Source organism: Neoarius graeffei, chromosome 19 (assembly GCF_027579695.1).
Source record: "Neoarius graeffei isolate fNeoGra1 chromosome 19, fNeoGra1.pri, whole genome shotgun sequence".
Lineage (NCBI taxonomy): Eukaryota > Metazoa > Chordata > Actinopteri > Siluriformes > Ariidae > Neoarius > Neoarius graeffei.
The window spans coordinates 28,732,021-28,858,847 of NC_083587.1; the positions used below are offsets into that span (position 1 = coordinate 28,732,021).

At 42.3% G+C, this 126,827-nt stretch overlaps 3 protein-coding genes across 3 annotated transcripts; 1 reads left to right on the forward strand and 2 right to left on the reverse strand.

Annotated features, from left to right (window-relative positions):
- Positions 1-5,554: 5,554 nt before the first annotated feature.
- Positions 5,555-7,063, reverse strand: LOC132867594 (protein FAM200A-like). Its single transcript, XM_060900579.1, has one exon. The coding sequence runs from the start codon at positions 7,061-7,063 to the stop codon at positions 5,555-5,557; it is 1,509 nt and encodes a 502-aa protein (XP_060756562.1).
- A 6,361-nt stretch (positions 7,064-13,424) lies between these two features.
- On the forward strand, positions 13,425-44,633 carry dcaf11 (ddb1 and cul4 associated factor 11). The gene is made up of 15 exons (XM_060899956.1): positions 13,425-13,600; positions 15,717-15,909; positions 18,054-18,181; positions 19,947-20,065; positions 20,232-20,296; positions 20,439-20,539; positions 20,653-20,799; positions 22,961-23,015; positions 23,859-23,927; positions 25,136-25,193; positions 25,299-25,484; positions 33,950-34,103; positions 34,703-34,855; positions 34,941-35,047; positions 43,923-44,633. Exons 2-15 carry the CDS (start codon positions 15,728-15,730, stop codon positions 44,028-44,030), a joined length of 1,632 nt encoding a protein of 543 aa, XP_060755939.1. The 5' UTR covers positions 13,425-13,600; positions 15,717-15,727; the 3' UTR covers positions 44,031-44,633.
- A 388-nt stretch (positions 44,634-45,021) lies between these two features.
- trpa1b (transient receptor potential cation channel, subfamily A, member 1b) lies at positions 45,022-105,818 on the reverse strand. Its single transcript, XM_060900580.1, has 28 exons — positions 105,741-105,818; positions 105,295-105,457; positions 99,509-99,684; positions 98,317-98,424; positions 97,173-97,281; positions 95,219-95,364; positions 94,229-94,368; positions 93,315-93,363; positions 90,945-91,044; positions 90,473-90,573; positions 89,101-89,270; positions 88,759-88,923; positions 86,644-86,758; positions 86,279-86,445; positions 79,969-80,056; positions 77,954-78,013; positions 70,028-70,126; positions 63,692-63,762; positions 61,412-61,565; positions 61,105-61,194; positions 58,270-58,439; positions 56,166-56,295; positions 55,696-55,878; positions 55,117-55,185; positions 54,919-55,026; positions 52,019-52,137; positions 49,766-49,950; positions 45,022-45,080 (listed from the first exon to the last, which is right to left on the reverse strand). Exons 1-28 carry the CDS (start codon positions 105,816-105,818, stop codon positions 45,022-45,024), a joined length of 3,372 nt encoding a protein of 1,123 aa, XP_060756563.1.
- Positions 105,819-126,827: the final 21,009 nt, after the last annotated feature.

Below are 126,827 nucleotides of genomic sequence, written 5' to 3' on the forward strand. Positions count from 1 at the left end.
CCAGCGGCCGGCGAGGGCCTTTCTGTGTGGGCATGTTCTCCTTGTGTCCAAAGATATGCAGGTCAGGTTAATCAATGGCTCTAAACTGACCGTGAGTGCGAATGGTTGTTTGTGTCTCTGTGTGTGTCAGCCCCGTGATGAGCTGGCGACTTGTCCAGGGTGTACCCTGCCTCTTGCCCATGGTCAGCTGGGACAGGCTCCAACTTGCCCCCTGTGACCCCTCATGGGATAAGCAGTTACAGATTAAAAAAAAAATTTGCATGGACATAAGAAGAACATGCAAAACTCTACACAGATATTAACCTGAACACAGGAAACTAGAAGGGCACTCGGTAGAGTCCATACTTCTGTCAAGCCACATATCCAGATTTGCATCAAAATCTAATCAGTTGTTTCTTGGCTCATGGTTCACCTTTCTTCAAAATTTCATCAGAATCTGTTCACTGCTTTCTGAGTTATGCTGAGAACAGATAAACAAAAGGAGGTGAAAATATAACATCCAACAAAGTTGGCGAAGGTAAATAGACAGTGGAGCACCATGGCACAGCTACCCATGGTACTACCCATCCATCCATCCATCCATTATCTGTAGCCACTTATCCTGTCCTACAGGGTCGCAGGCAAGCTGGAGCCTATCCCAGCTGACTATGGGTGAAAGGCGGGGTACACCCTGGACAAGTCGCCAGGTCATCACAGGGCTGACACATAGACACAGACAACCATTCACACTCACATTCACACCTACGCTCAATTTAGAGTCACCAGTTAACCTAACCTGCATGTCTTTGGACTGTGGGAGAAACCGGAGCACCCGGAGGAAACCCACGCGGACACGGGGAGAACATGCAAACTCCGCACAGAAAGGCCCTCACCGGCCACGGGGCTCGAACCCGGACCTTCTTGCTGTGAGGTGACAGCGCTAACCACTACACCACCGTCATGGCACTACCATTCCATCATAATGCAATTAACATGTTCATATCAACATGTGTGTGTGAACAAAAATGTCTATGTATTCATCCATTATCTGTAGCCACTTATCCTGTACAGGGTCGCAGGCAAGCTGGAGCCTATCCCAGCTGACTACAGGTGAGAGGCGGCTACACCCTGGACAAGTCGCCAGGTCATCACAGGGCTGACACATAGACACAGACAACTATTCACACTCACATTCACACCTACGGTCAATTTAGAGTCACCAGTTAACCTAACCTGCATGTCTTTGGACTGTGGGGGAACTGAGCTCGAACCCAGGACCTTCTTGCTGTGAGGCAACAGTGCTAACCACTACACCACCGTGCCGCCCTCTGCGTATTCATATGGTGTTTCTTTAAAATGTATGGAAGGAGTCTCCAGACTCAGCACTTTGTATCTCTCAGAAAGTTTTCCGCCATGGGAAAGTCTTCAAAACTGCACTTTGTGTTAAAATGATCAGTTTCATTCTTGTGCTTTATTACTTTCATCAGTAAAAAAGATATGCTTCAGAGGGAACAACTGTTTATACAGCCACTGTAATGTTAACAATCGATTAAATGTAATTGGTGGTAAATTGCTGTTGGGAAGGCAAAGTGGAGCATTAGGGCCTCTGGGGTATTTGGCCCCACTACATTGAAAGTGCATAGAATTTATCACCAGCATATCAGACATTATTGCAGATTATTCAAGAGCCAATTGGGATGTTGACTTGTTGGAAAACTGTTGCACATTTACCATTGGATTTGCTGCCAGCTAATTTGTAATTATGTGTTTGTTTTGTTCTATAACACTGTTAATAAAGTTACATTCTTTATAAGGTACCATATCATTAAAAAAAGTGTCAGGCCAAATGCCCCTGTTTCCCCTAAGAGAAATAAAACATTTCAGGATGTGCTATTATTGGAAAATAAACAACTTTGGGGAGATAACTTCCCTCCGCTTCTTACAGTGCCCCATTGTGATTTATTCCTTATACACTGTAAGTAGGGTTTCTTTCATCATTCATTGTTTTTCAAACTTAAAGTGCATATTCTGGAGCAATTTCAGGTTTTTTTTTATATGAAAGTATGTCCCTTTACACGCTCATCCAGAAGGGTAATTTTGTACAAGGCCATCTGTCTACAGCAGAAAAAAAATAAAATAACAAAACGCATCTGGAAAAATCCCAAGAGAGTCTGGAGCCAGATTCGTGACGTCACCTGCGGAAGCGCCAGCAGGCTGCGCGAGCTTTGCACGGTTTCAGTGCACAGCCTGTGTAGACCAAGCGCTCCCATTTCTCTCTCACTGTCCGGTCTTTTGGAAAATGATGAGTACTAATCCCATCAAGATTGGTGTTGCTACACCCTCCTACGATACATCTCTTAACCATTTTAATAATTACGTGATAACGTTGAAGAAATTTGCAGAAAACCACCAGGTCGTTTTCTCATAAACAAACCAGCGCTGGCGTAGGATTCAGAGGGAGGCGTCCCGCACGCGACGTCACGAAAATCACTGTTTGCCGGGAAATCCAAATGCCAAGTTTTTTCAGAGGCAGACCAATTCGCCTCAAATGGCTTGATTTCAACTGAATTTTTCTGGTATTGCGCAAGGTAAAAAAAAAACTGCAGAGAATGCAGAATGTTACAGATATTTGACCAAAGTTTAATATAAAATAAGAGAATTACATTGATCTTGCTCCTGAATTTACCCGTGATATGCACTTTAAAATGACACATTTTCTAGGCATTATTTAGGATATTGGATATTATCCTGCTGTTGAGCGACATAGGGCCCCCATGGCCACCGGAGGGCCCCCAACAGCACTTCAAATCCCCCACAAAAGCTTGTGTGAATGTATTGTTTATGCGCATACGCACTGTAACAGATGTTAAAGGCATTTTAATGCAAGCAGTCAGTCAGACTAACTTGAGGTTACAATCTTTTCTTCTGTGTCAATGGAAAAATCAGCAAAAATGCATTATCGGCTGGTTTGTCACTTTTCAGGCACCGTATTCAGTATGCCACTTAATACTGTATCACTTTGAATATCTCATCTCATCTCATCTCATCTCATTATCTGTAGCCGCTTTATCCTGTTCTACAGGGTCGCAGGCAAGCTGGAGCCTATCCCAGCTGACTACGGGCGAAAGGCGGGGTACACCCTGGACAAGTCGCCAGGTCATCACAGGGCTGACACATAGACACAGACAACCATTCACACTCACATTCACACCTACGGTCAATTTAGAGTCACCAGTTAACCTAACCTGCATGTCTTTGGACTGTGGGGGAAACCGGAGCACCCGGAGGAAACCTACGCGGACACGGGGAGAACATGCAAACTCTGCACAGAAAGACCCTCGCCAGCCACGGGGCTCGAACCCGGATCTTCTTGCTGTGAGACCTTCTTGCACTACACCACCGTGCCGCCCCACTTTGAATATTAAAGTGCAAATTAACACCAGACCCAGTCTTGTGAGTTTGCTACCTTCTATGATTAAAAACCATAGAAGGGTAAAATCATTGCCAGGTTGACATTGGTGTGATGTACGCAACACAGCTACAACTAATAAATGTGTTAATGGGTGTATTGGATTTACAGTAGGTGCGCAAATCCATCCATCCATCCATCCATCCATCCATCCATCCATCCATCCATCCATCCATTATCTGTAGCCACTTATCCTGTTCTACAGGGTCGCAGGCAAGCTGGAGCCTATCCCAGCTGACTATGGGTGAGAGGCGGGGTACACCCTGGACAAGTCGCCAGGTCTTCGCAGGGGTGACATATTTTCGCAACATATAAATAAATAAATAATACTTTTAGTCTACAGGAACAACATCAGTCTTCCTGCATTTCTGGGTCATTAGAGTGTCAGTACATGTACAAATGCAGGCCTGGCTTTTAACAGCATATCTTATAATGTTTGATATAAGGTTTAATACTGTTTCTTTGGAGAAAAGTGTCTATGTGTAATAAATGTTTAATTAAAAGTTAGTATCACATTTATCTGCCCAGAGCTGATACCTATGGAAGCCAGTTTCTGACACTTAAAATATATTATGAGAACATGTTCTCATAATTGTGACTTAATATCTCATTATGAGATAGTAAATCATTATTCTGAGAACCTAAGTCATATGAGATACGAAGTCATAATTATGAAATAATAAGTCATAAGTATGAGATCGTAAGTCATTACTATGAGAACCTAAGTTATAAGATACTCAGTCATAATTATGACAAACTTTCATATTTATGAGATGGTCATTGTTATGAGATACTGAGTTATTATTATGAGATGAGGAATTCATTATTATGTGATAGCAAGTCATAATTATGAGATACTCAGTAATTATTATGAAATAAAATTACATTAATATGAGATTGAAAGTCCAAATTATGAGAACCTTTCTCATATTTATGAGATAGTTATAATTATGAGGTACTAAGTCACAATTATGAGATATTATGGATGGATTTAATTATTATGGGCGGCACGGTGGTGTAGTGGTTAGCACTGTCGCCTCACAGCAAGAAGGTCCGGGTTCGAGCCCAGTGGCCGACAAGGGCCTTTCTGTGTGGAGTTTGCATGTTCTCCCCGTGTCCGCGTGGGTTTCCTCCGGGTGCTCCGGTTTCCCCCACACTCCAAAGACATGCAGGTTAGGTTAACTGGTGACTCTAAATTGACCGTAGGTGTGAATGTGAGTGTGAATGGTTGTCTGTGTCTATGTGTCAGCCCTGTGATGACCTGGCGACTTGTTCAGGGTGTACCCCGCCTTTCGCCAGTAGTCAGCCTGCGACCCTGTACAGCAGTGGTCTCCAATTAGTTTTCATGGAGGGCCAAATTATGAACAGTAAGTGAGGCCAAGGGCCGCAGCCACCCCCCCACCCCAAACCCACCCACCCCACATGGCCATGCAAGACACAGAAGGTGGTACTAAAAAAATAGTAATTTTTATTAGGCCTACTCGCAGTAGCAAACATTTTGCAATATGAAAAAAAAAAACCAAATATTAAGTGTCCAGAAGGGCTGTGTATTACAAAGTATGGACAACTAACAACCATCCTCCACACACACACACACACACACACACACACACACACACACACACACACACACACACACACACACACACACACACAGGGAGGGAGGGAGACAGTGCACAGAATTATCACTTTCTTTAAAAATGTAAAATAAAACATCAGCTTTCTTTACAAATGTAAAATAAAACATCAGCTTTCTTTAAAAATGTAAAATAAAACATCAGCTGCCACACAACTATATCTGCTGCCACACTAGTGCCAGGAAAAGCAGTATACATGGGCAATGGACAAACTATACACAACTAACCACCTTCCTAGCCGGGGAGAGAGAGAGAGAGAGAGAGAGGTGCAGGATTCTACAAGACCGCATCAGCCACATCAGTCACTGAAGAGAGATAGAGGATTCTGCAGGACAATATCAGCCACGTCAGTCACTGAAGAGAGAGATAGAGAGAGAGCAAACAGACCAGATATTAAATGTCTGGGATAATAAAATGCTTACTGAGTAATAGGCCTACTACTGATAGACACAAATATTTTACTCACCAATCAGTGTGAGAGATGGCAGTGACTGGATGAGGAGGCAACCTTCATGAAGTCTGGTTTGTATTCTGTTGTGGCAATCTTCAAACAATCGCCAAGGTGTGCGTCAGACAATCTGTTTCTTGCGTCATTTTTGAGACAGTTCATTGCCGAAAATGAGGCTTCACATATGTATGTGGAGGGGAAACTTGTCAAAAGGAGCATTGCAACTGATCTGGTGTTTCTGAATCGATCACGGTCGACATTGATCCAGAATTCAGCCAACTCGCTCTCCTGGTGGTGCGCTTTAAGCGTGTCGGATGTTGCCATTTCCGAGACCTCCATCTGAAGCGATGCTTCATCTATAGAAGGCAGCAGTTTCTTGGCCTCCGATGTCCACTGGCCATCAGGCGTCACAGAGAACGGCTGTCTCAGAAAAAGGAGGATGTCACGGGAGAGCTTGCGGTTGCTTTCAAATCGCTCCTTGAAGTTCTCCGCCAGTTTGGTCACGAAGTGCACCATTGCTGGATCTTCGCGCATGCCGTTCTTTTCACAGTGCTGTTGCAAACGAGGAAAGTGCAACTTTCTCCCTCGAATGTCTCTCTCGAAAATGTTCAGCTTTCCCTGGAATGCTTCAATAGCTTCGTACATGTCTGCAACAGTGTGATTCTTGCCTTGTAGTTTAAGGTTAAGGTGATTCAGATGAGACATTATGTCGCTTAAAAAACACACGTATGCCATCTCCTTCCGATCGGTCAAAAAAGTCTGGAACTGTTGCGCTTTTTGACTCTGCAGGCTGGAGAGGAACGAAACAAGCTCGGCGTGCAGGTCACACACACGCTCCAACACACGGCCTTTGCTCAGCCAGCGCACGTCGTTCTGCAGCAAAAGGTCTCTGTGCTCAGCTGACATTTCTTCCAAGAAGGCTCGGAAAACCCGGTGTTGCAGACTTGAATTCGCTCGAATGAAATTCACTAGCCTGGTCACAAAATCCATGACATCTTTCATTTTGTTGTCGAGTTTCGCGCACAGCACTGACTGGTGAATGATGCAGTGAAATGTCAACATCTTTGGGTTAATTGCGGACAGCCTGCTCGCCAATCCCTGTCGAAGTCCCACCATGGACGGGGCTCCATCAGTGACAACTGACACAATTTTGTCCACGTCCAAGCCAGCCTTCTCAAAGAACCGTGTCAGCTCGTTAAAGATAATCTCCCCCGTTGAGCGCCCAGGTAGAGGAAGCAAACATAGCAGCTCTTCCCTGAATGCATTCCCATCAAAAAATCTGACAAAAACAGACAGTTGCTCCATATCCGTTCGGTCACACGACGAGTCTATTGCCAGGGACATGGCATCTGCTTTAACGAGATCCGCCTTCAGTTTGGATGTACAATCCTCGGCTAAAACTTCGACTCGTCTTGCGGTAGTGTTGGCTGACAACGGTACCTGCTTTAATAGCTCCACGACAGTTTGCTGGGTTTTCATATCGTGGCATAAAACCTCTTCCACCATACCAATCGCACACTCTTTAACCATGGCTGCGTCTGTGAAAGGTTTCTTTGCTTTTCCGAGACTCCACGAAACACGTAAAGACGCTGCTCTTGCCCTTTGATGTGCCGTGTTACACGTTTCAATTCTAAAAACTGAGCGCTTTAAAGAAGACTGCATGGTGGTTATTTTTTGTCTGCGTTGATCAGAATGTTCTGGGAAGTTGGAATTAAAGCTAGCATGCATAGTTCTGAAGTGCCTCTTGATGTTGTCAACCTTGCAGACTGCGACAGTTTGCATGCATATCAGGCATGTTGGCTTAGCGTTCTGATATGCCGGTAAAATGAAACAAAACTCATCCGTCCATTCCGGTTTAAACTGGCGATTTTCGCGGTCAACTTTACGTTTCTTTGAAGTGGTAGCCATTGTCTGTTGTTAGTATTTCATCTGTCAATGATATATTGTTTTACTCACTCTGTGATTAGCGGAAGGCACCCAGGGATGTGGAGGGATCGCATTGCGCATGCCTGACCTTTGTTTAGACGTCACTTGGCGGGCCATAAAGTCGCTGCCCGCGGGCCGTAGTTGGCTCGCGGGCCGTGGTTTGGAGACCACAGCTGTACAGGATAAGTGGCTACAGATAATGGATAGATGGATGGATTTCATTATTATGAAATAGCAAGTCATAATTATGCGATACTAAGTCATTATTGTGAGACTGAAAGTCCTAATTATGATAATATTATTTCATTGTTAAAAGATAAGTAATTATAAGTTGTAATTCTGAGATACTAAGTAATAATTGAGTTATTAAGTGATAATTATGAGAATTTTCTCATTGTTACATTCGGCTGCTCCCGTTAGGGGTCACCACAGCAGATGTGTTCCACATACTTGATTTGGCATAGGTTTTACACCGGATGCCCTTCCTGATGCATCCCTCCCTAGTCCATCCAGGCTTGGGACTGGCACTAAGTATGCACTGACTTGTGCAATTTTACATAATTTGCATGTCTTTGGACTGTGGGGGAAAACCAGAACACCTGAAGGAAACCCATTCACACGGGGAGAACATACAAAACCCATTCACACGGGGAGAACATACAAACTCCACACAGAAAGGCCCCGTCAACCAATGGGCTCAAACCCAGACCTTCTTGCTGTGAGGCGACAGTGCTAACCACTACACCACTGTGCCACCCATTGTTGTAAGATACTAAGTCATAATTATGAGATAATTAGTCATAATTATGGGAAATATTCTCATTTTTATGAAATAGTTATAATTATGAGGTACTAAGTCACAGTTATGAGATAGGATTTCATTATTATGAGCTAGCAAGTCTCATCTCATCTCATTATCTCTAGCCGCTTTATCCTGTTCTACAGGGTCGCAGGCAAGCTGGAGCCTATCCCAGCTGAGTACGGGCGAAAGGTGGGGTACACCCTGGACAAGTCGCCAGGTCATCACAGGGCTGACACATAGACACAGACAACCATTCACACTCACATTCACACCTACGGTCAATTTAGAGTCACCAGTTAACCTAACCTGCATGTCTTTGGACTGTGGGGGAAACCGGAGCACCCGGAGGAAACCCACGCGGACACGGGGAGAACATGCAAACTCCACACAGAAAGGCCCTCGCCGGCCACAGGGCTCGAACCTGGACCTTCTTGCTGTGAGGCAACAGCGCTAACCACTACACCACCGTGCCGCCCGAGCTAGCAAGTCATAATTATGAAATATTAAGTCATTAATATGAGATTGAAAGTCATAATTATGAGAAAGTTATCTCGTTGTAAGATATGAAGTAATTCTTATACTAAGTCATAAATATGCACTCGCAAGTCATTAGTATGGTATTGAAAATTATAATTATGAGAACGTTATGTTTATAAAAGTTATCTGTTGTAAAAAACCTTGGAGTTCTCTTTGACTCCACCCTTACGTTTGAACCCCATTTTAAACTTATTCCTAAGAATGCATTCTTTCACCTCCGCATCTCCGCCCTCTTCTCTTTGAAACTGATGCCAAAATGTTGGTCAATGCGTTTATCTTTTCTCATCTTGACTACTGCAGTTCTCTCTTTTATGGTCTCCCTGCCACACTACTCAATCGCCTGCAGTACATCCAAAACTCAGCAGCTAGAGTCCTTACACTCACCAAGCGCACGGCTCACATCACTCCTGTTTTACAGCAACTGCACTGGCTGCCAGTTATCTGTCAGATTAAATACAAAATCCTGCTACTAACTTATAAAGCTCTTCATGGTCTCGCCCTTTTCTATCTCTGTGAGCTAATTCATTTGTACTGTCCCTCCCGCTCCCTCAGATCTTCTGTCTCTGGACTTTTGACTGTCCCACATTTTAAACTGGTATCTATGGGTCGCAGGCAAGCTGGAGTCTATCCCAGCTGAGTACGGGCGAAAGGCGGGGTACACCCTGGACAAGTCGCCAGGTCATCACAGGGCTGACACATAGACACAGACAACCATTCACACTCACATTCACACCTACGGTCAATTTAGAGTCACCAGTTAACCTAACCTGCATGTCTTTGGACTGTGGGGGAAACCGGAGCACCCGGAGAAAACCCACGCGGACACGGGGAGAACATGCAAACTCCACACAGAAAGGCCCTCACCGGCCCCGGGGCTCGAACCCGGACCTTCTTGCAGTGAGGCGACAGCGCTAACCAGTACAGCACTGTGCCGCCAAATATATACACTGTAAAATATAATAAGTTGACTTTACTTAAAAAAAATATGCAAAGTCGTTGCCTCAAAAAAAGTCATTTATGTTGATTTAGATAAATTAGATTGGGTTAACTTATTTTTTGTGAGTTTGCAGTACTCAAATTAACTTAGATTAGTTTGATTACATTAACTTATTTATTTTGAGTTTGCAGTACTCACATAAACTTATATTAATTTGATTACATTAACTTATTTATTGTGAGTTTGCAGTACTCATCTTATATAATTTTGATTACATTAACTTGTACTGTAAACTTAAAATAAATAAGTTAATGTAATCAAAATTATATAAGATGAGTACTGCAAACTCACAATAAATAAGTTAATGTAATCAAATTAATATAAGTTTATGTGAGTACTGCAAACTCAAAATAAATAAGTTAATGTAATCAAACTAATCTAAGTTAATTTGAGTACTGCAAACTCACAAAAAATAAGTTAACCCAATCTAATTTATCTAAATCAACATAAATGACTTTTTTTGAGGCAACGACTTTGCATATTTTTTTTAAGTAAAGTCAACTTATTATATTTTACAGTGTAAAATTCTTCTCAATTAACTCCTCCTTTAAAAAAGTAAGTGGTCTTGAAGGATTTTTTTTCCCCTGTCTCAATCTTGACTCTTTCTAGCTAATTTGTACGTGGTTCTGACTTGTATTTGAACTTCTTTGGACTTGATCTTGGACTCAAGAAAGGTAGTCTTGATGACACTCTGGATCTAGGCACCCATAACACGAAAGGACAGGTACAGAAAGTAATGAAACATCAATTTTGATTTCTAGAGCACTTTAGGCTCTTCCTAAAGTATTTTAATCTCTAAACCTGTGGTGAATGAGGCAGTAAAAGGTCCTAATTACCAGATTAGACACAATGAATGCAACCTGTGTGAGAACAACTTACAGTCTGAGTTTCCTCATCTTCTTCTTTTGGCTGCTCCCAATTAGGGGTCGCCACAGCGGATCTTTCGTCTCCATTGCTCCCTGTCTTCTGCATCCTTCTCTACCACACCTGCCATTTTCATGTCCTCTCTCACCACATCCATGCATCTCCTCTTTGGACATGGGGAGAACATGTAAACTCCATACAGAAAGGCCCTCATTGGCCGCTGGGCTCGAACCCAGGACCTTCTTGCTGTGAGGCAACAGTGCTAACCACTACACCACCGGGCTGCCTGTTATTATGATAATAATAATAAGATATTAAGTAATTCTTATACTAAGTCATAATTATGAGCTCATAAGTCAGTATTATGGGATTGAAAATTATAATTATGAGAAAATTATCTCATTGTTATAAGATATTAAGTAACTGTTATGAGACACTAAATCATAATTATGAGATATTAAGTCATTCTTATGAGAATCCTTCATTACTATGGTGGAGGAAACAGGCTTCTCTTCCTCTCCCCCCAAATCTGTCCCTCTGAGTTACATGTTGGTCCTGGGATCGAGATGCTGACCTCTTCTGATCCTCTGACCTGCCTGATCCATCCTGATACCCCGTGTCTGGTTGGAGTCTCATCACATCGCTCGTGTGGAGGACGGCCCCATGTGGACAGTTGAAAGTCGCACTTGGAAGATGCTCTGGACACTTACAGTAATGCTTTTATGGCTGAGGACTACAGTTGACTTGCTAACTTTAGGACTGCAGTTGTCATGAACAGTTTTGCACTCAAGTTTCCATCAATGAAGAGTTTATAACATCAACGAAACTGACTTCATGTTAAAACTGTTAATGTTATAGTCATGTTGTTGCCCAAATGAGGATGGATTCCCTCTTGAGTCTGGTTCCTCTCGAGGTTTCTTCCTCATGTCGTCTGAGGGAGTTTTTCCTTGCCACCGTCGCCACAGGCTTGCTCATTGGGGATAGATTAGGGGTAAAATTAGCTCATGTTTCAAGTTGTTCAAATTATGTAAAGCTGCTTTGCGACAAAGTTTATTGTTAAAAGCGCTATACAAATAAACGACTTCCATATAGACACCAGAATGTCATGGACAGGGTTCAAATCAAATATCTGAAGTGAAATAATAGCCAGTGGCACGATGGTGTAGTGGTTAGTGCTGTCACCTCACAGCAAGAAGGTCTGGGTTCGAGCCCCGTGGCCGACGAGGGCCTTTCTGTGCGGAGTTTGAATGTTCTCCCCGTGTCCGCGTGGGTTTCCTCCGGGTGCTCCGGTTTCCCCCACAGTCCAAAGACATGCAGGTTAGGTTAACTGGTGGCTCTAAATTGACCGTAGGTGTGAATGGTTGTCTGTGTCTATGTGTCAGCCCTGTGATGACCTGGCGACTTGTCCAGGGTGTACCCCGCCTTTCGCCCATAGTCAGCTGGGATAGGCTCCAGCTTGCCTGCGACCCTGTAGAACAGGATAAAGCAGCTAGAGATAATCAAATGAGATTAAGTCATTCTTATGAGAATCCTTCATTACTATGGTGGAGGAAACAGGCTTCTCTCCCTCTCCCCCCAAATCTGTCCCTCTGAGTTACATGTCAGTCCTGGGATCGAGATGCCTGATGGACCTGCCTGATCCATCCTGGTGCCCTGTGTCTGGCTGGAGTCTCATCGCATCGCTCCTGTAGAGGACGGCCTCATGTGGACAGTTGAAAGTCGCACTTGGAAGACGCTCTGGACTCTTACAGTAATGCTTTTATGGCTGAGGACTACAGCTGACTTGCTAACTTTAGGACTGCAGTTGTCGTGAACAGTTTTGCACATCAATGAAGAGTTTATAACATCAACGAAACTGACTTCATGTTAAAACTGTTAATGTTATAGTCATGCTGTTGCCCAAATGAGGATGGGTTCCCTTTTGAGTCTGGTTCCTCCCGAGGTTTCTTCGTCTGAGGGAGTTTTTCCTTGCCACCGTCGCCACAGGCGTGCTCATTGGGAATAGATAATCTCATCTCATCTCATTATCTCTAGCCGCTTTATCCTTCTACAGGGTCACAGGCAAGCTGGAGCCTATCCCAGCTGACTACGGGCGAAAGGCGGGGTACACCCTGGACAAGTCGCCAGGTCATCACAGGGCTGACACATAGACACAGACAACCATTCACACTCACATTCACACCTACGCTCAATTTAGAGTCACCAGTTAACCTAACCTGCATGTCTTTGGACTGTGGGGGAAACCGGAGCACCCGGAGGAAACCCAGGCGGACACGGGGAGAACATGCAAACTCCGCACAGAAAGGCCCTCGCCGGCCACGGGGCTCGAACCCAGACCTTCTTGCTGTGAGGCGACAGCGCTAACCACTACACCACCGTGCCGCCCTCATTGGGGATAGATTAGGGGTAAAATTAGCTCATGTTTCAAGTCGTTGAAATTCTGTAAAGCTGCTTTGCGACAATGTTTATTGCTAAAAGCGCTATACAAATAAACTTGACTTCCATATAGACACCAGAATGTCATGGACAGGGTTCAAATCAAATATCTGAAGTGAAATAATAGCCTTAATCCCAAAAATATTCCCTGTCCATAAGGCCCTGGTTGTAGAGATTTGTTTTATTATTCTATTTTCATTCATGTTCATTAAAATCTAAAGTCATTGTGGCTCTCAAATACTGGAAACAAGGATCAGTGTATCCTGTTGTCGCGAGAACTCGAACTCTGGCGTGTTCTCGCGATATCTGCGCTATCGCGATAAGCTGCCTGAAGAGCAGCGGTCTGTAAACAACATGGCGCGTCATGGACTCAGCTGGACTTGAGACGGTGCAGTTGACAGCGGAAATTTTACACAGACAGCGAACATATTCACAGTTAACTGCTGTAAAACAAATGCTTCGTCATTAATTTGGAAAAGGAGATCAACGAGAGAAGCGTGAAAAGGTAAAATATAGCCTTCTGTAACTAGCCTTTGTAAACCAGAAAGCGCCGTGTTAGCGAATGGCTAATAAACAAACAAACAAACAAACAACCGGAAAGGTAAACATTACTTACTGATCAAGAAGAAGCAGATGTGCAGTTAGCATATTTTCTTTCTTTCCCCCGCAGAGAGATATCAAAGTGTATTTCCTTAGTGTATTTTCAGTGATCTGCCCTGTCACGATGTTATGATTTAACTAAGATAGCTTTCTCACTTCTTAACATTACACATGCTGTGCATTTGGTTCAGAATTGTTGCCTTAAGCTTTAAACAAAAACATACTGTATGTATTAATATTAAATAAACATTTTTACTATCTCAGGAATGGTTTATGCAGCTCATTTGAATCACAAATCTACAGAAAATCACTGGCATTAGCTCAATTCCAGGTACAGTGGTGCTTGAAAGTTTGTGAACCCTTTAGAATTTTCTATATTTCTGCATAAATATGACCTAAAACAGCATCAGATTTTCACACAAGTCCTAAAAGTAGATAAAGAGAACCCAGTTAAACAAATGAGACAAAAATATTATACTTGGTCATTTATTTATTGAGGAAAATGATCCAATATTACATATCTGTGAGTGGCAAAAGTATGTGAACCTTTGCTTTCAGTATCTGGTGTGACCCCCTTGTGCAGCAATAACTGCAACTAAACGTTTGCGGTAACTGTTGATCAGTCCTGCACACCGGCTTGGAGGAATTTTAGCCCATTCCTCTGTACAGAACAGCTTCAACTCTGGGATGTTGGTGGGTTTCCTCACATGAACTGCTCACTTCAGGTCCTTCCACAACATTTCGATTGGATTAAGGTCAGGACTTTGACTTGGCCATTCCAAAACATTAACTTTATTCTTCTTTAACCATTCTTTGGTAGAACGACTTGTGTGCTTAGGGTCACTGTCTTGCTGCATGACCCACCTTTTCTTGAGATTCAGTTCATGGACAGATGTCCTGACATTTTCCTTTAGAATTCGCTGCTGTCATTCAGAATTCATTGTTCCATCAATGATGGCAAGCCGTCCTGGCCCAGATGCAGCAAAACAGGCCCAAACCATGATACTACCACCACCATGATTCACAGATGGGATAAGATTCTTATGCTGGAATGCAGTGTTTTCCTTTCTCCAAACATAACGCTTCTCATTTAAACCAAAAAGTTCTATTTTGGTCTCATCTGTCCACAAAACATTTTTCCAATAGCCTTCTGGCTTGTACACGTGATCTTTAGCAAACTGCAGATGAGCAGCAATGTTTTTTTTGGACAGCAGTGGCTTTCTCCTTGCAACCCTGCTATGCACACCATTGTTGTTCAGTGTTCTCCTGATGGTGGACTCATGAACATTAACATTAGCCAATGTGAGAGAGGCCTTCAGTTGCTTAGAAGTTACCCTGGGGTCCTTTGTGACCTCGCCGACTATTCCACGCCTTGCTCTTGGAGTGATCTTTGTTGGTCAACCACTCCAGGGGAGGGTAACAATGGTCTTGAATTTCCTCCATTTGTACACAATCTGTCTGACTGTGGATTGGTGGAGTCCAAACTCTTTAGAGATGGTTTTGTAACCTTTTCCAGCCTGATGAGCATCAACAACGCTTTTTCTGAGGTCCTCAAAAATCTCCTTTGTTCGTGTCATGATACACTTCCACAAACATGTGTTGTGAAGATCAGACTTTGCTAGATCCCTGTTCTTTAAATAAAACAGGGTGCCCACTCACACCTGATTGTCATCCCATTGATTGAAAACACCTGACTCTATTTTCACCTTCAAATTCACTGCTAATCCTAGAGGTTCACATACTTTTGCCACTCACAGATATGTAATATTGGATCATTTTCCTCAATAAATACATGACCGAGTATAATATTTTTGTCTCATTTGTTTAACTGGGTTCTCTTTTATCTACTTTTAGGACTTGTGTGAAAATCTGATTATGTTTTAGGTCATATTTATGCAGAAATATAGAAAATTCTAAAGGGTTCACAAACTTTCAAGCACCACTGTACATTTAGGAAACTAGTGGAACACATTGTCATTCAAATAGTTCATGAGTTCTACATCTTTGTATTTGCCCACTAGGTGCTCAGTCTATGGGCTCCCAGTCCAGTTCTGGCATGTCCGGTCGCGGCTCGAGCGGAAACCCGGACCAGTCAGAACCAGAATCGAACCAAATCCAGGCTACGACCCCAAGGAGCCGCAGGGGACCCGAGAGAGCGTCGGCATCTGAAGAGGACGTTGATCTAGCACAAGTACTGGCGTACCTACTGAGGAGGTGACTCATAATTACTCATTACTACTGTTTGAAAAAATGCTTTTCTTTCACTGCCAGAATACGATTAGTATTGAGCACTTTCCTTTCAGTATTACACTACTGTTCAAAAGTTTGGGGTCACCCAGACAATTTAGTGTTTTCCATGAAAAGTCACACTTTTATTTCCCACCATAAGTTGTAAAATGAATAGAAAATATAGTCAAGACATTTTTCTGGCCGTTTTGAGCATTTAATCGACCCCACAAATGTGATGCTCCAGAAACTCAATCTGCTCAAAGGAAGGTCAGTTTTATAGCTTCTCTAAAGAGCTCAACTGTTTTCAGCTGTGCTAACATGATTGTACAAGGGTTTTCTAATCCTCCATTAGCCTTCTGAGGCAATGAGCAAACACATTGTACCATTAGAACACTGGAGTGAGAGTTGCTGGAAATGGGCCTCTATACGCCTATGGAGATATTGCACCAAAAACCAGACATTTGCGGCTAGAATAGTCATTTACCACATTAGCAATGTATAGAGTGGATTTCTGATTAGTTTAAAGTGATCTTCATTGAAAAGAACAGTGCTTTTCTTTCAAAAATAAGGACATTTCAAAGTGACCCCAAACTTTTGAACGGTAGTGCAGATTATGGTGATATAATCTATATGCATGTATCTTCATCCTATCTGAAAAAGCTGGATGTTGTTTATCATTCTGCTTTGAGGTTTGTAACTGGTGCTGCAGCAAGAACACATCACTGTAATCTATATGACATGGTGCAATGGACATCACGACAGCTTAGAAGGGAATCTCACAGCCTAGTATTTATTGCAAAGGCTTTAATGGGTAAACTGCCTCAGGACATATGCAATTGACTGACACTGCATTAACACTTACAGTACACGTTCATCAGTAAAACTCCTCCTTCAGTCTCCACCTACACGGACAAAACTGGGCCTTTAGTTCATATGTAGTACGAGTGGAATACATTACAAAATACTTTTAAATTTGGACTCCCTACCCTCACTAAATGTCTTTAAAAATCTTCTGAACTCAGTTCTCACGCAACAGTGCCATTGTTTTTCATAATTTTTAACCCTTATCAAGTCAAGTCAACTTTATTGTCAAATATGCTATACATGCTCGACATACAGCACAGATGAAATTTCAGTCCTCTCTGACCCACGGTGCAAACAGGCAATGCAATAAATAAAAATAGAATAACTGAAATAAACAATATAAACAGTATAAACACTCTAGATAAGAAATAGACTAAACACTCACAGATATATATATATATACACACACACACACACACACACACACACAAATTGGAGCAAAGGGACATAAAATAACAGTCAAGGGCACTTGAGGTATAGCAGGTAAACATGAAATAAGCAGTATAAACAATAAACTAATCGCTGTTAAGGTGAGGTAGTGCGGAATAGTGCAAACCCTTATCTTTAATTCATTTTTTATTTTTTCTCGTCCATAACATCTGGAATGTCTATGTGCTTACTCTGTTAGTCTGTGTTTATTTTATTTTCATTTTTTGGAATGCCTGTATGCTCATCTCATCTCATTATCTCTAGCTGCTTTATCCTGTTCTACAGGGTCGCAGGCAAGCTGGAGCCTATCCCAGCTGACTACGGGCGAAAGGCGGGGTACACCCTGGACAAGTCGCCAGGTCGTCACAGGGCTGACACATAGACACAGACAACCATTCACACTCACATTCACACCTACGATCAATTTAGAGTCACCAGTTAACCTAACCTGCATGTCTTTGGACTGTGGGGGAAACCGGAGCACCCGGAGGAAACCCACGCGGACACGGGGAGAACATGCAAACTCCGCACAGAAAGGCCCTCGCCGGCCCCGGGGCTCGAACCCGGACCTTCTTGCTGTGAGGCGACAGCGCTAACCACTACACCACCGTGCCGCCGCCTGTATGCTTATATGTGTTAATATTGCATGTTCTATGTGTATATTGAAACTTTTTATTTGCTGCCACCTTGGCCAGGACTCCCTGGAAGAAGAGATAATGTATCTCAATGGGACATTCCTGGTAAAATAAAGGATAAAAAAAATATATATAGGATGTGAATAAGAGATCTGATTACGGTGTGTCTCGGACGGATTTTCTGATGTTATTTCGTTGTAGGGGCCAGGTGAGGCTGGTCCATGGCAGTGGCGCAACAGGGTTACAGCTTGTCCAGTCTATCTCTGACTCGGATGACGACAGCGATGGAGCATGGGAGGGACGGCTAGGACATCGCTATGATCCTCCTGGTAATTCACAGGTTTTTATTTTTTCTGTCCAAAGACTTTGTTGTTATTGTGCCAATGTGAGAAGCTTGTAATGGGTATGTGCTGATAATCAAATCAAAGCTAGTGAGATTAATTTGACAGTGTGGAGCTATAAATAAATAAATAAATAAATCACAAGCGATTAGAAATGCAGAGTAAGGAATAAAACTTGAGGAAAATAATCACCAACAGGGTAGTGTGACATGGGCTGACACGAGGCTCCAAATTAGATTATGTAACTATTTCCACAGAAATTTGGCACAGGTTACAATTTAAACATTTTGCAATACGTTTATAATTATGTAGATTGTTCATGAGACAAGTTAGTTCCTCATCACTTGGGTTGTAATACTTCTAAACAGTGATTATTGCACAAGCTGCTCGTTTTTTCCCCTCTTAAAGGAACAGTCCACCGTACTTCCATAATGAAATATGCTCTTATCTGAATTGAGACGAGCTGCTTCGTACCTCTCCGAGCTTTGCGCGACCTCCCAGTCAGTCAGACGCGCTGTCACTCCTGTTAGCAATGTAGCTAGGCTCAGTATGGCCAATGGTATTTTTTGGGGCTGTAGTTAGATGCGACCAAACTCTTCCGTGTTTTTCCTGTTTACATAGGTTTATATGACCAGTGATATGAAACAAGTTCAGTTACACAAATTGAAACGTGGCGATTTTCTATGCTATGGAAAGTCCGCACTATAATGACAGGCGTACTAACACCTTCTGCGTGCTTCGGCAGTGCATTGATATCTGAGCTCCGTATCAATGCGCTGCCGAAGCACGCAGAAGGTGTTAGTATGCCTGTCATTATAGTGCGGACTTTCCATAGTATAGAAAATCGCTATGTTTCAATTTGTGTAACTGAACTTGTTTCATATCACTGCTCATATAAACCTAAGTAAACAGGAAAAACGTGGAAGAGTTTGGTCGCATCTAACTACAGCCCCAAAAAATACCATTGGCCATACTGAGCCTAGCTACATTGCTAACAGGAGTGACAGCGCGTCTGACTGCGTCTGACTGACTGGGAGGTCGCGCAAAGCTCGGAGAGGTACGGAGCAGCTCGTCTCAATTCAGATAAGAGCATATTTCATTATGGAAGTACGGTGGACTGTTCCTTTAAAGTTAATAAGACAAAAATATCAGTGTATCATTGTAACGATTTCAGTGGCACACTACTTGTAAAGCAAGTCTATTCCAGGTGTAAACGCTTATACGCTTCTTTCTTTTTCTGTGAAGCTCATGCCACAGCAAAGGGGAAAACAATAAGAACTATAATGTATTAGAACAAATGCATTCATTTAAATCACAGCTTGCAATATAGAAAATGATTAGTTTTGACCAATCAGATTTGAGTATTCGGCATCACTGTGGTATAAAGGTATATATGGTAAAACTTGCCATGTTTTTTTGTTTATTCTCTGTGTAATATTTAGGTGTCTAATTTACTTTGGAGTATTGTTCTGCAGGTCACATGATTTGAGAGGAGTTTGTCTGATGGAATGAATTTGTGTAGACAGTGGAGCATTAGAATGCTTGGATTGTTTACTGCATAATTGCACACGTGCACTTGCACCCAGACAGGGTAATTAGTACGTAAAGACAGCGTCAGATTATTATGGATATATACAAACCCGTTACTGTGTGTCTTGAATCCCCAAATGAACCTGAGGAGCATCCTGGACATTTGTCTGTATTGTTTCATTCAACGTGACCTTTTTTTGTGGTTTTTATCTATTTGTTCCAGTGGATTTGCACCCGGACACTCAGGAGCTGGACCGCAGCGAGATCCGCACTCAGATCCTATTAGCCACAGCGTCCTCACAGCTGAACAGCAAGCACAGCTTCACACACATGCTTAATCAGGTCAGAGACACATATAGAGCAACACACACACACATCCCCGCATACAGTACACGTGATGCTGGTTTATAATGGATGAGCAACAGAGCAATGTTTAGTTGTTAAATGCATCATAGAGTACACAATGATAGATCAGGATCATCATAGTGTACGTGTAACTGTGTCACAGCGGGAGCAGGGTCGCTGTCGTGGATCCAGTTTCTCTCATGGTGAATGCAGCCGTATTCGCTCACAGTGAGTTTATGGACACACACACACTCATTTATACCTTTGAGTATTTGGGATGTATGCAAGTAATAGTTGCATTTTGGCACAGAAACTCACTGTCAAGGCCTCATTTTTGCTCATTTGGCCATGTCTTGCTGTGTGTTTGCAGTTTCCTGCCCAACTATGTGGCCCACAAAGACACTTATCAGCAAAAAGCGTTTTGTGGCGTGTACAGCGATGATGGAAATTTCTTCCTCTCTGCATGCCAAGGTGACACTGTAGAGTCTGTGCTCTGATGACGCACCAAGTTCAGCAGAAAGCTGCAGAAGCTATCTGTATGTTCTGATTGAATAATGATTGTGTAACTGTATGGGTGTGTGTAGATCAGCATATTCGGCTGTATGACGCCAGTCGGGGCAGATTCCACCTGAAACGCACTGTGAAGGCCCGAGACGTGGGTTGGAGTGTGTTAGACGTGTGTTTCACGCCAGATTCACGCTCCGTTCTGTACTCCAGCTGGTCTGATTACAGTAAGACACATACTTGCACATGGTGGACACACAGAGAGACAGTCAGAAAGATAGATATATATAAAAACACGTAAAGACAGACAGACACAGTTGAGACAGACAGACAGGCATGCGTTAGAGAAAAACAGACAGGCAGGCAGACACGCTGCAGACACACCTCGGGCGGGCGGGCAGACGCGCCGCAGACACACCTCGGGCGGGCGGGCAGACGCGCCGCAGACACACCTCGGGCGGGCGGGCAGACGCGCCGCAGACACACCTCGGGCGGGCGGGCAGACGCGCCGCAGACACACCTCGGGCGGGCGGGCAGACGCGCCGCAGACACACCTCGGGCGGGCGGGCGGGCAGACGCGCCGCAGACACACCTCGGGCGGGCGGGCGGACGCGCCGCAGACACACCTCGGGCGGGCGGGCGGACGCGCCGCAGGCACACCTCGGACGGGCGGGCGGACGCGCCGCAGGCACACCTCGGGCGGGCGGGCGGACGCGCCGCAGGCACACCTCGGGCGGGCGGGCGGACGCGCCGCAGGCACACCTCGGGCGGGCGGGCGGACGCGCCGCAGGCACACCTCGGGCGGGCGGGCGGGCGGACGCGCCGCAGGCACACCTCGGGCGGGCGGGCGGGCGGACGCGCCGCAGGCACACCTCGGGCGGGCGGGCGGGCGGGCGGACGCGCCGCAGGCACACCTCGGGCGGGCGGGCGGGCGGGCGGACGCGCCGCAGGCACACCTCGGGCGGGCGGGCGGGCGGGCGGGCGGACGCGCCGCAGGCACACCTCGGGCGGGCGGGCGGGCGGGCGGGCGGACGCGCCGCAGGCACACCTCGGGCGGGCGGGCGGGCGGGCGGACGCGCCGCAGGCACACCTCGGGCGGGCGGGCGGGCGGGCGGACGCGCCGCAGGCACACCTCGGGCGGGCGGGCGGGCGGACGCGCCGCAGGCACACCTCGGGCGGGCGGGCGGGCGGGCGGACGCGCCGCAGGCACACCTCGGGCGGGCGGGCGGGCGGGCGGACGCGCCGCAGGCACACCTCGGGCGGGCGGGCGGGCGGACGCGCCGCAGGCACACCTCGGGCGGGCGGACGCGCCGCAGGCACACCTCGGGCGGGCGGGCGGGCGGGCGGACGCGCCGCAGGCACACCTCGGGCGGGCGGGCGGGCGGGCGGACGCGCCGCAGGCACACCTCGGGCGGGCGGGCGGGCGGGCGGACGCGCCGCAGGCACACCTCGGGCGGGCGGGCGGGCGGACGCGCCGCGCCGCAGGCACACCTCGGGCGGGCGGGCGGGCGGACGCGCCGCAGGCACACCTCGGGCGGGCGGGCGGGCGGACGCGCCGCAGGCACACCTCGGGCGGGCGGGCGGACGCGCCGCAGGCACACCTCGGGCGGGCGGGCGGGCGGACGCGCCGCAGGCACACCTCGGGCGGGCGGGCGGGCGGACGCGCCGCAGGCACACCTCGGGCGGGCGGGCGGACGCGCCGCAGGCACACCGCGGGCGGGCGGGCGGGCGGGCGCACGCGCCGCAGGCACACCGCGGGCGGGCGGGCGGGCGGGCGCACGCGCCGCAGGCACACCGCGGGCGGGCGGGCGGGCGGGCGCACGCGCCGCAGGCACACCGCGGGCGGGCGGGCGGGGGCACACCGCGGGCGGGCGCACGCGCCGCAGGCACACCTCGGGCGGGCGGGCGGACGGACGCGCCGCAGGCACACCTCGGGCATGTGGGCAGGCAGACACACCGCAGGCAGACAGACAGATAGCCAGACAGACATACAGGCAGGCAGACGTGCCACTGACAGACAGGCAGGCAGACGCGCCGCAGGCAGACAGACACACTGCACGCGCTGCAGACAGGCAGACGCACCTGAGGCAGGGAGACTGACTGACTTGCCTGAGGCAGACAGGTGGATGCACCTGAGACACACAGACATGATCTGTTTAAGACAGATAAACACCCCTCAGACAGACAGACAGACAGACAGACAGACAGACATGCCAGACCTATAGTTAAACTGGAAAATCTCTACAACTAAATTAATCATATTTAGTCAAAACAGAGTACAGTTAGCAGTTCTTTTTCCACTGTAGGGAAATGCAATTTCTGACATAGTTTATTCCTTCGCTCATGTCTTTATTCATTCTCCCTATTCTATATTTTCCTCTTGTTTAGTCCATGTGTGCAGTATAGATGGCGAGAGTGAAACGCACACCGCTCTGGACCTCAAGTTAGTGTCTCCCTCATAGTTCATTATAGCATTAAGGTACAGGTAATCAATCACCTGCGCACTTCCTCTTCCTGTGGATGAGTGCTGATCACATGACCATGAGAACCATCCATCATTATCCATCACATACATAACATAGGAGATTAACTGATTCACAACATGTTGGCGAAGATCTGGTGCCAATTCTGATGAACAACTGAAGACTTTATTATTTTTTTAAATGCGTAAAGGAAAGAAGATGCTTTTGCCCAGCACCACCGTGCAATCATTGTTCGAGTCTTTGGTGTTTGGGTGTGAGTGTATGCATTAAATGTACAGGTTGTGTGTTTTTTTTTTTTTTTTTTAGTAAGAATGAAAGAACATTAAAGCACTAATCTTTGCCAGCATGTGGGTTCATAATTTTAATTCGTTAATCATTATTCATGCAAAATGAGTCACTTTTATGTGATCTAATTTCTATGTTTCATTTGTCGGATTGGATTGTGATGGTGGTGGTGATGATCGTGATGATGAGGTCACATTAACTAGCTCTATTCTTATTTCACATGTTGTTTACAGGGAAGATGAAAAGGGTATGACCCTAACTAAACACAAAGTCTTAACAAGTGAAATAATACTGACTCATTTCCTGTACTACCAGTGCTGCTTCCTCAAACTGTGTCTCAAACCCCATGTTTCTGTATGATTCTTGTAGAACTCCTTGATCTGGATGTTAACACTGTAATGTATGACATCATTTAAAAGTCTGCAGTAAATACATTTTGATCAGGGATCAGGGCATCATGTGTGCTTTGAGATGCAGCTTATTACCTGCTTTACACTTTTGTCTGTTTTCTGTCTCAGTCCAGAGGAAAGAAGGTTCTGTGTGTTTTCACTCGCAGCATCCACAGACAGCCGAGAGGTGCTGGGCGGGTCGGTATATCCACATTCACATAATTATACACAGGCTCTAGGTTTGGGCTTGTTTGCTGTGATCAGTATCTACAGCAGTATAATTCTCACTGCACTACTCACTTTAGCACGATTAAATAAAACACCTAAAAGGAGAACTGAAGTCATTTTTAAACTTTCTTTATTTCTTAATTAGCGTGTAGTAAAATGTAGTTACGTTTTCAGTTTTAGGAACCTTATATCGTGACTCGTATTAGCAACTAATTGCAATTAAATATTATATTTATCAGCCTGTTCGGTTTTTAGCCGTGTTGAATGTAGTTTGTTTGGTTCACGGCAGGCGTCACTTATCCGCACGATCTTCACGAGACTTGTGCGAGGCTTCGAAACGTCAAGTGTCAGCCAGGTGTCAGCGCCGCCATTTTGAAAACTGTTTTCCAAACGAAATATTGCACAAAAATGAGTTTAAATGACGATTACTGCCTACTTTTTTCAGACTTTCCTGATTGCTATCAAAACAAACAAAACTTCTGGCTTGATTAGGTCAGCATTCGAAAGACGGCATGCGCGTCTTTTGACAACGTCGGCAGATGTCGGTCACTTTGATTTCCGCTGTACGTTTTACTTGCGTCCTACGATGTCTCGCACAGGTCACAATGAATCTCGTTTACGGCCAGAGCTTTGACATAGGACTGATATATTACAGAGCATGTTTCAAACACTCATAACTTGCTCTAGCAGTGACAAAATAGCTGTCAGAAATGCATTCCTATATTTAATAAAATGAGATAAATAGAATTTTGATGATAAAAAAACTTGCCTTCAGTTCTCCTTTAAGTAGGTTAATAAAGGTGGTGTGTGTGTGTGTGTGTGTGTGTGTGTGTGTGTGTGGTGTAGGGCTTTTTTTAAGAATAACCTGCACTTCCTGCTCTCCAGGACTAGCTATGCACCTCTTGAAAGTAATGATAGAAGGAATTTGTGATTCTGATGAATGAATAAAATTGAAACTGTTGATTGGTCAGTTTCTGTAACACTCCATATGGCCTTATTGTCTAGCAATTGCGATTCTGATAGACTTTGCTTTAGTTCAGTGGTAAAATGTAACAATTGAGTTTAATCTCCAGAAAGTACATTAGTGGTTAAAAAAAAATCTGCCAGAAGTTAGTTTTATTCACTTCATTAAGAATTGAGGGTGTGTTGTGTGATGTGTCTGTGTTTCTTCGTAACAGAGCAAACGATGGCTGTCTGTATGTATTTGACCGTGAGCTGAACAAAAGAACTTTGAAAGTAAGAGCATATCCAGACACACCCACATACCACAAATTTACCACACCACACATTCTTATATCCTCTCTGTGTTTGCATATTGTTTATGGTGTGTGTGTGTTTCAGATTGACGCTCACGAGGACGACGTGAACGCCGTGGCATTTGCCGATGTTTCGTCTCAGCTACTTTTCTCAGGCAGTGATGACGCACTGTGCAAAGTGTGGGACAGACGCACATTGAGAGAACACGCGCCTCAACCAGTCGGAGTGTTAGCAGGACACAGAGACGGAATCACTTTCATACACAGCAAGGTCTCACACACACACTCACTCTCACGCACACACGAGTACATGGCTATATAAAAACATTTCCATTAATTCCATTTAATTAAACTCTGCTCCTGCAGCAAGCACCTGCTGAATCTTTACACCGAAATCTGATTGCCTGAGCCAGCTGAATTATTTAACATACAGTGGTGCTTGAAAGTTTGTGAACCCTTTTGAGTTTTCTATATTTCTGTATAAATATGACCTAAAACTGTAGTAATCCCCGGTGTGGGTGGAGCACAGAAGCACGGCAGGCGAGAGTTTGTGTTTACACACACGCACTTTATTTGGCTTTTCAGCTTTCTTTCTTTCTCACTCACTCACTCACACACACACACACACACACACACACACACACACAAGTGTTGTGGTCGGGGAAAAAAACCTCTTCTCTCCTCTCCCCCTCCCTTTATACTCCATCCCTACAGCAAAACACACACAAATTTACATCAGGTGTAATGACCTAGCCACTTACCTTCCCTGACCCCGCCCTTCATTCACAGACTGCTGCTTGGCCACGCCCCCACTGCCCGACTCAGGCCGGGGAGCCGTCCGGCCTGAAGCTGACTCCCCCCCCCGACGGGACAGGAACTCCGCCACCACCATCTGCGCCCCTGGCCTGTGGATCACCTCGAACTTAAATGGCTGGAGCGCGAGATACCAACAGGTGATCCGTGCATTGGCATCCTTCATGCGGTGGAGCTACTGGAGGGGCGCGTGGTCCAAACAGAGAGTGAAAGGGCGCCCCAGCAGGGAGTATCGGAGGGCGAGGACCGCCCACTTGATGGCAAGACACTCCTTTTCAATTGTGTTGTACTTGCTCTCGCGCGTCGACAGCTTCCAGCTGATGTACAGCACTGGGCGCTCCTCACCCTCCACCTCCTGGGACAAAATGGCCCCCAGCCCCCTGTCCGATGCATCAGTCTGCAAAATAAAGGGGAGGGAGAAGTCAGGGGAGTGTAAAAGTGGCCCCCCACACAGTGCAGCTTTTACCTCCGAGAAGGCCTGTTGGCACTGCTCCGTCCACTGGACCGGATCTGGAGCCCCCTTTTTTAGTGAGGTCGGTTAGCGGGCTGGTGACGTCCGAATAGTTAGGTATAAACCTACGATAATAGCCAGCCAGCCCCAAGAACCGCCTCACCTCCTTTTTGGTCTTGGGCCTCGGGCAGGCCGCAATCGCTGCAGTCTTGTTAATTTGGGGACGCACCTGCCCATGACCCAAGTGGAACCCCAGATACCGTACTTCCACCCGCCCAATCGCACACTTCTTCGGGTTAGCTGTGAGGCCCGCTCGCCTCAGCGACTTTAGAACAGCCCTCAGGTGTTCCAAGTGCCGCGGCCAATCATGACTGTAGATTATTATGTCGTCTAGATAGGCGGCCGCGTAGGCAGCATGAGGGCGGAGGACCCTGTCCATAAGCTGCTGGAACGTAGCGGGCGCCCCAAACAACCCAAAGGGGAGCGTGACGAATTGGTGTAAACCAAATGGTGTGGAAAAGGCCGTTTTCTCTTGGGATAGAGGAGTCAAGGGGATCTGCCAATATCCCTTGGTTAGATCCAGTGTCGAATAAAAGCGAGCAGCACCTAACCGATCAAGCAACTCATCAATGCGAGGCATTGGGTACGCGTCAAATTTAGACACCGCGTTGACCTTTCTATAGTCCACACAGAACCGGACTGACCCATCAGTCTTGGGAACCAGGACCACTGGGCTGCTCCAGTCACTGTGGGACTCCTTGATTATGCCCATTTCAAGCATGGCCTTGAGTTCATCCCGAACCACCTTTTTCTTGTGTTCGGGCAAGTGGTAAGGGCGGCTACGCACTACCACCCCCGGGGGCGTTTCAATGTGGTGTTCTATGAGGTGGGTACGACGCGGAAGGGGCGAGAACACGTCGGAAAATTCCTTCTGCAACCTGGCTGCCTCCGTGAGTTGGGTCGGTGAGAGGTGGTCTCCACAAGGGACCGGAGTGGTCTGCGATGTTATCTTTTTTTACCTCCGGCCCCAGCTCCGCCTTCTCTGGGATGACCGACGCCAACGCCATGGGTCCCCCTCATTCCAGCGTTTTAAAAGGTTGAGGTGGTATACTTGCAGTGCCCCGCCCCTATCCGTTCGCTTTACCTCATAGTCAACGTCCCCGACTCGCCGTGTGACCTCAAAGGGCCCTTGCCACTTGGCGACTAATTTAGAACTCGACGTGGGCAATAATACGAGTACTTTTTCTCCCGGCGTGAATTCTCTAAGGCGCGTGCCCCTGTCATACAGCCGGCTTTGACGTTCTTGCGCCTCCAGTAAATTCTCCTGTGTTAATTGCGTGAGGGTGTGGAGTTTTGTGCGCAGGTCAAGAACGTACTGGATTTCATTTTTACTCGGTGAAGGTCCCTCCTCCCAATTTTCCCGCAGCACATCCAGAATGCCACGCAGCTTACGCCCATATAATAATTCGAAGGGAGAAAACCCAGTGGAGGCTTGTGGGACCTCTCGTACTGCGAACAACAGGGGTTCGAGCCACTTATCCTAATTACGCGCATCTTCACTAACGAATTTCCGGATTATGTTTTTGAGTGTCTGGTTGAATTGCTCTACTAATCCATCCGTTTGTGGATGATATACGCTGGTGCAGATGGACTTAATCCCCAGTAACCTATACAGGTCGCGCAGTGTGCGTGACATAAACGAGGTACCTTGGTCTGTCAGGATTTCTTTCGGAATCCCGACTCGGGAGATAACATGGAAGAGCGCTTCCGCAATACTGCATGCTGAAATATTGCGGAGAGGCACTGCCTCCGGATATCGCGTTGCATAGTCCACCAGAACTAAAATAAAGTGATATCCCTTTGCTGACCGATCTAATGGCCCGACGAGATCCATCCCAATTCGCTCAAATGGGGTCTCGATTAGAGGAAGAGGGCGCAACGGCGCTTTTGGAGTGGCCGCGGGATTTACTAATTGGCATTCACGGCATGCCGCACACCACCGACGGACATCTCCGCGAATCCCAGGCCAATAGAACCGGGCCATTATTCGGGCTAGTGTTTTGTCTTGCCCCAAGTGTCCAGCCATGGGATTAAAGTGAGCCGCATGGAATACGAGTTCCCTACGGCACTTTGGGATTAACAACTGGGTTACTCGTTCCTTGGTTTGAGTGTCCTGCGTCACTCGGTACAATCTATCTTTAATAATGGCAAAATAGGGGAAGGTTGGCGCCACGCTTGGCTGAAGAGTTTGACCATTGATTACTCTCACTTGGTCAAACGCATGCCGCAGAGTCTCGTCTCGCGACTGCTCTAACGGGAAATCCCCAAGAGAATCCCCGAGAGAGGGAGGAGGAGCGGAGTGCTCCTCACTCTGACGCGGTGGTGACGCAGATGGCTCTGTGACAGCTTCTCCAGCCAATGCCACACCAGAATCTTCCCATGACCCACTAGGGCAGGACCCACTGCGTGTTAAATACTCCATTAATTCTTGAAATCCCAGCCAATCAGTACCCAAGATCAACGAGTGGGTAAGGCGAGGATTAACTGCCGCCTTCATTTTATGCGTTTGGCCCCGGAATAGAATATAGACAGACACTAGAGGGTAATGGTGAACATCCCCGTGCACACGCAACACTTTCAGCGCTTGTGCTCCCCCCAATGCCTCACCTTGCACCAGGCGTTGGTGAATTGAGGTCTGATTGCAACCGGAATCCACCAAAGCATGATATGTATCCCCTTGAATACTCACCAGTACGCGATACGTTCCGGCCCGATCGGGGGCGGTTTCCGGCGCGTTGGGGATCCGGATGACAGCCCCCACCTCCCTTGCGGGACTCTGATTCGGGAGACGCTCCGATTCCCTGCCGCGCCAGCACACCGGCCCAGGCTTTCCCTCTGCACTGGTGTTATGGGTGTCACTCACCTGAGGGGGAGACAACACAGACACAGAAGAGGGAGATAGGAGGGCACCACGGGTGCGACGGGCCGGCTGGGGAGGAGCCAGCCGCCGCCTTCGTGGCAGGGGAACGGGGTGGGGAGGGGGACAAGAGACAGGAGAGGGAGAGAGAGAGAGGGGGAAGAGAAGCGAGGGGAGGCGCCTCATCTGCCTGCCGTCAGAGCGGCCTCCAGATGGTCCTCCGCCAGCTCGATGGCTTGTTCCAGCGACGCCGGGCGGTGACACTGGACCCATTCCGCCGTTCCTTCCGGAAGTTGAGAGATAAACTGCTCCAGTGCCACCAGATCGATGATCTCCTCGGCGTCGCGGTCTTCCGCCCTCAGCCACCGCCGGCAGGCGTCCTGGAGTTGCTGGCCGAATGCAAACGGCCGGCCGACCTCCTCCAGTGTCAGCGTCCGGAAGCGCTGACGGTGTTGCTCCGGGGAGCGGCCGAGCCGCTGCAGGATGGCTTTCCTCAGGTCTGCAAAGACCAGCCGGCTGTCAGCAGGGAGCTGCTGCGCTGCGAGCTGCGCCTCGCCGGTTAAGAGCGGGAGGAGGCGCGCTGCGCGCTGCTCCAGCGGCCACCCCCACGCCTCGGCTGTTTGCTCAAAGAGAGCGAGGAACACTTCCGGATCGTCCTGTGGTCCCATCTTCGTGAGGGTGGTGGCAGCGGTGGCTGGCGGCCCTGCTGACGTGAGCTGGTGCCGGAACGCCTGGCGATCTTCCTGCTGGGCCAGCATCAAGGCTGCGAAGCGCTGCTGCTGCTCCTTCCAGAGGGTGATCAGCTCTTGATGCTGGTTCTGTTGGGCGGTAGCGAGGGCAAGGATGAGCTCGTTGAACGGGGCGGACTCCATGGGGCGGTTCCCTTCTGTGCGTTCCGGGTTTCAGCACCACTGTAGCAATCCCCGGTGTGGGTGGAGCACAGAAGCACGGCAGGCGAGAGTTTGTGTTTACACACACGCACTTTATTTGGCTTTCTTTCTTTCTTTCTTTCTTTCTTTCTTACTCACTCACTCACTCACTCACTCACTTGCACACAAAAAAACCTCTTCTCTCCTCTCCCCCTCCCGTTATACTCCATCCCTGCAACAAAACACACACACACACACACACACACACACACACACACACACACACACACAAATTGACATCAGGTGTAATGACCTAGCCACTTACAGTGGTGCTTGAAAGTTTGTGAACCCCTTAGAATTTTCTATATTTCTGCATAAATATGACCTAAAACAACATCAGATTTTCACACAAGGCCTTAAAGTTGATAAAGAGAACCCAGTTAAACAAATGAGACAAAAATATTATACTTGGTAATTTATTTATTGAGGAAAATGATCCAATATTACATATCTGTGAGTGGCAAAAGTATGTGAACCTTTGCTTTCAGTATCTGGTGTGACCCCCTTGTGCAGCATTAACTGCAACTAAACGTTTGCGGTAACTGTTGATCAGTCCTGTACACCGGCTTGGAAGAATTTTAGCCCATTCCTCTGTACAGAACAGCTTCAACTCTGGGATGTTGGTGGGTTTCCTCACATGAACTGCTCGCTTCAGGTCCTCCCACAACATTTTCATTGGATTAAGGTCATGACTTTGACTTGGCCATTCCAAAACATTAACTTTATCCCTCTTGAACCATTCTTTGGTAGAACGACTTGTGTGCTTAGGGTTGTTGTCTTGCTGCATGATCCACCTTCTCTTGAGATTCAGGTCATGGACAGATGTCATGACATTTTCCTTTAGAATTTGCTGGTATAATTCAGAATTCATTGTTCCATCAATGATGGCAAGTCGTCCTGGCCCAGATGCAGTAAAACAGGCCCAAACCATGATACTGCCACCACCATGTTTCACAGATGGGATAAGGTTCTGATGCTGGAATGCAGTGCTTTCCTTTCTCCAAACATAACGCTTCTCATTTAAACCAACAAGTTCTATTTCGGTCTCATCCGTCCACAAACCATTTTTCCAATAGCCTTCTGGCTTGTCCACGTGATCTTTTGCAAACTGCAGACGAGCAGCAATGTTCTTTTTGGAGAGCAGTGGCTTTCCCCTTGCAACCCTGCCATGCACACCATTGTTGTTCAGTGTTCTCCTGATGGTGGACTCATGAACCTTAACATTAGCCAATGTGAGAGTGGCCTTCAGTTGCTTAGAAGTTACCCTGGGGTCTTTTGTGACCTCGCCAACTATTACACGCCTTGCTTTTGGAGCGATCTTTGCTGGTCGACCACTCCTGGGGAGGGTAACAATGGCCTTGTATTTCCTCCATTTGTACACAATCTGTCTGACTGTAGATTGGTGGAGTCCAAACTCTTTAGAGATGGTTTTGTAACCTTTTCCAACCTGATGAGCATCAACAACGCTTTTTCTGAGGTCCTCAAAAATCTCCTTTGTTCGTGCCATGATACACTTCCACAAACATGTGTTGTGAAGATCAGACTTTGCTAGATCCCTGTTCTTTAAATAAAACAGGGTGCCCACTCACACCTGATTGTCATCCCATTGATTGAAAACACCTGACTCTAATTTCACCTTTAAATTTACTGCTAATCCTAGAGGTTCACATACTTTTGCCACTCACAGATATGTAATATTGGATCATTTTCCTCAATAAATAAATGACCTAGGATAATATTTTTGTCTCATTTGTTTAACTGGGTTCTCTTTATCTACTTTTAGGACTTGTGTGAAAATCTGATGATGTTTTAGGTCATATTTATGCAGAAATATAGAAAATTCTAAAGGGTTCACAAACTTTCAAGCACCACAGTACCTTCCTTGACCCTGCCCTCCATTCATAGACTGCTGCTTGGCCACGCCCCCGCTGCCACAAAAACATCATCAGATTTTCACACAAGTCCTAAAAGTAGATAAAGAGAACCCAGTTAAACAAATGAGACAAAAATATTATACTTGGTCATTTATTTCTTGAGGAAAATGATCCAATATTACATATCTGTGAGTGGCAACAGTATGTGAACCTTTGCTTTCAGTATCTGGTGTGACCCCCTTGTGCAGCAATCACTGCAACTAAATGTTTCCAGTAACTGTTGATCAGTCCTGCACACTGGCTTGGAGGAATTTTAGCCCATTCCTCCGTACAGAACAGCTTCAACTCTGGGATGTTGGTGGGTTTCCTCACATGAACTGCTCGCTTCAGGTCCTTCCACAACATTTCGATTGGATTAAGGTCAGGACTTTGACTTGGCCATTCCAAAACATTAACTTAATTTTTCTTTAACCATTCTCTGGTAGAATGACTTGTTTGCTTAGGGTCGTTGTCTTGCTGCATGACCCACCTTCTCTTGAGATTCAGTTCATGGACAGATATCTTGATATATTCCTTCAGAATTCGCTGGTATAATTAAGAATTCATTGTTCCATCAATGATGGCAAGCCGTCCTGGCCCAGATGCAGCAAAACAGGCCCAAACCATGACACTACCACCACCATGTTTCACAGATGGGATAAGGTTCTTATGCTGGAATGCAGCGTTTTCCTTTCTCCAAACATAACGCTTCTCATTTAAACCAAAAAGTTCTAGTTTGGTCTCATCCGTCCACAAAACATTTTTCCAATAGTCTTCTGGCTTGTCCACGTGATCTTTAGCAAACTGCAGATGAGCAGCAATGTTCTTTTTGGAGAGCAGTGGCTTTCTCCTTGCAACCCTGCCATGCACACCATTGTTGTTCAGTGTTCTCCTGATGGTGGACTCATGAACATTAATATTAGCCAATGTGAGAGAGGCCTTCAGTTGCTTAGAAGTTACCCTGGGGTCCTTTGTGACCTCGCCGACTATTACACGCCTTGCTCTTGAAGTGATCTTTGTTGGTCGACCACTCCTGGGGAGGGTAACAATGGTCTTGAATTTCCTCCATTTGTACACAATCTGTCTGACTGTGGATTGGTGGAGTCCAAACTCTTTAGAGATGGTTTTGTAACCTTTTCCAGCCTGATGAGCATCAACAACGCTTTTTCTGTGGTCCTCACAAATCTCCTTTGTTCGTGCCATGATACACTTCCACAAACATGTGTAGTGAAGGTCAGACTTTGATAGATCCCTGTTCTTTAAATAAAACAGGGTGCCCACTCACACCTGATTGTCATCCCATTGATTGAAAACACCTGACTCTAATTTCACCTTCAAATGAATTGCTAATCCTAGAGGTTCACATACTTTTGCCACTCACAGATATGTAATATTGGATCATTTTCCTCAATAAATAAATGACCAAGTATAATATTTTTGCCTCCTTTGTTTAACTGGGTTCTCTTTATCTACTTTTAGGACTTGTGTGAAAATCTGATGTTGTTTTAGGTCATATTTATGCAGAAATATAGAAAATTCTAAAGGGTTCACAAACTTTCAAGCACCACTGTAGCACCTTTTTCACCCCAACTTCATTGGTAGCCAGTAAAACATCACCAACGCATGACTTTTCCCCCGTCTTTGCAGCTTAGCGATAAGACACAAGATGACCGCCATTTATGCAGGAATATAACTGTGTCTGTGTGGTCACAGGGTGATGCCCGGTACCTGATCAGCAATTCAAAGGATCAGACAATCAAACTATGGGATGTGAGGAAGTTTTCTCCTAAAGAAGGCCTCGCTGCATCACGGCTCGCCGTCACACAGCAGAACTGGGACTACCGCTGGCAGCAGGTCCCACAAAGAGGTGTGTGTCTCTGAACCACTGGTAGAGGAGTAGAAATGAAATGTTCTTGAATTCGGCCAAGATTTTACTGGGATCGACTCTGAATGGGAGCTGCGAGTTGGCCTAGTGGTTAGCGTGTCTGCCTCTCGATCGGGAGATCACGAGTTCTACTCACGGTCGGGTCATACCAAAGACCATCATAAAAGTGGAACCTACTGCCGTCTGGCAAGGCACACTGCAATACAGATGCGAGTGGGGAGTCAAACTCTCGCGGTTACCAGAGGACTAGCCTCCCGCTGTAACCCTAACTATGTAATAGGCGAGAGGCTGAGGGCTACGGAAACGGAGATCGGCGCCGCCCTATGCGCCACAGTGTGGGAAGGACTTTGATTTTTCGAACTCGGAGTGAGACAAGTAATAATCTTAAAAGACAGCTGAAACAGCACATTATATATTGAATTTATATTGGAAATGTTCGAAAAATTTACTTCGTGTTTTAAGAATCTGTTGCCACCAATATTCAGGTAAGTTAGAATACCTCAGTTAGCCTTACGGTGGAGCTACAACACAGCATTTAGTCCTGATGTATGTCTTTTTTTTTTTCCTTCTTGTCGTCACAGCTTTGAAGAAGCACAAACTGACAGGTGACACGTCAGTGATGACGTATCGCGGTCACGGCGTTCTCCACACGCTCATCCGTTGCCGTTTCTCCCCCGAGTTCAGCACAGGACAGAAGTTCATCTACAGCGGCTGCTCGACTGGGAAAATCATCAGTGAGCCAAATGGACCAATCCTTTGTTTATTAAGCGAAAGTTCTTTCTCTACTTCCCTTATCCACCCTTTCCTCTTCTCTTGTAGTTTATGACGTTCTGACGGGCCGTGTTGTGTCCAGACTGACGGGTCACGAGGCGTGTGTGAGAGACGTCAGCTGGCACCCTTACCAGGATAACATCGTCAGCAGTTCTGTGAGTGTTGCATCCTCTTTATCAGCCAGGAAACATATTAGTTTGCTGCTCCTTTATGAGGAATCTGTAAATGTCACACTGTACTATTAATAAAGCCCTTCATAACATGGTTTAAAAAGTTGTCAAAAACATTTTGTGATCCCAAAGACCTGTCATTGAAGAAGTATTTCGCAGTGGTAGATTCAGGAAATGGAGATTATTAAAGGTCCCATGGTATGGTGGTTTGTTGATGCTTTAAACGGGCTCGTGGAGGTTTCCGGATGTTATTTCCGCAGCCTTTCTCGAAATGAACCCTCGGCACGTAGATATAGCCTCCTGGGAGAAAGCCCCATTTCAGCCCTTTTCCCAGTGCGTCGTTTTGCTAATGAGAAGCAGGAGGCGGGGAAGGGTAGAGGGTGGGGGCGGGTCTTATTATTAATATTCATGACATGTAAACGTGTTACCTCTGATTGGCTAACAGCACTGTGACGCTACCTCCAGTGGGTCAGAACAAGCGGATGTGGGTGTCTTACTATGGCGAGAGAGAAGGAACAAACCGCGAAGGGAAAAATACCGCGCGCTGACGTCATTAAGGTGCGACGCGAGGAAATAAAATAAATTCAACAAATGTTTGGGTTTTTACTGAACAAACAAAGAAATAAAATGAACGAGTGACTTAAAAAAAGAATGTGGGTGTCTTTGTAAAAACTGTTTTGATTGGCTATTATAACAGAGCATGCTGCATGCTTTTTGGTTTTGTAGCGCAGAGTACCTGGCTAACTGCAGGAAGCGGTTAGCTGCACAGCTAATGTAGCCATTGCAAGGCTAACGTGGCACCGATTTTAAAACACGGCAAAACGACTTAACAGTTATACACTTACTTGTTCGGTGTTTGTGGCTGATGCGACAGGGATGCTTGGTACGGACCCAGGCTTCAGTGACAGTTGATGTGCAAAACCTGCCCTGTACTGTCCCAAGTTGTGGAAACATTCATCAGGAAAATGCTTCCGACAAACATACACAGTCTTAGGTAGACTCGACGGCGTATTATTGAAGTAAATAAAATTAAGCCACTGCGTCTTCAGGGGCTCTCCCGTCGGCAGTAAAAACAGACTCTTTTCTGTGTTGTCACATCCATGTACAGCGCAATTTCCATGTTTCGCTCGCTTAGGTGATGCCATGTTGTGTCCTCCCTCTATGGTCTCCTCACTACAACTGGGCGGGCAATTCATACAGTGGGTGGGAATCCAGAGGGGGGGGCGTGGGGATCATCTCCCTTGCTGACGTAGTAAAGGGAAGAGTTTATCAACGCGCCGTTTTGATGCGCCATTCTCAAATTTTGGGCATAGTTTGGTTTACACATTATGAAATTTCTAGCCACTAGGGTGACTTAAGAAGGTCAGAGGAACTCATTCTAACGTTAAAAAAACCTCAGAAAGTGAAAATTTCATGCCATGGGACCTTTAAAGGAAAAACAAGCAAAAGTGTATAATAATAGGGGTGTTCACACGGCACATATTTGCAGCGATGCTGCACCGATGTATTTTGTTGCGATATATCTTACACCGGTGTAAATTTTGTGGAGCGTTCACACGTCACAAACCTGCTTACTAGAGAGAAGCGTGTTAGCACCGGTGCAGCCCCACTTGCGTTCACACGGCAGTTTTGCATCACCAAGCGCCGGGAAAACAATGTGGATGAAGACACCAGTGTTGCCAGATACTGCTGACGTTTTCCAGCCCAAAATATGTTCAAATCCGCCAAAATGCACTTAAAACTGCCCAATCTGGCAACACTGGAAGACGCGCAGTTCTGTTGTTGTTGATATTCGCCATTTTGGAAGCGCAAAATACCAGGATGCAAATTATGCAATGCCCGCATGTAATCAACTCTCCTCACGCGTAGCGAGTCTACCCCTGTAGCGTTCAGACGTCCCATTTTATATCGGTGCTGCCCCGCAAACTAGCATTTACTCCGGAGTAAATTTCTTAAACCACCTCCCGAGCAGAGTTAGATTTGCACTGGTTTAAGCAGCTTTCAGGGGCTACACCGGGATAACTTTGTACTGTGTGAACGCTCTACCGGGGCAGCCCCGGTGCTACACCGGAGTAAAAGTTGCTGTGTGAACACCCCTAATGTGTTGAGACACCACCGGTTGTCAAAATAGCTTAAGTCCAAATTTAACAGAATCTCCATGAGGACTATTGCTGGGTTTCACGTGACGTCACATCCGCCTCATTAGCTATTCAAAACTTTAGCTGGTGGTCTGCCAAAGCTCAGTTGACAAAGCGTTTGTACAGACAAGGTGCACTGCTCGCATGAAAAATGCCTTACGCTTACGTTGTTTTAGGCTGTTTGAATTGATCAAACTGTGAAACTGATAAGTTTCTTCAGGGTTCCCTGTGAACTAATAAAAGGGTGAACAAACACAGGATTTCACAAAAAGACGTCGAGAAAGGTGGCTTTTGAACCTCTCACTGAAATCGAGTTTGCAGTGATCACTTGGTGAAAGGTTTGTATCTCCCTCTCAGCTACGTCCTTAATGTTTTCCAAGTACTTTTCTTGCTGTGTGTCGTTATTTTACAGAACTGTTTTTAGTCACGCAGCGCTAAAGTCCCCAACTGTTTCTTTGTTTCCTCCTCACAAAGTCCATATGCATGAAGGTCGCGACAGAATTCTTACCCAGCCATACAGTTACACTGCGCCGTGATCACTTCTCCGTCTTGTTTAACTAAGATCCAGGTTTTTAAAGGGGTTTCTGATGATCTTTGTGAATGATTTGCGTGAGAGATAAGAACGAACACAAGTGATAATCAAGTTTGTTTACACTTCAGTTTGCAGCACTTTGTTGTAAAGACACGAACGAAAAGCTTAAAAAAAAAAACCCTACACTTACACGGGCAAAAACAATCCAGGATTCATTCGGCAGTGACTCGATACCGAGGTCCTTTACCCAGCCACGTACAAAAAAGTTGTAAGCCTCCATACTCTTCCACGCTTTCATCTGTTTTGCGGTGTAGAAGGACGTCTGCAACACCAGATAGTTCGAGATGTCGGGGAACTCGACTGAAGGGTAGTTTTCGAGATCGTATGACAAATCCTTCTTTCCCAGACTGTAGGGGTTGATTCCATTGCACACAGCAATCTTCTGAATATATATTTAAAGCCAGCAGTGGCTTCTAGATTACAAGCGTACTCTGATAAGTTATCGCTAGTTGTTTGCACTACGGCAGCCGTTCAGACCACCAGCTATTTCACTTCCGGTAAAACCGCTAAGAAAAGTCACATGACTGAAACCCAGCAATATGGGAACATTAACTGTGTCGCAAAGATAAAGAACATTATTGTTCACAGGAAAGGGAGAAAAATGTAATACGGTGGCATGCAAAAGTTTGGGCACCCTTATTGGAAATGTCTGTTACTGTGAATAGTTAAGTGAGCAGAAGATGAACTGATCACCAAAAGGCATAAAGGTAAAGACGACACATTTCTTTTCAGCGTTTTCTGCAAGATTTGTGTATTATTTTTGTTTTGTACAATTGGAGAGTGAAAAAAGAAAAGGAACACCATGCGAAAGTTTGGGCACCCCAATACATTTGAGTTCTCAGGTAACTTTTACCAAGGTTCCAGACCTTAATTAGCTTATTGAGCTGTGGCTTGTTCAAATTCTTCATTAGGAAAGGTCAGATGATGCAGATTTCAAACCTGTATAAATTCTCTGACTCCTCAAACTTGTCCCTAAAATCAACAGCCATGGGCTCCTCTAAGCAACTCCCTCGCATTCTGAATAATAAAATAATTGATGCTCACAAAGCAGGAGAAGGCTACAAGAACGTAGCAAAGTGTTTTCAGGTAGCCGTTTCCTCAGATCGTAATGTTATTAAGAAATGGCAGTTAACAGAAACAGTGGAGATCAAGGTGAGGTCTGGAAGATGAAGAAAACTTTCTGAAAGAACTGCTCGTTGGATTGCTAGAAAGGCAAATAAAACCCCCTGTTTGACTCCAAAAGCCCTTCAGAAAGATTTAGCAGACCCTGGAGTGGTGGTGCACTGTTCTACTATGCAGCGACACCTGAACAAATATGACCTTCATGGAAGAGTCATCAGAAGAAAACCGTTCCTGCATCCTAGCCACAAAATTCAGCGTCTGAAGTTTGCAAATGAACATCTAAATAAGCCTGATGCATTTTGGAAACAAGTCCTGTGGACTGATGAAATCAAAATAGAACTTTTTGGCCACGGTATGTTTGGAGAAAAAAGGATGCCAAATTCCAGGAAAAGAACACCTCTCCGACTCTTAAGCATGGGTGTGGATCGATCATGCTTTGGGATTGTGTTGCAGCCAGTGGCACAGGGCACATTTCATTGGTTGAGGGAAGCATGGATTCGAATAAATACCAGCAAACTCTGGAAGCAAACATCACACCATCTGTAAAAAAAAATTGAAGTTAAAAAGAGGGCGGGTCCTACAATTAGACGATGATCCAAAACACACCTCAAAATCTACAATGGAATCCCTCAAGAGGCCCAAGCTGAAAGTTTTACCTGGGCCCTCACAGTCCCCTGACCTAAACATCATTGAAAATCTGTGGATAGATCTCAGAAGAGCAGTGCATGCAAGACAGCCCAAGAAACTTGTAGAACTGGAAGCCTTTTGCAAGGACGAATGTGTGAAAATCCCCCAGGTAAGAACTGAAAGATTATTAGCGGCTACAAAAAGTGTTTACAAGCTGTGATACTTGCCAAAGGGGGTGTTACTAGGTACTAACCATGCAGGGTGCCCAAACTTTTACTTCGGGCCCTTTTCCTTTTTTGTCATTTTGAAAATGTAAAAGATGAAAATAAAAAATAGTTTTTGCTTAAAATATAAAGGGAATGAGTCATCTTTAGGGCGGCACGGTGGTGTAGTGGTTAGCGCTGTCGCCTCACAGCAAGAAGGTCCTGGGTTCGAGCCCCGGGGCCGGCAAGGGCCTTTCTGTGTGGAGTTTGCATGTTCTCCCCGTGTCCGCGTGGGTTTCCTCCGGGTGCTCCGGTTTCCCCCACAGTCCAAAGACATGCAGGTTAGGCTAACTGGTGACTCTAAATTGACCATAGGTGTGAATGTGAGTGTGAATGGTTGTGTGTGTCTATGTGTCAGCCCTGTGATGACCTGGCGACTTGTCCAGGGTGTACCCCGCCTTTCGCCCGTAGTCAGCTGGGATAGGCTCCAGCTTGCCTGCGACCCTGTAGAAGGATAAAGCGGCTTGAGATAATGAGATGAGATGAGTCATCTTTAACTTTATGCCTTTTGGAGATCATTTCATCTTCAACTTGCTTAACTGTTCACAGTAACAGGAATTTTAACCAGGGGTGCACAAACTTTTGCATACCACTGTAGATCAACGGTTGTGTGCAAGTTATATATATTAGGAATATAGCACTTCTTTTTATAGAAGAAAAGGCTGAAAATATCTTTAAAAATGCCACATGACAATCCCTATTTAGTCTTGACCTCTATGACATTACAGACATTTAGCAGACACTCTTATTCAGAGTGACGTACAAGAAGTTCAACAATAATTATTACTTAATCCGCATGTATTTGAAGTGGGAGGAAACCCACACAGACACGGGGAGAACACGCAAACTCCACACAGAAAGGCTCCTGTCGGCTGTGAGGTTCGAACCTGGAACCATCTTGCTGCAAGGCGAAAGTGCTAACCACTACACCACCATTTTAAAATTGTTGGTGTCTAAACAAAATTATACGCTCCCCAAACGTCTGCTAAAACCCTCCCCTCAATCAAAAGGTAGGGGTAAAAGGGATTGTTAACTTCAGATTCACATAAAATGTCTAACATTTGAAGGTGCAGTTTTACAATGTGAGACAGGTTAATTCAACAAAAAATATAAAAGAAATTAAATCGGTTGTTTGACCAACACGAGTCAGTATTTGTTTGACTTCCTTTGTATTAGCTTGGAACACCAGGATTCTGAAAGTTTTGCCCATTCTTCTGGGTGAAGACTTTATTCATCACACGCTTGTGAAATTCCTCTCTGCATTTAACCCATCTGAAGCAGTGGGCAGCCATGCTAACGGTGCCCACGAAGCAGTTGGGAATTAGGTGCCTCGCTCAAGGACACCTCAGCCCAAGGCCGTCCTATATTAACCTAACCACGTGTCTTTGGACTGTGGGGGAAACCGGAGTACCCGGAGGAAATCCACACAGGCACAGGGAGAACATGCAAAATCCGCATAGAAAGGCCCTCGCCGGCCGCTGGGCTTGAACCCAGAACGTTCGCGCTGAGGCGACAGAGCTAACTAGGGATGTTAACCGATGACCGTTTGACCGATGATTGACCGAATCAACGTCAACCGGTTAATTTTTTTTTGGTTGTCGGTTAAAAAAAATCAATCGTTTTGAAGCTGCTGACTTTGGAGCGGAGAACCTGGAATTCTGTGTTGTAAACGCTTGGGGCATGCCATGCGGTGTAAAGACGACAGCTGACAAATCAGAAACACCCATTCAGTCATGTCCCGCCCTCCCACCCCAGTTGAAGACAGCTGACACTCGGCGAAAGAAAAGTGATTTTCGGAGTGGGGTATTTTGTAGACCACAGTATTTTCTATTTCAACTTGTTTAAACCTGTTAACTTGTTAGCCTATGTATTTCCAAGAACAACTGTTTTTTGTGTGACCCTTGACAGAAGTTGACTGTATTTGTGAAAAATAAAGTATCAGGCTAGACTTTTTAGCTTACAAATTACTATTCTGTTTTTTTTTTTTTTTAAATTATTATTAGAAGGCACATGGAGTTTAGTCCTGCCTTGGCCAGTGCATTCTGAAAGTATGTTTCGGTCTGTAGCCAACAATGCATGTTATTGCAGATCATCTCTCTCCACACAAACTAAAGGCGCAGATGCCGACTTTTGGAGGGAAGGGGAGAGAACGAAATGACAGCGGTGTCTGGAGGGGGAGTGACAAACGCAGCTTTTGTCTGTGAGCCAAGTCGGTGACGGCTTCAGAGCAACTTCAATACCACGCAGTAATGGCGTGTTGATATTGGTAACGGCGTTATAACGATTGTAGCTAATTAATTAGATTACCCGGCGTTATAACAGCCTTTATTTTAACGCCGTTATTCCCATCACTGAATGTTATGTACTTCTTCTAGCACTTGACTTTATGTTCAACGCCATCATGGCCAACTGAAACTGTCTCTAAGCTGCAGCCATTTGTCCTCCGCTCCAATACAAACCCCTCGACATCAGTGCCGCGTTTGACTAAATGTTTCGCGCTGTAGAAAAGGTAATGTGAGTGGAGGGCAGCGACTGGGACTGAATGCGCGGATGCTCGCGGTTAGATTTAGAATAGATTCTAATAATTCCAATTCTAGAATTTTAAACTCATAGGTTAATCGACTTTAACCGGCTAATGAGGCTCGGTGGTCGGTCAAGATTTTTTTTAGTTTTCGCCATCCCTAGTGCTAACCACTAGACCACCCAAGCATTTTCAGACTAGATAGAGATTATTTAATGAACGGCAATTTTCAAATGTTGGTTTTTGTTGGTTTGTGGTCTGAGCTTTGACTTTCAGGTTCTTGGTTTTTAATCACTCGATTATAGCTGATGTTATATGTGTAATGTCATTGTCCTGTTGAAAGGTGAACCTCTGCTCCAGTCTCTAGTACGCCAAGGTTTCTTCTAGAATTGGCCCCGTATTTTGCTTCATCCATAATGCCTTCAACCCTAATCGGCTTCCCAGGTGATGAAAAACATTCCCACAACATGATGCTATGACCACCATGCTTCAGCGTAGGGATGGTGTTCACAGCTTTGTGGTGAATTTGGGCTATGATCTGGAAAAACTAATACATGCCTTCATCTCTAGTAGGGTTGATTACTGCAATGGCCTTTTCACAGGCCTGCCAAAAAAGACCATCAAACGACTTCAGCTGGTTCAAAATGCAGCGGCGAGGGTTCTCACACGAACAAAAAGAAGAGAGCACATTATTCCAATTCTAAGGTCCCTTCACTGGCTTCCAGTAAGCTACAGAATTGACTTTAAAGCATTGCTGCTGGTATACAAATCTCTAAATGGTACAGGGCCCAATTACCTCTCTGATATGTTGCAGTGGCCTAACCCAATCAGATCTACCAGATCGCAGCAGAAAAATTTACTGGTAAAACCTGTTGTTAAAACAAAGTGTGGTGAAGCAGCTTTTAGCTGCTATGCAGTACAGCTATGGAACCAACTCCCAGAGGACATCAAAAATGCTCCTGCTGTTGGCAGCTTCAAATCTAGATTAAAGACCAAGCTGTTCTCAGATGCTTTCTGCTAACTGATAAATATCATCATCTTTACATGTTTTAAACTTTACTTAACTTTTACAGTCTCTGCATGTTTTAAACTTTACTTAACTTTTATTCTATTTTATTCTGCTGTTTTTTACTGAACTTTTACTTCATTTTATTATTTTATTTCTACTATTGTTTAATTCTTATTTTTTTTTCTCTCTTCTTCCCCGTTTATTTTATGTAATTTTATTTTCTATTGTTTACTGTTTTGCTTTTACCTCTGTAAAGCACATTGAACTGCCACTGTGTATGAAATGCGCTATATAAATAAACTTGCCTTGCCTTGCCTATGGTCATTGTCCTGTGAACAAGGTTTCACATCTGAGATGTGGAGTTCTCCAACTTTGTCAGAGTTACTCTTCGCCATTTGGTTGCTTTTCTGTTGCCTACTTTAGCCAGTTACAGACTTTTGGTGGAGTTGCAATTATGACATTTTTCTTTCCATTTTTTAAAAAAAGTGGATTTCATGGTGCAGTGTGTCTTATTGGAAGTTTGGTAGCATTTGAAATGGCCCTAAAATACTAGAAGAACACCAACATCTCTTCCTTATTCTCCTGCAGTGGGATGGTGCAATTCGCTTGTGGGAGCACAGACACAGTCACCTGCTGGACAAAGAGAGAGAACGAGTGAGTGATTGGAGGCCAGACGAGAAGCTAGAGGAGAAATGAAGTGGCCGAGAGGTGTGTGTGTGTGTGTGTGTGTGTGTGAGAGAGATTCTGAAATTATATAGGTAATGTTTTTCTGCTGGCCAAAAAAAATAAATAAACCTGCACAGAAAAAAAAAAACCCCACCCAGGGCAACACACAAGCTCAGTGATGTTTATTACACACACACACACTATAGATCTTTGTTCTTTATTTTGAAGCTTCACGTTTTCAGATATTGTTTAAACATGCTCCGATGGTAAAGATGGTCACAGATCACATACAGTAATCATAGTGATAAAAGTAATAATGATGATAATGTTATTGCGTTTCGTGTATGAGAGAACACAGCTTTAAAAAAATCTAACGATGTTCAAACTGACAGCTGTGTTAAAGCTGAATATTATAAAACATTGTAATAGTGTTAATGTTGATTTAAAAGGGATTATTATTTTGGAGTGTAATGTGGAAGATTGAAGATTAGAAGAGAGTGTGTGTGTGTGTGTGTGTGTGAGAAAGAGAGAGAGAGAGAGAATGAGAACGTTCATGAAATTTGTTCCTGCAGTTCTCCAGAGTGCGTTTGTAAATTATGAGCAAAGTTAATTAAAATCCTTTTTCAGTCTTGAGTCTGATAGTTTCTGAGCTCGTGATGTGTCCGTATGTGTTTGTACAAAATCAGTTTCATTTAATACTTTTCAGATCATGTCTAACTTATAGCCGTATAAGCTCCTCTTCACACTCCGACAAAATCGCAGTCATGCCCTTCGGCTGGCACCAAAGTGTGCTAAAGAAGAAAGCGAGGCCCGTGTCAAAATGGCTGCTACAGTGGTTTATATCTCTACAGGTGCTTCTTTTCCTCACATTTATAAATAAGTGTGTCGTACAGGGCTGGGAACAATAAAGCATGTCTAAGATGAATAAGTTTAGTTCGCTGAAGTGTTTTTTAAACAGCTTTTTATTATTGTCAGTTTTGCATTACAGAGCAAAATTAAAAAGGGGTTATAAAGCTACTTTTTAATCACCATTTACATACTGTAGGTACACACAGTCCCTTTTAAAACTACAGATCCCACCAACAAACTTCCGCGATGACCTATGTCATGCCTGGGCGGGATTACCTACGTCACTTCCTCCATGACTCTATAAGTGACCCGGAAACTTCCAACTCGGTCTCTTTGGCTCTGTGAACCAAGCGGTAACAGACAAAAAGAGGCACTCTCTCCGGACCATCCGAAATCACAACTTCTGCCTGGCAAGAAAGATGATTTTAGCGCACTTTCATTTACCATTGGCCACGGTAAAACTACTTGAGTTGCACTCTCTCTCTCTCGGTTGAGTTATAACCGGTTTTATTTGTATTATAAGTAACGTTACGACTGCTGCCCAAAGCAGTTTAATTAAAGGTTAGAAGCGACCGGATTCCTTCTGACTAAATCGCTGTGCACATTGTTTGATCAGAGACTTTTCTTCACGAACGACAAAGCATCGGACCAAGAAATTCTCTGCACTTTCACGAAAGCAACTCGCGTGCTCCTGTGGACTCCAGAAATTTCGGAACATTTCTGCATCCTACACAGAGGCAAAATACTGGAAAGTAAGACTGGCATTTTGGGCAAAACTAGTCTTAGGAATTAGCTTTATGAAGTGGTGTGAATTTAAACTCAGGAACTGTTTCATTGTGCATACTGATCTTGTGTTCTACATTGCTGTCTCAGTTGTTTAATAGATAGGTTGTTGCATGCTCTATCCTTTCTAACACCTTAATTTCATTATTACACATATTTTGACCTCATCAAGATTTCAGTGAATTTGGTAATGTTATAAGCTAGTGGGTTAGCTGCCACGGCTAATTTCTTTGTTTCAGAACATGAAGTGGATTGTCACCCTCCCCCAACACACACACAAACACACCTTAGATAACATTCTTTTGTCTTAGCTAGCAATCAAGGCTAGTCCTTTGTTCGGGCCATGAGGCCACACACACGCGCTCCCATATACACACATAACTCACTGTTTGCTGCTGACCATTTGAATGTATTCAACTGCTATTACTCAATTTTTTATCATTGTTATAATAAACTCAATTATTGTGAAACTGTGTGTTTATTTGTTGCTCCTATATACTTGAAGTCACCCAATCTCAAAAGACCTCCAAATTGCCTTCAATGTACTATTGGCTGTAATGTTTATCTACTACGGTAAGTGATATATATTATAATAATTTGGAATATACCATAATGTAGCTGTTTGGTAATTTATTATTAAACACCAAAATTAATGGTATGATTCAATGAGACTGATTCAATGAGATTGATCACTTAAGACCAATAGCACCCTACAATACTGTAAATAATCCATTTAAATGAAACGGAGGGAAAATGTAGATTAACATCCAGTCTACTGCTTGTTACTGATTGATAGTAACCAGTGAGTTGATGAGCATTGTTGCTGACAATTGATGACACCATAACAAAATAATCCCTTGTCATATTTATTCAAATAACTTCAACTTTACGTTATACAGTTTAAATACTGTATAGAAAATGAGAAAGGGGAAAAAAATCCAGAAGCCATCCATAAATACTAAACTATCGGTTTAGAGCGTACTAAATGACCTAATGCTAAATACTCAATACATGACTTAATGCTAAGGCCTACTGTCTAGTGTAACTAATATTTATAATTTATTATTCCTCTCTCCAGTGGATTTACTGTGTGTCACCGTGTTAAATGAGTGCACACTTCCTGTTACCATAAAGCATTAATCCACACAAATGCAGGGAGGTTAGACAGGGTGTTTACGTATGTGGGTGTGTAAAAAAAAAAAAAAAACCTCACCAAGAACTACTTTTATGATGTACAGTTTACATAGATAAATGCTGAGAGAAGAAACAGCAGGCAGTAAATGTATACAGTGAGAAGAAAATTATTCAGACACGTGTATCACTGTTTAACTTGTACTTATAAATATGAACAAATATATATGTATTCCTAACCATAAAAAAGGACGTTAAAAAAACAAACAACTGAATTCTAATATCACATTTTTTCACTGTCATGAAAAACATATTATCGTCTAATTAAAAAAAAAACTGATCAGGGAAGTGATGTTTAGGATTTAATATCTCCAGAAATATTATTCCAAGCCACTAGAAATTTGGTAGACATAAACATAAACTTGTTTTGTATCTGACTACATGCTCAGAAGGCCATTTATTTTCTTATTGGGTCCTCAAAATGGGAAAAAAATTGTATATTAGGGGTTTCGAGACCCCACTTGAACAGACACACATTCTAAAGGTCACGGTTTGTGGGTAACGCTAACCGTCCACGAAATATCTTTAAAAAGACTTGAAAAAGACCTCAAGTCTGAGACAATCTCACATCTAAAGACAAGGTGTCCTTAGTCAGGGAGTTTTTAGTCACAGACTATGATGTTAGAAAGACTAGGGATCTTAGAGTCACTATTTGCAAGACTGCAACTACAGTGGTGCTTGAAAGTTTGTGAACCCTTTAGACTTGTCTATATTTCTGCATAAATATGACCTAAAACAACAACAGATTTTCACACAAGTCCTAAAAGTAGATAAAGAGAACCCAGTTAAACAAATGAGACAAAAATATTATACTTGGTTATTTATTTATTGAGGAAAATGATCCAATATTACATATCTGTGAGTGGCAAAAGTATGCGAACCTCTAGGATTAGCAGTTAATTTGAAGGTGAAATTAGAGTCAGGTGTTTTCAATCAATGGAATGACAGTCAGGTGTGAGTGGGCACCCTGTTTTATTTAAAGAACAGGGATCTATCAAAGTCTGATCTTCACAACACATGTTTGTGGAAGTGCATCATGGCATGAACGGGAGATTTCTGAGGACCTCAGAAAAAGCGTTGTTGATGCTCATCAAGCTGGAAAAGGTTACAAAACCATCTCTAAAGAGTTTGGACTCCACCAATCCACAGTCAGACAGATTGTGTACAAATGAAGGAAATTCAAGACCATTGTTACCCTCCCCAGGAGTGGTCGACCAACAAGGATCACTCCAAGAGCAAGGCGTGTAATAGCCGGCGAGGTCACAAAGGACCCCAGGGTAACTTCTAAGCAACTGATGGCCTCTCTCACATTGGCTAATGTTCATGAGTCCACCATCAGGAGAACACTGAACAACAATGGTGTGCATGGCAGGGTTGTAAGGAGAAAGCCACTGCTGTCCAAAAAAAACCATTGCTGCTCGTCTGCAGTTTGCTAAAGATCACGTGGACAAGCCAGAAGGCTATTGGAAAAATGTTTTGTGGATGGATGAGATCAAAATAGAAGTTTTTGGTTTAAATGAGAAGCATTTTGTTTGGAGAAAGGAAAACACTGCATTCCAGCAAAAGAACCTTATCCCATCTGTGAAACATGGTGGTGGTAGTATCATGGTTTGGGCCTGTTTTGCTGCATCTGGGCCAGGACGGCTTGCCATCATTGATGGAACAATGAATTCTGAATTCATCTCATTAACTCTAGCCGCTTTATCCTTCTACAGGGTTGCAGGCAAGCTGGAGCCTATCCCAGCTGACTACGGGCGAAAGGCGGGGTACACCCTGGACAAGTCGCCAGGTCATCACAGGGCTGACACATAGACACAGACAACCATTCACACTCACATTCACACCTACGGTCAATTTAGAGTCACCAGTTAACCTAACCTGCATGTCTTTGGACTGTGGGAGAAACCGGAGCACCCGGAGGAAACCCACGCAGACACGGGGAGAACATGCAAACTCCACACAGAAAGGCCCTGACCGGCCACGGGCTGGAACCTGGACCTTCTTGCTGTGAGGCGACAGCGCTAACCACTACACCACCGTGCCGCCCTGAATTCTGAATTATACCAGCAAATTCTGAAGGAAAATGTCAGGACATCTGTCCATGAACTGAATCTCAAGAGAAGGTGGGTCATGCAGCAAGACAACGACCCTAAGCACACAAGTCGTTCTACCAAAGAATGGTTAAAGAAGAATAAAGTTAATGTTTTGGAATGGCCAAGTCAAAGGCCTGACCTTAATCCAATCAAAATGTTGTGGAAGGACCTGAAGCGAGCAGTTCATGTGAGGAAACCCACCAACATCCCAGAGTTGAAGCTGTTCTGTATGGAGGAATGGGCTAAAATTCCCCCAAGCCGGTGTGCAGGACTGATCAACAGTTACTGGAAACGTTTAGTTGCAGTTATTGCTGCACAAGGGGGTCACACCAGATACTGAAAGCAAAGGTTCACATACTTTTGCCACTCACAGATATGTAATATTGGATCATTTTCCTCAATAAATAAATGACCAAGTATAATATTTTTGTCTCATTTGTTTAACTGGGTTCTCTTTATCAACTTTAAGGACTTGTGTGAAAATCTGATGATGTTTTAGGTCATATTTATGCAGAAATATAGAAAATTCTAAAGGGTTTACAAATGTTCAAGCACCATTGTATTTATAAGGACAAAGTCAAAAGACGTGTCCATTTGGATCTCATTTATGCACTGAAAGTATAATAAATAAAAGTGTCTGGATACTTATTTCCCTTCACTGTAAATAGATAAATACTACTATTATTGACAATCTGACCTGTCCTTTTCATGCTAAATGCTCAATATATCACTTGACACTAGTATAGTTTATGGTTTTAATGTAAAGTTCTACCAGTAGATGCTTATTTTATTGTAAAATACATCTGACATTTCAAGAAGCTCTACACCAGCATCAGTATGCCGAGTCTGGCTTCCTGACCCCCAGAGCTTGCATCAGAGGAACCCATTGGGATTTGTTTAATTTTGCAGTAGTCATGGACTGGAAATTGTCAGGTCCATCGTGCTCATCTGCCTCCGTCGTGATTTCCATTTTCTGTATGATGAGTTTCAACAACATGTTTTGTTTCTCCAAGTCTGAAGAAATCTGCTTCAGCCTTCAGGGCAAAAAAAAAGTATCAGCAAATACATTAATAGGTAATTCAACATCATTATTAACTAATACAGTGCGTTCCTATGGACTGTAAAAAAAAAAAGTAATACATAGAGGAGTGGAATGAATAAGTCAATAACCGAGGTAATATTGAGTGTCGAGAGGATTTTGTGAAGCTGGGGTTAGACTCAATAGTGGGAGGGGTTGGTTAAATGTGGGATGAATGGGTTATTTTAGATGATGCAAGAGGGATTGGGATGTGAGGGAGGGGCTTGGGATAAATGGGGGAGTGCGGTAAGTGAAGAGGGATAGGGTCTGGGGAGGGGGTTAGTGGGATGAATAAAGAGGCATCAGGTGTTTGAGGGAGCGGATTGAGATGAATAGGGAATTGGGATTAGTGAGGGGGAGATTGGAATAAGTGAAAAGGGAAAGGATCTGTAAGGGAGTGAAAGTGATTTATATAGGTAGCGGTTTGAGTGAATGACGTTGATGTCCATAACGTCACAGCAGGAAGTCTATCGGTCTCATCGCCATTTCCGCTATACTAAAACACAGAGCTGACTGCAACTCCGATCCTCCATTTTGAGCTAATTTATCGCCATGCCACATAGATGTGTTGCTGGTGGGTGCAGCAACATGACAGAAGGTGGATTTACATTGCATTCATGACCCAAGAATGTTCAAACTGCAATGATTTGGACGCGTTTTGCGAGAAGTTCATGGGCACGTTGGGCGGCTGTGAAGTGGTCTCTCCTCTGCTCTACACATTTTACTGAAGACTCGTACGAGACCTCTGATCTGTTGAGGAGCGTTGGCTATAAGCCCATATTGAAAGAGAAAGAAAACAAGAAAAGGAAAGTTTTTATTTTATTTTATTAAAGTAAGTTCAGTTGCACCAGTCCTCCTGGAGTGTGAGCCGAGGGTTGTTGGTAAAACCCGGGATGGAACCGGACGGGACATATCGCTCGGGCAGTGACCTCCCTGCTGTTGTTGCTAAAACCAGTGACGTCCTGTTCTGTCCCGGGTTTTAGTAATTGCCTGAGCAGTAATGGCGGAGTACACAGTATGGAGAAAATGGAGAATGAGCGAAGCAGCCGTCTGATTTCTAAACTGGATATTGCTGCCATCTCGCCCTTACGTGGAAGAAGTGAATGAATGGAGAACTGAATGAACAACTGAATGTCAGATTGTTTCAAAACAATCGGCCACAAGATCGGCCTTCAAGAAGTGAGAACACAGACGGGTAAGCTCCGACTCTCATTTGGATACAAAACAACAAAAACAACACGTTGTTTACCTGCATTTAGATTAATCCATGTAACTTGTATTGTGTGTTTAAGTTCCCGGTATAAGATTATTTAATTTGCTTCAGAATGTGATTGTCTCAGTTCATCTGATTATTTAATTAGCCTTTTACATTTTATCAGTGAAAATGCATGCATGTACATGTATGCTGCATAAGTTATAACACCTAACCTGTTTTAATGAGAGTCAACTCACAATCAGTGAAGTCAAATCAGTCTTAGTTGAGCAAGTCGGTAACGGTATTTCTTACTTTCACCATAAATTTTTATTTACATGACTTTGGTCTATAGCTGTAAAAGGCCTCTGCCTTAAAACCGGTTCCCGCTGTGATGTCACGCACTCAGGGCTGGCTGGCTCAGCAGGGCAGCTCCAATGCCAACTTTGCGGTTGATTTTAACTGTCAAATATATATTTTTTAAATTCCCATTTATGCAGCATACGTACAAGAGTCAAGGATGGAGATACTATCCACTCAGAAATTTATTTAAAAATAAAGGTTCTGCGTATCTGCTTTAAGGTGATGACATTTAGGGGAAAAGCAGTCCCTGGTCCTAGAGAGAGAGATGAAGAGAGTACCTGTGATCCCTCTCAGAGAGACTGATTGAAGGCAAGATGTGATGTCTGATTGGCTCCTGTATATTTGGTGTGTGTGTGTGAGGGGAATTTTGTGCATTTTATTTGTCATCAAATTACCCTTAAAAATAAAATGAGAACGATTGGGTCTTACTCAGCTGCTATCATCTTCAACAAGATAAAAGCAGTCTCACTTGCATTTCTGCTTCATCAGTTCTGTCTCCAATGGACTTGAGTGTGTCATCTGTGTGTTTAAACGAGTGCGCACTTCACCTATCGTAGGAGTGATCCCAAAGAACTGCTCCATTCTTCCCTGTACATAAAGCATTCCATAAAAATGTAGACAAACGTACACAAGCTATATAGGGTATTTACATAAAAGCACTTGACATTTATATGGGTAAAAAGTGGATTGTTTTTATTCACTGTGCAGAAATGTCATGCACTATAGCATATAGTTGTCACATAGTCCTTTAAGGCATATTTCTATTTATACTTTTTGGGTAATATGTGCAACAAAAATCAGTTATTTTATTTTTATAATTATAATACATGGGGCCAAATTACTCAATTCTGATTGGTCAATCAAGGAGGGCTTTTTTCCTTTACACGGGGCTGTATTTCTGAAATGCTATTGGCTAGTTTGTTGCTTGGTTACGCTTACAAAAATTAGCAAATTTTGTCAACAAAATGGCTGACTCTGCTGACTCAGCAATGCCGCGTTTCGCTATATTTGACGAAGAAATGATAAACCAATTGAAAGCTGCAAGCGAAAATGAAAATACCAAAAAAGTACGAATTTTTGGCTTTCTGTGTTTAAGAAGTGGGCCGCAGAAAGACAAATAAACGACTCTCTAGTGGCATATGAACGCTGTGAGTTAGACAAGGTGCTATCGCAGTTTTATGCAGAAGTGAGGAAGGAAAATGGGGAAAACCACTTTCAAAATCCTCATGTCGTGTCGCTGTGTCATGATGAAAGACGCTTTAGAAACTGATTCAAATGTGCAAGATAGTCTCGCGCCCTGATTGGTTCAGAAAACGTGAATGACAAATGTTGTGAACTTGAATGGCTTCCGAAGTATGAATTTGGCCCGATATATTATAAACAAGTAATCGTATGGGGCCGAGTAAAACTAAGGATCAATTTCACTCATGATTTCAAAGTTTTGAAATGCGACTCGGGCAATTTTCAAAACTTCGAAATCACTCGTGAAATTAATCCTTAATTTTGCTCGGCCCCTTACCATTACCTATACTAATTTATCTGTTAATTATTGTAATATGTATGTAAACTTCAATTAATATCCCCAAAGTAATGCAGTATTTTTTAAAAATATGGTGGACATCTCAGATTATAACATTCTGAACATTTAAAAAAATATATACCATAGATTAATTTGCAAATTTATTCGCACTTTTTTTGATACTAGCATGGTAATACAGACAGATTTATTTATTTATTTTTATTCCTGCAAACACCTCAATGCAACAACAGAGAAGTAAAATTTATTTAAACCAATTTATATATAGAGAGTTTGACCCATATACAACCCTAATTCTAAAAAAGTTAGAACACTGTGTAAACTGTAAATAAAAATGTGATAATTTGCAAATCATGGAAACCCTATATTTCATTAAAAATAGTACAAAGACAACATATCAAATGTTGAAACTGAGAAATTTTATTGTATTTTGAAAAATATATGCTCAATTTGAATTTGATGTCAGCAAAAAGTTTCAAAAAAGTTGGGACAGGGGCATGTTTACCACTGTGTTGCATCACCTCTACTTTTAACTCTGTAAACATTTGGGAACTGAGGAGAGCAATTGCTGTAGTTCTGAAAGAAAAAAATTGTCCCATTCTTGCCTGATATACAATTTCAGTTGCTCAACAGTTCGGGTCTCCTTTGTTGTATTTTGCGCTTCATAATGCGCCAAATGTTTTAAATGGGAGACAGGTCTGCACTGCAGGCAGGCCAGTTTAGCACTCAGACTCTTTTACTACGGAGTCATGCAGTTTTAATATGTGTAGAAAGCCATTTGGCATCGCCTTGCTGAAAGAAAGAAGGCCTTCCCTGAAAAAGATTTTGTCTGGATGGCAGCATGTTGCTCTGAAATGTGTATATATCATTCAGCATTAATGATGCCTTCCCAGATGTACAAGCTACCCATGTCATGTGCACTAATGCACCTTCATACCATCACAGATGCTGGCTTTTGAACTGTGCACTGATAACAAGCCGGATGGTCCCTCTCCTCTTTAGCCTGGAGGACGTGGTGTCCATGATTTCTAAAAAGAATTTCTATTTTTGATTCATCAGACCTCGGGACAATTTTCCACTTCGCCTCAGTCCATTGTAAAAGAGCTCGGGCCCAGAGAAGGTGGCGGTGTTTCTGGATATTGTTTATATCTGGTTTTAACTTGCATTTGTGGATGCAGTAATAAACTGTTTTCATAGACGATGGTTTTCTGAAGTGTTCCTGAGCCCATACAGTGATTTCCACTACAGACATGTGTCTGCAAATTTACATTGAGGAACGTTATTCTTAAATTGTTGCACTGTTTGCCCACGCAGTCTTTCACAGAGCGGTGAACCCCTCCCCATCTTTACTTCTGAGAGACTCCACCTCTCTGGGATGCTCTTTTTATACCCAATCATATTACTGACCTGTTGCCAATTAACCAAATTAGTTTTTTTTTATCATTACACAACTTTTTCAGTCTTTTGCTGACCCGTCCCAACTTTTCTGAAACTTGTTGCTGATATCAAATTCAAAATGAGCATATATTTTTCAAAAAACGATTAAATTTCCGTTTCAACATTTGATGTGTTGTCTTTGTACTATTTTCAATGAAATATAGGTTTCCATGATTTGCAAATCATCACATTTTGTTTTTATTTATGTTTTACACAGTGTCCCAACTTTTTTGGAATTGGGGTTGTATTATATACTGTGCTTTCTGTGTTAATCTAAGATGTGCTACTCCAGGAGTTCCGGCAGCATTGGGAAGCTACACTACACTACACTACACTACTGTTGGCTTGGTGCTAATATGAATGACATGAATGATATACATGATGATGTTACTGACCCGAAACTTGGCACACTTCTTGTTTGGATAGACAGTAATACTATGCTTGTCCACTCTCTTCATCAACCAATATGGCAGTTTCTCTTCCAGATTAGTATGAAGATTAATCTGTGTAAGAATAAATGACACATTTAATGAACGGAAAAGTGCTAGCATCTATAATGTATATGCTAAATATATAATTCATTTTTGCAACACCTGCATGGCAATCCTCTTCAACGCGGCGTTCCTTTGAACCTCAGCGATGTCCCCAACCGCCAAACCAATCTGAGCCATGAGCAAATAAGTACAAATAATTACAACTTTTTTTGTAATATGCTGCAATTTGCATTTACTTAAAGACAAAAATGCTTACAACAATGCAACAGTTCATAGTAAAGGATTTTCTGGCAGGTGTTATTATAATATCATAAACTTAGCCCAATAATGATGTTATGGCGCAAGGCAGGAACCCCCAGTGGATGAGACACCAGTCCATCGCAGTTCACTACATACTACTCATTCCCACTTAGCAAAACTACCTATTGGCATGCAAAGCAAGCAAAAATTGTCCAGCTTTTTTTTATCCTTCATTTCTCTCTTTTTTTTGGCAGTGCACTATCTTGCTAAGTTTCCCCTATGTCGTCACTAGCATTAAAGTATCCAACATACACAAGCTGACACATAACTTATATGCTAAAAAGAAGAGGACAGACAACCTAACCTTGAGGAATATGACTCAGTTTCATACAGGATGTCAAAATGAATTGGATGCACCAATAAATTTTGATTTCATACCATCAAGTTCATGAGAAGGATTGGCATGAAGAGGATGAAGACCACAAAAACGAAGTAGGTGATTAAAGGAAAAGCCAGACGTCCCTGATTGTATGAGTCTAGAAATGAATTCTCATAATTCAGCTCTCCAACCATCATTACAAACGTCTGTGCCAACGACAGACCAACAGAGTTGAATTCAGCCTGATGAAAAAGAAAATAAATAAAAATACTCAGTCACTTTAACTGTCCTGGAGGTGGGCGTGGAAATAAGATACAGAGGGAAAGGATGAGCCACTGACAAACTGACATCATCTCTATTCCCTGAACATCATCTTGGTGATAAAAAGCTTCTTAGTCAAAAATTGTTCAGGTTCGTTAGAGACACATATGGATAGGTTCAATTTCATGTTGGGAAAATACAGCATTTTAAATAAAATAATATAGAATCAATCATGAAACAGATGGAAATAATATCAATTACAACATACTCGATGAAGCATCAGTGCATGGAAGGACAATCCAAATGCCAGCAACAGGAAGATGAAAAGTTTGAGGACAGACATGAATGTCCTTGCAATTTCTCCAAGCATTACAACATAAATACCAAAGTGCTCAAACCTGTTAGGAAGTAAGAAACACATTTTAACACACTGGCACAAGAATACACTCTATTTGCTTCCAGGAAATATGGTGTCAATCCGACCTCCAAATAGGAAAAAGAAAAGAATTCCTAGTATTTGCTTTAGAACAATCAATATACAGATATGCTAGTTTGTTCAGTTTTTCCAGCACACTGTTTTAAGGACATAAATATACAACCCTGATTCCAAAAAAGTTGGGACAAAGTACAAATTGTGAATAAAAATGGAATGCAATAATTTACAAATCTCTAAAACTGATATTGTATTCACAATAGAACATAGACAACATATCAAATGTCGAAAGTGAGACCTTTTGAAATTTCATGCCAAATATTGGCTCATTTGAAATTTCATGACAGCAACACATCTCAAAAAAGTTAGGACAGGGGCAATAAGAGGCTGGAAAAGTTAAAGGTACAAAAAAGGAACAGCTGGAGGACCAAATTGCAACTCATTAGGTCAATTGGCAATAGGTCATTAACATGACTGGGTATAAAAAGAGCATCTTGGAGTGGCAGCGGCTCTCAGAAGTAAAGATGGGAAGAGGCTCACCAATCCCCCTAATTCTGCGCCGACAAATAGTGGAGCAATATCAGAAAGGAGTTCGACAGTGTAAAATTGCAAAGAGTTTGAACATATCATCTACAGTGCATAATATCATCAAAAGATTCAGAGAATCTGGAAGAATCTCTGTGCGTAAGGGTCAAGGCTGGAAAACCATACTGGGTGCCCGTGATCTTCGGGCCCTTAGACGGCACTGCATCACATACAGGCATGCTTCTGTATTGGAAATCACAAAATAGGCTCAGGAATATTTTCAGAGAACATTATCTGTGAACACAATTCACCGTGCCATCCGCCGTTGCCAGCTAAAACTCTATAGTTCAAAGAAGAAGCCGTATCTAAACATGATCCAGAAGCGCAGACGTCTTCTCTGGGCCAAGGCTCATTTAAAATGGACTGTGGCAAAGTGGAAAACTGTTCTGTGGTCAGACGAATCAAAATTTGACGTTCTTTATGGAAATCAGGGATGCCGTGTCATTCGGACTAAAGAGGAGAAGGACGACCCAAGTTATCAGCGCTCAGTTCAGAAGCCTGCATCTCTGATGGTATGGGGTTGCATTAGTGCGTGTGGCATGGGCAGCTTACACATCTGGAAAGACACCATCAATGCTGAAAGGTATATCCAGGTTCTAGAGCAACATATGCTCCCATCCAGACGACGTCTCTTTCAGGGAAGACCTTGCATTTTCCAACATGACAATGCCAAACCACATACAGTACTGCATCAATTACAGTATCATGGCTGTGTAGAAGAAGGGTCCGGGTACTGAACTGGCCAGCCTGCAGTCCAGATCTTTCACTCATAGAAAACATTTGGCGCATCATAAAACGGAAGATACGACAAAAAAGACCTAAGACAGTTGAGCAACTAGAATCCTGCATTAGACAAGAATGGGTTAACATTCCTATCCCTAAACATGAGCAACTTGTCTCCTCAGTCCCCAGACGTTTACAGACTGTTGTAAAGAGAAAAGGGGATGTCTCACAGTGGTAAACATGGCCTTGTCCCAACTTTTTTGAGATGTGTTGTTGTCATGAAATTTAAAATCACCTAATTTTTCCCTTTAAATGATACATTTTCTCAGTTTAAGCATTTGATATGTCATCTATGTTCTATTCTGAATAAAATATGGAATTTTGAAACTTCCACATCATTGAATTCCGTTTTTATTTACAATTTGTACTTTGTCCCAACTTTTTTGGAATCGGGGTTGTATGTCACTCATCACAATTAGCTGGCCAGCTTGTTGGTGGATAAAAATGACATAACTTTCAACTTCCAAGGGAAATGTAGCATAACATTAGTGTAAAGGGTGGGGTTATAAACAAATACAATACTTAACTCTCAATTCACAGAATTGTTGCTAGTTTCACATGGCTATTTTACCTCTGGAAGTAAAGAAGAAAGTTGATCCAGGCATATAAAATTGCCAAAGCTCCAGCCTGCCAATGAAAGTTCCCTTCCACACCAAAGATCATTGGGGTAACGAAAGCAAGAGAGAAAATGGCTGCTGCCCAGTCTAATAGGTTTGAGGTGTCCAAAAAGTAATTCATTTGCTTTTGGGACAAAGTGAGTACAAACAGACATGAATAAATAAATTGATATTTTACTGTATGTATCTAAACAATTTCTTCCCTATTGCTGCACAATTTTACTTCCTTTATAAGGCCCATAATGACTGTAGCGCCTTTGTCTGTTTGAATGTCTGGCAGACTGTCTGCCAAATTCAGTTGGAAAATCAAATGTTGCCAGTATACACCAATCAGCAATAACATAATGAACACTGACAGGTTGTTAGGGTTTTGCTGGGATTCAAACCCAGGTCGCTGGCGTGATAATCCAGCAAACCCCCACTAGGCCGATGACTCAAGTGCAGAGGCGTGAGGCGAAAGTAGAGTATCAAAAAACAGTTTATTTACACCAGGGGTGTCCAAACTGATCCATAAAGGGCCGTGTGGCTGCAGGTTTTCATTCCAGCCATGCAGCAGCACACCTGATTTGGCTCATTCAATCAACTGAACTGTCTTCACACAGTCAAATACTTGCAGCCACACCCACCCTTGATTAAAGGGTGGGTGTGTCAGTTGATTGAATAAGCCAAATTAGGTGTGCTGCTGCATGGCTGGAATGAAAACCTACAGCCACACGGCCCTTTATGGATCAGTTTGGACACCCCTGATTTACACTATATACAGTCCAAAGGAAAAAAACAAAAGGATAATCCAAAAGCTCAGAAGATGTAAAAAAAACCAAAAATATCCAAAGGGTCAAAGTCCAAAATCCAACTAAGAAAAGAAGAGGCAAAAAGTCAAACACTCAGAAGATCAAAAGGTCAAAACAAAATCCACAAAGTCCAAAAGAAAGAAGCAAAAACCAAGAACACAAAGACACAGGCAAGGTACATGGGACAGAGGGAACTAGCACTAACAGCATAGCATAGGAAAAAGACTCCGTGACAAGGGAACAAACAGAGGGGTATTTATACACACACTAATTAAGGAACAGGGCGGGGTAGGAAACAGGCAATGAAGACAAACACAAAAACACAGTGGCGGCCTCTAGAGGCCAAAACAAACATGACAAGATGGAAATAACAGCAGCCTCTAGAGGCCAAAACAGTCCCAGTCCTAACACAGGTAAAGTGATTACTGAATATTGATTATCCCATTACAATGGCACCTCTTATAGGGTGGGATATATTAGGCAGCAAGAGAACAGTCAGTCAGTTCTTGAACTTGATGTGTTGGAAGTAAGAAAAATGGGCAAGCGTAAGGATCTGAGCGATTTTGACAAGGGCCAAATTGTGATGGCTATATGACTGGGTCTGAGCATCTCCAAAATGGCACATCTTGTGGGGTGTTCCTGGTATGCAGTGGTTAGTACCGAACAAAAGTGGTCCAAGGAAGGACAACTGGTGAACCGGCGATAGGGTCATGGGTCTCGAAGGCTCACTGACACCTTTCTGTTTTAGCCAGCATTAACTTTTTCAGCAATTTGTGTTACAGTAGCTTTTCTACTGGCCCATATGGGCTAGCTTTCATGCTCAATGTGAATCAATGAGTCTTCAACACCCATGACCCCATCGCTGGTTCACTGGTTGTCCTTCTTTGGACCACTTTTGGTAGGTACTAACCACTACAGTTGGTCCAAGGAAGGCCAACCGGTGAACTGGTGACAGGGTCATGGGTGTCAAAGACTCACTGATTTGCATTGAGCATGAAGGCTAGCCCATATGGTCCAATCCCACAGAAAAGCTACTGTAACACAAACTGCTGAAAAAGTTAATGCTGGGTAAAACAAAAAGGTGTCAGTGAGCCTTCGACACCTGTGACCCTGTCGCCGCTGGTTCACTGGTTATCCTTCCTTGGACCACTTTTGTTTGGCACTAACCACTGTATACTGGGAACACCCCACAAGATGTGCCATTTTGGAGATGCTCAGACCCAGTCATCTAGCCATCACAATTTGGCCCTTGTCAAAGTTGCTCAGATCCTTATGTTTGCCCATTTTTCCAACTTCGAGAACTAATATATTCCACCCTTTGACAGGTACCATTGTAATGAAATAATCAAGGTTATTCACTTCACTTGTCAGTGGTTTTAATGTTATGGCTGATCGGTGTACATGAAGAAGTGACCTGAATTGCATTTCAATATTTGGGGCATGTCACCACAAAATGAGTCCAGTTAGTCAAATAATGAAAAGTTGTTTTATTGCATATTCTAAGTCTACAGTTAATTATCTTTAAAAGAAGGGATAATTTGTTCAACTTGGTGTAGCCAGTCCAGAGAAATTTGCAAAAATATTTAAGGTATCATCATCTTACCTTAAAGTACCTTAATATTTTTGCAGATTAAGGAATGTATTTACTGCAAAATTTTGAAAAGCTAAAAAAAAGAAAAAAAGTGGGTTTTTTTGATGCACTCTCAATTCAAATCACTATATCTTGGAATGGACTTTTGCGACACTAGACTCATTTTGTAGTGACATACCCCGTTTTTAAATGCTATGAATTGAAAAGGTTTATATGTTGCTTCAACCAGGGAACACTTTCCCCCCCTCAGGATACACATATCTGCTTACTAACCAGCTTGCTAACAAATTAGCAGAGTATTTAATATTTTTGTTGATATTAAGTACGTTATGAATCACCTATGGCTATGGCTTACTATACTTTTTCAAAATAGATTGTTCTTGCTAGATGCTAAACAGTTGCGTTACCTGTTGTGCTAATTGGATCAACTCCTTGCAAATGGCGTAAATGTTCATGATGAGGACCATCAGCATGAAGGCTGAAATTAAATAGCTTTGCTGAGATCCAGAGAGAGAGAGAGAGAGAGAGAGAGAGAGAGAGAGAGGTAGCTGTGTTATTTGTAGCATACAGCTACAACTAGTATGTGTTTAGCCTTCCATGAGCAAGCTACAGCATAGTACACCATCACAAATTACTGCTCCTAAGGTTTCTCTACGATTATGAATGTTTAATCAAATAATAATTAGAGCCATTCTGGCAAACAGCTTAGCATACATTGCGGAAGGATATGGGCTCCATGGTGATGGTCGTGTTGTTTGTTGTGCTGATTTGTGGAGGTTTCAAGTTGATGACAAGATATGTGAGGGGCAAAAGGCCCAACAGATACACGGCCAGATTGAGTAAATGAACCTTACTCCCATACGCTTTCCTGTGAGGGAATATATGATTAAAATATATATATATATATATATATATATATATATATATATATATATATATATATATATATATATGAAAGACATGAATAAAATTATATTGATACATATAGAGCACAGTGCCAATATGACATTTGGCATCACTGTGACATGAAGACCAAGAAGAAAAGCAATATTGTAAAAATATGTAGATAAAGTCACTTAGTGATGTATGACAAAGGATTTGCAATACGGCCATCTTTTCCTGGAAGCTTCTTGCCGAGCTGGCACCAGTTCCAAATGATAAGGGACACACCAGGCATATCAGGCTCCAAGGGGACCATGGTGGATGGAAGTGCCTTGTCTGCTTTAGAAAGGCTGTAATAATCTTATTAAACCTTTGGGACATGGTCTTGATGGGGACTTGCCCCTGTCTAGCAATCCCTAATGGAAAACCCTCAGTTCTAGCTGATTTGTTCTGACCTTGCATTGGGGACGGACATCTCTTCTCCCCCTGTGGCAGAGCACCACTCCACTCTAAGGGATGCAACCATGGTTACTATCGCTTTCTGATGGGGAAACCACTCCCTACTGTACTCCTTGAGTAAGTATCGCTGTGTATCTCCAGAAAGCCAATGCTAGCACTCCTATTGCTGAGACATATTTATGTACTTGGCATTTGGTGTCAAGCTGGGAGCTGACAGGCCACTCATACAATATCTGTAGCTCACAGGATTTATTATAGAAGTATTTTATTTGCCACTGGCAAACATGGGAAACATGGCTGCTCGTATGCATCTTAAAAACTTCCTTGATGATAAGGAGAGGCCAAAGGGTAGAACTTTGAATTGGAATGCCTTCCAAGGTCGGCAAATAAAAAAAAGATCTGTATTTTAGGTTGATGAGGACATGAAAACAAATCTCAGACAGATCCACACACATGAACCAGTCCTGTGGCTGCACAGTTTAAATTGCATCTGATGGAACACCTTAGGAACTGGTTCAGTTGGGAAGAAAATGTTACGTCTTCTGGTCAAGGTTGGATAGAAACTTTTGTTTTGAACTTTGAACTATTTTTTCACCAAATGGTGAGTGGTAGAAGGAAACTAGGGTGGTGCAGTGGTTAACACTGTCATCTCATAGCAAGAAGGTTCTGGGTTTGAGCCCAGGGGCTGATGGAGTCGTTCCGTATGGAGTTTCCCCCCGCGGTCTAAAGACATACAGTGAGGCTAACTGGCTACTCTAAATTTTCCATTGATCAAGCTTGGAGACGGATGGGGCCTGCCGAGTTTAAATGCCCTAGACAAACCAATGATGGACTGTTAAAATGTCATCGGTGGTGTCCCTACGGCCCTTGCTGGCTATGGGAAGAAGAAGGAGCTAAGAGATGTTACAGAGCTTTGTAGCATTCTATGAAAAATGCTTGTAACGTCCAAAAAAAAATACACTCACCAAGGTAGAAGAGAATGAGAATAGTGTATCCCCAGCTTTGGAGGATAGGTAGCCTGAGGCCAACTAAGCTAATCGAATAGTTAAATGTTCGATTTAACAGACACACAGGTCAGATGAAGAGTGGGAAAGATGACTATACCACAGCGCAAATACTGCATCATACAGTATGTTACTGGCACCAGTTCCAAATGATAAGGGACATACCAGGCATATCAGGCTCCAAGGGGACCATGGTCATGAAATAAACTATACATGCTTTTCTTATTGCCTCTAGATGTTATGAGAGGTGAAGTAGAACAGTATGTGTGTGAAAAATCTCACTATAAGAACTGTATTAACTGTGTTAATTAAAGTCTAAGAAAGCTCAGTGAATAGTCGGACAAAGAAAAATAGAAAAAAAACAAACAAGCAAACAAAAAAGACAGTAAAATAAAAAAACCCTTTCAAATTCACACAAAAAAACCAGCTTTAGTATAATTCATGATATTTAGTGAGAGTAATTTAAGAATATAACCCTAAAGTTTAAATAAAACAAAGCTATTAAAATAAATTCAAAAATAGTTCCTTATAGTAAAAGTACTTTGCATATTGTAAATTTGTAAAAATTTGTAAGACAAAACATATACGTCTTTTGGGGAATAGGTACAATATAATAATGTATAATCACTCTACAAGGCCGTTCGCCTACCATTTCATCTCTAAGTATTTCTGACACACAGGGTGTGTGAGGAGCTCGATCCGGTTGTACTGAACCATTGCCTGCACAAACACAACACACACGACCACAACACAGAATAATAATATTTATAAAAATGATAATCGTGATAGCCAACATACAGTACTATTTTATTTGAATTATAGAATTATACAGTTATACAATTCACCACTGCCATTTATTCATCATTATCATTTAGTATATTTATTATAAAAATATATATTTAGTATATTTAGTTTTTTAGTAGATATATTTAGCTATTTAGTATATTTATTATACCCCTCCTAGAACTGCCACCTTATTGTGGTGGAGGGGTTTGTGTGCTTGAATGAGCCTAGGAGCTATGTTGTCGGGGGCATTACGCCCCTGTTAGGGTTTCCCAAGGCAGACAGGTCCTAGGTGACAGGCCAGACCAAGAGCAGTTCACCAAAACCCCTTATAGAAATAAAAAAATCAAGGACTGTGATGTCGCCCGGTATGGCGCAGCCGGGGCCCCACCTTGGAGCCAAGCCCGGGGTTGGGGCTCGTAAGCGAGCACCTGGTGGCTGGGCCTTTGCCCACAGGGCCTGGCCGGGCTCAGCCCAAAGCGGTAATGTGGGCCCAACCTCCTGTGGGTTCACCACCCACAGAGGTAGCCGTAGAGGGACGGTGCAGTGTGGATTGGGCGGCAGTCGAAGGCAGGGGTCTCGACGACCTGATCCCCGAACACAGCAGCTAGCTGTTGGGACATGGAATGTCACTTCGCTGGGGGGGAAGAGCCTGAGCTTGTGCGGGAGGTTGAGAGGTACCGGCTAGAGATAGTCTGGCTCACCTCCACGCACAGCTTGGGCTCCGGAACCCAGCTCCTCGAGAGGGGCTGGACTCTCCACTTCTCTGGAGTCGCCCATGGTGAGTGGCAGCGGGCTGGTGTGGGCTTGCTTATAGCTCCCCAGCTCAGCCGCCATGTGTTGGAGTTTACCCCAGTGAACGAGAGGGCTGCTTCTCTGCACCTTCGGGTCGGGGAGAGGGCTCTTGCTGTTGTTTGTGCCTACGGGCCGAATAGCAGTATAGAGTATCCAGCCTTCTTGGAGTCCCTGGGAGAGGTACTGAGAGGTGCTCAGATTGGGGACTCCATTGTTCTACTGGGGGACTTTAACGCTCATGTGGGCAATGACAGTGACACCTGGAGGGGCATGATTGGGAGGAACGGCCTCCCCATCTGAACCCGAGTGGTGCTTTGTTATTGGAGTTGTGTGCTAGTCATGGTTTGTCCATAACAAACACCATGTTCGAGCATAGGGGTGTCCATAAGTGCACGTGGCACCAGGACACCTTAGGTCGGAGGTCAATGATCGACGTTGTTGTTGTTTCATCTGATCTCCGGCCCTATGTCTTGGACACTCGGGTGAAGAGAGGGGCTGAGCTGTCAACTGGTCACCACCTGGTGATGTGTTGGAGCTGCTGGCGGAGGTGTTAGGGTTTTGCTGGGATTCGAACCTGGTTCGTTGGTGTGATAATCCAGCAAACCCCCACTAGGCCACCAGGGGGATGACTCAAATGCAGAGGCGTGAGGTGGAAGTAGAAAAAGTATCAAAAGGTTTATTTATACTATATACACTATATACAGGGCAAAACAAAAAAACAAAAACAAAGAGTATAATCCAATACTGGGAAGACAAAGGGAAAAATAAAATATCAAAAGTTCAAAGTCCAAAAAGGAAAAGGCAAAAATGCAAAAGCTCAGAAGATCACAAAAATAAAAATATCCAAAGGTACAAAACAAAAGCCAAAAAACCAGAAAAGCAAAGTGCAAAACAAAGAACACGGTACAGAGGAAACTGGAGATAAACATAACAGCACAAAGACTCCGTGACAAGAGGACTGAACTCAGGGGTATAAATACACAAACTAATTAAGGACACAGGTGAAGATAATTAGGACTAAACAGGCAATTAACAAAAACACAAAACACAGGAACAGTGGCGGCCTCTAGAGGCCAAAATAAACATGACACGAAAAGGAAATAACAGCGGCCTCTAGAGGCCAAAACAGTCCTAGTCCTAACAGGAGGAGAAAGCCGGACAGACCTGGCAGGCCCAAACGTATGGTGAGGATCTGCTGGGAACATCTGGCCGAGCACTCTGTTGGGGAGGTCTTTAACTCCCACCTCTGGGAGAGCTTCTCCCAGCTTCTGAGGGAGGTGGGGGACATTGAGTCTGAGTGGATCATGTTCTCTGCCTCCATTGTCAACGCGGCTGTTCGGAGCTGTGGCCGCAAGGTCTCCGGTGCCTGTCGTGGCGGCAATCCCCGAACCCGGTGGTGGACACCGGAAGTAAGGGACGCCATCAAGCTGAAGAAGGAGTCCTATCGGGCCATGTTGGCCTCCGGGACTCCTGAGGCAGCTGACGGGTATCGGCAGGCCAGGCGTGCCACAGCTCGGGCAGTTGCAGAGGCAAAAACTCGGAACTGGGAGGAGTTCGGTTAGGCCATGGAGGAGGACTATCGGTCGGCTTCAAGGAAATTCTGACAAACCATCCAGCGCTTCGGGGGGGAAGCAGTACTCTGCCAACACTGTTTACAGTGCGGGTGGGGAGCTGTTGACCTCGACTGGGGATGTTGTCGGGCGGTGGAAGGAACACTTCGAGGATCTCCTCAATCCCACCATCACGTCTTCCATTGAGGAAGCGGAGGCTGATGACTCAGAGGTGGACTCGTCCATTACACAAGCCGAAGTCACTGAGGTGGTTTACAAGCTCCTCGGTGGCAAGGCACCGGGGGTGGATAAAATCCACCCTGAGTATCTCAAGTTTCTGGATGTTGTGGGGCTGTCTTGGCTGACACGCCTCTGCAACATCGCGTGGCAGTTGGGGACAGTGCCTCTAGAGTGGCAGACCGGGGTGGTGGTCCCTCTTTTTAAGAAAGGGGACCGGAGAGTGTGCTCCAATTACAGGGGAATCACACTTCTCAGCCTCCCTGGGAAGGTTTACTCCAGGGTACTGGAGAGGAGAATTCGGCCAATAGTCGAACCTTGGATCCAGGAGGAACAATGCAGTTTTCGTCCTGGTTGTGGAACACTGGACCAGCTCTATACCCTTCATAGGATGCTCAAGGGTTCATGGGAGTTTGCCCAACCAGTCCACATGTGCTTTGTGGATCTGGAGAAGGCATTCGACCGTGTCCCTCGTGGTATCCGGTGGGGGGTGCTTCGGGAGTATGGGGTTCGGGGCTCTTTGCTAAGGGCTGTCTGGTCCCTGTACGAACAGAGCAGAAGTCTGGTTCACATTGCCAGCAGTAAGTCAGGCCTGTTCCCAGTGTATGTTGGACTCCAGCAGGGCTGTCCTTTGTCACCGGTTCTGTTCATAATTTTTATGGACAGACTTTCTAGGTGCAGCCAGGAGCCGGAGGGAATCCTGTTTGGGAACCACAGGATTTCATCTCTGCTTTTTGCGGATGATGTCTTGTTGGCTTCTTCAAACCAGGACCTTCAGCATGCACTGGGGCGGTTTGCAGTCGAGCGTGAAGTGGCTGGGATGAGAATCAGCACCTCCAAGTCCGAGGCCATGGTTCTCGACTGGAAAAGGGTGGCTTGCCCTCTCCAGGTTGGTGGAGAAGTCCTGCCTCAAGTGGAGGAGTTTAAGTATCTCAGGATCTTGTTCACGAGTGAGGGAAGGATGGAGTGTGAGATTGACAGGCGGATCGGTGCAGCCTCCGCAGTGATGCGGCCGTTTACTGGTTCGTTGTGGTGAAGAAGGAGCTGAGCCAAAAGGTGAAGCTCTTGATTTACTGGTCAATCTACGTTCCAACTCTCACCTATGGTCATGAGCTTTGGGTAGTGACCGAAAGAACAAGATCATGGATACAAGTGGCCAAAATGAATTTCCTTCGCAGGGTGGCTGGGCGCTCCCTTAGAGATAGGGTGAGAAGCACAGTCACTCGGGAGGAGCTTGAAGTAGAGCCGTTGCTCCTCCACATTGAGAGGAATCAACTGAGGTGGCTCGGGCATCTCTTTTGGATGCCTCCTGGACGCCTCCCTCGGGAGGTGTTCCAGGCATGTCCCCCTGGGAGGAGGCCCCAGGGAAGACCCAGGACATGCTGGAGGGACCATGTCTCTCGGCTGGCCTGGGAACGCCTCTGTGTTCTTCCCGAGGAGCTGGCTGAGGTGTCTGGGGAGAGGGAAGTTTGGGCTCCCATGCTCAGACTGCTGCCTCTACAATCCGGCCCCGGATAAGCAGAAGAAAATGAGATGAGATTAAATGAGATATTTATTATAAAACAGATGTGGTATAAACTATTACTGACTACCAAATATCTTACAAATATCACAAATTTTATTCATTTGTTTCATTTATTTTATGATTGTATTTATCACACTTACATTAAGTATATTCTCTGTGTGGCTGCTCTTTTTGCATCTGTACTTTATGCTGCATTGTGACTTATTTAAACAGTTAATTAGTACTACACTTTCAAAATTTTAACAGGAGAAAAAGTAAAAACTAGAAGGGCACTCGGTAGAGTACATACATCCACCAAGCCACATATTATCAACATCAAAATCAAATCGCTGAACCTAGGATAATACTAAAGCTGTACACCAAATTTCATCAAAATCCATTTGCCACATTTGGAGTTACATTGGGAAAAGGCAAACAAATCCTGGATCCGCATTCATATCTAGATCCTGGATTTTCATACATATCTATATTTGCATCAAAATCTAATCAATTGTTCCTCGGCCCATGGCCCACCTTTCCTCCAAATTTAATCAAAATCTGTTCACTTTTTGAATTACGTTGGGAACAGACAAACGAATGGAAGCGAAAACATAAATGGCAAAAGTATTTGAACCTCTAGGATTACCAGTTAATTTGAAGGTGAAATTAGAGTCAGATGTTTTCAATCAATGGGATGACAATCAGGTGTGAGTGGGCACCCTGTTTTATTTAAAGAACAGGGATCTATCAAAGTCTGATCTTCACAACACATGTTTGTGGAAGTGTATCATGGCATGAACAAAGGAGATTTCTGAGGACCTCAGAAAAAGCGTTGTTGATGCTCATCAGGCTGGAAAAGGTTACAAAACCATCTCTAAAGAGTTTGGACTCCACCAATCCACAGTCAGACAGATTGTGTACAAATGGAGGAAATTCGAGACCATTGTTACCCTCCCCAGGAGTGGTCGACCAACAAAGATCACTCCAAGAGCAAGGCGTGTAATAGTCTTGCAAGGTCACAAAGGGCCCCAGGGTGACTTCTAAGCAACTGAAGGCCTCTCTCACATTGGCTAATGTTAATGTTCATGAGTCCACCATCAGGAGAACACTGAACAATAATGGTGTGCATGGCAGGGCTGCAAGGAGAAAGCCACTGCTCTCCAAAAAGAACATTGCTGCTTGTCTGCAGTTTGCTAAAGATTATGTGGACAAGCCAGAAGGCTATTGGAAAAATGTTTTGTGGACAGATGAGACCAAAATAGAACTTTTTGGTTTAAATGAGAAGCGTTATGTTTGGAGAAAGGAAAACACTGCATTCCGGCATAAGAACCTTATCCCAGCTGTGAAACATGGTGGTGGTAGTATCATGGTTTGGGCCTGTTTTGCTGCATCTAGGCCAGGACGGCTTGCCATCATTGATGGAGCAATGAATTCTGAATTATACCAGTGAATTCTAAAGGAAAATGTCAGGACATCTGTCCATGACCTGAATCTCAAGAGAAGGTGGGTCATGCAGCAAGACAATGACCCTTAGCACACAAGTCGTTCTACCAAAGAATGGTTAAAGAAGAAAAAGGTTAAATGTTTTGGAATGGCCAAGTCAAAGTCCTGACCTTAATCCAATGGAAATGTTGTAGATGGACCTGAAGCGAGCAGTTCATGTGAGGAAACCCACCAACATCCCAGAGTTGAAGCTGTTCTGTACGGAGGAATGGGCTAAAATTCCTCCAAGCCAGTGTGCAGGACTGATCAACAGTTACTGGAAACGTTTAGTTGCAGTTATTACTGCACAAGGAGGTCACACCAGATACTGAAAGCAAAGGTTCACATACTTTTGCCACTCACAGATGTGTAATATTGTATCATTTTCCTCAATAAATAAATGACCAAGCATAATATTTTTGTCTCATTTGTTTAACTGGGTTCTCTTTATCTACTTTTAGGACTTGTGTGAAACTCTGATGATGTTTTAGGTCATATTTATGCAGAAATATAGAAAATTTCAAAGGGTTCACAGACTTTCAAGCACCACTGTAGATCTAGATGATAAGCAAGCCAGAAACAACAGTGCCCATCAGTAACACTTGTAATACACTGTGGGTTATTTGTTACTCACGTTTAGAGATGCCAGAGGCTGAATATACAGATTTTTGTCCATTTTTGAAAATTTCTGCACATTTACTGGAGCCTGAAGCCACTGGAAACTGTATGTGATCTGAAAAGAAAAAGGGTTTACACCTGGTGAACACCTTGTAATGACTGACGCTGTTGAAAATTAACCCATAAATATGTAATATTAATTATAATGCTAACTAGAAGGGCACTCGGTAGAGTTCATACCTCCGCCAAGCCACATGTTATCAGCATTAAAATCAAAATCACTTGAACCTAGGATAATACTCAAGCTGTACACCAAATTTCATCAAAAGGAACATCAAAATGTTGCTTGGCCCATGGCTCACCTTTCCTCCAAATTTAATCAAAATCTGTTCACTACTTTTTGAGTTGCTTTGGAAACAAACAAACAAATGGAGATGAACACCTCCTCCAACAAAGTTGACAGAGGTAATAATAGAATATAATAAACTAGTAATGTAATAAAAATAATGTTAAAATTCTGATAATAATGGGTCTGTTTCAAGTGAATTTGTGCATTGTGTTTAGTATAGCTGATGAGTCTTGGCTGGTTTCTGATGAGTTTGGACTTGTTTTAGAAGAGCTTCAGGAGCTCTGGACCTGTTTATCTGAGCTATTCACACATTGTCTCCTGCATACTATTAATCACATAACTACTATACTATACTATACTATACTATACTATACTATACTATACTATACTATACTATACTATACTATACTATACTATATGGACATGAGTGTTTTAGTGGGAAATACACCACTCGTATTTTTCATACGAGCTCCATCCCGGACCTAGAGAACGAAAACCGTGACATAAATCTCTGCACGTCAGTTGTGAGGAAATCGATGAATTGTTTTGATAAATTTGGGTATTGTTTGTTTGTGAATGTGTCTATATAATAAAAAGAAAATCACACATTGGCTTCAAGATATGAAGTTTATCTTCTTGTGTTGAAAACCTTACATTTTTCATACCAAATACATCACGGATCTGAGTAACATATTTCCTGATATTTCACTCCGATGACGTCACTCCCAGTGTTTTCCTGCTGACTAGATGTGTGTTGTCAAAATGGCGAACCTGTTCAAACTTAAAATTCTTTTGATTAACTTGTGTAGTTTTTTTGTGTGGATGTGTCCATATAATATAAAGAACATACTGTACATGGTGGCATGAAGAAATGAAATTTATCTTCTTGTGTTGAAAATATTTTCACTCACTGGCTTCACTCACTTGTGAATAAGTTCACCACTCAAAGATAAACTTCATATATTTGTGCAACTGTGTAAAACCCTCTATATACTATACTATTGACTGAGTGACTGATTGCTTTATTCTGAACAGTAAAGAAGAAAGATATAAAAAAAAATGCAATAATCAGAACATCGTCAGAAACAAACAGAATAGCGTAGCCACAAGGCAGTAACATAATAATGTTTGGAAAGGATTAGGAAGAAGTAAATGACTTATCAAATCCTAACCCTCTATACCACCGCTAATCAAACGTCACTTTCCGCCATAATAAACTATATATACAAAAGAAAACAAAAGCAACAAACAAAAAGAAAAAACATGCCAACATACCAAGACATACCAAGATGGTACAATATCGACCAAATCAAATCATATATACAGATACTTATGTTGATAGCACGGGCGATTGCTCTAAGACAACGAGGGAGGCTCAGCCTCCTCTAAAAATGATGAACATCGTGTAGGATGAATTGCGCTAGGCTTATGTTATAGCCGACCTTATAACATGGCTATTTCAGATCCAGAATCATAGAAATATATGTGCTCAACCCAACTACAGTGCGAAATCATTCCCTTATAACTTTAATGTGTGCGTGAGTTTCTCCCCCGCATGACAGCGCGATGCAGCCCAGCCTCAGTGCACTTCAATGGCATTTGGGAGCGATGCGCTTTCAATATCAAAATGCAAGACGATTATTGGACAAATACTGCGAAAACGCCCGCCCACGGAATCTCACGGACTCCCAGCCTCAGTGCACTTCAATGGCATTTGGGAGCTCTGCGCTTTTCAATCTCAAAATGCAAGACGGTTATTGGACAAATACTGCGAAAATGCCCGCCCACAGACTCCGAGCCTCACAGTGGGAGGGACATGGCAAAGCTTTCCGCGAGGAGACTGGTGATTGGTGAAAGCGGCCGGATATTTTCTTTGATTGACAGCTCATTTCAACTATAGACAGGCAGCGGTGAATTTCAGTTCAGTCCCATGCGGATTCGCAAGTGCTGTGGTGTATTGTCAGAAATCAGCTTACATTTCAATTTCATTCATTACATACGGTTTCTACCAGCTTTTTTAATTTGTATATATTTTCATTGTAAATAAAGTGTAAATATAGTGTTGTCAAGTTTGCTATCTTAGTTCCAGAAATTTCGTTTATTTGAGTGACTGAACTTGAACTTGAAGGGGCTAGTCAGCTAGCAAGAAAGCTGCACACGGACGCCAAGCATTGCTGATTTAATTTTGGCGAAGCCATTTGCCAGTCTTCCTTTCGAGGAAAAAATTAAAATTAAAGAGGAGGGTAGACCAACGCCTCAAATTGACTTGGTGAAAAAGGTAGGGAATAATACTCGTTCCTTTCAGCTCTCCTGGTACGAGAAAGTGAATTGGCTAACAGCAAGTGACCCACATCAACAACAGTAAATAGGCTACTTTAGTAATATGTCATGGATGGACCAAAAATATAAAATCTATTTAAAATGTTTATGCTGAGTATATTATATTGGAATATATATTTTTCTGGATATGAATTAAACACAGCTACAATTTGGAAAACACTTTTAAACAAAAACACAGCCGAGAACATTTCACACTACAGACCTGGATTAAAAGTGAAGGGTTATCAAAATTGTCAATAAAACATTTCTCAGTCAAAATAAGTAAAATATAGGGAAAGTGTCATTGAATGAAATGTGTGGCACCCAGCTATACTGCTGAGGTTCCTGACAAAGAGCTGCTTTCAATAATGATCAATTTTTAAACAACATGCCACAATTTTAAAATATAAAATGTTAAAATATACCCCCCCCCCAACACCACCATCATGTATATTGGACAGTAGGCTAATGGGCCAAAAGAACCTGTTATTTCACAGTTTGTGACCCTGCCAACAATCAGCCAGATCAGAGGCAAGAGTATGGGCAAAATTGATGTTTTTTCTTTTAAAATCTGGAAATATCGTAACCGACCAGCCTCCCCTGTTTGAAAGACTACCAGCCGCCACTGGTTGATAGTTTACAACCCCGATTCCAAAAAAGTTGGGACAAAGTACAAATTGTAAATAAAAACAGAATGCAATGATGTGGAAGTTTCAAAATTTCATATTTTATTCAGAATAGAACATAGATGACATATCAAATGTTTAAACTGAGAAAATGGATCATTTAAAGAGAAAAATTAGGTGATTTTAAATTTCATGACAACAACACATCTCAAAAAAGTTGGGACAAGGCCATGTTTCCCACTGTGAGACATCCCCTTTTCTCTTTACAACAGTCTGTAAACGTCTGGGGACTGAGGAGACAAGTTGCTCAAGTTTAGGGATAGGAATGTTAACCCATTCTTGTCTAATGTAGGATTCTAGTTGCTCAACTGTCTTAGGTCTTTTTTGTCGTATCTTCCGTTTTATGATGCGCCAAATGTTTTCTATGGGTGAAAGATCTGGACTGCAGGCTGGCCAGTTCAGTACCCGGACCCTTCTTCTACGCAGCCATGATGCTGTAATTGATGCAGTATGTGGTTTGGCATTGTCATGTTGGAAAATGCAAGGTCTTCCCTGAAAGAGACGTCGTCTGGATGGGAGCATATGTTGCTCTAGAACCTGGATATACCTTTCAGCATTGATGGTGTCTTTCCAGATGTGTAAGCTGCCTGTGCCACACGCACTAATGCAACCCCATACCATCAGAGATGCAGGCTTCTGAACTGAGCGCTGATAACAACTTGGGTCGTCCTTCTCCTCTTTAGTCCGAATGACACGGCGTCCCTGATTTCCATAAAGAACTTCAAATTTTGATTCGTCTGACCACAGAACAGTTTTCCACTTTGCCACAGTCCATTTTAAATGAGCCTTGGCCCAGAGAAGACGTCTGCGCTTCTGGATCATGTTTAGATACGGCTACTTCTTTGAACTATAGAGTTTTAGCTGGCAACGGCGGATGGCACGGTGAATTGTGTTCACAGATAATGTTCTCTGGAAATATTCCTGAGCCCATTTTGTGATTTCCGATACAGAAACATGCCTGTATGTGATGCAGTGCCATCTAAGGGCCCGAAGATCACGGGCACCCAGTATGGTTTTCCGGCCTTGACCCTTACGCACAGAGATTCTTCCAGATTCTCTGAATCTTTTGATGATATTATGCACTGTAGATGATGATATGTTCAAACTCTTTGCAATTTTACACTGTCGAACTCCTTTCTGATATTGCTCCACTATTTGTCGGTGCAGAATTAGGGGGATTGGTGATCCTCTTCCCATCTTTACTTCTGAGAGCCGCTGCCACTCCAAGATGCTCTTTTTATACCCAGTCATGTTAATGACCTATTGCCAATTGACCTAATGAGTTGCAATTTGGTCCTCCAGCTGTTCCTTTTTTGTACCTTTAACTTTTCCAGCCTCTTATTGCCCCTGTCCCAACTTTTTTGAGATGTGTTGCTGTCATGAAATTTCAAATGAGCCAATATTTGGCATGAAATTTGAAAATGTCTCCCTTTCGACATTTGATATGTTGTCTATGTTCTATTGTGAATACAATATCAGTTTTTGAGATTTGTAAATTATTTCATTCCATTTTTATTTATAATTTGTACTTTGTCCCAACTTTTTTGGAATCGGGGTTGTAATTAGTATTTATATCTTTCTTCTTTACCATTCGGAATAAAGCAATCAATCACTCAATCAATAGTATAGTATATAGAGGGTATTACACAGTTGCACATACAATGCATATATACAGAACATACACATATACACATACCTATAACTATACACATATCCATACGTACACAGACACCCATAATATAATAATTATGCATATTATGCATATATATTATATACAATTATGCATATGCACATATATACATACATTATATATATATATATATATATATATACAGTGCCTTGAAAAAGTATTCATACCCCTTGAACTTTTTCACATTTTTCCACCTTATAACCACGAACTTAAAAGTTTTTTATTGAGATTTTATGTGATAGACCAACACAGTGTAGCACATAATTGTGAAGTGAAATGAAAATGATAAATGGTCTTCAAAATTTTAAACAAATAAAAATCTGAAAAATGTGATGTGCATTAGTATTCAGCCCCCCTGCGTCAATACTTTGTAGAGCCACCTTTTCCTGCAATTACAGCTGCAAGTCTTTTGTGGTATGTCTCTACCAGCTTTGCACATCTAGACACTGAAATTTTTGCCCATTCTGCTTTGCAAAATAGCTCAAGCTCAGCCAGATTGGATGGAGAGCGTCTGTGAACAGCAATTTTCAATTCTTGCCACAGATGCTCAATGGGATTTAGGTCTGGACTTTGACTGGGCCATTCTAACACATGAATATTCTTTGATCTAAACCATTCCATTGTAGCTCTGGCTGTATGTTTAGGGTCATTGTCTTGCTGGAAGGTGAATCTCCTTCCCAGTCTCAAGTCTTTTGCAGCCTCCAACAGGTTTTCTTCCAGGATTGCCCTGTATTTAGCTCCATCCATCTTCCCATCAACTCTGACCAGCTTCCCTGTCCCTGCTGAAGAAAAGCATCCCCATAGCATGATGCTGCCACCACCATGTTTCACAGTGGGGATGGTGTGTGCAGGGTGATGAGCAGTGTTAGTTTTCCGCCACACATAGCATATTTAGCACTTTGCATTTAGGCCAAAAAGTTCAACTTTGGTCTCATCTGACCAAAGCACCTTCTTCCACATGTTTGCTGTGTCCCCTACATGGCTTCTGGCAAACTGCAAACGGGACTTCTTATGCCTGTCTTTCAACAATGGCTTTCTTCTTGCCATTCTTCCAAAAAGGCCAGATTTGTGGAGTGTACGACTTATAGTTGTCCTGTGCACAGATTCTCCCACCTGAGCTGTGGATTTCTGCAGCTCCTCCAGAGTGATCATGGGCCTCTTGGCTGCTTCTCTGACCAGTGCTCTCCTTGCTCGCTCTGTCAGTTTAGGTGGACGGCCATGTCTTGGTAGGTTTGCAGTTGTGCCATACTTTTTCCATTTTTGAATGAGGGATTGAACAGTGCTTCTTGAGATGTTCAGAACTTGGGATATTTTTTTATAACCTAACCCTGTTTTAAACTTCTCCAGAACTTTATCCCTGACCTGTCTGGTGAGTTCTTTGGTCTTCGTGATGCTGTTTGTTCTTCAGTGTTCTCTAACAAACCACTGAGGCCTTCACAGAACAAGTGCTGAGAGTAAATTACACACAGTAGGACTCTATTAACTAATTAGGTGACTTCTGAAGGCAATTAATTGCACTGGATTGTATTTAGAGGTATCAGAGTACAGAGGGCTGAATACTAATGCACACCACATTTTTCAGATTTTTATTTGTTTAAAATTTTGAAGACCATTTATCATTTTCGTTTCACTTCACAATTATGTCCTACTCTGTGTTGGTCTATCACATAAAATCTCAATAAAAAACTTTTAAGTTCATGGTTGTAAGGTGGAAAAATGTGAAAAAGTTCAATATAAATATATATATCCGTACGTACCCATACCCACATATATACACTTATATTATCAGTAGAATGTTATTGTAATTCCTCCTCCCTATACCCCATAAAGATCTGTTCCTTATACCTTTTTTTGAACTGGTTTATAGTTGTACATTTCATGAGCTCCACATTCAAACTGTTCCATAGCTTTACTCCACAAATAGAGATACTGAACATTTTTAACGTTGTCCTAGCACTGCGAATTTTAAATTATAATTTCCCCCTAAAATTATAGCCCCCCTCTCTATCCGAGAACATTGTTTAGATATTCCTTGGTACTTTATAATTCCTTACTTTGTACATTATTAAGGCAGTTTTATATTCTATAATATCCCTGAAATTTAAACATTTTGAATTTAAGAATAGTGAATTAGTATGATCTCGGTAACCAGCACTATGAATTATTCTTCTCATCTCATTATCTCAAGCCGCTTTATCCTGTTCTACAGGGTCGCAGGCAAGCTGGAGCCTATCCCAGCTGACTACGGGCGAAAGGCGGGGTACACCCTGGACAAGTCGCCAGGTCATCACAGGGCTGACACATAGACACAGACAACCATTCACACTCACATTCACACCTACGGTCAATTTAGAGTCACCAGTTAACCTAACCTGCATGTCTTTGGACTGTGGGGGAAACCGGAGCACCCGGAGGAAACCCACACGGACATGGGGAGAACATGCAAACTCCGCACAGAAAGGCCCTCGCCGGCCACGGGGCTCGAACCCGGACCTTCTTGCTGTGAGGCGACAGCGCTAACCACTACACCACCGTGCCGTCCTGAATTATTCTTATAGCTCTTTTTTGAAGTATAGTTATTGCATGAAGTGAACATTTATACGTATTTTCCCACAACACTGAGCAGTAATTTAAGTACAGTAAAACCAGGGAACAGTAAAGAATGCGGAGTGAATTATAGTCCAGGACGTGCTTAGCTATACTCAACACAGATATGCTTCTTGATAGTTTAATTAGTATCTATTTTATATGTGATTTATACTATACTATACTATACTATACTATACTATACTATACTATACTATACTATACTATACAGGAGTATACATATCTGCTGTATATGTACTGTATATTGAATATAAAACCCATATATCAATTTACTGCAATTCTAATACGTACATGGTAGTCAGCGCTGTTTGGGTCATGGTCTGATTCAGACATACACTGATCCAGAAGATGCTGCATAGTACAAAAGAAACAATAGTTTAACATTAAAAGAAGCAAGTCCTTCTCTTATAGTGTCAACTCCAACAGTGCAATACTGACAATGATTTTTATGTCATCACTTACTGTATACCTAAGTCTTCTAGCTAGTTTTCTTGCTAGCTAATTTGCAGTTGGTGTATAACACGAGTCCTATACGTAAATCAGCATATTTAGCTAATGTCTGGTCGAGAACACAGGTACACTGAACTTACTTTTATATATACAGTAGTGTGCAAAAGTCTTCGGCACATGTAAAGAAATGCTGTAGAAACCAAAAATGGCTTAAAAATAATGAAATGAAATGTTTCAACATTAAAAAAAATACTATGAACAGCAGTAAGCCATAATAAATGAAACAAAGTCAGTATTTGGTGTGAGACGATCCTTTGCTTTAAAAAAAAATAGTAGTCTCAGGTACAGTGCGTGCAGTTTGATAAGGAAATGTGCTGTAGGTTTTACTGAGCATCTTACAGAACCAGCCACACTTCTTCTGGACACTTTGACTGTCACACTCGCTTCTTCATTTTGCACCAAAACCCAGCAGCCTTCATTATGATTTCTTTATTAATCTGAAAAGTGGTCTTTTATTTAATATGCTACTCAGATACAAACTTTTTTCTGTAGCATTTAATTTTGTGCTGGAAAACGAACGTTTGGACTCTAAAACTTTTTGCCGGAGTCCCTGCTTGTACTCAGCGCAAAATGTGCACTGTACCTACTTATTCAGGTGACATTGGGCATACCTAACAACCTGTGTTTTCTCCCTCCCCCCCAAATCTGTCTCTCTGAGTTACATGTCGATCCTGGGATCAAGATGCTGACCTCTTCTGCTCCTCGGACCTGCTTGATCCATCCTGGTGCCCTGTGTCTGGTTGGAGTCTCATCACATCGCTCGTGTGGAGGACGGCCCCATGAGGACAGTTGAAAGTCGCACCTGGAGGACGCTCTGGACACTTACAGTAATGCTTTTGTGGCTGAGGACAAAAGTTGTCTTGCTAACTTTAGGACTGCGGTTGTCATGAACAGTTTTGCACTCAAGTTTCCATCAATGAAGAGTTTACAACATCAACGAAACTGACTTCATGTTAAAACTGTTAATGTTATAGTCATGTTGTCTGTTGTTGCCCAAATGAGGATGGGTTCCCTTTTGAGTCTGGTTCCTCTCGAGGTTTCTTCCTCATGTCGTCTGAGGGAGTTTTTCCTTGCCACCGTCACCACAGGCTGCTCATTGGGGATAGATTAGGGATAAAATTGGCTCATGTCCTGGGTCATTCAGATTCTGTAAAGCTGCTTTCGGACAATGTTTTGTTAAAAGTGCTATACAAACAAATTTTACTTGACTTAAAATGTTTTTGTACTGATTTGATAATGTAGAAGTCATAAAATAGAAATCTATAACAAAGTTCATATGAAAAAAAAAATTAGGGGGCCTAAGACAGTACTGGTACTCTGTTTGACATAATCATCACAGCTGCATATGTGGAGCTTCCTTCTCTCCAGCAGAGGTCAGAGTCACCCAAGCACTATCTCATATCCACACATATTCAGCTGTTTCTTATGATTAACTGTGTTGTTGCCAAAATATTACTTTGGTGGTTCTTCTGAGTTTGGATTTTATGATTCACCTGCACGTGGGCCCACACCATGCCTGATATCTGCTATATAATAATATAAAATTAAACAGTATTAATAGAAAAAATACGGAATGAATGAAACTTGGATTATCTTAGAAGTGACGCGTCTAAATTCTGAGATAATGGATGTACATCCTGATGACTCTGAATCTCCTTCATGACCAACTGTTTAATGTTTAATGGATTGGTGAAATAAATACAGTTCTCAAAAGTATACTTCAACCTTTGGACCTGATTAAAACAAACAAACAAACAAACAAACAAACAAACAAACAAACAAAAAACCACACACACCTTTGTCGATTCAGGTAGGAACTCAATTAAATCCATCACAGCGCAGCGAGAGTAGCCCATGTTAAACTGACGTATAATCTCTGCTGACCTGCCATTAATCAATCACATTTTCATCAAATTAGAAATGTATAAGAATCATTCAAATCTACAAGTCATTAACAAAATCATGCTTAGTGGATAAGGGATTTTTTAATTGAGTGAATTCTGATTTTAAACCACATAAAAAAAATGAAGCTTCAAATCAAAAACTAGGACAATCGATAGAGTGCATACCTCCGCCAAGCCACATATTATTCATGTCAAAATCAAGTCACTTGCACCGAGGATAGTACTAAAGCTGTACACCAAAATTTCATCCAAATCTGTTCACTACTTTTTGTGTTACATTGGGAACGGACAAAAAAAATCCTGGATCCACATACATATCCGAATTTGCATAAAAATCTACTTAAATGCTCCTTGGCCCATGGCCCACCTTTCCTCCAAATTACATCAAAATCCATTCATGACTTTTTCAGTTACATTGGTAGCAGGCAAACAAACAAACAAACCAACCAACCAACCAACCAACCAACCAGTGGAGGTGAAAACAACCTCATCCAACAAAGTTGGCGGAGGTAAAATTAAACACATCAAAACCACCTGCTGTTTGACACAATTCTCTCATCAGCCAATCCCTTGACAGCAGCACAATGCATCAAATCATACAGATACAGTGGGGCAAAAAAGTATTTAGTCAGTCACCAATTGTGCAAGTTCTCCCACTTAAAAAGATGAGAGAGGCCTGTAATTTTCATCATAGGTATACCTCAACTATGAGAGACAAAATGAGAAAAAAAAATCCAGAAAATCACATTGTCTGATTTTTAAAGAATTTATTTGCAAATTATGGTGGAAAATAAGTATTTGGTCAATAACAAAAGTTCATCTCAATACTTTGTTATATATCCTTTGTTGGCAATGACAGAGGTCAAACATTTTCTGTAAGTCTTCACAAGGTTTTCACACACCGTTGCTGGTATTTTGGCCCATTCCTCCATGCAGATCTCCTCTAGAGCAGTGATGTTTTGGGGCTGTCGCTGGGCAACACGGACTTTCAACTCCCTCCAAAGATTTTCTATGGGGTTGAGATCTGGAGACTGGCTAGGCCACTCCAGGACCTTGAAATGCTTCTTACGAAGCCACTTCTTCGTTGCCCAGGCGGTGTGTTTGGGATCATTGTCATGCTGAAAGACCCAGCCACATTTCATCTTCAATGCCCTTGCTGATGGAAGGAGGTTTTCACTCAAAATCTCACAATACATGGCCCCATTCATTCTTTCCTTTACACGGATCAGTCGTCCTGGTCCCTTTGCAGAAAAACAGCCCCAAAGCATGATGTTTCCACCCCCATGCTTCACAGTAGGTATGGTGTTCTTTGGATGCAACTCAGCATTCTTTCTCCTCCAAACACGACAAGTTGAGTTTTTACCAAAAAGTTCTATTTTGGTTTCATCTGACCATATGACATTCTCCCAATCCTCTTCTGGATCATCCAAATGCTCTCTAGCAAACTTCAGACGGGCCTGGACATGTACTGGCTTAAGCAGGGGGACACGTCTGGCACTGCAGGATTTGAGTCCCTGGCGGCGTAGTGTGTTACTGATGGTAGCCTTTGTTACTTTGGTCCCAGCTCTCTGCAGGTCATTCACTAGGTCCCCCCGTGTGGTTCTGGGATTTTTGCTCAGCGTTCTTGTGATCATTTTGACCCCACAGGGTGAGATCTTGCGTGGAGCCCCAGATCGAGGGAGATTATCAGTGGTCTTGTATGTCTTCCATTTTCTAATAATTGCTCCCACAGTTGATTTCTTCACACCAAGCTGCTTACCTATTGCAGATTCAGTCTTCCCAGCCCGGTGCAGGTCTACAATTTTGTTTTTGGTGTCCTTTGACAGCTCTTTGGCCTTGGCCATAGTGGAGTTTGGAGTGTGACTGTTTGAGGTTGTGGACAGGTGTCTTTTATACTGATAACGAATTCAAACAGGTGCCATTAATACAGGTAACGAGTGGAGGACAGAGGAGCCTCTTAAAGAAGTTGTTACAGGTCTGTGAGAGCCAGAAATCTTGCTTGTTTGTAGGTGACCAAATACTTATTTTACAGAGGAATTTACCAATTAATTCATTAAAAATCCTACAAATGTGATTTCCTGGATTCTTTCCCCCCATTCTGTCTCTCATAGTTGAAGTGTACCTACAGTATGATGAAAATTACAGGCCTCTCTCATCTTTTTAAGTGGGAGAACTTGCACAATTGGTGGCTGACTAAATACTTTTTTGCCCCACTGTACAAATCAAGAGCTTCAGTTAATGTTTGCTTCAAACATCAGGATGGGAAAAATCGTGATCTCAAAGTGTGACTTTCTTTCACTGTGGCATGGGTGCTGGTTTGAGCCAGATGGACTGGTTTGAGTATTTCAGAAACTGCTGATCTCCTGGGGTTTTCACACACAACAGTCTCTAGAGTTTACACAGAATGGTGCGAAAAAAAAAACATTGAATGAGTGACAGTTCTGTGGGTGGAAACAAACGCTTTGTTGATAAGAGAGGTCAGAGGAAAATGGCCAGATTGGTTCAAACTGCCATATAGCAACTCATAGTAACTTTACAACTGTGGTGAGCAGAAAAGCATCTCAGCATGCAACAGCAGAAGAGCACATTGGGTTCCACTCCTGCAGCCAAGAACAGGAATCTTAGAATCAAGAACACATTCCTGTTAAAGTAGCCGGTGAGTGTATATATAAGGGCTGTATTCAGAGTCAGTGCATTAGGTCCAAATGTTACAGCAATATTTATGCTGGGAAAGTTACCTATATTCAGACTCAGACTGGTCAGTAATTAACTGCTTAAGTTTATGACAGATTATGCAAATTACCTGTGTGGAGGTACCTCTGAGGTTGCCAGATTTTTCTTGAGTCTGTGACAGGGTTTTTCAAAGGCTTCTTATCTCATCTCATCTCATCTCATTATCTCTAGCCGCTTTATCCTTCTACAGGGTCGCAGGCAAGCTGGAGCCTATCCCAGCTGACTACGGGCGAAAGGCGGGGTACACCCTGGACAAGTTGCCAGGTCATCACAGGGCTGACACATAGACACAGACAACCATTCACACTCACATTCACACCTACGGTCAATTTAGAGTCACCAGTTAACCTAACCTGCATGTCTTTGGACTGTGGGGGAAACCGGAGCACCCGGAGGAAACCCACGCGGACAACATGCAAACTCCATACAGAAAGGCCCTCGCCGGCCCCGGGGCTCGAACCCAGGACCTTCTTGCTGTGAGGCGACAGCGCTAACCACTACACCACCGTGCCGCCCAGGCTTCTTATTTATTTATATATATATATATATATATATATACACACACACCGGTATATATATATGGGTCAGTCTCAGAAACTGCTCTCTCATTTGGGACATTATGGTCAAAAAATAAATTTTCCAATTTTACGATTTTTTTTGCATTTACCTAACACTCAATGTTTCTTTTGTCATGTTTAATAAGGATAAAGATAGCATCTTGCTTTATCTGGCCTCCACTGTGGAACATTTTTTTGATTACAATTCAAATGCTTTTGTAGACAGCACGGTGGTTTAGTGGTTAGCGCTGTCGCCTCACAGCAAGAAGGTCCGGGTTTGAGCCCCATGGCCGGCGAGGGCCTTTCTGTGCGGAGTTTGCATGTTCTCCCCGTGTCCGCGTGGGTTTCCTCCGGGTGCTCCGGTTTCCCCCACAGTCCAAAGACATGCAGGTTAGGTTAACTGGTGACTCTAAATTGACCGTAGGTGTGAATGTGAGTGTGAATGGTTGTCTGTGTCTATGTGTCAGCCCTGTGATGACCTGGCGACTTGTCCAGGGTGTACCCCGCCTTTTGCCCGTAGTCAGCTGGGATAGGCTCCAGCTTGCCTGCGACCCTGTAGAACAGGATAAAGCGGCTAGAGATAATGAGATGAGACGAGAAATATATGAGTTGTTTTACAATCAGGGTACAAAGTTTGTGTCACAGGGGTCCAAAATTCAAATTGATTCAAACTGGTTCTTGTACCAGCTTTTAAGTGAAGGACAAGTTAAAGAACAGATTTCAGGTAATTTTTTGACATGTGTGTATGGTAGTTTTGTGTAATCTGCTATAAGATGGGAGAAACAAATGAAGTGATTCTCAGAGAGGACATTTTTTTTTTTTTGACAATTCAGAATCCACTACTTCCATAGTGCTTTTAAATATAAGGCTGTAAGCTTTGTGTTAGTTGTCTCTAATATTTATGTCCCAATATCTTGACCACATTTTCGGATGAAACTAATCATTTTAGATATGTTATTTTATATTGAAAAATTAGCTGTCTCGGAGAGGACATTTTTTGACACAATTACATACTAATTTGATCAAAATAGTCTGAAAACTTACTGGCATTCAACATTAAAACTTAACTACTGTATGTTTCCAATGATATGGAACTAAATATTTGTTTTATGGTATAAAGAATGATTTAAGTGCATCCCTTTTGGAGCTACCTGTGGTCAAAACAGCACTTTTTCTAAATGACATGAGTAATTTTGCTAAATATGACATATATTGCCATACATTCACCAAAAATAACGTTATCAACAAAAATTTTTTTTTTGCATGGTAAATAGAGCTATCACAGGGCTACAATAAACAACCAAGTTTATTTAGTCAAGCCTTTTGATATTGAAGATAATAAGTGTTAAATGTGATTTTTAGCTTGCGTATCCTGATTGTAAAACAACCCTTATTGGACTTTTTCCCCGGTCTGCAGGTTGGGATGTCTGTAAACCAATCAGGATGCTCTTTGTCGAGCATGCGCTTCATGAACAGGCACATGCGCAGTCTGTCTCTCTCGCGCACTCCGTCATATGCGTGATGCAGACATTAATGTCTCGTGTGCACGCGCTTGCTCGCTTGCTCTAGATTCCAGGAGATGTTATCTAATTTGTGGGCATCAGGGAGCCACTATCAATATGCAGGAGACTCCCAGAACTTCCGGGAGACTTGGGATGTCTGTTATATGCATGCGCAATAGTGAAAAAACAGACAGCCTGACTGTCCCGCCGATAAACACATCGATTAACACAGACATGGCACGCGCTTAATATGTGGCAGCTTTAGTTGACGGTGTGTCTGAATCTTCACTTCATATATATTTTTTATTTTCAACTCACCAGCCGGGCTGCCTAGTGACAGGAATTACTCACAAAATGACAAATTAAGTCGCCTCGGGCGACCGGACCACCGCGAATTTCGAGCCCTGTGTGTGTGGAAAATAGAGTTACGACGGTGATCAAATATTTTGCATGATGTTTTATTACGGTTATGATTATTCTGTGAGCGCACCAATCCTTAGGTGTATAAAGTTACAACTTAAAATACAATTAGTGATAACTGTAGACTTTTCAGTGGACTACAACCTTTTTAAGGGAATGCGATGTAGTCAACCATTTATCATGTCCCAGATCAAGCCGCCATTTTTCCACAAATTTGCAGAATTTTTGCCAAATTCTGAATAGAGTATTCACATCAAAGATTTAGTCTCATCTCATCTCATTACCTCTAGCCGCTTTATCCTGTTCTACAGGGTCGCAGGCAAGCTGGAGCCTATCCCAGCTGACTACGGGCGAAAGGCGGGGTACACCCTGGACAAGTCGCCAGGTCATCACAGGGCTGACACATAGACACAGACAACCATTCACACTCACATTCACACCTACGGTCAATTTAGAGTCACCAGTTAACCTAACCTGCATGTCTTTGGACTGTGGGGGAAACCGGAGCACCCGGAGGAAACCCACGCGGACACGGGGAGAACATGCAAACTCCACACAGAAAGGCCCTCGCCGGCCCCGGGGCTCGAACCCGGACCTTCTTGCTGTGAGGTGACAGCGCTAACCACTATACCACCGTGCTGCCCAGATTTAGTTTTATCTGTATTATTTCTTTCATCATTTTATTTCAAATTAAAACCAACATCACCATTCAAAACCGTATAGTTTATTGACTGTGAGTATATTTAGTGGGGGACCCCCACAGTGCCCAGTTTCTGAGACAGACCCATATATATATATATATATATATATATATATATATCCTCACTGAACTCTGAATATGGCCTGCGAGGCAGTAAAATATGAAAGTATAAAATATCAACCACAGGAGAAGTACAGGTAAGTGCCCAATTGCCTTTGTTTTATTTTGACAGGAAATCAGCTGTGAACCTTCTGTATGTGTGTGTGTGTGTGAGAGTATTTTTTTCTCACCTCTCATTCTCAATAACAGCATTAGCAACGTCTTTTTTCCCATTGCGCACAGCTTCGTGGAAGAATGAGACGTGATTATTATTGAGCAGGATTTCAGCTCCTTGCTTCAGTAAGAGCTTTACAGCTGCGACGTGACCTTCACGTCCGGCTAGGTGCAGAGCCGTGTTCTGCTCAGGAACAGTTTGGTCAAAAATAAAACCTAACAAAGTTCCACTTATCCCAAAGATTGTTGATGTGTTTGGGACCAAAGTTTGATAAAAAAAATTAACAAATTAAATCAAATAAATTCTCAGTAGTTAACTAAATACTGCATTAAAGCTTAGGGGTTACATGATATTAAAATGCTTTTTTTTTAAAACTCATACCCCATCTTCATCTCTGTTATCCAGCAGTTTGATGTTTGCTGCCAGCAGGACAGTCATCGTCTGTGTGTATCCTTCAGCCGCAGCGTAATGTAAACATGACCGGCCTTTATAATCGCTGCACATTAACACACAAATGTCAGAATTCCTAACAATAATCACAACTTTAGGGGCGGCACAGTGGTGTAGTGGTTAGCGCTGTCGCCTCACAGCAAGAAGGTCCGGGTTCGAGCCCTGTGGCCAGCGAGGGCCTTTCTGTGTGGAGTTTGCATGTTCTCCCCGTGTCTGCGTGGGTTTCCTCCGGGTGCTCCGGTTTCCCCCACAGTCCAAAGACATGCAGGTTAGGTTAACTGGTGACTCTAAATTGACCGTAGGTGTGAATGTGAGTGTGAATGGTTGTCTGTGTCTATGTGTCGGCCCTGTGATGACCTGGCGACTTGTCCAGGGTGTACCCCGCCTTTCGCCCGTAGTCAGCTGGGATAGGCTCCAGCTTGCCTGCGACCCTGTAGAACAGGATAAAGCAGCTAGAGATAATGAGATGAGATGAGATGAATCACAACTTTACTCCAACAAACTCACCTTTTATTTCATTACAGTTGTCCTTGCCTTTTTGAAGTTAATTGATTAATTAAATATCTTATTAATGTCATCAGTATATGTACTGTAAATAATAAATATACCATGTAACACTAAAATGCCTATATTATTCATTCATCCATCCATTATCTGTAGCCACTTATCCTGTGCAGTGTCGCGGGCAAGCTGGAGCCTATCCCAGCTGACTACGGGCGAAAGGCGCGGTACACCCTGGGCAAGTCGCCAGGTCATCACAGGGCTGACACATAGACACAGACAACCATTCACACTCACATTCACACCTACGGTCAATTTAGAGTCACCAGTTAACCTAACCTGCATGTCTTTGGACTGTGGAGGAAACCGGAGCACCCGGAGGAAACCCACGCAGACACGGGGAGAACATGCAAACTCCGCACAGAAAGGCCCTCGCTGGCCGCGGGGCTTGAACCCGGACCTTCTTGCTATGAGGCGACAGTGCGAACCACTACACCACCGTGCCACCCAACTAAATTAATATATATTTTTATTTTGCATTGTATTAAAAAATATTTTAACTTATTTTTAAGTCTATGTCAAACATCAGATGTCTTCCAAAGACCCTGTAGCTGGAGAAATTTGAGTGGCTTTGCGTTCTTTGTATTCATAACTCTATTCATGATGAGATTATGAAGAACACGCCAGACAGAACTTAAAAGCCTGATAACTATTACTATAATGCATAATTAATTAAACCCTCAGCCAGGTTCATCAGCTACGTATCTAGCATTCTTCATCTGTGACTTGGTAACCAGTCTGTGTTAGTAGCTAGCTAGCTCAGATTAAAAAGCCATACTCCATGTTTGTCGCTGAGAAGCTAGCTTGCAGTTAAAAGTAAACGAACTCTGTTATGCAGGGCTCACAAGAATCGATTTTGCATGATAAAGATCATCCTGAATTAAACACAGCCGAGTTTTGTTTACTTGTAAAACACCAACCGATGTAATCTGGTTGGTGTCAGTCTTTAAAGGTGTCATGTTACACCCCTTTTCAACAAGTTGACACAGTTCCCTGTGGTCTTAATTAAATGTCTATGATTTGCTTTGGTCAAAATACCACAAGGATAAAACACCGTTAGACAGTTCCGTTCTCTCCCTGTCTAAACAGCCCTGCTCATCACGGCTGATTTAAGTTCCTGTTCCTTTAAATGATAATGAGCTCCTGCTCACCCCACCTCCCTCTTCAACCAACCAATCAGGCTGCACGTTCCTCATGAATATTCATTCGTAAAGGCAGTTCTCAAGACATGAGTGGAGATACTCAAATGAAGGGGCGGGATCATTCTAATGAGCTCCTTGTGACATAGAAAGGGGAGACAGACCTGAACGGCTTGTTGAAGCTCATGTTTTCTGAAATAGGCAGAACAAAAGAAACTGACTAGTTGTCTTATTTCAGAGTTTGTGGGCTGATAGGCCCCAGATACCCAAATGCCTGTGGACAAGCACTGAAAAAGTGAGTTTTTCATAATATATCCCTTTTAAACCTCGTGTCAGGATGGTGTACCTCTGGAACAGCGCTCCTGTCCTGAGCAGCAGATCCACCACCTTCACGTGGCCCCCCATAGAAGCCAGATGCAGTGGCGTCCGTCCATTCTCATCGCCCTCATTTAACAAACGTGAGTCTTTGATCGTTTCTAAAAGCCTGCGACATGTGTTTATTCGGCCGTATCTGAACAGAAATACCACACAGTGAGAAATCTTCTGCTAGAGAATATGGTTTTATTACGTGGGTTAGATAAAAATATAATACCACAGGTCTGATTAGCTAGATTAAAGTTATAATAATAATAATAATAATAATAATAATAATAATAATAATAATAATGCATGTGGGATGTTGTCTTACTCTGCAGCAAAATGAAGTGCTGATTTTTTCTCCTTTGACTTGTGGCCCAGGGAGATTTCAAACCCCAGCATGTTTTTAACAGAATCGTGGATGCCGAGTTTGCAGGCGTAATGTAGAGGAGTGCAGCCTTCAGAGTCCTCCTCGCTCATCAGCTCCCACACGTCTTTATTCTGGTGTGGAAAAAAAAATCACTAATGCTTGACTAATAATCTTGATATGTTACTGTATAAATGAGACACAATCACATTGTATGATCTCTTATACACTCTCATATGTTGCTCTCTATCTATCTATCTATCTATCTATCTATCTATCTATCTATCTATCTATCTATCTATCTATCTACACTGTAAAAAAAGAATACTTGAGAATACTTGAAATTTCAAGGCAACAGTCTGCATTAAGAATTTTATGTTTTGCCAATGGTTTTGCCCATGATAATCCAAACTATGATAAAACTGTTATCTTTATTAAGAATTCTTAATTAAGTCAATTTTCAATTCCTCATTCTGCCAACATAGATTTCTCTTTTTGCTGAACAGTGGCATTCACAGTAGTACAAAAAGGCAATTGAGGTTATCAGACTTTTTTGGGGGGCTTTTTTCACCTTTATTTGGATAGGACAGTGTAGAGACAGGAAATGAGCGGGAGAGAGGGACAGGGAGGGATCAGGAAATTACCTCAGGTCAGAATCGAACCCAGGTCCCCGGATTTATGGTACGGCACCTTATCCACCTGAGCCACACCCACGACGTAGGTTTTAAAAACTTTATTTCAATATTGAAGTTTTGTAATTGTGTAGAACAATGAAAAAAGGCATGTATAGTTTAATGATAAATTATGATAACCTTAGGGGCGTCGTGGCTCAGGTGGATAAGGCACCATACCATAAATCCGGGGACCCGGGTTTGGTTCCGACCCGCAGTCATTTCCCGATCCGTCTCTCCCGCTCATTTCCTGTCTCTACGCTGTCCTATCCAAATAGAGGTGAAAAAATCTAAAAAAAAAAAATTGTGATAACCTCAACTGCCTTTTTGCACTACTGTGAATGCCACTGTTCAGCAAAAAGAGAAATCTATGTTGGCAGAATGAGGAATTGAAAATTGACTTAATTAAGAATTCTTAATAAAGATAACAGTTTTATCATAGTTTGGATTATCATGGGCACATCGTTGGCAAAACATAAAATTCTTAATGCAGACTGTTGCCTTGAAATTTCAAATATTCTCAACTATTTTTTTTACAGTCTATCTATCTATCTATCTATCTATCTATCTATCTATCTATCTATCTATCTATCTATCTATCTATCTATCTGGCAGCATCTGTGATAGCACTTACTTCATTATTTATTTTTATATTCATGCTCTACCTGTAGAATGTGTTCAGGAAGATTTTTCAGTCCTTTCGGTTGGAAGATCACAAAATGGAGGAAGTTCCATCCAGTTTTGCCTTTAATCCTAAAATCTGCACCTGCAACAACAACAACAAAAAAAAACCACATTGGCGTTGTTACTCTGATTTATATTCACAATGGGTGTGCAATTTAAGCAATATCAGAAGAACAAGAATGCAGTTGTACTGAATATGAGTGTTGCTGTGATTCGGCCACAGGCAGTTTTACAGTATAAACAAGAAATCAGTCTCGAGTAACTGACATTTCAGACACAATATGACGGAATATTGTGTTTATTTTTTGCTCCATCGACAAAAATAGTTCCCAAAGAATAGATTGAGAATTACATGTTGCTATGCCAATGCACAGACAGCCCGTTGTCCAATCAAATCAGTGGACTGGAATTAACTGTTGTATAAAATACAGTATAACCATGAACAAAACACACCTTTAGACAGTAAGAATGAAACTGTTTTCCATGCGCTGCTTGTTGTAGCCAGGAGTAAAGGGGTAAAGCCCTTACAGTCGACGCAATTGATGTCCGCTCCCTTCACAAAACAAAAATACAACCAATGATGATGAGTGTTGAAGTGACAGTATTACAGAATATATATATACAGTACTGTGCAAAGGTCTTAGACACGTAAAGAAATGCCGTAGATGAAAATTGGCTTAAAAAATAATGAAATGAAATGTTCAACATAAAAAATACTATAAACAGTAAGCATTAAGCCATAATAAATGAAACAAACTCAATATTTGGTGTGAGACAACCCTTTGCTTTAAAAAAAATAGTAGTCTCAGGTCCAGTGCGTGCAGTTTGATAAGGAAATGAGCTGTAGGTTTTACTGAGCATCTTACAGAACCAGCCCCAGTTCTTCTGGACACTTTGACTGTCACACTCGCTTCTTCATTTTGCACCAAAACCCAGCAGCCTTCATTATGGTTTCTTTTTTAATCTGAAAAGTGCTCTCTTATGTAATATGCTGCTCAGATACAAACTTTTTTTCTGTAGCATTTAATTTTGTGCTGGAAAACAAACGTTTGGACTCTAAAATGTTTTTGTACTGACTCGATAATGTAGAAGTCATAAAACAGAAATCTATAACAAAGTTTGTGTGAAAAATAAGGGTGCCGAAGACTTTTGCACAGTATTGTGTGTGTATATACAACCCCAATTCCAAAAAAGTTGGGACAAAGTACAAATTGTAAATAAAAACGGAATGCAATGATGTGGAAGTTTCAAAATTCCATATTTTATTCAGAATAGAACATAGATGACATATCAAATGTTTAAACTGAGAAAATGTATCATTTAAAGAGAAAAATTAGGTGATTTTAAATTTCATGACAACAACACATCTTAAAAAAGTTGGGACAAGGCCATGTTTCCCACTGTGAGACATCCCCTTTTCTCTTTACAACAGTCTGTAAACGTCTGGGGACTGAGGAGACAAGTTGCTCAAGTTTTGGGATAGGAATGTTAACCCATTCTTGTCTAATGTAGGATTCTAGTTGCTCAACTGTCTTAGGTCTTTTTTGTCGTATCTTCCGTTTTATGATGCGCCAAATGTTTTCTATGGGTGAAAGATCTGGACTGCAGGCTGGCCAGTTCAGTACCCGGACCCTTCTTCTACGCAGCCGTGATGCTGTAATTGATGCAGTATGTGGTTTGGCATTGTCATGTTGGAAAATGCAAGGTCTTCTCTGAAAGAGACGTCGTCTGGATGGGAGCATATGTTGCTCTAGAACCTGGATATACCTTTCAGCATTGATGGTGTCTTTCCAGATGTGTAAGCTGCCCATGCCACACGCACTAATGCAACCCCATACCATCAGAGATGCAGGCTTCTGAACTGAGCGCTGATAACGTCTTGGGTCGTCCTTCTCCTCTTTAGTCCGAATGACACGGCGTCCCTGATTTCCATAAAGAACTTCAAATTTTGATTCGTCTGACCACAGAACAGTTTTCCACTTTGCCACAGTCCATTTTAAATGAGCCTTGGCCCAGAGAAGACGTCTGCGCTTCTGGATCATGTTTAGATACGGCTACTTCTTTGAACTATAGAGTTTTAGCTGGCAACGGCGGCTGGCACGGTGAATTGTGTTCACAGATAATGTTCTCTGGAAATATTCCTGAGCCCATTTTGTGATTTCCAATACAGAAGCATGCCTGTATGTGATGCAGTGCCGTCTAAGGGCCCGAAGATCACGGGCACCCAGTATGGTTTTCCAGCCTTGACCCTTACGCACAGAGATTCTTCCAGATTCTCTGAATCTTTTGATGATATTATGCACTGTAGATGATGATATGTTCAAACTCTTTGCAATTTTACACTGTCGAACTCCTTTCTGATATTGCTCCACTATTTGTTGGCGCAGAATTAGGGGGATTGGTGATCCTCTTCCCATCTTTACTTCTGAGAGCCGCTGCCACTCCAAGATGCTCTTTTTATACCCAGTCATGTTAATGACCTATTGCCAATTGACCTAATGAGTTGCAATTTGGTCCTCCAGCTGTTCCTTTTTTGTACCTTTAACTTTTCCAGCCTCTTATTGCCCCTGTCCCAACTTTTTTGAGATGTGTTGCTGTCATGAAATTTCAAATGAGCCAATATTTGGCATGAAATTTCAAAATGTCTCACTTTCGACATTTGATATGTTGTCTATGTTCTATTGTGAATACAATATCAGTTTTTGAGATTTGTAAATTATTGCATTCCGTTTTTATTTACAATTTGTACTTTGTCCCAACTTTTTTGGAATCGGGGTTATATATATTTAATAAAATTAATCTTGACAATTATTCCTGATTCACCTTTGAGACGAGATATGTAGCCAGGTCCACATGATTGAACAACGCGGCTCTGTAATTACAGCAAGGCAAATGAATAATAAAACATTCATCTCATCTCAGCTCATTATCTCTAGCCGCTTTATCCTGTTCTACAGGGTTGCAGGCAAGCTGGAGCCTATCCCAGCTGACTACGGGCGAAAGGCGGGGTACACCCTGGACAAGTCGCCAGGTCATCACAGGGCTGACACATAGACACAGACAACCATTCACACTCACATTCACACCTACGCTCAATTTAGAGTCACCAGTTAACCTAACCTGCATGTCTTTGGACTGTGGGGGAAACCAGAGCACCCAGAGGAAACCCATGCGGACACGGGGAGAACATGCAAACTCCACACAGAAGGGCCCTCGCCGTCCACAGGGCTCGAACCCGGACCTTCTTGCTGTGAGGCGACAGTGCTAACCACTACACCACCGTGCCACCCATAATAAAACATGTCCTGAATGAATTCAAGTTTTATTTCTCATAATCAGTGTGTTTAATTGGATGAATTTTGGTGGTTGATACAAATAAATGAGAATAAATGAAAAAAAAACCAACCTGTATTTGATTTCTATGACTGCTATAGGACTATATTAGATATACATGGTTTTTCATTTTATTGAGATAATAAAATGAGAAATAGATGACAGTTGAAACAATGAGGGACATTAAATTCAGAGAGTTCATCTGCAGGGCCTTCACAGGAGGGTGCACACTTTGAAGCCTATCTAGGGCTTTAATGGATGTATCTTTAGGTAGCATGCATCATTTGGACATTGCCCTATTGTAGTATATTGTGGGATTTCACAAGTACGCTGAATAATTTGCACTAGCCTTTCAGAAATAATTTGGAAAAACTGGCAAACTGTGCAGTCTATTATACACTGACCTGTGTAACGGCGTCTGATTGGCTGCGTCTCTAATGTTAATGATTTCATCCATTCTCATCTCATAAGGAAGCAGCATCGCTTGTACAGCTTCCATCGCTCCCTGTGTGCAGGCGAAGTGCAGCGCCGTGGATTTGTCACACTGTAACACACACACACAGTCAATGTTAAGAAGTAAATTGTTGGTTGTTTGCTGATTAAGACAGACTTGCATGGCTAAGGAGCATCTCTAATTCCTCACTAAAGAATGTAACAAACTTTCAGGAAAAATGAACATAACCACTACACCACTGTGGGCGGCACAGTGGTGTAGTGGTTGGCACTGTCGCCTCACAGCAAGAAAGTTCTGGGTTTGAGCCCAGTGGCCGACGGGGGGCCTTTCTGTATGGAGATTGCATGTTCTCCCCGTGTCTGTGTGGGTTTCCTCCAGGTGCTCTGGTTTCCCCGACAGTCCAAAGACATGCAGTTAGGTTAACATGGGGTGCCCTTGAGCAAGGTCTAAAGTCCTTCCTGCACCGTATGGCACATTACATAGCTAGGGTTATGGTGGGGGGCTGGTCCTCTAGTAACCACGAGAGTTTGACTCCCCATTCACATCTGTATTGCAGCATGCCTTGCCAAACGGCAGTAGATACCATTTTTATGATGGTATGACCCAACCGCGAGTAGAACTCACGATCTCCCGATCGAGAGGCGGACACACTAACCACTAGGCCAACTCGCGGTCCCTTGAACAAGGTACCTAACCCCTAACTGCTCCAAGGGTGCTGTAGTATGGCTGCCCACTACTCTGGGTGTGTGTGTGTTCACTACTTCAGATGGGTTAAATGCAGAGGATGAATTTCACCATGCTTGAATGTGCATGTGACAAATAAAGGCTTCTTCTTCTTAAAAAAAAGAAAAAAGAATGAAATCTCAGGGATTCTTTAGCAGCCAAACCTGTTAATACATCACACCTCCTGGGGACATTGTGTCTGTGTGTGTGTGTTTACCTGCTGTTGGTCCACTTTTGCACCTTTAGCAATGCAAAGTTTGATCACTTCTGTATTTCCGCCTCGTACAGCTAAATGAAGTGGGCTGCTCTTGGATTTATCCAAATAATTAATGTGTGTGAGGGCCAGAATACCCAACTCTTCTCCTGAAACCACGAAAGAGAGAGGTAAAGAGAGAAAGAGACAACAAATAAAAATGAAAAATATTAATTATATAAAATATGAATATGTAAAACTTTAAGCTACACTCTTATATTCCTGATATCATGGACCCCTTCAACTATAAAAATCAGTTCTATGGACCTGCTCAGCATAGATTTATTTCAGGAACGTTTCCTGAACACATTAGGTCTGAGGTGACTTTGGTGCTTGGTCTGAATTGATAATGTGGGTTATGATTTATGTCACGGTAACAAAATAAAAAAGTCGTGGAAGCCCCTAGCTATACTTCACAGATGCTTACGGTATACGTCTTTGGGAGAACTGCTTTAATGACGCAATCAGGAACTGAACTGCACAGAGAGACTGACACGGCCTTTTCCCAATGTAAAGTATGTAATAGGGATTTGTTTAGAGCCTTGTCCTCAAATTTGCACAATCATGCCTCATGTAACCCATGTTTAGACTGAAGATGAGTTTTGCTTATTCATGTCATGTTGTTTAATTTGGCAACCTCGTCGACATATACAGGAAGTTCTACAAATGTAAATAAGTGCAAATCCAAACATTTACATTCACCTCAAACAGAAGCCTGTACAAAAGCTTGTAGTCATAAAGCAGATGTTTTTAATATAGCAAAGCTTTTGCACGAGCACTATGTCGGTGTAAGTAATGTGCTCTGTGAACAAACATAAATCCCTTTCCCTGTGATCTACACAGGAGCACTATATAGCATACAGAATGAGGCAAGTGAACATAATGATTTTTTGTTTGTTTGGTTGGTTGTTGTTTTTTTTTCAAGCATTATGATCAGTCCACTGTGGAAGTGTCCCAAAATGTCTGCATCATTTGAACCCTAATCTAAAGCAGTACATTTTAGGATTACAATCCAGGCATTTAGCATCTTATCCAGAGTGACATATGGGTGGTGTAGTGGTTAGCACTGTCGCCTCACAGCAAGAAGGTTCTGGTTTGAGCCCAGTGGCTGATGGGGGCCTTTCTGTGTGGCGTTTGCATGTTCTCCCCGTGTCTGTGTGGGTTTCCTCCAGGTGCTCTGGTTTCATCCACAGTCCAAAGACAAACAGTTAGGTTAACTGGCTACTCTAAATTGCCCATAGATGAGAATGGTTGTTTCCCAAACCCAGAAATGGGAGGGTTGCGGCAGGAAGGGCATCTGGCATAAAATTAATTAGTTAATATGACATGTGGATCAATAGGACATGGACCCCAACCTGGCAACAGTGCTGGACAAGGAAGAAGAAGAAGATCCAGAGTGACATACCCACAGTAGTGGGCAGCTCAGGGAGCAGTTGGGCTTGCTCAAGGCTTCAGCCATTCCTGCTCATCTAGGGACTCAAACCAGCAACCTTTAGGTTATGGCTTCCCCAATATACTGAGTGCATACATGAGCACATTGGTTTCCCATACATGCATCCATTGGTTTGTATCCATGACTACACAACTATCCATCCATCCATCCATCTATCCATCCATCCATTCATTATCTGTAGCTGCTTATCCTGTTCTACAGGGTCACAGGCAAGCTGGAGCCTATCCCAGCTGACTATGGGCGAGAGGCGGGTTACACCCTGGACAAGTCACCAGGTTATCACAGGGCTGACACTACACAATTATGGGTTTCCAAATCTACTATGTAATCATAACCATTCCTTTCTGTACACACCAGTTGGAATAGTGATAACTGTGTAAGAATATAGTATTGCAGTAAGTAGGGTGCAGAGTGCATTCGTTGTCCTGATGTAGCGTCAACCTGAAGTAAATCAAAGAGGCTCACCTTTATTCAGTATCACCTCCATTGCTTCTTTCGCTCCAGAAAATGCCACTGTGTGTATCGCATAATGCCCCAGCTTGTTCTGATGACACAGCTTTGCTCCATATTTAAACTGGAAAAGTCAAACCAATGGCAAGTTGGAGGAAGTCAAGCATGGATGTACACAATTTCCCCAATTACCCCTTTGAAGTTTGCTTCAAGGTTTGCAATGAAACTATGGCCCAATACCAATAACCCTTCCCTACCTCCCACCTCCCTTCAATACCCAAAAGAAACAGGACACCCTACCCTACTCAGGAGCATGCAAATTGGAGGGGTAAGGCCAAGTGGTAGGGCTAAGGGGGAAATTGTGATTGGGCCTATTAATCTAATATAGACACCAAGTAGTGTTTTCTCCCAGTTTGGTCATTTGCAAAATCCCACCTCCTCCCTCATACACAACAGCTACAAACTGCAGAGAGTGAAGTCTAGCACATGCTACATAACACTCCTAGGAAAGTGCTAACTGCCCTCTTCTATACCAATGAGTGGTAAGCCCTCTACATTCTACAATGTTTGGTTAATGTCACTCTGATTGATAGAGGAAAGAATAATGCCTTCCCTCCCACCCAGAGCCAAGCCAAGCCAAGGTCTCATGGACTCCCTTGGATGGTTGTGTCATTATTGGGATTTGAACTCACAATCACTCACAATGGAAGTCTATAGGCATCATATTATATTTAATAAGACCTCTATATTTAAAAAGACCTTAAGGATACTATGAAAACTATGGCATCATGGTAGAATTCCTTCATATAATTTCACCTTCAAACTTTGCAAATATTACAGTTGGATTCATGGACTTTGATGCTCTTTCAGTTCATTCAGTTGCTCATTCAGTTTTATACACAAAAGTGTCATACACCAAAAGGAAGTCTGTTTTAAAAACTGAACGACTCAAAAAAGCCATTCGGTCCATGGTTTGCATGATGCTAAACTGGTGGCTACAAGCTTCTCTTATCAGTACCAACAGTATCCTTGTAACTCAAGTCCAAAACAGAAGAAGTAAAGCTCAGAAACCAAACATACTGTATGTTGGTTGATTAGGTTAAGAGTGAAATTGTGTGATGTTCCTTTAACTCTCAAAGAATACTTGAATTATACTTACAAGCGTTTGAAGAGCTTTGCAGTTATTGTTAGAGCATGCAAACATCACAGGTGTGTTTCCCAAATCTCCCTCCAGATTCACATCTGTCCGACTGCAGAACAGGAGAACCTGAAACAACATGAATAACAAGTGTACCAGGAGAGCGACAGTGTGTGATTCAACTGTACCAGGTAAGTGAGTAAGTATAACTCAGCTCTACCAGGTAACTGAGTGCCTGGGAACTCAGTGGGTGTAACTCATCTGTACCAGGTAACTGAGTGGGTGTAACTCACGTGTACCAGGTAACTGAGTGCCTGTAACTCATCTGTACCAGGTAACTGAGTGCCTGTAACTCATCTGTACCAGGTAACTGAGTGGGTGTAACTCACGTGTATCAGGTAACTGAGTGCCTGTAACTCACCTGTACCAGGTAACTGAGTGGGTGTAACTCACATGTACCAGGTAACTGAGTGCCTGTAACTCATCTGTCCCAGGTAACTGAGTGCCTGTAACTCATCTGTACAAGGGAACTCAGTGGGTGTAACTCACCTGTACCAGGTAACTGAGTGCCTGTAACTCATCTGTACAAGGGAACTCAGTGGGTGTAACTCACCTGTACCAGGTAACTGAGTGGGTGTAACTCATGTGTATCAGGTAACTGAGTGCCTGTAACTCACCTGTACCAGGCAACTGAGTGGGTGTAACTCACATGTACCAGGTAACTGAGTGCCTGTAACTCATCTGTACAAGGGAACTCAGTGGGTGTAACTCACCTGTACCAGGTAACTGAGTGGGTGTAACTCATGTGTATCAGGTAACTGAGTGCCTGTAACTCATCTGTACAAGGGAACTCAGTGGGTGTAACTCACCTGTACCAGGTAACTGAATGCCTGTAACTCATCTGTACAAGGGAACTCAGTGGGTGTAACTCACCTGTACCAGGTAACTGAGTGGGTGTAACTCACCTGTACTTGGTTATTAAGTGGGTGTAACTCAGCTGTACCAGACATCTGAGTTGGTGTAACTCACCTGTACAAGGTAACTAAGTGAGTTTAACTCAACTGGACTAGGTAACTAAGTGGGTGTAACTCATGAATTGAGCTTGTTTATTACTCACCAGTATCAGCTGATGAAGTGTATGTAACTCATTCGTATCAGTTGATTGAGTGCATGTGACTTATCTGTAGTAGGTAACTACGTGTGTGTGACTCACCTGTACCAGGTGATTGTGTTCTTTGCTGATGGCCAAGTGAATTGGTGCCATCATGGCTCTGTTTACAATGTTTGGATTGGCACCCAAATCTAGCAACAATGAGCAGCTTGAGTCCTGGTTTTTCTCTACAGCAAAATGTAGAGGAGTTTGGCCTTCCGCATCCTGAACATCTAACTCTATACAACACAAAATAACACAACTGATATTAACTCATTTATTACACTCCTATATGTGCTACAGTACTCCAAGAGGCTCTGAAACAAATTGATTCTGTGTCACAATCCATCCATCCATCCATCCATCCATCCATCCATCATCTGTAGCTGCTTATCCTGTTCTACAGAGTCGCAGGCAAGCTGGAGCCTATCCCAGCTGACTACAGGCGAGAGGCAGGGTACACCCTGGACAAGTCCCCAGGTCATCACAGGGCTGACACATAGACACAGACAACCATTCACACTCACATTCACACCTACGCTCAATTTAGAGTCACCAGTTAACCTAACCTGCATGTCTTTGGACTGTGGGGGAAACCGGAGCACCCGGAGGAAACCCACGCGGACACGGGGAGAACATGCAAACTCCGCACAGAAAGGCCCTCGCCGGCCATGGAGCTCGAAGCCAGGACCTTCTTGCTGTGAGGCAACAGCGCTAACCACTACACCACCGTGTCACAATACAATTTTTTAAAATACATTTAATTTTGGAAAAATTTAAATTTAGAAAAATAAAAAAGGTCATTGTATTTTTGTGACTGTTTTTTTTCACACACTGTTTCCACTTCCTGTGTCTTTCATGCTTTTTTTCTGTTTTATGTCCTCAATTTCTTTTTAATGAATAAATGGTGCGATAATGGACATTTCAGATGATGGTAATGGGTTTATAAATGTTCACTGTTAAGTGTTCAAGCATTAAAGCAATATGGGAATGCTTTCTCAGATAACTAATGCACATTAAGCTATAATAGATCATCATCATCATGCTCTTAATGCACCAATAACACCAATAACACACCAGCGTTTCTTTATTTTATTTTTTCTCATTAATATGCGTAGCCACACTTTCATTAACCCCACCCACACCCACCCACACACATACATACATACATACATTGGTTTAACACTTCTTGTGGACTGATGATTGTGAGTCTGATTGCTTATTTATATATTCACAGGCCACTTTATTCGGAATACAAATACTGAGTAGGACTTATCTTGCTTTCAGAACAGCTTCAATTATTTAATTATTCACCAAAGTGTTTAAAGCATTCATTTGAGATTCTGACATCACATAATTGCATCACATAATTGGAGATTTGAATCTCCTGCTGTACCACATCCCAAATGTGTTTTATTGGCTTCAGATCTGGTGACATAGAAGGCTATTAAAAGTACTCATTGACTCACTATCATTGTACCAATTTGAGATGACCTTATGACATGGTGCATTATCATGCTGGTAGCCATTAGAAAATGGAAAACTGGGGACATAAAGGGATGTATGTGCTCAGAAACAATACTCAGATAGGCAGTAATATTCAAATGATGCTCCTTTGCTATTAGAGTCCAATGTGTACCAAATAAGAATCCCCACGTCATTATACCACCACCACCAGGTTGAACTGTTGCCCCGAATTGGGTTGTGTCCATGGATTCATGTTGTTGTTGTCGCCAAATTGCACAGAAACCATTAGACCAGGTGAAATTTTTCCAGTCTGTCCAGTTTTGGTGAACATGCACCCAGAATAGTGTCAGATTCCTGGTTTTGGCTGATAGGATTGGAATCTTCTGTTTTGTAGCCTGTCTACTTCAAAACAGTCAACATTTTGTGAGTTCTGAGACGCTTTTCTGCTCACCAGTGGCGTTGATAGATCTTATCACTCTGGGCTATAGCCCCAGGTATTTTAAGCCTCGCCCCAGGTAGTTTTGCCCAGCAAAGTAAGAGATTAATAGAAACAAGGGCGGGTGGTGCATAAGGGCGATTGGGCAACGCACTGCCAAAACGAAAAAAAAAAGTTTTTTTTTTTTTAAACAAACTTTCACCAGTGCTGCTCTAGGCCATTTTAATCTGTCTCTGGGTATCATTGTCCAATCAGGGTGGTCTTGCTTCTAGTGTACCGCCCCTTTTGGGGCAATTTCAGTCACGTTGAAAATCGCCCAAGAGTTCACTAATAGAGTCCCATGTTAATATATTTTTTTCTCCTGACGCTTCAATGCAATCTCTATGGGTTCCGGGGGGGGCTTGCCCTAATGTACTTTCGTCACTGCGAAGTGTGGCAAAGTTGCGTTCGATCCTCTCAGTTTCTGAGGTGAGATGGATGTGGAAAGCAATTCAGTGCGGTCCTTAAAAGAAGTTCCATTTAGTCAGCGATCAAATTGAGCTAAATTGGCAACAAAACAAGCTGGACCCCCCTCGACCAAATCTAAACATAAAACAAATTTCGACAAAGGGGGGGAAATCATATACTCGAGGTTTTACTTCAACATGGTACCAGCGCAAATCCTGGCTAGCTGGCTGCAAGGACGCCTCAGCGGTTTTCTGCTACCCCTGCTTACTTTTCCACCCTGGAGGTGGCTCCACGGACAACACTGCTTGGACTGTCACTAGAGTTTCGGACATGCATCATTTGTTGGAGAAAATAAAATAAGATGAGTCATCAAAGATTCACATGGGCAGCTGCCTGAAATTTTCGGCTTTTGGGAGTCTGTAAGTTGCACAGTCTGTAAATTCTTGCTGGTCATGGAGTTTGAAGTACAAAATCTATTTACAGAACATTCTGTAGAACAGTACTTTCAAGATTGGCAAATAAATATGTATTATTTTTTAAAAATATGGTTTCCTTTCTTATTTAGTTGTTGGACATATCTTTTATAAAGATATCATTCTTGGCTATTTCACATCATACAATATTGAAATAATGTGAATAGTGAATAGGGCGTAATTGGAATTGGTCATTGTGGAGCAAAACTATTCTTCGATTGTGAATGTTGTTTGCAACTTTACACCACAGCCTATAGCTTAGGTAGCTATAGGGAAAAGATTTCTGTAATGTGCTGCCATCTAGTGGACAGAAGTGGCATGGAACTGTGATATGCAGAGAGAAAACAAAAAAGAGTCAATAATGTCTGGCTACCGATAATTTACCTGTTGAATGAGTCACCTTATGACATTATTGGATAATTTGCCCTTCCTGAGAAAATTTTCAGGACCTGCCACTGAATAGAAAACAACTGACTGAAACAGATCTGGACGCTGCAAGTCAAGTTCTAAGATGGAAGGGGGAGGGGGGACATAATTGAGTGCTGCACAGTGCACATTCAAAAATTTTGGTAACTGCCAACAGAAGAAGAACATTCAGAACTGGTCGGAAGATCTCATCTCATTATCTCTAGCCGCTTTATCCTGTTCTACAGGGTCGCAGGCAAGCTGGAGCTTATTCCAGCTGACTACGGGCGAAAGGCAGGGTACACCCTGGACAAGTCGCCAGGTCATCACAGGGCTGACACATAGACACAGACAACCATTCACACTCACATTCACACCTACGGTCAATTTAGAGTCACCAGTTAACCTAACCTGCATGTCTTTGGACTGTGGGGGAAACCGGAGCACCCGGAGGAAACCCACGCGGACACGGGGAGAACATGCAAACTCCGCACAGAAAGGCCCTCGCTGGCCACGGGGCTCAAACCCAGGACCTTCTTGCTGTGAGGCGACAGCGCTAACCACTACACCACCGTGCCGCCCTGGTCGGAAGATGACTTAAAAAAACCCAAAAAAACAAACAAACAAAAAAACCCAATCCACTATTGTTGGTTTTTCAAGATGAAAACAGATGGTAAATCATCGACCGTGGACCGTGTTAACTTACTACACAGCAAATTCCTCAGTGTTGAATTAACACTTTCAGAGTTAATTTGTGTCCAATTGGACCTATATAAACACAGTAGGGTGTTAAATCAACACTCTGGGTGTTAATTCAATACTGGGGATTTTGCTGTGTATATTAATTTCAATGAACTCAAAATTTTAAGGCAGCCCGGGTACTAACTTCTTTAAGTTATAACAACAACTCAACAGTGTAACTTGTCGAATTATGCTGATGCACGGAAGACGCTCTGTGTAGCCTGGTTATGTTGAATTTACAATGTCCGGTCTGTATGATTAGTGTGCCAGGCGAGCTCAGAAGTTCAAGTGATTTAACAAATATATCTACAGTGGTGCTCTATTTGGGGTGGCACGGTGGTGTAGTGGTTCGCACTGTCGCCTCACAGCAAGAAGGTCCTGAGTTTGAGCCCAGCGACCGACAAGGGCCTTTCTGTGTAGAGTTTGCATGTTGTCTGCGTGGGTTTCCTCCGGGTGCTCCGGTTTCCCCCAAAGACATGCAGGTTAGGTTAACTGGTGACTCTAACTTGACCGTAGGTGTGCATGTGAGTGTGAATGGTTGTCTGTGTCTATGTGTCAGCCCTGTGATGACCTGGCGACTTGTCCAGGGTGTACCCCGCCTTTCGCCCGTAGTCAGCTGGGATAGGCTCCAGCTTGCCTGCGACCCTGCATTGGATAAAGCGGCTAGAGATAATGGATGGATGGAATTTGTGCCTTCGTGGTCCGATGTGAGAAATGATGTATTTTTCTTAAACTGATGATAAATTTTCCTAGTAATATTTAATAATCAATTGACACAGGCATCAGTTTCAGGATTCAAGATTCAAGATTGCTTTATTGCCATTGTATAAGATACACAACGAAATTCAGTGCACTGTCTTCCTGAGACATTATGAGTGTTGGTAATAACTTAATAATAAGGAGACAGAAACTGACATGAATTACATAAATTTAAAAAGAGCAATGCAAAAATCAGTAATCATAATGTCATAATCAGATGTCATAACCTCTGAATGTGTGTGGGTGATAATATTATTTTGTAAAGTTAGATATAACCTCGCTAACCTATCAACGCCAATCTCCCTTAAAAATACAAGTCCCAGGAAAACTTGACTTAACCCCTGGTCTTTTCAATAGCTAGAAACGCCCTTGCTGCTCACCACTGCTGTAATGAGTGGTTATTGGAGTTACGCTCGCCTCGAACCAGTCTGGCAATTCCGCTCTAAACTCTCTCATTGACAAGGCACACATACTGAATATACTCTCTCTCATCATTATCTCTAGCCGCTTTATCCTGTTCTACAGGGTCGCAGGCAAGCTGGAGCCTATCCCAGCTGACTACGGGTGAAAGGCCGGGTACACCCTGGACAAGTCGCCAGGTCATCGCAGGGCTGACACATAGACACAGACAACCATTCACACTCACATTCACACCTACGGTCAATTTAGAGTCACCAGTTAACCTAACCTGCATGTCTTTGGACTGTGGGGGAAACCGGAGCACCCGGAGGAAACCCGCACAGAAAGGCCCTCGCCGGCCACGGGGCTCGAACCCAGGACCTTCTTGCTGTGAGGCGACAGTGCTAACCACTACACCACCGTGCCGCCCTACTGAATATACTGTACATAGCAAAAAATCACAGATATGGACTTATGCTATTGAGGCATTTATGATGATGTTTCAGTGATCTATAAAGTGTATGATTTGGAAGTTGAACTGATGATGATGATGATGATGAGGCTGTTGTAGTTGAATGAAGAGAAATTTCTGAGTCATCCAAGTCGAGTATATTCCAATCATTTAGTGCAGAATCAAAGCTCTTTGCTCAAATGTGGTTTGTATTAGAGTACTACGTTCACAGTGCTAGGGATTAAGGAGTAGGAAGAGGTTTAGGACTCACCCTCAAGTCCTGTCACGGACACAATGAGCTGAATAATGTCCAAATGTCCACTAGCAGCAGCGTAGTGGATTGGTCGGGCTCCATTTTCATCCTTAGAGCTCAGGTGAGTCGGACTCTTCTTGCTCAGGTAATCCAGAGCTGAAACATCACCTTGAACAACCCACTAAGAGAAAAAAGGGGATGTTAACATCTGGCCTGTTCCCTACATGTCTTATTTACATCCCACATGTATGCATCCTACTCCTGCTGTCAAAAAGGATTACTAAGAGATGATTTATTGATGAAATCTGAGCAGTAGGCTCTACCATACACATGGAAGCATGACACATTGTGGTAATATCTACCGTAATGAAAGGTAAATATTTGTTTTTCTTCTCTTCACACACACACACACACACACATGGCCATAAATCCAAACATGCATGCAGGAAGATACCGGAACTCACTTCAAACACGTTGACATTAGCCATGTTAGTGAAATCAGCCTCATCGATCACATAGCAATAGGAGTTATTTTGCTTCATTTCCTGATGAAAGAAATTCACAAGGCAAACCTGTGAACAGAAACGAAAGCAACATAAATGCATCATGATTAGAAATTTAGCTAAAAAGCCAAAGTACACGTTGAACCCTAAAATGTACTTGATCAGCCAAGACATTGTTTTTGTGTGAAGTTTTCTATAATTTATTTAGCAGAGGCTAATGTAGCTAAAAAAGGATGCTAGCTTGTGCTGTTCTCAGACACTCTATGACAAATTATGTTTAAAAATACATACAAAAGGATGCTGTGAAGCTAAAAAAAAAAACCCCAAACCCCCCGACATATTGGCCCTCTTGAAACTGGAATTGATTTCTTTACGTCTTCACAATTGATGAAAGGAGGCGTGGCTAAAGTTTGCATTTTGGAAATAGTTTCGATAATAATATGCCCTCAATTTGTGTTGTTTAATTACTATTTTATTTCACACAGTAACTATATCACACATGCTAATCAGCATGGCATTTATGGAGTGGAAAAATATATGTTCAGGTGTGTAAATTATTGAATGTTGGAAACTAATATATTTTCAGTGTTAAGTCGATCATCCAGTTGCTTAGCAATGAGCAAACAGAAGCAGTGAGATGACACACAACCGTACACACTCCACCTTCTATAAAATTCAAAGTTCAACACACACACACACACACACATGGTCCAGCTGCTAGCCTGTATTTATAAGCTAACAACTCATATAAATATATTATATGCATTCGTGGGTTTATGAAGCAAAGGACTAGAGTTTCATCCCATATCAGTAAAAGTGAAGATACTCCATGAGCTTCAAGTGCAATAAACAGAAAAGAAAAGAAAGATGCATATGAATATATACTGCAATGTTATACATTATGAAGATTCTTGTTATGAAGTCTCCCCTTCAGATTTCCCAGCACCTCAGTATCAACTCATTAAATTAATTGAGTTCTTTTTCATATTTATTTTGACACTGATATCAGGAGCTGTGCCTTTTGCATTATCTCGAGCACCTGCAGTGACTCTAATAATAATTCATTGTTCTCATGAAAGTGTGTGCTCTCCTTGTACCAGGCTGGTGCTGGAATATAATTAAAACAGATTATACAGGATGTGACAGTGGGGCCCAAAAGTCGGAGGCCACATTGATAGTCTGGGAATCTTTTTTATTTTTATTTAAAACTGGAAATAAACTTTGAAAATTGTGAAATTTCTAAAACATAAAAAAAAAGTGTGTGTGTGTGTGCGTGCAACCGCTTGACTATTCAATAGTCTTGCACTATTTCTAGGTTCCTATTTAAATTTAAGCAAATTTGCGATATTGACCATGTTAACCACTTCGTACAAAAGGTCAGATTTTATGCGAGTCTTATCGCTTTTGTTGAAGCATGTGTTCAGATGACACGATGATGGATTTATCTAAAATGGACCATCAGGTTTTACACAAATTTGTGGAGTCTGTGTTAGCTCAAGTGCATCATGTTATTAAATAAAAAATGTGAACATAGCAAATACTAACAAACTCTGAAATTCATGTTTTTAACATTCTACTTTTCACTCACATTGTTGCTGATAATATTATTACCTCTGTCAACTGTGTTGGAGGAGGTTATGTTTTCACCACTGTCTGTTTGTTTATTTGTTTGCTTGTTCCCAATGCAACTCAAAAAGTAGTGTACAAATTTTGATGAAATTTGGAGGAAAGGTGAGACATGGGCCAAGCAACAATTGATTAAAATTTCATGCAACTCTGGATATGTATGTGGATCCAGGATTCAGGTATGTATACGGATCCAGGATTTTTATGTCTGTTCCCAGTGTAATGCAAAAAGTAGTGAATGGATTTTGATGAAATTTGGAGGAAAGTTACAGTAGGTCCTGGGCCCAGGAACAATTGATTAAAATGTGATGCAAATCCAGATATGTATGCAGATCCAGGATTTTTTTGTCTTTTCCCAATGTAATTCAAAAAGTAGTGAACAGATTTGGATGAAATTTGGTGTACAGCTGAAATATTATCCTCGGTTCAAGTGATTTGATTTTGATGTTGGTAATATGTAGCTTGGTGGAGATATGCACTCTACCGAGTGCCCCTCTAGTTGGAGGTGGTTATGTTTTCACCCCTGTTTGTTTGTTCCCAACGTAACTCAAAAAGCATTGAAAGGATTTTGATGAAATTTGGAGGAAAGGTGAGCCATGGGCCAAGGAACAAGTGTTTAGATTTTAATGCAAATCCAGATATGTATGTGGATCCAGGATATTTTTTAATGGATATTCTAACATGTGGCTTGGCAGAGGTATGCTCTCTACTGAGTGCCCTTCTAGTTTAAAGTGCATATCACGGGTAAATTCAGGAGCAAGATCAATGTAATTCTCCTATTTTATATTAAACTTTGGTCAAATATCTGTCACATTTTGTGCAATTTTTTTACTTTGTGCAATACCAGAAAAATTCAGTTGAAATCAAGCCATTTGAGGCGAATTGGTCCGCCTCTGAAAAAACTTGGCATTTGGATTTCCCGGCAAACATTGATTTTCATGACGTCACGTGCGGGACGCCTCCCTCTGAATCCTACGTCAGAGCTGGTTTGTTTATGAGAAAACGACCTGGTGGTTTTCTGCAAATTTCTTCAACGTTATCGCGTAATTATTAAAATGGTTAACAGATGTATCGTAGGAGGGTGTAGCAACACCAATCTTGATGGGATTAGTACTCATCGTTTCCCAAAAGACCGGACAATGAGAGAGAAATGGGAGCGCTTGGTCTACACAGGCTGTGCAATGAAACCGTGCAAAGCTCGCGCAGCCTGCTGGCACTTCCGCAGGTAACGTCACGAATCTGGCTCCAGACTCCCTTGGGATTTTTCCAGACGCGTTTTGTTATTTTATTTTTTTCTGCTGTAGACAGATGGCCTTGTGCAAAATTACCCCTCTGGATGAGTGTGTAAAGGAGCATACTTTCATATAAAAACCCCCAAAATTGGTCCAGAATATGCACTTTAAGTTGTAAACAATACAAAACTGACAAGAACACAATTTTCTCCAATTACACAGGAATTTCATTCACTTTAATCACATCAGTTCAAACAGAGACACTGTATTGTACAAGACATACAGTAACAGGGTATAAAATTACCTTTTCATCTGAGATAGATTTTATTCACTTTGCATGTACACTCATATTTTGCTATATGCAAATATTAAGACTTGGCTGTAAATTACTGAAGCAATGAAACATCAGGTGCTGTAATCAGTTTGATTCCACTGCTATCAATGAATTTCAGTATATACACTGCCCAGCAAAACATTTTAACCCTTATGGCTAACAGGCTGTTTTGAACGAAAATATAAAATGTAAAATTAATGTAACGTAAATCATGATCCTGGTTTCTGTTGCACTCTAGATGGTTTGCTGTTCTCAGTGCAGCATGTCTGAGCTGAAAGCAACCCAAATTGTGTTGTTTTGAACCCAGCTACTGGGTAAAGATTGGACCAATACAATGCTGGGTTATCTGAACACAGCGAAATGGGTTATGCATTTAACAAGCAAGTTGAGTTACAGATTTAAACAAAGAGTTGGGTTACTTTAACAAGACTATTCAGCAAAATTTACATAATGGTTGGGTTTCTATTTCATCCCAGAACATTTGTTATATTGACTGCAGTGCTGGGTTAAAGTTTAACACATTTATGAGTTATTATTGGCCCTTTTTCCCCCCATCCATCCATTATCCTTAATTGCTTATCCTGTGCAGTATCGCAGGCAAGCTGGAGCCTATCCCAGCTGACTATGGGCGAAAGGCAGGGTACACCCTGGACAAATCACCAGATCATCACAGGGCTGACACATAGACACAGACAACCATTCACACTCACACCTACGGTCAATTTACTGTAGAGCCACCAATTAGCCTAACCTGCATGTCTTTGGACTGTGGGGGAAACCAGAGCACCCGGAGGAAACCCACAGGGAGAACATGCAAACTCCACACAGAAAGGCCCCTGTCAGCCAATGGGCTCGAACCCAGAACCTTCTTGCTGTGAGGCGACAGCGCTAACCACTACACCACTGTCTCACCCCACCTTTTTTCCTTAATTATCAACTATTTATTCATTGCTATTCATTATTATTATTATTATTATTATTATACACCCTAATGATTTGACCAAAGATGTGCAAGAGGTTTGTTTTATTGTACTGAATCTTTTTTTTATTTATGCACTGTACAATATAAATGGAATGCTATATTAAAAATCCATCCATCCATTATCTCTAGCTGTTTATCCTGTTCGACAGGGTTGCAGGCAAGCTGGAGCCTATCCCAGCTGACTACGGGCGAAAGGCGGGGTACACCCTGGACAAGTCGCCAGGTCATCACAGGGCTGACACATAGACACAGACAACCATTCACACTCACATTCACACCTACGCTCAATTTAGAGTCACCAGTTAACCTAATCTGCATGTCTTTGGGGGAAACTGGAGCACCTGGAGGAAACCCACGCAGACACGGGGAGAACATGCAAACTCCACACAGAAAGACCCTCGTTGGCCATTGGGCTTGAACCCAGGACCTTCTTGCTATGAGGCGACAGCGCTAACCACTACACCACCGTGCCACCCCACCTTTCTTTCTTTTCTTTTTTTCAACTATTTATTCATTGCTATTCATTATTATTATTATTATAATACACCCTCATGATTTGACCAAAGATGTGCAAGAGATTTGTTTTATTGTACCAAATATATATATATATATATATATATATATATATATATATATATATATATATATATATATATATATATAAAATTTATGCACTGTACAATTTAAACAGAACACTATATTAAAAACATTGAGATAAAAACAGAATGGTATATTAAAAACAGTATATAACAGCATCAGCAGTTTCAACTGTCAGTAAAACAGACGAGAACAACACGGAACAACATGGGATTTCCACTGTTCCAATCATTTTTAGTAAGTAATGTTAGCATCTTGTTAGACCTGTCAATCAATACATTTGAACGAACATGACGCTTTAAAAATATCCTGAGACTCGAATATGATTTTGAACAAATTGAATGTAGCTCTGTTCAAGGCTAAACATTATCCAATATAAACGTTAGCTTACTGACAACGTTAACTCACGTTAGCTATTAACACAATTAGCTAGAAAGCCACAATAATAGTTATCAATATCAATCATTTCATGAAGGGCATGTATCTGTACTGGAGAAACAAAGGTTAAAAATAGATACGAACCTTTATTTTACTGTGAAATCAGATCATTTTTAAGTGCATGTTGAAAACTATTGCAGAGGATGGTTGGAAGAAAGACTTAAAAATAAAAAAAAAACTTGTTTCATACCTCAAATAGTGAAATGGTTGAGTTATATTGACCCAGCAGCTGGTAGATTATGATCACATCTGGTGGAGGAGGAGTGGGACACCGTCTACAACCATTCTAAAACACAGCAGCTGGGTTTCAGAAAACAGAGTTCAAACAATCCATAAAATAGTACAACAGCTTCAACTCGGTGTTTGGGTTACAAATAAAACAGCATTTTATTTTAGAGTGTTGTATATCTACATGAAATGAAATAAAAAAAATTAATTAAAAATGTGTCAGGCTCCAGTGAATGCCTTTTTAATTGGAAACCCCCCCCCCCCCCCCAGCTGAGAACTGTGTATGTTTTTACACATGACTTGTCAGGAATATTACTAATACTGTATTTTGCCATTCCACTCATCAACTTGTAATATCATAGATAGATTTTTTTTTAAATTAGACACTGGTTGCTCAACTATCCACTTGTCAACTATCCAATGAATATTAGCTCTGTTTTTAATTTTAGTTTTTAATCGAGAACTTGGTCTAATAATCTAGTTTTCTCTCTAAATGCTCCAGGCATCAAGAGTTGAGTCCGTAAATAAAAATTTTATCATTTGGTTGAACATTTGAGTTTTTCCCCCTTATTTAATTGCCATTTTGTACATTTTTGATTCATCTGTGACACTGCTAGTGGCTAAACTGTAATAAAATCTGTAAAAAACTGTAATAAAACCTCGCTCATTCGCACTATTCCGCACTACCTCACCTTAACAGCTATTAGTTTATTGTTTATACTGCTTATTTCTTGTTTACCTGCTATACCTCAAGTGCCCTTGACTGTTTATTTTATGTCATTTGCTCTAATATATATGTGTATGTGTGTGTGTGTATATATATATATATATATATATATATATATATATATATATATATATATATATATATATATATATATATATATATATATATATCTGTGAGTGTTTGGTCTATTAGTCTATTTATTTCAGTTATTCTGTTTTTATTTATTGCATTGCCTGTTTGCACCGTGGGTCAGAGAGGACTGAAATTTCATCTGTGCTGTATGTCGAGCATGTATCGCATATTTGACAATAAAGTTGACTTGACTTGACAATAAATGAGCTTTGAAAACTTTTGACTGGTAATGTAGAATAGGTAGAACAAAAACATATATTTTTGATAAATGTCCGATGTGTAAATTCAGCATTGATTTTTAGCTGATGAAATGCCAAATCTCTTATGAACTGATTGATTGATTGATTGATTGATTGCTTTATTCCGAACAGTAAATAAAGTAAATAAAAACAAATACACAGTCACAAGTAACTAGTAGCTGAATTGGGCTTGTTTTTTTTTATTTTTATTTTTTATTTTTAATTTGCTTTGTTAAGAACTGAAATGTAAGCAAAACTAACATAAAATTATTACTAACTAAATTATTACTAAATTATTTTACTAACATAAAATATCTCATAAAATTGAAAAAATTTCAAGGATCATACCATGTATGCAGTTTTTCAGCCAAGTTGATGAGATGTGATGCTATCAGATTTGCAAAGCAAAGATATTAAACCAAACGTCTTGTATCATCACAAGTCATCTGCTTTCTTCTCCAACTACAATCATCTGATGATTTCAACTCAAACTGTCTTTTTTTTTTAAAGTATACTGTACCTGTTCATTTTATAACCATCTCTTATTGCCCTGTTATTATATCATTGCTCTTAAAATAAAAAGAGGAACCGGAATGTGATGCTGATGATAATGACTAACCCAGATACAATAAACACAACAGAAACATACTGAAAAATTCTTAGTTTTGTGTACTAACTCAATCTTCTTATTCAGACAGATCTTATTTATAATATAATAATGAAATAAAGTATTTCCTACCTTCGTTTTGAACAGATGCAGACTGATGTGTGTGTGTGTGTGCATGTGTGTGTGTATGTGTGTTATTTGGAAGGTGGTTTCATACACTGTCTTGCTTCATGGAGGTCGGATTACAGAAGCTGTCATTCTGACATCATTTCCTCTCTTGTAATCAAAAACTCTGGCAATTGGACACTAAAACAATTACAAAGCATAATATTATCCTGTTATGGTTATTGTTGGAGCCGAGCGATGATCTGTGACTTTACATGTTACATTTAGGAAGAAAAGTTGGAAGGTAATGTAATTTTTTTTCTTGTTTAATGTTTCTTCATTTTTTCAGACAAAATGTACCATATTAAGACACGATGTGCAAATCAGTAAATAAAAAGTGTATACTTTATTGCATGCTTCAGGTTTGTTTTATGGTGTTATTCTAACCTGACAAACTGAACAAGTACTGAATGTTTTTGTATTTTTTTATACAACCCCGATTCCAAAAAAGTTGGGACAAAGTACAAATTGTAAATAAAAACGGAATGCAATAATTTACAAATCTCAAAAACTGATATTGAATTCACAATAGAACATAGACAACATATCAAATGTCGAAAGTGAGACATTTTGAAATTTCATGCCAAATATTGGCTCATTTGAAATTTCATGACAGCAACACATTTCAAAAAAGTTGGGACAGGGGCAATAAGAGGCTGGAAAAGTTAAAGGTACAAAAAAGGAACAGCTGGAGGACCAAATTGCAACTTATTAGGTCAATTGTCAATAGGTCATTAACATGACTGGGTATAAAAAGAGCATCTTGGAGTGGCAGCGGCTCTCAGAAGTAAAGATGGGAAGAGGATCATCAATCCCCCTAATTCTGCACCGACAAATAGTGGGGCAATATCAGAAAGGAGTTCGACAGTGTAAAATTGCAAAGAGTTTGAACATATCATCATCTACAGTGCATAATATCATCAAAAGATTCAGAGAATCTGGAAGAATCTCTGTGCGTAAGGGTCAAGGCTGGAAAACCATACTGGGTGGCCGTGATCTTCGGGCCCTTAGACGGCACTGCATCACATACAGGCATGCTTCTGTATTGGAAATCGCAAAATGGACTCAGGAATATTTCCAGAGAACATTATCTGTGAACACAATTCACTGTGCCATCTGCCGTTGCCAGCTAAAACTCTATAGTTCAAAGGAGAAGCCGTATCTAAACATGATCCAGAAGCGCAGACATCTTCTCTGGGCCAAGGCTCATTTAACATGGACTGTGGCAAAGTGGAAACTGTTCTGTGGTCAGACGAATCAAAATTTGAAGTTCTTTATGGAAATCAGGGACGCCGTGTCATTTGGACTAAAGAAGAGAAGGACGACCCAAGTTGTTATCAGCGCTCAGTTCAGAAGCCTGCATCTCTGATGGTATGGGGTTGCATTAGTGCATGTGGCATGGGCAGCTTGCACATCTGGAAAAACACCATCAATGCTGAAAGGTGTATCCAGGTTCTAGAGCAACATATGCTCCCATCCAGACGATGTCTCTTTCAGGGAAGACCTTGCATTTTCCAACATGACAATGCCAAACCACATACTGCATCAATTACAACATCATGGCTGCGTAGAAGAAGGGTCCGGGTACTGAACTGGCCAGCCTGCAGTCCAGATCTTTCACCCATAGAAAACATTTGGCGCATCATAAAACGGAAGATACGACAAAAAAGACCTAAGACAGTTGAGCAACTAGAATCCTACATTAGACAAGAATGGGTTAACATTCCTATCCCTAAACTTGAGCAACTTGTCTCCTCAGTCCCCAGACGTTTACAGACTGTTGTAAAGAGAAAAGGGGATGTCTCACAGTGGTAAACATGGCCTTGTCCCAACTTTTTTGAGATGTGTTGTTGTCATGAAATTTAAAATCACCTAATTTTCCTTTTTAAATGATACATTTTCTCAGTTTAAACATTTGATATGTCATCTATGTTCTATTCTGAATAAAATATGGAATTTTGAAACTTCCACATCATTGCATTCCATTTTTATTTACAATTTGTACTTTGTCCCAACTTTTTTGGAATCAGGGTTGTAGTATTGTTACCTCAGCCAACTTTATTGGAGGAGGTTATGTTTTTGCTTCCGTTTGTTTGTCTGTTTCCAACGTAACTCAAAAAGTAGTGAATGGATTTTGATGAAATTTGGAGGAAAGGTGGGCCATGGGCCAAAGAACAATTGATTAGGTTTTAATGTAAATCTGAATATGAGGCTTGGTGGAGGTATTGACTCTACCAAGTTCCCTCCTAGTTAGTGAAATAAATTCATGGTATGAGCAGAGGTGGCTGGTGTAAATGAACTAGCAGAGCTAAGCCTGATCTGTCTTTGAAATAAAAAAAAAACAAAAAAACAATCAGTGTAAGATTTCATATTTGGCATCCACCTCAGATTATTTGCTTTGAACAAATCTCTTAAAGCTAGGCTGCCTTTCAGATTTTTCAAGTGTAGGTTATAAAAAGAATTTTCCCCAACACCCGGTTATTTTTGTTTAGTGGACCGAAAGCTACTGAATTCGAACCACAAACTTCCAATTTTATTAGGTTTTTTAAAAATAGAACAATTAATGAATTTAGAGCCACGTGGCCCGAAATTCTCAGCTAATTTTTCCTGCTTCACCATGACCCAATTCAGGATACTATGTCATGTATGACGTGGTAGGCTTTCCCTGTTCGCGCAAGGCATTGTGGGATACAAATTTGAAACAGGAGAGAAAAATGGAGGACGCAAATGAAACGTGAAAGACCGACTACAATAACGGAAAGCAAGAAGAAAAGATTTTATGTTGCGAAGGAAAGGAAACGCAGGACCAAACTAATAAATATTGGCGCTCAGCGAGCACCTTGGTGTGATCAGCTGTTTGTTTAGCGACAGAATGATGGAACTGTCAGTGCACGATCAAAGGTAAACCTGTAGATGGTAGTAATGCAACACGGTGGATGCCAGTTGCTGTAAAACCCAAAAGAAGAAGAAGAAGGTAAACCTGCGCATGCACAGACTGACTTCATCTGTCTGTTTGACTGTGCGAACCGAGCGATTTCATGCACATTATTTGCTAGAGAAGCCCCTTAAATTAAATAAATTCCCAGCCACAGAATGGCCTGGTTTTTTTTAAAGATATTGCAGAAAGAAACATATATCACCAAGACCAAATCGAAAGGCCGTCTAACTTTAAGGTGCATGTGACGGAGTGCCCATCACTATAGTTGAGTCTATGCTCTGACTGCCCTCCCAATGAGCCTGGCTCTTTGGTGTTGTGGCCAGGGTGCAGGTTTAACAGCCTGTAGACCTGGGTTCAAGACAGGGTAAGGTGACAGTTCTCTTTCTTCGCTACAGTGCATTAAGTTAATTTTTTGTTTAACCAAGTGCAACAGTGCCACCAGTGATCATAAGGAAAATGGTAGAAGAAAGAATAATATGCACGATGAAGAATTAATGCTAGGGCTGATTTCTTTCTAGAACAGTCTGTAGATTCATGCCATGTATCAGTGAAAGTTGTGTCAGGTGATTAGACAGAGTAAAACACCCCCTAGATTTGATCTCCATTTGGGCTGAAACATCTCTAACATGTCTTCAGCAGTGATTGAAAAGTTGAAGCGATAATAAATAAAAACTTGATGGGATCATTTACTCTATTTCATGTCCCGCCCCCCCCCAAAAAAAAAAAAAAAAATATATATATATATATGTTTGAAGGAGAAGCTGGAAGTAAATAGACAAATTACAGATACAAACTACAAATCCAAAATACAGTTACACAAAATTATAAAGTTACTGACTCTTTGTTGAGCAATTGATGGATATTAGATTCTAACCCGCCCACTAAAATGTATCATAATTGTTCAACCCAAAATGGTGGGTAATCTTTCACTCTATTATCTGCAGATCACAAGTTTGAACCCCAGTGATGCCACAGCCATCTGTGGCCGGGAGCCCAAGAGAGCAAAATTGGCTGTGCTCTCAGGAAAGAAGGCGTGGCATACTCTCTTTCCTCTATGAATCACAGTGACACTCACTACTCATGGGCAGCTGGGAGTTCATGCATCAGATGTGGTCGCCTGGCTTCATTTGTTTTGGAGGAGGTGTGTGATAACCTTCGACCTTCCTGCTGGGTAGGTGTAATGGGGAGAGATGCCTGATGGGTGGAAATTAGACATGGCTAAATTAGATAGAAAATGGGGGAAGATAAATAAATAAAAGCTGCATTTAAAAAAAAATTAAAATATTGCCACACACTGAAAAAAGGTATACAGAAATTAAGCAGCTCAAAGTGCTCAAAGCCATCCTTGAAAATTTAAGAGATCCTTGTGAAGTTTGCCTGAGTTTCTAAAGATAAGTGTTGCATAATCTCCTTAATCCAGAAGAGCTGCACGATAATACATTGCATTATCTTACATTTTGATTGCCTGAGTGATTACTTAATACAGTTAGAGGAATTAAGTATTCTGATACTTTTATTTTGTATTATTTAATGCACTTCTGGTACATATATCCACTTCAGATTTCCATAATGTCTTTTGAGATTTTACTTCGAGGTATGAACACACAAGTATGTATTCATAAGCATGAACAAAGATATCGATTGGAAAATAAAGTATTTGGACACCACAAATTAGCACAAAATTGAACCAGAATGCTGTGAAAACCTAATTACTTATTACTATAGACTTCACAATGCTGCAGTTGGAAACAACTTCTTCTTGAGTTATTCTGACTATACGTTACTAGTCAAAAGTTTGTACACCCCTACTCGTTTGTAGGTTTTTGTGTAGTTTGGCTATTTTCTACATCGTAGAACAATACTGAGGGCATCAAAACTATGAGATAACATATGTGGAATTATGTGCTAAACAAAAATGTGTAATTTTTTTTTCATATTTTAGATTCTTCAAAGTAGCCAGCGTTTACATTGATGACGCTTTGCACATGATTGGCATTATCTTAACCAGCTTCATGAGGTAGTCACCTGGAATGCTTTTCAATTAACAGCTGTGTTTCGTCAAAAGTTAATTAGTGCAATTTCTTGTCTTCTTAATGCATTTGAGATCAAACAGCAAATAGTAAATAATAATAATAATAATATGGTGGTGTAGTGGTTAGCGCTGTCGCCTCACAGCAAGAAGGTCCGGGTTCGAGCCCCGTGGCCGGTGAGGGCCTTTCTGTGCGGAGTTTGCATGTTCTCCCCGTGTCCGCGTGGGTTTCCTCCGGGTGCTCCGGTTTCCCCCACAGTCCAAAGACATGCAGGTTAGGTTAACTGGTGACTCTAAATTGAGCGTAGGTGTGAATGTGAGTGTGAATGGTTGTCTGTGTCTATGTGTCAGCCCTGTGATGACCTGGCGACTTGTCCAGGGTGTACCCCGCCTTTCGCCCGTAGTCAGCTGGGATAGGCTCCAGCTTGCCTGCAACCCTGTAGAACAGGATAAAGTGGCTAGAGATAATGAGATGAGATGAGATAATAATAATAATAATAATACAATAAACAGCCCTATTCGACAACTGTAGTAACCCATATTATGTCAAGAACCGCTCAAGTTTCTTGGCCGATTCTTCTCTAATAGCTCTGGTGCATTCATAATCCCTTCAATAGCGTGTAATGCCCCAGTGGAGTTTGCAGAGAAGCAGTCCCCATATCATGATTCTCCCACGTATGCATATCACTGTCGGTATGGTGTTATTGTGATCAAGCAGGCAGTCCTTCTCTTTTTTCAAAAGAGCTGAATTATTGACCAAAAGTTCTATTTTTGTTTTGCCATATTGTTCCAAAAAAAAAAGCTCTGCTTTGTTTAAATGCTTCAAGATTTGTAAAATTAGTAGAGAAATTTTGCATGCCATCTTGGATCAGAGGTGATTACAGTGCAGTTCATTGCCTATTCTTCTCTGTCTAACTGCTGTTGCTGCTTTCAGGTTGTCCTGCAACTCTTTCCCTTGGTTTCTCCTTTACCTTTCTTATCATTACTCTGAGAGCACATCATAAAATCTTGCGTGGCACACTCGTGCAGGGACGACGTTTCTGTCCTGAACTGTCCACCTGCATGTTTTCGAATTGATTTTACAAACAGGGATGTTTAAGGTATTTGCTCTGTGCTCTGTCACATTTTCCATTCAAATCATGTGTAATCATGTTGTCCCTGAGATCATTAGGAAGCTCCTTGGTCCCTTCCAGTAGTCTAATCATCAACCAGTAAATGTGAATGTTTTATAAAGGTGAGGATTTATAGAGCTGTGTCTCTGAGAGTAATGAAAGAGCAGTTCATTTAAACAGTTCATTACTCTGTAATGACTTGAACATCATTGCCAAGAAAAGGTTGCATCTGAAGCTGTGACTGCAAATCTGGATGCTTTCAGACCCCCCCCCCCCCCCCCCCCCCCAAAAAAAAAAAAAAAAACCTAAGATTTCAGGGCAATCAGGGAGTAATGGCAAAAAAAAAATTACAAAAAGGGAAGGAGTTGATAAAAATGAAATTAATAATGTTGAAAAATAAGATGCGTCTTGAGTCAAAGAGAAGTTGCTGATTGGTCAGCTGTTGTTACAGGTAGCAGCTACGGTACTATGACACCAGAAGCTGGCAGTCAGAAATTAAACTGAACAACATTCTGTGTATTTCAGTGCAAAAGGTTCACGTTTTAATCTGAAGTATTTAAAAAAACCATGGTAATTTATTAAAAAAACAAAACAAAACACCCTCAGTGTACCTGACATTACTATCACCTACAGAGGCGGATTTGATGCAATTAGGAAACATCCATCCATTATCTGTAGCCACTTTATCCTGTCCTACAGGGTCGCAAGCAAGCTGGAGCCTATCCCAGCTGACTACGGGCGAAAGGCGGGGTACACCCTGGACAAGTCGCCAGGTCATCACAGGGCTGACACATAGACACAGACAACCATTCACACTCACATTCACACCTACGGTCAATTTAGAGTCACCAGTTAACCTAACCTGCATGTCTTTGGACTGTGGGGGAAACTGGAGCACCCGGAGGAAACCCACGCAGACACGGGGAGAACATGCAAACTCTGCACAGAAAGGCCTTCGCCGGCCAAGGGGCTCAAAACCCAGGACCTTCTTGCTGTGAGGCAACAGCGCTAACCACTACACCACTGTCTCACCCCACCTTTTTTCTTTTCTTTTCTTTTTTTTTTCTTAATTATCAACTATTTATTCATTGCTATTCATTATTATTATTATTATTATTATTATTATTATTATTATTATTATACACCCTAATGACTTGACCAAAGATGTGCAAGAGGTTTGGTTTATTGTACTGCATCTTTTTTTTTATTTATGCACTGTACAATATAAATGGAATGCTATATTAAAAATCCATCCATCCATTATCTCTAGCCGCTTTATCCTGTCCTACAGGGTCGCAGGCAAGCTGGAGCCTATCCCAGCTGACTATGGGCGAAAGGCGGGGTACACCCTGGACAAGTCGCCAGGTCATCACAGGGCTGACACATAGACACAGACAACCATTCACACTCACATTCATACCTACGCTCAATTTAGATTTCCTGTTTGTAAAACAGGAAAATGTGTTTTTTTTTACTCTGAACATCTGTGTTTACGAAGGAGTAAATGCTAGGAAAGAGTATGTAAACTGTATATATCAACACTCAAACAGGTTTCCTCTGCATGCCTTAAAAAAGGGATCTCAAATTTGCGCCATGGGTTGAAATCATAGTTAAAAAACAAACATGGCGGACAAACAGTCATGTGAATAAGTACATTTATGATGTCTGTGCTACATGTCCATATCACTACTTATACCTCAGTTGGATGTGACTGTATGCTCAAATCTGATTGGTCAGAAGGTGTGAATTATTTTTTAGCTCTGTAACGTGAAAGAGATTCATAGTGATGTGCTGCTTTTAATAGGTGATTGTTTCTATAGCAACAGATGCCAACAGAGATAAAGCTATAATTGTTGATGTGGTGACGTTTTTGTCAGGAAGTCTTGTTTGTAAGTGCTTTGTAACAGTCAAAATTTCCCAGCTCAGGAATTTACATGTTTTGGTTTCTGGGTAAAATAACAGGCTTTATTTTTTTCGCGGTCTGGTTTCCATCAAATCCTGCGCTCTGACTGGCTGGCGAGCGGGTCCGTATCCTACGGTACGGACCCCAGTTACGGACCCTGATTACGGACCTCTGGTGACTCGCTCGTTCACAACAACAACAAACATAGTAGCATTTTTTGTCAACATTTATCTTTTTTTTATAAGATTTATTTATAAGATTATCAAAAATCTTAAATTTTTGCCAGCATTTCTCAGGAGAATAGCATTAATTTTACAGCATGGATAGCAATAATGACAGTCTTCACAGAGAAAGTGAGTTTTACTACCCTGAGGAAGAAGAAATAAAAGAAAACATTGCAGGAGAAAGCTAAAAAGCTCTAACTGTTGCTAACGCCGAGCAAAAACATGGCTGAATCCTGAATGACTCCTATTTGTATAAATAGGGGACTACAGTGGGGAAAACAAGTATTTGATCCCTTGCTGATTTTGTTGGTTTACCCACTAAGAAAGACTTGATCAGTCTGTAATTTTAATGGTAGGTGTATTCTAACATGTGGAGACAGAGTATCAAAAAGAACATCCAGAAAATAACTTTTAAATATCTATATTAATTTATTTGTATTTTATTGAGAAAAAGAAGTATTTGATCCCCTAGTAACCATCAAGAGTTCTTGTTAATACAGACAAGTTAGACTCTCCAAATTACCTTGTCACTAAATTGAAGACACCTGATATCACTAATGACTTGTATAAAAGCCACCTGGCCACAGAATCAATCAGTTTGTCAGACTCCAAACTCTCCAACATGGGAAAGACTAAAGAGCTTTCTGTGGATTTAAGGGAGAAGATTGTAGACCTGCACAAGACCGGTATGGGCTACAAAACCATTAGCAAGAAGCTGGGCGTTAAGGTGACAACTGTTGGTGCAATTGTGCGCAAGTACAAGACTCACAACATGATCATCAACCGACCTAGGTCTGCGGCTCCAAACAAGATCTCACCTCGTGGGGTTTCCAGGATCATGAGAACGGTGAGAAATAGACCTAATACAACACGGGCAGAGTTAGTGGATGATCTTAAAGCAGCTGGGATCACAGTCACCAAGCAAACAGTTGGTAACACTTTACACCGCAATGGTCTAACATCTTGCAGTGCTCACAAAGTACCCCTGCTTAAGAAAGCACATGTGCAGGCCCACCTGAACTTTGCCAATGAACATCTGAATGACTTGGAGAGTGACTGGGAGAAGGTGTTATGGTCAGATGAGACCAAAATTGAGCTCTTTGGCATCAATTCAACCCGTCGTGTCTGGAGGGAGAGACATGCTGCTTATGACCCCAAGAACACCATCCCCACTGTCAAGCATGGAGGTGGTAACATTATGCTTTGGGGGTGTTTTTCTGCACAGGGCACAGGGCTACTTCACCGTATCAATGGGAGGATGGACGGAGCCATGTACCGTAAAATCCTAAGTGAAAACCTCCTTCCCTCTGTCAGGAAGCTTAAAATGGGTCATGGATGGGTCTTCCAGCAGGATAATAACCCAAAGCATACAGCCAAGGCAACCAAGGAATGGCTGAAGAAGAAACATATCAAGGTCATGGAGTGGCCCAGTCAGTCTCCGGACCTGAATCCTATAGAAAATCTATGGAGAGAGCTGAAGCTCAGAGTTGCTAAGCGACAGCCACGGAATCTTGATGATTTAGAGGTCATTTGCAAAGAAGAGTGGACCAAAATTCCTCCTAATATGTGCAGAAACCTGGTCATCAACTACAAAAAACGTCTGACCTCTGTGCTTGCTAATAAGGGGTTTGCCACAAAGTACTAAGTCCTTTTGGCAAGAGGGTTCAAATACTCATTTTCCTCAATAAAATGCAAATAAATTAATACAAATTCTTTAAAGTCGATTTCTTGATTTTCTTTGTGATATTCTGTCTCAGCATGTTAGACTACACCTACCATTAATATTACAGACTGATCGAGTCTTTCTTAGTGGGTAAACCAACAAAATCAGCAAGGGATCAAATACTTGTTTTCCCCACTGTACATAGGCGGCAAAATGTAGTTTTTTTTCCTGCCATGGAAGTGCACTTGTATACCGAGGAGGAAGCCATTTGCATTACAGCCGTGAATGAGGATTCAAAATAGCATTAATTTTACATCATGGATAGCGATAACGACAGTCTTCACAGCGAAAGCGAGTTTTACTACCATGAGGAAGAAGAAATAAAAGAAACATTTCAGGAGAAAGCTAAAAACCTCTAACTTGCTAACGTCGAGCAAAAACATGGCTGAATCCTGAATGACTCCTATTTGTATAAATAGGGGACTACATAGGTGGCAAAATGTAGTTTTTTTCCTGCCATGGAAGTGCACTTGTATACCGAGGAGGAAGCCATTTGCATTACAGCTGTGAATGAGGATTCAAAATAGCGTCTCGCCTCAGCTCGGCTCGGTTTTCCCTTTCGGGCGCTCTCATTTTCTGTTAGAATTTGGTAAAGAAAAAAATAAATATATTATTTACCAGCTTAAGGTTGGTCCGTATGGTGAAATACCGTGACCTCGGCCTTGAATACTGACCTCGGCCTGGAATACTGACCTCGGCCCAGAGGGCCTCGCTCAGTGCTTTCAAGACCTCGGTCACGGTATTTCACGATACGGACCTCCCAGCTGGTAAATAACGTATATGTATTTTTTAAGATAGAGAGGCTGATGAGGGAATGACTGCTTATTGTGGCTTTAACGTAGGTGAGAACAGGAACTAACCCTCTCAGATGTACTGCAGCATTAAATCTAACTATAAAGTGTTAAAATGTGTGTCATGTCATTCATTAATAAATTAAACATTGTAATTTTTGGCAAATTGCTGTGATATACTGTAAGCAGAATAACAGACTCCAGACCATGCTGTTATACAAAAATAATGCACTTATGAGGGGTGGGGGGAGGGGGAATTAGTGGCACTCCACTTGCGTGTTGTGCTGCATCACACCCCCCCGTCGACATGCGTCATTTTCATAGAACATCATGGTCTGGAGTGTGTTATCTATATAATAAGCTGCAAAGTTTGTCTGTTTGTTTGTTTGTCTTGAGCTAACGTTGCCATTTCTCGACGGATTTTCACCAAATTTGGCAAGTAGGTCCAGGGATGACCTGGAATTTTGCAGATATAAGCAAAATTCATGTACGGGCCTCAGGGGGTACCCACTGGGCCCCTGGGTGGTAGATGTTTGGATTTTTGTTTGTCTTGGGTTAACATCACCATTTCTCGACGGATCTTCACCAGATTTGACATGGAAGTCTGGGGGCAACCCAGAATTTTGCAAAACCCAGGCAACAGCCGGTAACCTGCTAGTTCCTGATATAATGCTAATATTTATTTTTAAAGCTGCCTGGAGCATCATGTTTTTGAAAATTTATGTTCATCTCATCTCATTATCTTTATCCTGTTCTACAGGGTCGCAGGCAAGCTGGAGCCTATCCCAGCTGACTACGGGCGAAAGGCGGGGTACACCCTGGACAAGTCGCCAGGTCATCACAGGGCTGACACATAGACACAGACAACCATTCACACTCACATTCACACCTACGCTCAATTTAGAGTCACCAGTTAACCTAACCTGCATGTCTTTGGACTGTGGGGGAAACCGGAGCACCCGGAGGAAACCCACGCGGACACAGGGAGAACATGCAAACTCCACACAGAAAGGCCCTCGCCGGCCACGGGGCTCGAACCCAGGACCTTCTTGCTGTGAGGCGACAGCGCTAACCACTACTACACCACCGTGCCGCCCAAAATTTATGTTGCATTAGATAAATAATAATCAAATACACCATGCACTGAGAGGCTCCAGTTGAAATGATGAATTCTCTGAGGTGACTGGGATAGAAAATAATACTATACCAGTCACTGAAGAGAATCCATAATTCCTGGAGCCTCTCAGTGCATGGTATATTAGATATATATCATTCATCAAAAAATTCCAGACTAAAAGTGTTAAGATTGAATCTCGGCATAAACTCACTGGAGGCAGCTGTGTTTGGTGTTTATGTCGGGACGACCTTCGACCTGCATATGTGCAATGTAACATGCTATCGCCTGCCTCACTAGGAATGATCATGATACATTGATCTCCACACACAGAAATGCTCGCGGAGCCACAGCTGTGACTCGAGTCGGCCATATCGGTTCAAATTGTGACTTCAGTTCATGGTATATCCAGGATATAACATGACTGACTCACACCATATCCATTTTTAAAATTTTTGACATCATAAGATACAATTTTATGTCACGTGAGCCATCCTTGGCCAATCCCTGCATGGAAATTTTTTGATGACGGATATAAAACCGAATATTTCATTATACTCGTAGTTTATACTAAATTTATGCATAAAAATACTAAACAATCCAAGAATTATTTGTTCCACATCTCACTGCTTTTACACTTTGAATGAATTTTCTCCCAGCAGTGCTTACAGAGCTGCAGCGCCACCTTGTGGATTACAGTACAATGCTATTTTACTGATCACTGTTTCATTTTGCGAGAAGATAAAATATCACATGCAAAATTCGTAAGTTAGCTTCAGAAAGGAGGCTTGAAGTGGGAATGAATACAACTTTTAGAGGATGAGACTTTATTCTCTTATCAACTGTCAGATATGATATGAAATAATCACAAACTTAAAATACATTTAAAAGTAAGACTTAAGAGTAATAAAACTGATTACAGTATGGAACAGCTAAAATGTGTGTGTGTGTGTGTGTGGGGCACATAATTAAGAGCTTGAGCCTTTAGGCCTTTTAGACAGACACAACAGCATATCCGAAAGAGAGCTTGGGAACGAATATACAGTACTTCAATGAGTTACACATTAAATATATATTTCATATACTGCATTTAAATTCTATATACATTACATAAAATACATTTTGCTCTGGTGCATTTCATAAATTTCCATTTTTAACGATTTTTCCTTGGTTTTGGTCGAGCTACAGATAAAATTTGCCATTAAAAATACCAAATTCAAAATTATGGGAAATGTAAAAATTCAGAAGCCTAAATATAAATAAAAAAAAAAACATTTACAGATAAAATGCAGATTTAACATAAATATACAAGTCAAAATCAAAATAGAGAAATAAAACTCAGTCAAAACAGAAGAAAAACAGTCCATCGGTAATCACTAGCAGTTGAACATTTGTTTAGCCTAAGTACGGAGAACATTACGGAAATCTTCGCGTGTTTAACATCACGATAGAAAAACAGCTATTTGAGTAGGACAGAAAAAAAAGTGTTTATTTGTGCAATCACTCAGAAATTATTTACTTTACTCGGGGAATCCTGGATGCTTCATCTTTGACCTACTATACATCTCATCTCATTATCTCTAACCGCTTTATCCTTCTACAGGGTCGCAGGCAAGCTGGAGCCTATCCCAGCTGACTACGGGCGAAAGGCGGGGTACACCCTGGACAAGTCGCCAGGTCATCACAGGGCTGACACATAGACACAGACAACCATTCACATTCACACCTACGGTCAATTTAGAGTCACCAGTTAACCGAACCTGCATGTCTTTGGACTGTGGGGGAAACCGGAGCACCCGGAGGAAACCCACGCGGACAACATGCAAACTCCGCACAGAAAGGCCCTCGCCGGCCCCAGGGCTCGAACCCAGGACCTTCTTGCTGTGAGGCGACAGCGCTAACCACTA

Excerpts from the sequence above, each read along its gene's own strand:
- LOC132867594 (XM_060900579.1), bottom strand. The coding sequence starts at position 7,063 with ATGGTTAAAGAGTGTGCGATTGGTATGGTGGAAGAGGTTTTATGCCAC.
- dcaf11 (XM_060899956.1), top strand. The coding sequence starts at position 15,728 with ATGGGCTCCCAGTCCAGTTCTGGCATGTCCGGTCGCGGCTCGAGCGGA. Across the intron at positions 20,066-20,231 it reads TCACACACATGCTTAATCAG|CGGGAGCAGGGTCGCTGTCG; the intron begins GTCAGAGACACA and ends ACTGTGTCACAG. Across the intron at positions 35,048-43,922 it reads ATAACATCGTCAGCAGTTCT|TGGGATGGTGCAATTCGCTT; the intron begins GTGAGTGTTGCA and ends ATTCTCCTGCAG.
- trpa1b (XM_060900580.1), bottom strand. The coding sequence starts at position 105,818 with ATGAAGCAAAATAACTCCTATTGCTATGTGATCGATGAGGCTGATTTC. Across the intron at positions 97,282-98,316 it reads GCAAAGCTCTTCAAACGCTT|TTTAAATATGGAGCAAAGCT; the intron begins GTAAGTATAATT and ends TGACTTTTCCAG. Across the intron at positions 55,186-55,695 it reads TCCTTCTCATGAACTTGATG|ATTGGTTTGGCGGTTGGGGA; the intron begins GTATGAAATCAA and ends CTCATGGCTCAG.